The following is a 106,666-nucleotide window of genomic DNA, read 5'->3' on the forward strand; positions in this document are numbered from 1 at the left end:
GAATTGAGCAGCACAAAATTGATCTTAAAATACAAAAAATGTTCCGGGCTGATTTACTACTGGCCACGGGGTAGCAACTGTTAAACAGAGATTGCAATCCAGCAATGATAAACTCGAGCAATATTCCAAAGCAAGTCACAAAAAAAACCTCCTCCTGCTAGTGTCCATTTCCGGCTGTAAATCAAATGAGTAGGGGAAAAATATACAGCCAACTATGAGTAAGAGATATTATTGAATACTTGCTTAAGATAAAAAATTATGAAGTCAATATAGAGAAACAAATTGATTGATAAGTGGACTACCTTGTGAACCCACTCATATTCCCCGCCTTTAGTATCAAAGGTCCCATGCTGCAGACTGAGTAGTTTAAGGGTGAAACGAGGGCCACACTCCTGTGTGTTTAAGATGGAAACAGTGTTATGACAAACCATATATGTTTTTGACAAGGGACTTATAACTGTTTCTGAGAGTATATAAAGACAACTTTTAAATCCGTGATTTCATCCTAGTAAACTGCATCCTATGAAGGCCATGTGTCAGTACTCTCCCTTCCTACTTCCATTTGTGAACCACACCACAGTGAAGGACCAACAAAGCATAAAGATATTTCCAAGTAGTGGAGTGAGGCCTGAGCCAAACAGATCAAGATGAATAAAAAGAAGTGAGAGGGAAGAAAAGATAAACTGATTGGCACCAACCTGAAGACGGGCAATCACTTTCCCTTGAGGTTCACTCTCACCCTTGGCATCCTTGGTCTTTTTACCTTTTGACTCGGTCTGTTTAGTCTCTTTGGCTTCAAAAATATACCTGAACGCATGGTAATGCAGTGTATTCATTAGCAAAAGAGAAGCTTTAGAAAAAATAAATAGTAAAATATTTTCTCATTGCAACAACTTAAAAATGCCAAAGAAGCACACCGATGATGCCGGAAGAATATAAAATCTCGCTGGTTGTGGAAAGTTACAACTCGCCGACCAGGAAAGTTTGGTTCTTGTGGGAAAAGTGACTGTATTGATCTGAAAAAAACGGATCAACAATGCAAACCATTAGAAAGGGAGAGGTGGATTAATACCATTCTTATTTAGATATCAAACAGCTATTAAAGCTAATTGTACAGGGAAAAAAATAGAATAGTACGGTGCACTCATTTCAATTTAGACCACATATGATGAGGTGTGCGCCAACCTAAAAGTACTAAAATGCATTGCCTATAGTTTGGGAGAACGTTTTAAACAAGATAAAGAACCCAACCTTCCAATACGATGACCAAGGCGTGTTGTAAAATTGTTTAATACAAGCTCGGGCTCATGACTGGTTGGATTTCCATGATTCTGCAGGTATTTCAAATAAAGAATAAGAAACAAAACAACTATTTAATAGTGTAGTTGAATGAAAATCCAAGGAGACTAGACAAACTGTAGGATGTATTGTTCAAGTGTTTACAAGTTTCTAATATGTATCCACTTTTTACTCTCCATTGGTGAAAAAAGAAAGTCAAACACCCTTCAGTGCAATATGTGTAACAACAGTGTCAACCACTAGTTTTGTCTTAATACAAAAAACGGAATGTGACCAACCTTGATATCCTTGCGTAAAACAAGATTTGAGAGCTTGAAATGGGCAGTAGGTCCAGTAGGTAAGCCAATTATTACGAAAGCATCTACAAAATTATTACAATAGCTGACAGTTAGATAAATTCACAACAACAAGAGAAGCGGAAGATAACACTTCAGTGACTTCACCAACAACCTAAAAGTTTATCATCAGAATAAAAGCCCGAGAGAGCAAATATTGACAGAAAGATTCTATAGAAACCTCCAGAATGAGATAGGACCAACCTGGTTCCCTGCGATTGGTGTGAACAACAATTATGGATGTGAAGTCTTTCTTATTTGCAAATTCTACAATCTGCAAAAGATAGAAACATACATATATAAATTGTTCGAATTTCAAGTTTTTTATATTGGAAAGGGAAAATTTTCGAACAAGAAAGCACCTTTTTCAAGTCATAAGTTCCTCTTTTATAGTAGTGTGCATTTGGGATCACTGAAAGTAGTTCCTTTATTAAATCAGGCCCCCTCTGCAAACCCAAAACAAAAAAACCATAAACCAAAGATAACCTACACAAAATAGCAAAAAAGTGGGCATGGAGGACAGTACATACAGAAGAATGGAAACGGCAAGTAGTGATTAATATTTTTGGAGTCCTTTCGCGCTTTAAAATCGAACTAAATTCATCGGCATCATTTCCAGCAAACAGCTGCAATTGAACACAATACAAAAGGCTGAAATTAAGCAAACCATCATTTTATTTTTGATGCATAAAGAACATCACTTTCAGATTTGCTACATTGCAAGGCAATAAAAGACAAGCAAAAAACCAAGCAAGAGAGAGAAACCTCTTCGTCGTCGGGCTTACAAACAGTCTCATCGAATTCCCTGGTGTTCTCAATCGTCTTAGGGATCTTCTTCGCCGGAAGCTACACAGTGCAATTAGCAACAGCAATTAGCTAAATAAACCAAAACTAAAAATCAATCATTAAAATACCAATTCAAAATTCAAAATTACCTCCTCGCCGAGCTCGAGAGCGCGCTTCTCGGCGGCGTCGCGAGCTTTGGCCTTCTTGCGCTTCTCGAGTTTCTTCTGCTGCTTGAGCTTGGCGTGGATCGCCGACCTCTTCTCCTTGTTCTTTATCATCGACGGCAGAATCTCCCTCTTCTTCTCTATCGGTTGTTCATCTCCTCCTTCACTTTCGCTTCGCTTCCTCTTATCATTGCCCCCCATTTTCCCAATTGCTCTATTGATTGATAGCACACCTTGCTCAGACTCAGATCACCTTCCTCTACCTCACGTTAGGGTTTTTGTTCGGCCACAGTAGTAGCCACTAGGGTTTATCTAGTTATTTCCCTCTTTTATTTTATTTTACTTTTGGTGTTTTTTTTCCTGCTGGATTTTATTTTATTTTATTTGCTCCAGGCTGAAATTATTATGTGCTGAATTATAAAATAATAATTCCAGCCTTTTGTCTGAATTTTGATACCCTCACTTTTTTCGAGATTTCATTTTCTTCACGTCTTTTTCTATTTTGTGTGTGTTTCTTTTCTTTTCTTTTTTAATGACAAAAAATAAAATCAATATGTGACTGAAAATAAAATCTGACTAAATGAAATCATTTGTAGAATTTGGATAATATTAATTTTCTGACTATATTTTATGAAGATTTGAGCTTAAGGTCCGGCCCACAATTTTTAGTTTTAACCCAATAAAGAAATTAAGACCAATCTATATTGTTATGTGGTTGCAGCCCAAAAATAACAAAAATAGAGATCCAACAGCATCCTTTAAGGATCAAAAGCCCCACTAGAGTCCACACCAGATGAAAAAATTGACTGTTAAAAATGTGGCCTCTTTGTGATCAGATTCATCATGGGGTCAAACGATGGGAGATGCTACAATGAGGAGTTTAAAGCGAGGTAATTATTTGAGGAGGCCAATTAAACTGTCAAAACATTTAAAATGTTTAAGTCTTATAATTTTTTTACATTTGTTGATAGTGAGATTGACATTCTCCTCATTATCGCTTCCCCGGTCAAGTGACCTCTTGTACGCCACGAAAATGTTTGTGGAGGTCGAGTTTTGTAGTTGGTGCTACCCTTTGAAGGCACCACCTATTCAGCTGCTGCGTGCTTTCTCTTTTTTTGCTTTTTTTTTTCATAATAAAAATATTGGATAAAATGACATCGTTTTGGCCCAGGCAATTTTTTTTTAAATAATCTGCCTCAAAACAACAAGATTTTGGCTTAGGTTTTATTTTATTTTATTTTATTTTAAAATTACATGAGCTAGGATTAATAAATAAATAAATAATGCAAAAAGTCACTTTTGATTTATGTGTTTTATCACTTTTATCAGAAAAAAGATAAAAAAAGTCCTTGTAATTTCAATTTGGCCACTTTAATCCCTTTGGTTTTTGCTTTTGTCCCCGGGTGTCGCCTAAGGGTTGCCTCCGTGCTGTGCCTGTGCCTGTGCCTGTGCCTCCACTTTTACACCATGAGCTCTTGTGCTAATAATCCTAAAATCGCCACTATCTAAAATTATTCTTTACCAAAGGGCAATCCAGCTTATGGATTACCAAAATATTAAAGCCAGACAGTTTAGAGGTTGCAAATTCTGCTGTCTTATTTGAATTGGTGATAGTCTTCCAACATTGAGCTGATCACTATGGTAACAAGTAAAAATATAAAATTACAGAAGGTTATTTGTTTTGTGGCATTGGACCACATTCTGCATCTTCATCTTCAGCTGCTTGTGTATGCTTGATCACAATTAACTTTGGATCATTGCTTTTACCCCACAGTAAAATGTACATGCCAATTATGACCAGGACAGATCCCACCACACTGTTCAATAGGTCAATTATTAATTAGCAACAGGGAAATATAATCTCATGACAGTAAAAATAATATTTTTGCATCCAAAATATATATAATTGAGTCAACCTTCCAAGATAAATTTGTTCATGAAAGAAAGAGAAGTCCACCATAGCCACAAATATCTGAATGGTGGGTGTAAATGCTGCTGTGAATAGCGCACCCTTTTGCTTCACACACCATGACATCCCTACGTAGCACAACCCTGACCCAACTGCTCCCTGTGTCGAAAACACACACGAAAATCGAATCGAATCGAACACATGTGCTAGCTAGGCAAAATTTGAAGGGTGAAGACGGGTCAAGAGATGCAGAAGAAAGAAAATACTCACAGCATATGTGACACTTAAGATCTCCAACTTTCCCTTCATAGCCCACATTGACATGGTGAGGTTCCTCTCAGTGATAAGGTACAAGATGGCTGCCTGAATGGCACCGAAAAACGACAAGATAGCGGTGCTGGAGTATTGAAAAGGATAGCTCTTGCCAATTTTTGCTTGTATGAGGAACCATGAAGACCACAAGAGGCAGCCTACCAGCAAAAGCACTGAACCAACTGCCCACCTCCCTGTCTTCTTAGCTGAAGTCATGGTATTGACATGGTTTTGCATTTGAGTTGTGTCTTGTGAATTAGGGTTTGTTAGTGGCATTCCTTTGTACAATGTCAATGACAAAGCTCCAGCAATACATATCAGCGCACCCAGGATTTTGGCTATGCCACCCTTGCTCTTTATGTTCACTTTCTCTAGCCTGGAAAGTTAATTAAAGCCAATTATAATGAAGTTAATTGCAGTAATTGTGGTTTAAGTCAGTAATTAATATAGTAATTATCTTATTGTGTGCACTTTACCCAAACGGTAGAGCCAATAGGAAGGTGAAAACAGGCACCATGTTGATAAAGGCACAGGAATATGTCGCAGAGGTGTATTGAAGTCCAATAAGAAATAAGTATTGTGTGAATGTTACCCTGAAGGACATAAGTACATTTGCCAAAGATTCTCAGTGCATTATATGACAACATCAAATGAAAAATGAGATAAAATAAATGAAATCAGAGGAACCTCATCAATTGGCAATGCCATTACTAACCCAATAAGAGCACTGAAGAAAAGTTGGCATATGATTCGAAATGTGAGCTCCGGTCTGCTTTTTCTGCAAGAAAACTAACTACACATTAGGTAGTCGAACGAAACTATTTACACCATATTTACCGACTAAGTCTTCTGCAGAAATGAGATGAACCCAAAAGACATAAGTTGTATCTATACAAACAATATGATCAGGAAATATATATGATATGATACATGTAACATTACTCTTAATAGTTCCACAAAAATTTCTGAGCCGAATTGATGGCGATTGATGAGGAATTGAGTAAAAATATAGGTCTTACCTTTCCCAAAAGAAGGCAATAGGTGCCAAGAAAACAGCAGAAATCGACTGTCGATAAGTAACAATAATCAAATGGTTCAATCCTTGATCCAAAGTCTTCTTCAAAAGTACATTAACCATAGCCAATGCAAAGTTTATGACCAACATGGCAACAATAGGCTTCCATTGTTCACAGCAATTCATCTTAACTATATGTGAGCCTGCCCTCTCACTTCTTTCTGATTATTGTGATCCAAAACATATATATATATATATAGGCCAAGCAGGCCACCCTCCCATATTTGGGGATAGACAGGGTAAAATTCTAGGCATCATTTGAACAGTGGTTGATGCAACCAACATGCATTTTTTAATAGTTTCTTCAACCCTTTTAGCTGTCTTTTTACTGGAAATTTGTCATAAAGTTACGTACAGAATCAATTACCAAGCAATCCATCACTATCAATGACTTCAGATAAGTAATCAATTCTATATTGCATTTATTTAATATTAGGCTCCATTTATTTAATAAGTAATCAATTCTTTCTTTCTTTTGTTTTAAACAATTTAAGGAAAATTAATTAGGAAGAAGTCAGAAGAAATATGCAGGATATAATAAGCATCTTCAAAAAGTTGGCACTGGCTGGCAGGCAGACATGATGGCACTGATTTGTTGAAGATGGTATCTAATACTTCCCTTTTAAACAGTATGTATCAGTGCAAGATTTGGAAGGAAAATGTATCATTCATTGCTGTGGCATTGTCTAGCAGAACAATATGTCAAATCTTGGAAAAACCAAAAAGGATATAAGCCAACGTGAAGCTAATGGTTCTTTCTTGCTAGCAAAGTGCAACGACAAGTTAGTTTTGTTATTAGCTTGGATGAAAAATCTCATGTATATCTGCTGCTGATGTTTGTAGACGCGTCACGATCAAACACATGATGAAAATGGACATATATTTTATACATTTTGTATGGAATATTCCGGGGATCCACTTGATATATATATATATATATATATATACACTAACGAGTGTCAGCATCGTTCTATGCAATGTACATGGGCACCTTCATTAGTAAATTTAGGTTTTAATCATTAAAAAAAAAAACTTTTACTTTTAGACAAAGTCAAAGCTTTTTCAAAAAGGACAAAAAAACCTCTCAATTTTCAAACAAAAGACATGCAAATGTAAAAGATTCCTTAGAAAATCTAAAAATAAATAAAGGTAATTTTGTCCATTTTGGGTTCTTTTAAAAAATTTCTCTCTCATTTGGCCTTTTCCGAAGTCTCCCAAGATTTTTATTAGCACTTCATATGCACTATGTGAAACTATATAGCACCATGCAATCACTAACAAGCCACACATATTAGTTGAATACATATGTTTTTTGCATTTGGGAGGATTGTATTGAACCTATTGTTGAAGGAAAATGTGATCCTCCCAATATAACTTTACTATCATTAATTAAATAATGGAGTTTTATTATTTTAGGTACGTAGTATCTCTTAATACCCTTCCCCTCCCCCCCCCAACCCAACTCCCCTCCCTCTACTTTTCTCTCCTCCTTTTTATAGTCTTTATGAGAGAGAGATATGAGATGGAAGAATTCCCATTCAAATTGGATTCCTCCTCCCCTTTATCTGATGAGGACTAGACCCACGCAACATTGTGGGGATTTCCAAACCCATGTTTGATTTTTTTTTTTTTGTGGGTATTTTTGAAGGAAAATGTGATCCTCCCAACATAATTTCGCCACCACTAATTAAATAATGAGGTTTTATTATTTTAGGTTCGACCCATTTAAGACACAGTATCTCTTAATTAAAATCCCTTACTTCAAGGGAACACCCAGACTTTATTTCTAGGGTGTAATACCCAAACTTGTTTTCAGAGTGCAAACCTGTATTTGTTTTCAGGGTGAAATACCCAAGCTTTATTTTCGGGCTGCAAAACTCAATGCTTTGATTTCAGGGTTTATTACCCAATTATGGATTGAACATCCAAGAAATTTTGAATCAAAGGATGTCACCCCACATGGATTGCCATCCATTCGATTGATTAAAGGGTTGCCACCCAACATGGAGGACCTCAAGAGAGGAGCCTTGATTGCCTCTATCATTTTTCTTCAGCATGGTTGTGCTCCATTCTTCCCCAAGCCTTTCCGCATTTTTTTTTATTTTTTATTTTTGTATCTCTCTACAACCTGCCGGTCAAGGATGGAGCTAGAATTGTAAAGTTTAGAGTGCGGAAGTAGAAAATACAAATACATAAAACACCTAAGTATTCAATAATTACATGTTTAGAGCTAAATATTTCTAATTGACTCATGTCTAATTTGTTTTAGAGGAAATTTTAACTTAAATTCTAAGTTGTTTATTACAAATTCTATATATTATATATAATATCATAAAAGAGGGATAAAAATATGGTGAGGCCAGGGCCATTCCAGGTCTAGGAGTGGCTCCGCCACTGCGGTCGGCTGTCCCCCCCTTTTTTCTTTTCTCTCCTTCTTTTTATAGAGTCCTTATGAGAGAGATATGAGATGGAAGAATTCCCATTCAAATTGGATTCCTCCTCCCCTTTATCTGATGAGGACCAGACCCACGCAACATTGTGAGGCTTATCCAAACCCATGTTTGTTTTTTTTTTTTTTTTTTTGAGTGCATTTTTAAGGAAAATGTGATCCTCCCAATATAATTTCACCACCACTAATTAAATAATGGGAATTTATTATTTTAGGTTCGATCCATTTAAGCCGCAGTGTCTCTTAATTACAATCCCTTACTTCAAGGGAACACCCAAACTTTATTTCTATGTTGCAATACCCAAACTTGTTTTCAGGGTGCAAACCCATATTTGTTTTCAGGGTGAAATACTCAAGCTTTGTTTCCGGGGTGCAAAACCCAATGCTTTGATTTCAGGGTTTATTACCCAATGATGGATTGAACATCCAAGAAATTTTGATTCAAGGGATGCCACCCCACATGGATTGCCATCCATTTGATTGATTAAAGGGTTGCCACCCAACATGGAGGACCTCAAGAGAGGAGCTTTGATTGCCTCTGTCATTTTTCTTCAACATGGCTGTGCTCCATTCTTCCCCAATCCTTGCCGCATCTTTTTTTATTTTTTATTTTTGTATCTCTCTACAGGCTGCCGGTTGTACCCCCTTTTTCTTTTCTCTCTTCCTTTTTTATAGAGTCCTTATGAGAGAGATTTTAAATGAAAGAATTCCCATTCAAATTGGATTACTCTTCCCCTTTATCTGATTATCCTATTTCCTTATTTATTGAATCATGATCCCTTCCTTTTTCTCTAGTCATAAGATTAGGAACAATATGACTTCTAGGGAGTTTCAAACTTGTTTTGAAAACAAGCATAGGGTGAGGACCAAACTCACACAACATTGTGGGGCTTATCCAAATCCATGTTTGAATTTATTTATTTTTTGTGCATTTTTGAAGGAAAATGTGATTCTCCCAACATAATTTCACCACACTAATTACATAATGAGGTTTTATTATTTTAGGTTCGATCCATTTGAGACGCAGTGTCTCTTAATTACAATCTCTTAACTCAAGGGAACACCCTTTGATTCCATCATAAAGAAACAGAACGTGCGTGTTTGGTTTTGCGGCTGCTCTCAAGTCCAACCTTATGGTGCCTACGTATGCCTTGTGGGAATCAAGCTACTCGTAGTTCAAAGAATTGTAATGAATAAATGACTCATTGCAAAAAGGGGAAATTTCAATAAAATTTGATTGAAAAAAGTGTTTGAGTGAATTTAGCTGAATAAACTGGGGATTCGATTTTGATATGTGTTTGGGGTGAATTTGGTTAAGAATAAACCAGGGATTCAAATTTGGTTGCTGTTGCGTCTATTGAGATGCTAGACTGCCTACGTACCTTTGACAGGATCAAACCAACATAGTTCGAAATTGATTTGTGTGAAGATAGATATTTGATTTGTGGGAATTTGGTTGATGTAACCAGTGATTCAAATTTGGTTGCGCTTGCGTCTATTGAGATGCTAGACTGCCTACGTACCCTTAATGGGATCAAACTAACGTAGTTTCAAAATTTGAAAATTAATGGGTAAGTGTAGCCCAATAATTTAGAATTTGTGTCTTTGAAACAATTTGAAGATTTTCATAGGTAGATGACCCATGGAAAAAATTGGAGACTAATGGGTAAGTGTGGCCCATTAATTGAGAATTTGTGTTTGATTTGATTTTAATCTCATTGGAATTTTCATGGGTAGATGACCCATGAAAAAAATTAGAAATTAATGGGCGAGTGTAGCCACTAATTGAGAATTTGTGCTTGAGAGATTTGAATTTAGTCTCATTGAAATTTGCATGGGTAGATGACCCATGAGAAAAATTAAAAATTAATGGGTAAGTGTAGCCCACTAATTGAGAATTTGTATTTGAGAGATATGAAATTAATCTCAATAAAATTTGCATGGGTAGATGACCCATGAGAAAAATTAGATGGTGTTGTATCATTTTTCTTTTTGTCAATGTCCAAGAAAAATAATGAGCAATTTTGATTAACCCACTAATTTTCTAAAATTGACATTTGCATTTGGACCCAAATATGTCTATGAAGATTTTTTAAATATAAAATTAATCCATTTACCATATAATTGGAAATTTGGGCCTCTTTTAAATTTAATGGGTAATTATTTGGATTACTCATTAATTACTATGGGCTTTTGAGAGTCAATGGATAATTATTTTTGACAGCCCATTATTCTATTTTGGGCCTTTGATATTTGTTGTCAGTTAGCCACGAGCAAGGAGCCCAAAAAAGCTTTGGTCCAGCCACCGATTGAAACAACTTGATTTTTTGTTTTTTGTTTTTTTTGTTTTAGTTTTAGACCAGTCCAGACTAGGGGTGGGTACGGTATAGTATTGAGCTCATACCGCTACCGATACCGAAAATTAAAACCAGTATGGTATGATATGAGATTATCGTTTGCCAAAGTTGGTATCGTACCATACCGTGCCAAATCGGTATCGATACTATTTCGGTACATAAATGACACAACTAAAAAATGAACCAATTCAATATTCAACATATTCATTCACCAAAATAAGTGATGCCTAAGTTACAGATTCAAAGATTCAACATATTCAATATCCAAATCTAATCAACGAAATCAATATCCATCAACATATTCAATATCCAAATCAACCAAATCCAAGAAATAAAACGACATAAAACAAAAGAAATAAAATGACATAAAACAAACAGCTTCACCAAACTTATGTATGCTAAAATCTCGACCATGTTTGAGGCTTTCAAACCTCAGAAAGCTTGAAGAAGCTTGTACAAACAACATAGCTTTGACAGTAGTATATATAGATAGAAATATACATCTTACTGAAAAATTATTGGTTTTGCATGAAACAATGTATCCAAGTCTCAATCAGTCTGAACGGCTAATAGAATATTCAAAATCTTTTTGAACTTTCCAGCTTACATTTTCCGAAAGGATGTGGAGCACGTGCTTTCTCTATAGATGTGACTGAAAGCAATGCAACTAAGCCCTCTAAAAGTACTTTCCACAGCAGAATATATATATTTCTCTGGCATAATGCATTAAAGTATTGATCTCTTGGAAACTAAGGGCAGATCAAAAAATTATTCTTCAGTATTCGGTACGGTACGGTATGATATTGACCAATACCAAATATTTGATACCACTACCATACCATACTCTATTGGTACAGTATAGTACGGTACCGAATATCTCCCTACCCTAAATGAAACGGTATTAAATCGGTATGGTACGGTATGGTTAATGTATGATTTTGGTATTTCGGCTTTAGATGCCTACCCCTAGTCCAAACACAGAAGAAATTAGTGTGCCTTTGTTTTTTTGACAGAGAGGGAGAAAATTGATCAGATTCTCCAAAGGTAGAGTTAGAACCCATTTTTATTTGCTGTGAGATTAACACCCCCTTCCCCATTGTTTTGTTTATGGGTTTTGTACCCAAATTGGACCTGTCATCCAGAGAACTCACATGGATTGCCATCCATTTGATTGATTAAAGGGTTGCCACCCAACATGGAGGACCTCAAGAGAGGAGCCTTGATTGCCTCTGTAATTTTTCTCTAGCATGGATGTGCTCCATTCTTCCCCAAGCCTTGCCGCATCTTTTTTTATTTTTATTTTTTGTATCTCCCTACAGCCTACCGGCTGTCTCCCTTTTTCTTTTCTCTGCTCCTTTTTATAGGGTCCTTATGAGAGAGATTTGAGATAAAAGAATTCCCATTCAAATTGGATTCCTCCTCCCCCTTATCTGATTATCCTCTTCCCTTATTTATTGAATCATGATCCCTTCCTTTTCTCTAAGCATAATATTAGGAACAATATGACTTCCAGGGTGTTTCAAACTTGTTTTGAAAACAAGCATAGGGTGAGGACCAGGGCAGGAGGGGCTTATCCAAACCCATGTTTATTTATTTTATTTTGTTTTGTGAATTTTTTTGGTTCAACACCTGCTAAGACATCTTACTTTACAGCTCGCTCCATACTCTTTTATACAATTAGAGCAGTTCCCGTGGGCTGCCCTTACCAGGGCAGGAGGGGGCCCATGCCCCAAATTTATCTTCCAGCGGGTTGAAGTTGCCAGGAGAGTTGCTGGTGCCCACGAAACCAGGCCATCCCTCAGGCAAAATGAGCTCGTGCTCTAGCCTGGGTTTGCTGACGTTAGCAACCAAAAATTTTTTTTTTAAAAAAAGAAAAAAAGTCTACAAAAAATTTCAGAATTTTTTTAAAAATAAATACTTAGTCATATTCTTCACTTCCCACACCAAAACTCTATACAAATTACTCTCCTCATATCTCATGTGAATAGTGGTTGTCATGGCAATGGGTGGAAACACCACAATGTTTTGCAATGGCTATCACTATTCACTTAAATAGTAACAACCTTTGTCTTGCTCTTATTCTTTGTCATGACAAATAGGTGAAAGTGCCCTTAGAGCCAACAATGTAAAAACTCCATTGATCTTCTTTTTTACACTGAAAATGGCTTGTCATAATTTTAATCTTAACTCATTTCTCCATCATTTCATTGGATGATGCCATTATAGTTTGAGTGAAACAGGAGAAGAGCCCAAACAACAAAACTAACCCATTAAAGATCTGGGCCTGGCTAACAACAGGAAAAGTGCCTTACCAAGTGCAGCCCAACTAAAGTAAAAACTGCTAAACAGTTCATATAGTTTGTCTTCTCGTCAGTAGTGATTTATGTTTTCGGAGATGCAATGCGCCATGGAAGGCCTTTCCTGGTCAAAGAGCAGTGCAGTGCTTCTCAACTGGGAGACATACTGCTTGTGGCCTCCATCACTAAGACTCTCTCAAGCTCAGGTACTCGCAACCTCCCCGACCCTCACACCCTGTCACTCTCCGAGCCTCTTCTGCTTCAAATCCTCCGCGCCCAATCCCTCCACCCTTCCAAAAAAGTCGACTTTTTCAAATGGTGCTCTCTCACGCATAACATCAAACACTCGGCGCGCACCTACTCCCACATCCTCCGCACCGCTTCCCGCGCCGGCTTCCTCCACGAGGTCCCGCATTTGCTTCACTCCATGAAAGAAGATGGGGTTGTGATTGATTCCCAGACCTTCAAAGCCTTGCTCGACGCGTTTATTCGTTCAGGTAAGTTTGACTACGCGCTTGAAATCTTGGACATTATGGAAGAGGTGGGTGCTAGTTTGAACACAGATATGTATAACTCGGTTCTTGTTGCTCTGGTTAGGAAAAACCAGGTGGGTTTAGCGATGTCCATTTTGCTAAAGCTTCTGGAAGGAGGCTGCTCCTCCCAGGTACCCAATTCCATTGCCTCCAATGAATTGCTGGTTGCTCTTAGAAAAGCTGACATGAGGGTTGAGTTTAAGCAAGTGTTTGATAAGCTTAGAGAGAATAAGGGGTTTGAGATGGATAATTGGGGGTACAATATTTGTATTCATGCATTTGGGTGTTGGGGTGATCTGGGTACTAGTCTAAGCCTCTTCAAGGAGATGAAAGACTCTAACTTGGAATCAGTGGGTCCAGATTTGCCTACTTATAATAGCCTCATTCATGTGCTCTGCTTGGTTGGGAAGGTGAATGATGCACTTACTGTATGGGAGGAATTGAAGGGCTCTGGCCATGAGCCTGACGCCATCACCTATCGAATTCTTATTCAAGGATGTTGTAAATCTTATCGAATAGATGAAGCCACCAACATTTTTAGTCAAATGCAGCTCAATGGATATATCCCGGATACCATTGTTTATAATTCTCTCCTAGATGGGTTATTCAAGGCCAGGAAGGTTAATGATGGCTGCCACCTCTTTGAGAAAATGATTCAGAACGGGGTGAGAGCCTCAACGTGGACGTATAATATTCTCGTTGATGGTTTATTTAAGAATGGAAGAGCTGAGGCTGCTTATACCCTATTTTGTGACTTAAAGAAGAAGGGTCAGTTTGTGGATGGTGTTACATACAGCATTGTTGTGTTGCAACATTGTAAGGAAGGTCTGCTTGAGAAAGCGTTAGGGTTGGTGGAAGAAATGGAAAGGAGAGGCTTTGCTGTTGATTTAGTTACCATATCATCACTCTTGATTGGGTTGTATAAAGAAGGTAGGTGGGATTGGACAGACAAACTCATGAAGCATATTAGAGATGGTAATCTAGTGCCGAGTGTTCTTAAATGGAAGGCCGATATGGAGGCTTCAATGAAAACTCCGCAGAGCAGCAGAAAGGATTACACACAATTGTTCCCAAGTAAAGGTGACTTTAGCGAGATTATGAGTTTAATAAACTCTGCTAACTCAACAATGGATGCAGACCTTGATTCAGAGGATGCCAGAGTTAAAGGTGATGATAAGAATGTATCCACCGATACTGATCAGTGGTCATCATCTCCATATATGGATCAATTGGCTAATCAGCTTAAGCCCATTGACCACTCCTCTCAGCTGTTTTCATTGTCTAGAGGGCAAAGAGTTCAGGACAAAGGGGAAAGCTCATTTGATATTGATATGGTCAATACTTTTTTGTCTTTATTCTTGGCCAAGGGAAAGCTGAGCTTAGCTTGCAAATTGTTTGAGATTTTCAGTGATCTGGGTGAAAACCCAGTGAGTTACACTTATAATTCCATGATGAGTTCGTTCGTCAAGAAGGGCTACTTCAATGAGGCATGGGGTGTACTCAATGAAATGGGAGAAAAGGTTTGCCCCACAGACATAGCAACATACAATGTGATAATTCAAGGCCTGGGGAAGATGGGAAGAGCGGATTTAGCCAGTTGTGTTCTGGATAAACTAATGAAGCAGGGTGGGTATCTTGACGTGGTTATGTATAACACCTTGATTAATGCGCTGGGGAAAGCTAGCCGGATTGATGAAGTAAACAAGCTCTTTGGGCAGATGAAGAGTAGTGGAATAAATCCTGATGTTGTCACTTTTAATACACTTATTGAAGTTCATAGTAAAGCAGGTCGACTCAAAGATGCATATAAATTTTTGAAAATGATGCTGGATGCAGGCTGCTCCCCCAACCATGTTACAGACACTACTTTAGATTTTCTGGGTAAGGAGATTGAGAAATTGAGATATCAGAAGGCATCCATGGTGCGTAATAAGGATGATTTCCGCTGAAAAGAATTTGTTCTATTCAGTTCGAGTGTAGTCGAACATGTTGTGACTTTTTCAAGTCATGTGAAATGAGAATTTGATAGGCACGCCCTCTGAAGTGCCTTTGGGGACTATGGATATAGTTTATCAACTTTGGTCATTTCTCTTAACTTTGTTAAGGTAGCTCTGCCTGAGCAAGTGGTAGAGATTGTGGATCCCGTTCTTGTTCTAGAAAAATTGGAAGTGGAGACGAACTCAAACAATCGTGTTAAGAAGGATAGGGCGAGGATTCACATCATAATTGAAGAAAGCTTGTGTTCAATACTAGAAATTGGTGTCGCTTGTTCTGCAGAGTTGCGTGGAGAAAGGTTGGATATCAGTTATGCCATGGCTGAGATGTCTGAGATCAGAAACGAATAGAATAATAGAGTAGAAGCATACTGGTGATATGCTGCGTTAGCATGTAAATTTTACTGTTTCCTTAAGTGAAAGAAGAAGCTTTCATATTTGATAATTTTACTATTTCCTTAAGTGAAAGAAGAAGTTTTCATATTTGCGTGATCACTAACCACAGTATAGTGGATAACTTGTTCAACAGCCCGAAGTGCCCAAAACTTTGACAAAATTTCCCTGATTATTTATATTTTGTTGCCTCCTCCTTTGCCATTATTCAAAACGCAGTTACATAGAATACAATGACTTAATACATAATCTCCTTCCGTAAATCAATTTCATTTATTGTCTGTTACGTTACAACAACACGTATGACTATTACCCCACAAGACTTTTCACTTCTCATGCCTACTTCTTGCCTATAAACTCTCCCTACATGCGATCTTGCATATGCTCATTACTCAAGTACCACCAACGGGTTTCTTTCTACGCATACCTGTTCAACAGAGATGAAATAAGCAACTGAGAGAAAAAGCAGGTGGCAGTGTGTGAGAAATAGGAATGCATTTTGACCTTTGCATCAAGGATTATACAAAAATGACATTTGAATCTAATACAATGTTTGACACAAATCATCATAATCATAATTCAAGATCGTATGTATATCCAGTTTCTCTTTTCTAATTTTGAGTGGGAAAATTGGGAGGAGGTGTTTCGCAAAGATGGTCTTGAAATATATGAGGAAGCTTTAATCTGTAAGAGGGTTACGGCATTACTTCCAACAGATCTTGGCAACACGCAATGATGGCTTGTGATCAACACATTCTGGAAGAATGTATTTTCTTGGGGAATTGGCTATGGAAAAGGTGGAAAACTAAGCTGCACAGCTAAAAACAAAATTCTAGATCCTATCACATAAACTTGGGGTTGTAAAACTTGACAAGTTGTTTCAGAAAACTGCAACTTTGAGTGAATAGGCAGAAGTTTTGGGCAATGAAACATCTCCACATTTATGCAGGGTCATAACAAAAACGAAGGTATTATCGTTTACAAATTTGCAAGTGGCTCGTTGACATCTCATAAAAGATAAATTCTATCATTTATATGTTCCTAGATCACTTAGCAACGTCTAGAATGAGCTAGGAATAGGGCACTGAAGTTTTTCGTTGTCCTTTAAGGAGTACGTACCCGCAGAGCTCTTGCTCCAGAGAACCTGACCATCAATAGCAGTGAGGTGCTGATCATCAAGGCGCTTCCAAGTTTTGATTGACTTGACTGCTCCCCAACCTCCCTTTTCGGATTTCTCTAAGCTCGCTACCACCACCCTTGATCTCCTATCCCATCCAGCCTTCCCATAAGCGTGATATCCAAAACCCCCAGCATAACAAAGGTTTATACCAGATAGCTCCCCACAGAAGTCATTGAGGTGATCATGGCCTATGAAAGCTGCCTTCACATCTCCTGCTGCGACCATGGTTGTGAAGAAGCCAGAGTTCACAGAAGCAGAGCTAATTCCTTCCTGCCTCACTCCTGTAAAGTTTGATGAGTCAAAACTAGCAAATTCTGGTAATGGTATGTGAAAGAATGTGAGCCCTGGCGCAGGTGCTTTCTGTGCCTGTGGCTTGCTCGTGTATGCTTTCTGCAGAGTAAAACAAAAGGTTTTATCAACTGTGTCATCAGAATTAACCAGAAACCAAGAGACTTATTCAGTTTGAATATTAACCATCACAAAATAATCCATTGGTAGGTATTATGCATGGGTTGATAGAAATGACTTGTAAATGTGGTCCAGCAAAACTGGTGAACGAAATAGCGAGGTTAGTACCCGAAGCTTTGCAGAAGTTCGTTCGAACCAATATTGCTGGGAGGGTTTGATCCAACCATAGCCACCTATGGAGGGAACCGTGGAGTAATCTCCACTGTCAAGGAAGTAGAGATTAAGAACCGATTTGTTTTCAAAACCAGAGCCCTCAACTCCGGAGACCTCCAGGTTGTAGTTCCCAAAACCATCAATAACATCTTGGTCCAAAGGATTAACTTGAGCCAGAGTGTTCTGCAACCCAACTATGTGTTTCATGACCCCTTCCCTCGAAAGGTCGGATTCCTGATCATGATTCCCCATAACAGCTGCCCATGGGATGTTGGACGAGATTGCTGGGGCAAATGCCTCATTCAAAGACTTAGCAGCATCCGCAGCATCAAACCCATATATGTTATCTCCTGTTGCACACAGGTCAGATAGAAAATCCAATCAGAAATGCAAGGACCAGAGCTAAATCAAAACTTGCTAAGCAAAGCATGCCTAACAGTGTCAGTGAGTGATTCATATTTGTCAAATACCAAGGCACAAACCAAATTTCACTGCCCATCAGATAATAAAACAACCCATCCTATTGGCATAATCCCAGAGATGGGCTGTTCTATTATCTGGTGGGCAGTGAAATTTAATTTGGTATTATGAAATTGAACATGAACATCAGTTAATAAGGACAAAGAAATGAGAGAACAAATACCGGTGAAAACAATGAGATTGGGCTTCTCAGCTTGAATCATGCGGTGAACAAAGGCGGTGGTGTTGAGGTCAGAGCAAGTTGGAAACTGGCTCGGAAACACGTCCAAACAAGTCGTGGTCTTGCCATTCCCATAGTGCATATCAGCCACTTGCAGAATCTTAAACTGCCCATCTGACCCAAACCTCAGCTTCTTCTTCTCACCTCCTTGGTGGTGTTGTTTTGCTGCAGCCAAGACCCATATGGGAAGCAAAGCCGCCACCACCACCACCACTATTAAAAATGGAATCTTTACCTCCTTCATCGTCATCCTCAATGCACCAAACTCATCTTGCGAACCACAGTTGGGTTTTACTTATATGGGAGAGAGTCTGAACAACCATTAGAAATTCAACACTTTGCATTTAATCTTTTCTCCAACAATCAAACAAAAGTCTGAATCTTTATGCCCTTATCAGTCTGCATAATTTGTTTGTTGGTAGATATCTCTCTCTGTATAATTTAATTAACAATAAATATCACGAGACAGAATTGACAGAATTTCTGTAAGCATATTCCACGGTCGATTAAAGTGTGCTAATCAGCATGGCTTTGTGTCATTGTAAGCAGGTCACACAAGCTTGTTTTCTTGCTGGCACGTGCCAGTCCCTCATTGGAATTTCCAGCCATATTATAAAAAGAAAATAACAAAAGAAAACTGTTGTCTTTTTAACACATGAATTACAATTTACACCTGACTACGTACGTATGAGGTTGGCTTTCCTTTGTTTCAGGAGAGAGAGAATTTCTCTCTCTTATCATTAAATATGCGTAATCCTGCTTTTTCTGTTCACTTTTGACTAAATCAAAACCAGTACGAAAATTCGATAATTTCGTCTATATTATTATTTTTTTGGGGGAGCGAAATTAATTTCAGGTATATATCGTCAATTTATCGATAATTTCACCGATATTTTAAGAAAGATATTTTCGTAGTCACTTAACCACCACGCTGTTGATGACTTTGTGATTATAAACTATAGAATCTGAGTGGTGATTTCCCCACTCCAATTTTATCCACTTACACTCTATTTTATAACTAAAAAAGGAGTGTAAGTGGATAAAATTGGAGTGGGGAAATCATTACCCTAGAATCTAGTATATATAATACTTGCGAGACTTTCAAAAATCCTGAACTTTCAAAAATTAAACAACTTAAACTCAGAGCACACTGGGGTTCAAACCCCTCTCAACTTTGAATTTTTGCAGCCACTTAACCACCACGCTGCTGATGACTTTGTGATTATAAATTATGGAATCTAGTATATATAATACTTGCGAGACTTTCAAAAAATAAACAATTTAAACTCACTCACGCTCTCGCACACAATGGGATTCGAACCCCTCTCCACTCCGGAATTTGCAACCACTTCACCACCACGCAGCTCATAACTTTGTGATTATAAACTATGGAATCTAGTATATATAATACTTGCGAGCTGCTTTTCAAGTTTCAACTTTTCATAGGAACTCTATGTGATACTAAGTCACTTATGTATCTTACCATGCAATGTATAAAATGTAAAATATTGTAATAAATCATTATATATAAATGATTGTGGTGTGTTTAATCTTTTTTCATTAATTACTACATATTTTCTACACTCACGGTGTTTGTTAGCTCGCTATATAATCAACTTAAATTAGTTAAATCCATCATGTAATGCATTTCCTTCCAATTTTTTTATGATAAACTAATAGATAATTGCAGTCTCGATCTCTTGGACCACAGGAGTCCAAGAGATCAGGACTGTAGATAATTGACTAAATAAGCATCCTCAAAAGTTTCAATAAAAATTTTCAAGTTTTTCTTACAATTTCTGTGGTTTTTATTCAATTTTTATCGATATCGATAATATCCTGATATTTCCATCGAAATTTCCGTGTTTTTGGACTACCGATATTTCCGATATCACCGATATTTTAGACCTTGATCAAAACCACAAGCAATCCTTTTTATCTATATGGAAAATACTTTCCTCATTCCTTAGAAGTAAGAACTCTTACTTTACCACAAGGTTGGTCTTGAGATTTTGAAGACCCTATGCAAACCTGAAATTGGGCCTCACATAAGCTAACGCAAACTTACACCATTACGTAATGTCATATAATAAATGTTTTTTTTTCTTAAAGTGACCAAAGTACCCCTACTCCCAAGGACAAAATTGAAATTTCACAAAAGAATTAAATTGGATTAAATAGATTACATTGGGTCAAAGATGTCACACCTCTTGAATAATCACCAATATTTTTTAACAACTAATTTATTTTGTATCAATATTCCAGGAACATCATTAATTCAGTTTGTAGTTGTGAAAGTAAATGGGATATTGAATGTTGGTGTTGACATCGGACAAGCCTTTAACACAAGCAGGTTTTGAAGTCGAGCCCTGAATAGAAGTTGAGGCCCTACAAACCAACACAACTAGAAACGTCTTTGTGTCAACAATTTTCTCACTCTGTGTATATATATATATATATATATATATATAACATTTGTTATACATATAGAGTCTGCTATTTCCACCCACCTATCCTATTTTCTCACCCATTATGTAAATTTGAAAAAAATAAAATCCTACTTTTCCACCTACCATTATTCCTAAAATACCCTTTAATTATTAATTCAACTAAACACCATCAACTCCAAGTTAAAAACATAAAAAATTTAACACAAAAAAAAAAACGTTCTTTATCTTCTTCATGTGTTTTCAACATCACGACCTTACCCTACCATATTAATATTCTCATTAACCCCTTAGCAGTACTGGTGGCTTCACGACCGCGACACCACCACCACAACAACATACGACCAACAAGACTACAATAGATTTTAATTGAAGTGATGTTATATGGAATAAGGACCCGTACGTGGGTTAATCAGACTAAAAAATCTTTAAAATAGAATAAAATTAAAGGACAATTTGACCTCTATTATCAACACCCACCAACCTTGACACAATATTAAAGGTGGAGTTGACAATTTGATTTGATTTTTTTTTAAAAAAAAAACTTTTCAAAGGATTGGGGTGGGTAGATCAATGCTTGCTGAATTTGTTGAGGTCAGGAAGATGGAAAGAATATGGAGAGTTAAAAGAAAAAAATTATTTTCTTTTTAAAATTTGTTTTATTTTTAAGGTTTTAGAAGTCATTTTATATAAGGATAAATTTGTCTTTAAATTTTTTAAAATCAGGTGGGTGAAAAAATAGGACAGGTGGGTGAAAATAGTAGCACTCTACATATATTATACACATGAAAAAAAATCGGGGCCCCTAAAAAATCAGGGGCCCTATGCGGTGGCACCACTTGCACACCCTCAGGGCCACCCTTGCTTTATCGTCAATCATAATTTAATTCATTATTTTTGCAATTGTATCAAACTATGATTTGTAGGAACTATGAATGTCATCTTTCAGGAAAGGAGGGAAGAAGTGTCCGGTAAATATGTGTCAGCTCTTGCTTTAATACATTCTTAGTAAACAGCGGTATAATAATTTTTTTTTTTCCTGGCTGAAATAGATTAATGGAATTGTTTATTGCAGAAACTATTATAAAATAGCAATAAAGCTGTGTTGTATGATCAAAATCAAACATGGTGTGCCTTGTAGGCTTTTGTAGTTCATTATATGTCTTGACTTCATGCTGCAACTTGAGAGTGTGAATATGAATGATCATTATTATTTATGGTCAATATATGTCAGCTATTTATTTTGCTTTCAGCCCTCCGCATGTTCAACTGTGAAACACAATGAGAAATTTATGCAAGCTTTTAACTCATCATGTAGGGTCTTGTAGCTGTTAAACTGTTAGCTCTCATGGTGGTCAATATGATTGCAAATGGAAGCAGGTGCTGTATGGCAACTGGGTAGCAGCATGTCTTTGTACTGATGGGCAACAAAATACTTTATAGGATGATTGTTAGGAGAGGTAAGAATCTAGCCAGGCAATCTAAAATAAGGCAAGTTTTCTTTTACATAGTCAACATGTTTCTGGTCTCCAATACTGCTAGGTCAAGAACAGATCTCTCCTTAAAGCAAATTTCAAGATCCTTTGTTTTTTCAATCATATCTTCAAACATATAATAATTTGAATCCTATATCAGCTGCTTTTCAGCTCTCGCAGGACAAATAGAGGGCCGAAAAGCACCGAGACCTAACAAGCCTAAACTCATCTCACTGTAAAACATTCTCTTTACATGTAACATACTCAAAGTTTTAATCTTTAAAGTTTAAAACAATACACAGAGAAAATATTTCAAACAATTCTTCTAATTTTACAGTACTGGTAAAGTGAAACTATCATTTTGGGATGCTCATCTTATTTTCACCTCTAAGTTAGAAAGATCATGATCCATTAGCATAATTTCCCACTACTCATGTAGCTAAGCACATGCCAAGACAACTCTTCCACACATTACCGGGGGATGCTACAGCCGCTAACACTTTAGCTACTATACCTTTTCCTTTGCAGCAGATCCACCAGTGGGATTCTGTTGGTTAAAAAGAAAAAGTTTCCTACTTCCTAGAAAAGAAAGGGGGAGGGGTCCTGGAACTGTTTATTTGTACACTGACAAAGCTAACAGCTAGCTGTTCATGAGAAGTCAAATATGTATTTGAAAATAGAAAGCTAAATAGGTGATGGTGGGTAAAGCTGAGTGCACTTTGGCATCAAATATTCCAATAAATGAGTGTTTAAAATGAGTAGAATAACTAGAAAACACAATGGTTCATCCAAGATTCCCTAGAGAAGGGAAAAAGTGATATTCAGCAATGTTAAAGTTCAAACACCATGTAACCTGGGATACCAATGGAAGTTTTTGAAGTTTCACAAAAGTAGGCCAATGATATACATCCTGGTTATAGAGATTATTACTGCTTTTCTAATTCATTCCTGCTGGCTTCCATTGCACAAGTTGGGTCCATATGCATCCCAATTGAAAAATGTTCTGGAATTAATCGTATCTTGGTGATACTTTAAATAACTTGTCAAACAAACATCTTCATCTTCTGGTGTTACATCTAACAGTATAGACTTTGATCTCAAGTTCTTCGTAACACAACCAAATTTAAGAACAAAGCCAGATCTTGTGGAAATTCCTCAATGTGGTAAACTAATGTCTGGCTTTTAGGATTTCAGATGTCAAAGAACACTTGTTTCAGAAGATTCAGAACAATTCTGTACAATTTGTTACTATTCTAAGTAGACAGGTGGTCACAAATAAAATCCAACTTGCATTCATTTCTTTCAAATAAATACCAGTTGATAACAACTTTGAACATAGGACATTATAAGACAAGGAAACAGATTATGGATAAAAAAAACAAATTAAAAAAAGTAGCAAAGCATAACACACTGCTAGAAACATCAATTAAGCATTCTTATCTTTTCCTCCTGGGGATGACTTGAACCAAGGTATCCACACAGAGGTTGTCTTCTGATATCGCCTGTATGCTTCTGCTCTGTAATCTTGTTTCAGCATTCGCCGTTCCACAAGAGTAGTCACATAAGCTAAACACATTGTATTGATGAGAGATCCAACAAAGGCCCATCCATGTCCCAGGCTCCATGCAAATATAACTAGTCCCCACCACCACAACTGCTCTCCAAAGTAGTTGGGATGCCGTGAATAACGCCACAACCCCTCATCAAGATTGGGGACAACTGGCTTTCCAAGCTCTTTCAGCTTGTTGTTTCTGCTTACAAAGTCGTGGAGCTGCGTGTCGGCACAGTATGCTACAACAATGCCAGAAATGCAGACAATGACGGCAATAATATCCCATATGTTCAGTGGCACATTAACTGAGTGGATCACATACATTGGAAGGCATACCCCAATCAGAAAAACCTACAAAAGATTAAAAGGAACCATCAAGAAAACAAAAAAACAGCCATTTTTCACTAGCTTGGAAGCTCATTGAGGCAATTCAGCAAACACTTAAAGCACTACCTGCTGAGAGAGGTAGACGGCGAAGAAGGAAATCCACCACCAGTGCTTCCCATACTGTGAGCTCATATCGGTGAACCTCCAGTCCTCTCTTGCACCCCATTGCCAATTTTCCCGCCTAAAGTAGTTGTGGGAAAGCCTAAGGCTCCAAACCCAAGTCATCAAAACTACGATCGTTGAGCGCCACCAGTTATAATCAGCCAGAGGGTGAGAGCCATAGTAATGAACAAGCATTACAGGTATCACAGTCCAATACAAATCGATCATCTGCACCAGCCCAATTATATAAACAGTTCAAATCGGAAGCTGAAACTAAAAGAACACATTTTGAACTAACATTAACATACCCAGTGGCTTTTTAGAACTTGGCTGATGACCCAGAAGAGGACATTGACGTTGAGGAAGAAGAGGGCATTGGCTAAGAGAAGAGGGTGGTGGTAGCACCACGCCCAGAGAGGAGAGAGAATCCCATCTGTTTGGTGATGGTTGTTGCTGAGGAATATGAGGTAGAAGATAATGGAGGGAAGGGGAGCCAGAAATGCTACGACTGCATTCTTCAAGTTACCACCAGCCATGGTTGGTTGTAGAAGTAGGCACATCAACAACAGAGGAACAGAGGCCTGTTTTTATAGTCCTAGCTAGTTCCTTTCCTACTAGCTTTTCTTTTTGTTCTACAACGTTTCAAAAATCAAAAGAGGCCCTGCCATGATATTAGAAAGTAGAAAATATGTAGATGATTCTCTCTCTTTCTGCTTGGTGGGTCAGTGAGATCCCTCCAAATAATAATCATTAGCACACCCATTATCATGTCAAATCCATCCACTCCAATAAAAATGTTCTTCATTTGGTAACCTTAATCATCTCTTTTATTCCACAAATAAATAAGTCTACGCATCGAGAGATGTAATTAACAATGTGATCAGTAAATATGACGTGCATAACATTATATTGGAGGGATATAATTAACAATGTAGTCAGTAAATGTCAAGTGCACAGAGAGAGATATAATTAACAATATGATCAACAAATGCGATGCGTTTAACATTAAAAGGTTATGATGAGAATTCAAAAGCCTACTTATGCTTGTCTAAGTGTTATCTTTTACAGTTGAAATATTTACTGCTGCAAAAGGGTCAATATGACAGAGAGAAAGGGAAAAAGGACTAGATATAGAGGTGTCTCAATGGTTCTTGACATTTGAACTTAAACCCTGCTCAAATAATTAATCAAGTAATAATATTCATCAATCATAAGGGGCGTGCAAAATACACATAAAAATCATCTAATCCCCACACAAAATATGTAATTATGAGATGGTTAACCGTGGTGTTTGCAATGATGCTGCTTTGCAGCCCATAGTGGTGTGAGCAATCATATATCCTCACATGCCACCCCCCACATTAGGCCCTAAACCCTAATTGGTCCCCCCCTCCAACTCTCCTCCTCCTCCAACTCTCTCAAATCTCCTCCACAATCTGCGCCGGAGAAATCAAAAGCTAACTTATTGTACGGCTGCATGCCAGCTTCAATGTCCAAGTCTAATCACACACCAGCACAGCACTTTACAAACACATAAAATAAAAGCACAAAAATGTTTTTCTTTTCTTCTCTCCTAGCATGCAGAAGTAGGTCGGCGGATACAATACAGCTCCTTTTTGCTTTTGGCATGCTGTATATTTGATTAGTTTAACCAAGTTATAAATCCAGGCATGCAATATATTATACCTAATTCTGTGTTAGCTTGTTATCTGCCTCATTTGCACTGGAAAATGAACATTGCAGCTTTGATTTCTTGGAGCCATTAGGTAGTACTTTGGTGGTTGCAAAATTATACACAAAAAAGCATAGCCCCTTTGTTTAACTTGCTGCTGCCACCTATCACAACACATGAGATAAATCATAGCATGTAAACTGTATTTGAGTACATAATCACGAAACAGTTCCAGAAAAGTATATAAAAATGATTATGCAATAATATTATTCCTATTTAACATTGTTTACAAATTAATTCCTATTAGTTTGTCAATTTTACCCACAAAAAAAAAAAGAAGGGAAAAAAAAAAAAACTAATGATAGACATGGGATTATCTATTTATATAGATGATAGGGGTTTGGTGAAACTTTGAAAATGAGAACAAATACTCTTATTTAAAATCATGCTAAAAAGAGGCCAACAAGGTCTAGTCCAGTGAAAAATGGCATTGACTTGCAAACCAGTGGTCTCAGATCCGAACCCCCATAACACCTTGGTAGTGTGTGTGTGAGAAACCCCTATTTTCCCTTGTACGCTGGCTAAATGACACTAAGGGCTATAGCCTACTATAGCTCAGTGAAATTTTTGAGGGACAAAAACATCAAACCTATATAATTAACTTGTTTTAAATATCGCATAAAAAAAAAAACTTGTTTTTAAATATTAGCACAATATATATTAACTTATTAAATTCCAAAAACTTTAAATTTTTTATGAATTTAGTTGGAGAACAACAATAAAAATACACAATTAAATTAAAATAGGTTGCTTTCAATTATGTTGTTGAACATATTTTCATTTTGATAATGTGTTTTTCGGTTGCATTTAATATGTATTTGTTTTACTTATTATAAATTATTCAATGGAGCTATGAACTAGCGTGATTTATATGATTTAATGTTTACTTTTATTTCTAGAAAGACTATAGAAACTGTAAGTATCAAAAAAATGATCATTAGATTTTAAGCAAATAACTTTAGCTAACCGACTCGTTGAAAAATCCATGGATTCCGCCCTTCCCTTGTAGTTTGTAGTTTAGATTATCATTTGTATTTATAAAATAAATAAATAAATCTAATATAATTCGTATATATGGTAAAACTAAATAATTAAACAAAAGTCAATTAAACTCCATGTCTATGTGGAGACTATTTGAATCGTTAATTGGCATGAACGCGAGCCAAAGAGCTAGTTTAATTAATATTCACGACTATGATTAACTTACCTTAATCAACGAACGTGTCTATAGGAGGAATTAGGGTTTAGTTAGTATAAATCTCTTTATAACCTTATCTCCTTTCAACCCCGATTTCTATCCCCAAAAAACAAAATGAAAGAATTTTCCATAAGGTACTTTCTTGAGTCTATTTCATTTTATTACTTCATATGAATATTTAGATTTTTAAAAGTAGGATGTAAGTTTTTCCTATAGTGTTTTCACTTATTTTAATGTCTTTTTGGAATGAAATTGTGATCCACTTATTTCTAAATCTAATTTTGATCCCCTTGGGATCCCTTAAATAATTTTATTTGAGAGACACATTTTAGGGTACCTTACAAATTTTTTTTCCAACGATCCAAATCATCTATTTTTAAGTCTACATTGATAGATTATCCTTGCAAAAATTTAGACAAATCGGAAACCGTTTCAACATCCAGTTGTATCCTACAAAATCAATGAACATGATTCTTTAAGAAAGTACTAAAATTTCAATAACACAATTGAGTGGTCAGATGATATTCGATTTAAGTGATTTATTTTTATAGAGATGATCTTTGATTGATTATCTAAAATATAGACACATAGACAGTTTGGATTAGTAAAATACAATGCGGAGTGAGACATGTCCCTCAAATAAGCTTAAGGGACACCTTTTAGGGTCCTCTACGAATTTTTTTTCAACGATCCAAACCATCTATTTTTTTAAGTCTACATTCATAGATCATCCTTGCAAAAAATTAGACAAATCAGAAACCGTTTCGACATCCAATTGTGTTATACAAAATCAGTGAACACGGTACTTCAAGAAAGTATTAAAATTTCAATATTTCAATTGAGTGGTAAAATAATATCGGATTCAAGAGGTTTTTTTTGTGTGTAGAAATGATCTTTGAATGCCTATCTACAAAATAGACAGTTTGAATTAGTAAAATACAATACAGAGTAAGCTCTATAGAGGTGTCCCTCAAATAAGCTATTTGAGGAATCCCTCAATAAAATCTCTCTCTCTCTCTCTCTCTCTCTCTCTCTCTCTCTATATATATATATATATAGGAGGCGGATCCGTGGCACTCTGTTTTTGACACAAATTTTCAACAATTAGATTAGAATAGATTGAATGGTTGAGATTATGTTTCATTAATTACTTAAATTAAATTAAATCTCTAATGCCAAGTAAATTTCATTTTTATTTATTAATTATGATAATCCCGAAAATCACTCAATTATTGTTCCCCCCTTTTGTTTTCTTATCATCATGATCTTCTCAATTAATAACCTACGAAACCTCACCATTACCTTCCCCTTGCCATTGTCATCTACACCAACCGAGCATTCTTCCACGACATAGAAAATCTGTTTCAGGCTACCAATATTGAAGAGAAAATAAGATATTAATATTTAACCAAAAAAGAAAAAGCCCAGATTTGTTGCAATATTTCTTCTCTACCGTTTGGTTGATTAATAACATTAAAAAATATATGGCAAAAGACAGTTTGCTGTGCAGTTCATTGTGTGTTTGTGTGGATGGGGTGTTATCCCTATATATATATATAACAAGTATAGTAAATAAATTCAAGCAAAATTGGGTTGGGATTGAATGCAATTTCAAAGCCCTAATTCCTTAAAGCTTGAAACTCAAATTTTTTGATTCCTTGTGGTTTTATGTTTTGAAATTAGTGATATCAACTAGCTCTTTATTTTATATTGACCATGTTGGTAGAAAATTGTTGTAATAAAATGTTATTCTTAAAAATTAGACTCTAATAATAATCCTGCCTATTTTTAAAGCACAAAATAGTATTGACGTGGCAAATTGAGCAAAGGAGCATCGATCGAGTGAGGTCGTTTTGGTTTTTCCTCTCTGTTGTGAGATATCGTAATCGACAGAGTCAAGCTAACGTTTTGATTATTTAGGTTTAATTGCAGTGAAGCTGATTTGGTCCGAAGATTGAGAATTTGTGAGCATCGAGTTTGGGAATTTTGTGGCGATGTCAGGTCGTTTGTTGAAGAAAGTTTTGAAGGAACAAGAAGACCAACGCATAGAATCAGACCACGAAGAGAAAGAGGAAGAAGAAGAAGCCCAGCAGCTGAACGGGAAAGCTTCAATCAATCCCTTCGACCTCCTCAACGACGATGACCATGACCTTGACCACCAGGTTCACTTTTTGTAGTATTTTTTGTTGTGTAAATTTTGTTTTCTTATTCAATGTTCTTATGCTTATAAGGGATTTGAGAAACTGCAATAGAGCAAAAAGACGGAATTTTTATTTATTTTATTGTTCGGTATTCTGCATAAGCTGTTTTTGGGTTGGTATTGGATTGTGCAAAAGGGTTTTACTTTGGATGTTTAATTGTCGTTTTGGGTGGCTGCAGGAGGATGAATCAGAAACTTTTGATGAACCCTCGATTGTGCCTCAGCTGAAAACTAAGGTTGGTGGTGTGGTTTCAACGTCCAATCAAAAATCAAAGAAGAAGAAAAAGAAGAAAGGCAAAGAGGTTTCTTCTTCTTCAAGTACATCCAATGTTGAAAAGCCCTTGGATGCGATTCTTGAATCACTCTCTTTGGATGCCCCTGGAAAATCAGCTGACACAAAGGATTGTGATAATTTGGGTAAGCCATGTGCACCCTCTACATTACAGGTGGATCCCAAGTTTTTAAATGCTGAAAATGAGATGCGAAGAATCTTTGGCTCTAAGGTGGTAAGGTCCTTTGAGAAACATGAGCGAAGTGGCAGTTCTAGAATGGCGCGAGGTGGAAGACGCAGTGCTTATATTCCTAGAAAAACTATCCTGATCACACCATCAGAGCATTGGCCTCGCTGGGATGGTTCTTTGTCCATGGAATTTCTTCATGTGAGCGAAGGATACCATCACTTTCGGTAAGATTATTCTCTGTTGCTTAGCTATTGTCTTTGAAAGGAGTACAAAAACTGCTAGGGCTATCAATTTTTTATCCTGGCAGTTGCACAAGAAAAATTTGTGGATGCTTATATGAAATTAAGGTAAACTGAGAAGGAGTACAGTCTGTACTAAATTGTTGTTGGTTGGTACCATATAGTCATAATCAGTCATCCAGCTATCTTCATGAATGTGGTGTCCTGCAGTATAAGTAATGATAACTATCTTTTGAGTCAAAACCTTCACTACTCTTTAATGGTAGGTAGACAAAGTTTGATTGCAGTATTACTCTCGAGAGTGAGAGCCAACTCTTACTTCAACATTGATCTTCATGTTTCCTTTTCTATTTTTCAAATTTTGGTTTTTCCAATATTTACCCATCCCATTGTGTATAGTCACAGTTTAGAGTTTGTCAGAATGTGTTCAAGACCAGATTAGGAGTTATGATATTTGATCCCACATCTTTTTGGTTCGGTATCGATTCATGAATCATTATCTTGATTTTAATCTTATGTGCAGATATGTACATTCCTCATCCTACCGTCAAGCACAGAGTGAATTTGAAGCTGCCAAAGCTATACATGATATCAATGCCATTGCAAGTGTTTTATTATACCATCCTTATCATTTGGATTCTCTTATAACTGTGGCAGAGTACTATAAGTTTACGGGTGAGCATCAAATGTCAGCAGAACTGATCTCGAAGTGTTTATATGCTTTGGAATGTGCATGGAATCCAATGTTCACCCCCTTGCAGGGTAATTGCCAAGTGAAATACAGCTATGAAACAAACAAGCCTCTGTTCACCGTACTTTTTACTCACATGAAAAATATGGATATGCGTGGCTGCCATCGATGTGCTTTAGAAGTTTGCAAGTTGTTACTTTCACTAGATTCTGATGATCCAATGGGGGCCATGTTCTGTGTTGACTATTTTTCTTTGAGGTCAATGGAGTATGCATGGCTAGAACGGTTCTCTGAAGAGTATAAAAGTGATAACTCCTTATGGTTGTTCCCAAATTTTTCATATTCCCTTGCCATTTGCCGTTCCTATCTTGAGAGAGAGGAACCTTCAAAAGATGCACTTGTAAAAACTGCTAAGGCTACTTCAACTGATCTTATGAAGCAGGCATTGATGCTTCACCCCACAGTCTTAAAGAAATTAGTGGACAAGGTACCTTTGAAGGACAAGGTGTGGGCGGATATACTCAAAAATGCATTTTTCCGAGCTGATCAAGTAGGAATCCCATCGTTGGATCACCTAATAAACATATATGTTGAGAGAAATAGTCTTATATGGAGGCTCCCAGAGCTGCAAAATTTGCTGAGGGATGCTGCACAGCTTGTGATTGAAAGACTAAGGCATAATAGTAGTGATAAGAAGGATTGGGCATGCGTGAGAAAAGAAGCATTCTCATCTGAGAAAAATGAGTAAGTGTAAAGTCATACTTCAGCTACAATTTCCCTAGTATTTTGTTTATCAATATTGCATGAACTTACAAGTTATATCTGCATACGTTAAGGCTGGATTTGGTAGAATGACTGACTGCCTACTTGTTTACTACAGGTATGCCCACTTGTTGGTTTCAGATTTTGCTTCTTCGGCGCCATCTGCCCCACCTGAAGTTTTGCAACATTTCATGCTTGATCCAAGGATGAGGGATGCTGCGCAGCACCCTGTTGGAGATCCAATGGAGGGTGGCCATGCTCCTCGTAATGTTGCAAATCGAAATACATTGGCAGTCTTGCTTGAGTCAATGCTACCATGGGTTCATTATGGGGATGGAGATGGAGGCGTTGAGGAGGAAAACCAACTAAATGGCCATGGTGCAGGCAATGAGTAGTTTTGAGTCAATGCTACCATGGGTTCATTATGGGATGGAGATGGAGGTGTTGAGGAGGAAAACCAACTAAATGGCCATGGTGCAGGCAATGACAAGTATCAAGTGGAACGGAAGAAAATGCAAATAGAAAATTTAGGGAAAGCCACCTTTTGTTAAGTGACACAACTGTGTTCAGTTGCTGGCGACTTCTAGGGAAATTTTTGCCAATTAGTTTCTGTTTGTATTAGTTTTGTTTTTCTTCATGTTTTTGGCTGCCTAACAGGACCATTTGAACCTTCCTTTGAAACTAATACCATTTTATGATTCAATGTCGTCAATATTTATCCAAGTTAGCATTTTATTCGAATGCCATTCCACTTATATGTCACACTTTGCTCATTCAAAACAACTGCACCAATTTCAAATATGCGCATGAGCCAACTATTGATACAGTTCCCTTGCATGAACAGCTTGAAATGCCAAGAAATCCGAACCAAAAAAGAAGAATTCCAAGAAAAACATAATGTAGCGGAGTCGACTGTGCATATGTCATGAAGAATAGTTTATTTCAGAAAAGAAGTATATTCTTATCAGACAATTTGACAATATAAAATGTTTAAAAATGTAAATTTAAATTGTTAATTAGATTAATTTTTATTTAAATGTGTAGTTCAGATTCACATTAAAACATCATATATGTCTAACAAGAAAACGTTACACATGAGAAGTGGTGCAATTGCAAAAAAAGTTTTGAATCATAATACAATATGGCATTAGAGATAGATAGATAGATTGGAAGCTAGTGAGAAGCCCAATGGACATTGCAAGGGACCTCCATATCCATAAAAGGCTTAAAAGCTTGCAATTATGGCCAGCATTAGCCATATGCATCAGGCATTGCCACTCCCTCCAATTTCCTTTTTTAGGCCTTGGAAGCTATCCATCTATTCATCATTGAATCCCATGTGGCATGTGCCCACTCTCTTCTCTTCTTCCATCCCCATACCTCCCTCTCCTCCATCCAAAAACTAATATTACACCACTCTCCCTTTTCTCTCTCTTTCTGTCTCTCCTCTCCCCATTACCAATTCCACAATAATCCAATTTCTCTCTGCTTTCTAGGGTTTTGAAATTGGAACCAAAGCTAAAGCTGCTCACCTCCCCTGAATACACACATACCCACATTTAACAATAAGGAATCCAATCCTTCACCTTTTCTTTTTCAGAAGAGAATATTAGAGAAAGAGAGGCAGGCTCTCTCCCATCCAAGTGATGGTCTTTGCTCTGCTCCCAAGGCTTTTCCTGGAGAGAGAAACTGGGTTTCTAGAGAGAGAAAGTGGTGTTGGTGCTAACATGTAGAGGAATTGTCACAGAGAGATATGTTGGCAATGGAGAAAGATTTTGATGCTAAGTTGAAGATTCAGGGGAATTCTTCTAATGGTGCCAATGTTCCGAGATCCAAGAGCTTTGCTTTCAGGGCTCCTCAAGAGCAATTCAGCATTCAAGACTTTGAATTGGGCAAGATCTATGGCGTTGGTTCCTATTCCAAGGTCCGGTTTTAAATTTATTATTTTCGGAACTTTGTTTGTTTTTGTTGTTTTGATTTTGTTATCTGAGTAATCTCGTAGACTGGTGGATTTTCATGGTTTGGAAACGTAGTTGTGTGATTGGATGATGTAATTGATATGTAAATGAACGGGTTGCATATGCTATAACATTTATTGGGTGATCAGCATTTTTTTTAAACGTGAGTTATTGGCAATTTATAGTGGTTTATATTCACTTCTAGACAATATCAATTGTTATAAAAACCAAAAAAACCAACCCTGTAATGCATTGTTTGAGGAAAGTCCTGGTTTTGGCTATATCTTTCCCAACCTTTCTTTGAGTAAACCAATAGAAACATTGCAAGTGTAATGGAAGGGCAAAAAGAACTGTCATATGGGTCGATCAGTTTCCCTGAGTTGGGATGTCTGAGTACGTTGTGTTCTTTACTCCTGGGACTGTATAGTTTCAAACCTGCATTTGGTTGGTGTGAGCTTATAGTAAATTTTAGGACATAGGATTTTTAGTTGGTCAATATGTTACTTATGCTGGTAGAAGAATTTTGAAGATTTCAGTGGACTAGGGGAGGAGGAGCGTTGGGAAAAGATCAGATTTTGGGCCTCTCTACAGGAATTAAAATAGTTCTATCTGCGCTATTCTTCTAGATTGGGGGCGGGGGCTGTGGTGTTGTTCTTGTAGATTGAGGGGCTGCGGTTTTTTTCTAGATTGGAGGTCTGCGCTGTTCTTCAAGATTGGAAGGCTGCTCTATTCTTCAAGATTGGGAGGCTGCTCTATTCTTCAAGATTGGGAGGCTGCACTACTTCTTCATGACGGGAAGGCTGCAGTATTCTTCAAGATTGGCTGCGGTGTGTTAGAGCAAAATAGTTAAAAGTGTTGGGGAAGGGGCTGGTTGGTTGGCATTTTAGGATCCAAATTATTTTACTTTTTAATGTCTACGTAGATGTAATTTTTGTTAGCATTAAGAGAAGTTTGTTTCTTCTCGATGAGAAAAATATTATCATGCTGGTATGTCTTGGAGCGAGATGGAGGCTACCTGAAATGATGTTCTTATGGTGGTAATGATACTTTATTCCTTTTTTTCTTCTCATGGTTGTTTTGTGGTTATGTAATTTCTGTCATAATGACCATGTTTCAAAGCTTTTATAGATATTATATAATACTATACATATTGTTGTTGAACTGTTTGTGCTGCTTAAAGTTTTTTCCTGGTTCTTATTTGTCTCTTAATGCCAATAAATTTCAGGTTGTGAGAGCCAAGAAGAAGGACACAGGAACTGTCTATGCATTAAAGATCATGGACAAAAAATTCATCACCAAAGAAAATAAAACAGCTTATGTGAAGCTGGAACGGATTGTTCTTGATCAGCTGGATCATCCAGGAATTGTGCGGCTATTTTTTACATTTCAAGATTCCTTTTCACTGTGTAGGTATTCTTGGTTGTAAACTTGTAACCTCTTCTAAGTCACCATGTCATTTGTACTTGTTTCAGATTTACTTCTTCCTTCTGGTTCAGTGTTTTTGTATTCTCAAATTTTTATTCTTTGTTTGCTCATTCCGGAATCTCATTGACACTGGTTTCTTTAATTTTCTTTGAAGACATGGCACTTGAATCCTGTGAAGGCGGAGAACTTTTTGATCAAATAACTAGGGTAAGCTTTAAGCTTATAACGTGTGTTTTTTTTTTTTTTTTCATGTTATTGTGGAATTACCTCTGCATCTACTTTTCAATGAGAAGAATTCGTTTTATGTTGTGATTTTTCATCCTCAATTGTATATCAAGGAATATGGTGAATATTGTAATTCCTTCTTGAAATTAATGTTGACCTAGCATTACTTCTCTTTCTTGAACTCAAAATATGATTTTTCCCATAATCACTGATTAGTGAACATGCCAAATAGCTATTAGTTTGAAGTACCTAATTTGCAGTGTCTAACTATTCTGTGTTATTGAATTTGTTTATATGCTTCCAGTTCATGGTTCTCTGCCCCCTCTAGATTGTCATTCTATTGGATCCATTATTTCGCTAAATTGTGTGCAGAAAGGTCGTCTCTCTGAGGATGAAGCTCGCTTTTATGCAGCAGAAGTTGTAGACGCACTTGAATACATACACAGTATGGGATTGATTCATAGAGATATCAAGGTATTTTCTTAAGAATATGCTTGTGCATTTTAAGGTCATATGAACATGCTAATAGATTTTCAAATGGCAGCCAGAGAACTTGTTACTTACATCCGAGGGTAATATCAAGATTGCTGATTTTGGGAGTGTAAAGCCTATGCAGGATAGCCGAATTACTGTTCTTCCAAATGCAGCATCAGGTATCTTATAATTTTAGTCATGTGGAGGCTACATGGTTCTTTTTTTGAGTAATATGATGAGATTGTTTTCTGAATGCTTTGTCTAGATGATAAAGCCTGCACATTTGTGGGGACAGCGGCGTATGTCCCTCCCGAAGTCCTGAATTCTTCTCCTGCAACTTTTGGGTAAGGGACTTAAGTAGAGTTACTGGGGCTTGTACTTTTATTTCTAAATTTTCTTAAGCTTTTTTGGCTCGAAAAAAATTCTTAAGCTTAGTGTAAAACTTGTAGACTTTTAAACTAATTTTGGCAAGTAGTTCGTCTTTTCTTTGTTTCCTTGTTCATTTTGTCTGTTCTTGATAATATATGACCTTGTTAGGATAACATTTCTTTTGCTCGTTTGAACATATCAAAACAGAAATGACCTCTGGGCACTTGGCTGCACCGTGTACCAAATGCTTTCAGGAACTTCTCCTTTCAAAGATGCAAGCGAGTGGCTTATTTTCCAAAGAATTATAGCAAGAGATATTAGGTTTCCAAATCATTTTTCAGAGGAAGCTAAAGACCTCATTGACCGGTTATTGGTAAGCTACCAACTTATACTTATTGCAATCTGCTTCTATTAGTAATCCTGCTAGTCATAACTAGGATTCCTTTAGGTTTTGGTCAGACCAAGTAAATAGCCATACACCCAGAAACAAAAAGTTTCTTGGTGAATTGGGCAAACGATGTTTTCAAAATCTTTATGGGAATTCTTCCCTTACAAAAGCTACAGAGTTATATACCACTTCCATTCTTGAGAATATTCAGGTATTTTATATTGCATCGACTAGTATGTAGTTCAAGCCTTCACTTCACCGTGCAACTGTTACAGGACTTAGATCCCAGCAGGAGACCAGGTGCTGGGCCAGATGGTTATGCTGCACTGAAGATGCATCCATTCTTTAAGGGAGTTGACTGGAAGAATTTACGAGGGCAAACCCCTCCAAAACTTGCTTTGGAGACGGGGGTATGACTTTCATGTTGTTTGGAATATTAATATAGAGAAACTCAACTCTTGCATATATTCTTCCTTTCTTGAGTGAGCATTCTTAGATTGTTTCTTAGAACATTGTGTTTTTATGTTTTTTGTGTTCAGTCAGTTGAGGGTGGTAGCCGTGATAACTCATGGAACCCCTCACACATTGGAGATGGTGCAGTAAGACAAATTGAGGGTAGCAGTGGTGCCACATCTTCTTCTGAAGCATCTGGTCATGTAACTAGGCTCGCTTCAATTGACTCCTTTGATTCAAAATGGTATCCTCTAAACCCCTCTGCTTCATGCTTAGGATCACTCATTTTTTACTTTCGAAAGAATTATAATCTTTTTCTTGCAAGGTCTGTTATGAGCTCTAGTGTAATAAATACAATGTTATTCTTGTTTCTTGGCAAGAGTCTCAGATCTAGAAATATGCTTTACATGAGATAATAGCACTAGATTTGGAGGCTAATTTTTTCTTTCTGTAGCATTTTATGGACTCCCTGTATTGCCTCAGTACTTCCTAAAATCCTTGCAGAGAGTTTATGATATTGCATTTCCTGTTTCTGTTATGAAATCCACATTGATATTTAAATGTGTACCATGCTAACAGGCAACAATTCCTCGAGCCTGGGGAGTCAGTTCTTATGATCTCAATGGTGAAGAAGATTCAAAAACTGACCAGCAAGAAGGTGCAACTTATCCTTACCAACAAGCCAAAACTGATTTATGTGGATCCTGCTAAGCTAATAGTGAAGGGAAATATAATTTGGTCTGACAACTCTAATGACCTCAGCATCCAAGTCGCTACTCCATCACAGTTCAAGATTTGTACGGTATGGCCTTACTGCTCTGTTATCTCTCAGTCGCATATCTTCAGTCAGTTTTGTCCCCTAAGATTTTGTGGCATGGCCCTATCATTGAGATGATTCTTTTCAAAGTCTGGAGGGCCATGAAACGTGATGCTGTAATAGTCTTGGGGTTGATGAAATTGCTTCTCAAGAAATTAACTAGCTGCATGTTTTTTTCCTTTTCTCTGATACAAGTTATGTCATTTCTCAGCCAAAAAAGGTACTGCAATTTGAGGATGCAAAACAAAGAGCTTGGCAGTGGAAGAAGGCAATTGAAGGGCTTCAAAATAGGTGAAATGCGTGGTTCTTTTGACAGACATTTTTTTTTGGATATTACGATAGTCTGGAGGAACAAGGATGTGCCCCTGGTAATTATTATCTAATGAAAGAGGCTGGGGTCTGCGGATTCATCTTTTTCAAGGTGCAAAGCTCCCATCCCTCTAGATGCCTAGAACTGAGTATGCGATAAGGGTTTTTTTGCCCATTTTCATGCTTTGTGTGGCATAATTTTGTACTCTGTGAGGTCCTAATTGTAGGGTCTGTAAAGGGGCTGGGATCATTACTTGTTTATTGTATTTAAAAAGTATCATCCATTAATGAAAGTTTTAAATATCTTTACATTGAAAGATATAATGTTTCCAAGAAACCATATGGGAAATGAGATTGTTGCATTTTGTTTTTACTTTTTGAGATGGATACAGTTGCAGTTTACTGTTAAAAGTACCAGCGCCATTGGCCCCTTAAAGAGAAGCATACCTTGTTGAGTTTTGAGTTCTAAATCATTCATAACTTTCTCAAAATGATTGAATTCTTAAGATCTGATTGATCAAACATTTCAAGTTCAGTCCGAAGGAAATATTTAAACTTAGTAAGCTTTGGTATGATCGACTCGTAAAGATTGCCACTAGTTTGAAGTCCATCATAAGACAACTGGAGTTCCTCGAATTGGTGTGTTCATGGAAAGTTGTAGCTGAAAAAAGGCCGAGTTTTGTAAACCTTAATTTATCGTGTTCCATACAGAGTCTAAACAAACTGGTACATGTCCCACCGAAAATGGTTGACACTGAGCTCACATGTGCTTGGTGCCTTATCTTCTATATCTATGTATTTCTTTTTTTCAGCATGCACACATCCTTGTTTAATTGGAATACTGAGATTAAACTCATGAAGATCGTACACAGGTTTGGCGTTGCCCTGAATGCGCTCAGTTCGTGAGAGTGGTGGTCTTAGGTTCAAATCTCAGTGTCAGCTCCAAGTTACCCTCAGACCATAGCGGTCTCATATTACACTGTTGAACTGGTCAAAATGGTTTGCAGATGATTATCTGTGTCATTATCTCCATGACTTAATTTATAATCAAGTTTTTCCATGGTCTAACATGAACTGTATATTAATATCTCAAAGGCTTAATAATCACCGAACCCTGAAGTTTTATATACTTATACGCTGATATAATAATCATAACCGTGAATAGACAAGTAAATTTATTATTTTTCCGCAGAACATATTGTTGAAACCAGGACTATGTAACTTCATTATTGTCCGATGTAAAGAATTAGCATACTTTTGTCATCCTTTCAAATTTTAATAATGAAAAGCCTGCTGTGCAGCCAAAGGTATGAAGAATTACATAAATGTCTTCTGTTGACACTTGGTATATACTAAGCCCATCTGCCCAATAAAAATGGAACACGTGTACCTCACTGGCCACTTAGCGAAAATGACCATCCGGACATCCTCCACCTCGGCCTCGGTACCACCCCAACCACCATCTCTAAGTCCATGCGTAAACAATCTAATTCACCACTTGACTAGATGGGACTCTGGTCGCTTGTGATAGGCTACTCTACTTACGCCCGCCCTCTAACATGACGCGTAAAACCATAATGAATAGGGTTTGCCAATAAATAGGGTTTGCCATTTGTGTAAGAAAGGGAGAGATAAAAAAACCTGGCAAGAATACAGGTTTTGCATCCGTCCTTGTCTTTGTCGTACTCCACATATTCAAGAGACCCAACCTTGTCTCCATCTTCAAGCAAAACAACGCTTGTTCTTCATACGTTGACCATAGAAAGTCTGTGGATCAAACATCTTCAGTAGCCAGTAGTTCTCATCACCAGCTTCCTTGTTGTGTAGCAATTTCTCTTAGTTCATCGCAACCATGGCTGCAAAACGATTTGCAGCATGTTTTCTTAGGCTGGTTTTGATCTCCCTGCTAGTTGCTTATTCATTTTCTTTACCACTAAACTGGAGATCTTTGAATTTAATCAAAAAGGTAAACCGCGAAGGACCATACATTGGCCTTATCACAGTGTTTCCACCAGAAGAGACTGCCTTTTTTCAGATTGGGGCGTTTAAGCCTAATCAAAAGCATCCTTTTGTGGATCTCTCAGGTTGGCACAGTTATTTTCTGTGCTACTTTACTGTTTTTTTTTTTCTCTTCTCCCTTACCATTTTGAAGAAGGTTTTCACATATTTTAGTTCGGTTTATCTGAAAGGAAGTGTGGTGTTGCAGGGCGGCGATTCCTGGTGGGAAAGATCCATGACAAGAAAGTAGTCTATGTGAGATGTGGAGTTGGGATGGTGAGCCATGCTACTTCCCTTAACGGACCAAAAGTCAGCTTCTGTCATTTTTGTCATTAGAGGGTTTTAATGCATACAAGTTACTAGCCAGTTATATTATATCACACAATTCATAAAATATGAAGAGACATAGAAATTGGTAATTTTTATCCACTATATTTGAGTCTTCAGGATTTTCATTCCTTGAAACCACTTCTCAATCAGATGAATGCTGCTGCAGCAACACAGCAAATGCTGGATCTATTTGACATTCTGGGAATTGTCCATTTTGGCATTGCTGGAAATGCCAACAATTCCTTGTCTATAGGTGATGTGACCATTCCTCAACAGTTTTCTCACACTGGCATTTGGGATTGGCTGGTAAAGTATATTCTGAATCTCTTTTCATCTTTTTATGTGCTTCTACCATTTTAGAGTCCAACGAATTGCAACAGAGTTCTTATTGACAGAACTCAAATCGATCTTTGAATTACGATGAAGCAAGCTTGGACTTTAAAAGATACAATGTACCAAGAGGAGATAACCTGTTGGGACACATTGGATTTAGATATGAACAATTTTTTTCTGAGTACGGGAAGGCCAACACTGCTCGGCGGCTGTTTTGGGCAAATACTACTCGGCAGTGGCTTCAGGTTGCTGCCAACTTGAAGGTCAGACATCCAGATCCCCTCATTTCTGTGTCAATCTACGCCGGAGTAAACTTAGAGAACAAGAAAAGCAAATGATTGATATCAAAGTCTTTGTCTTTTATGGTAAACTTTCCTGAAAACTAGTTGTAACTTGTGTCATATTATTTCAGGGGATCAAACTGAACCAATGTTTGAATTCAAGTGTGTGTCTGCCACAGAAGCCGCAGTTAGTTGTTGGTCTTAGGGGCTCAACAGCCAATATTTTTGTGGACAATGCAGCTTACAGGGACTTCCTTTTTCAAACTTTTCGAGTTTCATCCGTGGACATGGAAAGTTCAGCTGTGGTAATGGTAAGCATTTCGTATACGTGTATGATTCATTTTACAAAAAAAAAAAAACTCATTTTCACCTACAAAAGTAGCAAATAAGCTGTGGTGGTTTTGGCAGACAAGCTTGTCAAATGGCTTCCCGGTGATCGTCATTCGAGGGCTATCCGATCTTGCAGGAGGACAATCAGGACATAACTCAATTGACACCTTTGGGTCTCTTGCAGCTATAAACGCTTGCAAAGTAGTTGTACAATTTATCAAGCAACTGCATCATGATACTAGGTAACCTGGCTTCCCAAGATGTATACACCCCTAAATCTGAAGGAAAAAGAAAATTGCATGAGGTGAGATGTAAGTACTTATAAGGAGAAAGAACCATCTTTTGTTATTGTAAATGCTTATAGCATAATACAAAAATAATGGATACATCAATCCTCTGTTTATTTTGTTTGGTAATAAAGAACCTTTGTCAAAGTGGTAAGAATGCGTTTGCTACTGTAAACCATACAAAGCACGTATGCCATCAATGTCATCCCTATGTAGATCCCGTTTTATAATCCCATGATCGAAGTAGGGATACATGATTGCGTCCGGGAGGTCAGGATTGTGATTAAGCCCCAGCAGATGGCCTATTTCGTGCACGGTGACAGATTCCAAGTCTACCTCATTCGGTCCTGGATTGCTACTCCATCTCTCATCTGCATCATAATGGAAATTCCCACCTCTAGGCGGGTTAGCGTGCGCCAATGTCCCTCTGGGGCCATCGAATGCGTTACCAGGTCCATCTCCATGGTTGCCCCTGTGAAATCCAATGGTAATATCAGCTGCTGAAGTAGCAGGGACTTCCTCAAATGTAAAACTGGTCACTTGTGCCCATCTCTGAAATGCTTGTGCACATATAGACCTTACATTCTGTGTGCCAGGGACTTGGTTCACACTTGAACTAAAGCGATACGTCAGATGGGTTTTGGACCATCTTCGCGGTCCGGGGAAGAACTCATAATGAGCAACCCCATGGATAGACTTGTGCTTATGGTTGTGTTTCTTGCTGCCCTTTCGAGTGCCATTGACAACATCCGGCACACCACATCTTGGCATCATCATCTGTTTCCCCGTGGTGGTGTCTAGAGTTCCAGTGACTTTTAAGTGATAGCTTTTCTGGTATGACTTGATGGCAGACTCTAGAATGTCATCAAACTCCTCGTCGTTGGCATGCTTTGAATGATCATAATTCAGGTAGCCAAATTTGGTGAGGTATTTTTTGAGCTCTTGCAGCCCGCTCACATTTTGACCCTTGTGGCATCCCTCCAGGTGTTGGATGAACTTGAAGGGGTCATGCTGGTCATGAGTAGATTTGGAATGAGTGTTTTGAGAGAGCAACACAAAGATGAGGAAAAAGGCTACACAAACTGAGATGGTTTTTGAGGCCATTGCAGGCATTTGGTAGCTAGCTAGAGAGATGAAAGAAGGCTTTGTTGTGTTGGTCCTGGCTCCCTTGCCTCTATTTATAGATGAAGATTGCAGCATATCAACAAGTGTGTACCTTGTTGGTAGGGGCAGGGTTTTAGTTTCCGTATAGGACTTGGTCATTAATGGAGTCAATGGAAAAATATATAAATACGATGGCGGTCTTTTTGCCATTGTTGTAGGCTATGATTGATTTGCTTATAAGCCAGGAAATCTATTTCCTGGAAATTTATTGAGACTGTTTTGGCCTAATGTAGGCATCCTTCGTGTTTGACACTCTTGCCACAATGTAATTGCCTTCGTCGACTGGGCAAGGACAAAGTCGAAGTCCCTTGGCCTCACGGGGAAGAACCCGAATCTCAACATTAGTAGACACAATTGTCTCTGGCTGGTGGGTACTGTGGAAGTTATATAATGGTTCGCTTTTGCGTATTTGTGAGAAGTGTAAAATTATGCAGAGCCAAATTCAGCCTGAAGTGACATTGACCCCTTTTTACACCCGTTATATAACATATTCAACATCTTCAACCGATGTGTCAAATGTACTACATAGACCTTTAACGGCTAGAAATAACATCTCGCATCACTTCAACCGATGTGTCAAAGCTGATGTGGAATAAAGGCTGGAGGTTGAGATGTTATTTTTGAAATCCCAAAAGCAAGATGTCATACTCAAATAAATATATATATATTTTTTATTTTTAATTTAAAATAAATCAACACTAAAATGTAATAAAATAATAATTTAATTAGACATATCGGGTGGAGTGTAAAGCTGTGTAAGATGTCAAATTGCCACATTAGCCATCAAATTTAAATTTGATGTTTGGTATTTGACATCTCCCTTGGAGATGCTCTTACAAGGAAAAAAAAAATACTACATAAAAAATTTCACAACTAAGCTAATGTTGAACTCCGTTTAACATGATAAAGCCATTTGCAACTAAGTTAGGTAATAAAAAATTGTCTCTGAGAGACACTAGAAGCATAAGCGCTTTAACCAATCATATATATATATATAGCCGTGACCTATTGACAAACTTGACTTTATGGTGGTGGGTTTTGTTACCAATCAGAAGGATTAATTCTTCAATAACTGGTATACCACATCTAAAATTACAGAACAAATCCAAATTTTGAATTCTCTCCCTCTCTTGTGAAGGTATGATCACAAATATTTCAACCAAAACAGACTGATCACAAAGCTCAAGCAATATTGTTGAAATGTGCCTACTTGCACTGTGATCAAGCATGCATCAAATGCCTGAAGCATACGCAAATTATAATAATTTTGATATTCACAGAGTGTATCTATCAAAACATATTCAAAGTCACCCTCATTAGCTAGTAAAAAGAGAACAATTTTGGGCTTGGATCTTTTGCTCCAGCCAAAAGGCAACTACTCATATACATACACACACTAGTTGTATTATATCAATTTATTAAATAAACTAATGTGGTGGGTCTAACTAATAAAAAGATGGTTACTTATTAAATCTTATAATTACAACACAAATGTGGGTTAAGACTTGTACAAAAAATAAATAATGTGAGTTAGATTACTTAGTCAAGGTAGTGTTAACATCCCATTGTCATCCCTATGCAGATTCCGTTTTATACTCCCATAATTGAAGTAGGGATACATGATTGCGTCCGGGAGGTCAGGATTGTGATTAAGCCCCAGCAGATGGCCTATTTCGTGCACGGCGACAGATTCCAAGTCTACCTCATTTGGTCCTGGATTGCTACTCCATCTCTCATCTGCATCATAATGGAAATTCCCACCTCTAGGCGGATTAGCGTGCGCGAAAGTCCCTCTGGGGCCATCGAATGCGGAACCATCTCCATGGTTGCCCCTGTGAAATCCAATGGTAATATCAGCTGCTGAAGTAGCAGGGACTTCCTCAAATGTAAAACTGGTCACTTGTGCCCATCTCTGAAATGCTTGTGCACATATAGACCTTACATTCTGTGTGCCAGGGACTTGGTTCACACTTGAACTAAAGCGATACGTCAGATGGGTTTTGGACCATCTTCGCGGTCCGGGGAAGAACTCATAATGAGCAACCCCATGGATAGACTTGTGCTTATGGTTGTGTTTCTTGCTGCCCTTTCGAGTGCCATTGACAACATCCGGCACACCACATCTTGGCATCATCATCTGTTTCCCCGTGGTGGTGTCTAGAGTTCCAGTGACTTTTAAGTGATAGCTTTTCTGGTATGACTTGATGGCAGACTCTAGAATGTCATCAAACTCCTCGTCGTTGGCATGCTTTGAATGATCATAATTCAGGTAGCCAAATTTGGTGAGGTATTTTTTGAGCTCTTGCAGCCCGCTCACATTTTGACCCTTGTGGCATCCCTCCAAGTGTTGGATGAACTTGAAGGGGTCATGCTGGTCATGAGTAGATTTGGAATGAGTGTTTTGAGAGAGCAACACAAAGATGAGGAAAAAGGCTACACAAACTGAGATGGTTTTTGAGGCCATTGCAGGCATTTGGTAGCTAGCTAGAGAGATGAAAGAAGGCTTTGTTGTGTTGGTCCTGGCTCCCTTGCCTCTATTTATAGATGAAGATTGCAGCATATCAACAAGTGTGTACCTTGTTGGAAGGGCAGGGTTTAGTTGCCATATACTTGTTATAGGACTTGGTCATTAATGGAGTCAAAGGAGAAATATATAAATACAATGGCGGTCTTTTTGCTCTTGTTGTAGGCCATGATTGATTTGCTTGATAGCCGGGAAATCTATTTCCTGGAAATTTATTGAGACTGTTTTGACTCAATGTAGGCATCCTTCGTGTTTGACACTCTTGCCACAAGTGTAATTGCCTTCATCGACGGGGCAAAGTCGAAGTCGAAGTCCCTTGGCCTCACGGGGAAGAACCTGAATCTCAACATTAGTAGAAAAAATTATCTGGCTGGTGGCTACTGTGGAAGTTATATAATGGTTCACTTTTGCGTATTTATGAGAAGTGTAAAACTACACGGAGCCAAATTCAGGCCTGAAGTGACCTTGACCCCCCTTTGCACCCGTTATATAACATATTTTAATACATGCAAAAAAAAATGATACTATATTAAAAATTTCACAACTAAGCTAATGTTGAACTCCTTTTGACATGATAAAGCCATTTGCAACTAAGTTTTAAGTTTTGAATATGTAATAAAAAATTGTCTCTGAGAGACTAGAAGCATAAGCACTTTATAAAACCAATCCAATCATATATATATGTAGCAGTGACCTATTGACAAACTTGAATTTATGGTGGTGGGTTTGGTTGCCAATCAAAAGGATTAATTCTTCAATAACTGGTATACCACATCTAAAATTACAGCGCAAATCCAAATTTTGAATTCTCTCCCTCTCTTGTGAAGGTATGATCACAAATATTTCAACCAAAACAGACTGATCACAAAGCTCAAGCAATATTGTTGAAATGTGCCTACTTGCACTGTGATCAAGCATGCATCAAATGCCTCAAGCATACGCAAATTATAATAATTTTGATATTCACAGAGTGTATCTATCAAAACATATTCAAAGTCACCCTCATTAGCTAGTAAAAAGAGAACAATTTTGGGCTTGGATCTTTTGCTCCAGCCAAAAGGCAAGTACTCATATACATACACACACTAGTTGTATTATATCAATTCATTAAACTAATGTGGTGAGTCTAACTAATAAAAAGATGGTTACTTATTAAATCTTATAATTACAACACAAATGTGGGTTAGACTTCGACAAAAAAAAGAAAAGTGAGTTACATTAGTTGGCCAAGGTAGCGTTAACAACCCATTGTACTTGGATTAGTAACTCTCCCTTCAACCAAACAACTATCAACTACGAAATTTGAAGAACTAAAAAGTAATTCACAATCATATTAGAAATAAGTTTAAATGGAGTTTAAATACACCAACAAAGTATATAAAATATCAAAAAACATAACCATTCATCGCTATTATTACTAGCCTCTCCGCATATGCTTCCGCGCCTGCGAGAGGCTTTTTAAAAAAAATTTAAATTTATTTTAGAATTAAAAAAGATAATGCGTAGTTTTGTTCCATAAAATTAAGATCCATTATCTGAATTTAATTTTAATTTTAATTTTTTTAATATAAAAAAGTGTGAATTTACCATATTATCCTTATTTAATTGGATTTGTCAACAAGTGAAAGTGGAGCGACAGAAACCATCAGGACTTATGCAACCACTTCCGATTTCTGAATGGAAGTGGGAACATATTACCATGGATTTTGTTTTCAAGCTTCCACGTACTTCTAAGGGACATGATGGAATTTGGGTGATAGTTGATCGACTTACCAAATCCGCCTATTTCCTACCTATCAAGGAGACCTATTCTTTGTCAAAGTTGGCGAAACTTTTTGTGGATGAGATTGTGAGGTTGCATGGAGCACCTGTGTCCATTATGTCGGACAGGGATGCTAGGTTTACTTCTCAATTCTAGAGGTGTTTACAGGAAGCTATGGGTACTAAGTTGCAGTTCAGTACAGCTTTTCACCCACAGACTGATGGGCAATCAGAAAGGACTATCCAGACTCTGGAGGATATGTTGAGGTCCTGTGTGTTGCAGCTTAAGGATGCGTGGGATAGTCACCTTGCTTTGATAGAATTTGCTTATAATAACAGTTATCATTCAAGTATTGAAACGGCTCCATATGAGGCGTTGTATGGGAGGCAATGTAGAACTCCTATTCGTTGGAATGAAGTGGGTGACCAGAAATTGGAAAAAGTGGATAATATCCGAGCAACAACCGAGAAGGTGAAGATGATCAGAGAGAAATTGAAGACTGCCCAAGACAGACAAAAGAGTTATGCAGATAATAGGTCCAAGGATCTTGAGTTTGCAGTAGGGGATTGGGTATTCTTGAAGTTATCTTCGTGGAAGGGTGTGATGAGGTTTGGTAAACGTGGGAAGTTAAGCCCTCGTTATATCGGACCTTATGAGATTACCAAACGTATTGGACTTGTTGCCTACAGACTTGCACTACCACCAGAACTATCTCAGATCCATGACGTGTTTCATGTATCCATGCTACGGAAGTACATGCTAGATCCTTCCCATGTTCTAGAGCGTCAACCTGTTGAGTTGAGAGAAGATTTGACTTATGAGGAGCAACCTGTGTAGATCTTGTATAGGAAAGAACAAATGTCGTGCTCCAGATCCATTCATGTAGTGAAGGTTTTGTGGAGAAGTCGAACTGTTGAAGAAGCTACATAGGAGCCCGAGGCGTAGATGCAGGCTAAGTAACCTTATGTCTTCCATTAACAGGTACGTGAATTTCGGGGATAAAATTTTTATAAGGGGGGTAGATTGTAACACCATGACTCCAAATTTAATTCCATATTTAAATTATTTAATTGAAATTATGAATTTACCCTTGGGGTAGGGGTATTTTGGTTATTTTCTTATCCGGAAGGATTTTGGGACAATGAGTGGTATGATTATGTAGGTTGTACTAAGACGAGTCCGTAGACACGTGGTAGGCTTGAATCTGAATTGTAACGAAGAAACGGCGACCAAAATTAGTCCAATGACAATCGTAAATAATTCTAACTTGGGATTAGAAAAATCAGAAACCTCATTTCTCTCTCCTCACGCGCACATAGTTCTCTCTCTCCTCTCTCTTTCCCCGAAATTGTGACTCACTCACTCACTCTCTCTCTCTCTCTCTCTCTCTCTCTCTCTTTCTCTCTCCGATTCTCGCAGCACCGGCCACGGCAGGACGTGAAGCCGGTCACGTTCGAACTAGCTCGACGTCCTGGTCACGCTGCACCCGAAATCCCGGGTCGAAAACCTCGAATTCCGACTACGGTTTCGACTGGTTCAATAAGAAATTTTCCCGTCGTTGCACCGCAGCCATTGCCGCCCAATCTTGGTGAAACAGGTGAGGTTTCTTACTCTTTTTCTGAGCCCTAGTTGTCTGTTGCATAGGATTGGATCGATTTGTCTTCTAGAATTTCGATTTTGAAACCTAGGTTTTGGCCAAATTTCAAAGTGAAATTCTGGTCAGTTGCCGTCCAAATTGGACCTCCCCCGTAGTTGAATGAAATGATCCCCGCCTCGAGTAGTAGCTAGGGTAGGAAGGGTGAAGCGTGATGTGGAGTTTTTCCATCGCCGAAAATTACTCTACACACCCACGCGCTGTCGGTGCATGGGCAAGGGTGGTGAAACCAAATTTTGTCCTGATGTAATCTTCATGTTGTCACGAGCGCGTAGGTGTGCTCGGATTTCAATTCGGATATTGTTTGGCTATCGAACGAATTTATGCATATTGTGCATTATCCGGGATCGATATGTTTGGACTGTTGGATCGAGTCCAAATTAATATATGTTACTCTATACATTTTTTGGATCGTGTAGGAATTCGTGGAGCGTAAATTGGAGCCCCGGATGTTCCGATTCAATAACTTGAAGTTTATGGTTTACGATAGGCCTCCTTTCCTGATCAAACTTTCAAGAAGTATTTCCTAACACGTAGATGGACCTTAGAATACCTCGTTCAACGTACACGCACCGGGAACATGGGGAAATAAGTATTTAATTTGTGAATTCCGTTTCGAAGTAATTTTATATTAATTAAGAGTTCGTATCTCGAAATAGGTGCTCCGACCCCTCGTAGCAGCAGGCGGGACCCTTTCAGGGTCAGGCAGCGTGAGACTAGTTGTGAGTGGACATTTATTTTAAATATGCATTATTTTCTATGATTGGGAAGTTATGGATGAAATGAATTTATTTATACACATATAGATATTTTGGATTAAAGTTTGAGAAATTAATAAGTTGAGATATTAGTAATATTAAATTGAGAATGAGATTTTGATTGGAAATTTGAGGTTGAATTTTGGGAAATTGGGATTTGAGTATTATGGTTTAATATGGAGAGATGTATAAATACACCACCCCCTAGTTACTAGGCTTTCCACACGTGGTGTTGGAATTTTTGGAGTGTGGGAAGAACATGTGATTATTAGTCTCACACGTGGTGTTGGAATTTCCAGCGTATGATACACTTTCCATACGTGGCGTTGGAATTTTCGGCGTGTGATGATGTAGTCTGTGCGAGTAGGACTTTGTATTGGAGCTAGACGTGACATTGGAGTTTCCGGCGTGTGAGCTATGGAGTTTCGTCCTCCGGTTGGACCGCTCATCCCTAGACGCAGGATAGCAACAGGAAATCTTGCGGGCTAGCCAAACAATCCCCCAGTTGGATTGTTTCTTCGGTACCTAAGTAGTGTGATAAATATTACGTATATTTATAGATATATATATTTATATATACATATATATATATATATATATGTGAGTATAAATCAATTAAAGTATATGTAGCGGTTTGGTAAGAGCAGTATAAATTTTGGGGATAAAGTTTATGGATAGAGTGTTTTGATTTTAAAGGGTTTCAGAGAGTGATGTTTTTTATCATGAAATAAAAGTTAGTGAATCTGCATGTTTTGATCATTATTTTTACACGGTGGTGTTATTATGCCCGAATCGTGAACATCAGTAGATTAGGTTTCGAGTAATTTCTTTCTACTCAACTGGTTGTTCTTGTAAACTAAATTCGATAAATGCTCTGTTATTGCCCATGTTAGGTTTTACTTGTGAAGCCAGAGGCCATATAGTTTATACTGTTGAATGCATGCTGCTGGTTGGGACTATTTTGTGTTTAATATGCAGGTTGAAATTTTTGGGATTGTTCAATTTACAAGAGAGACTCTGCCAAAATTTTGGTAGAAAGTCTCGGTTTTTAGTAAGTGGGCCTGACATCAGGGTGATGTCGGAATTAAGACGAAATTTGTCCCGGTTTCCGAGGAATTCTGGAGCAGGTCCTGTCATATCTGTTTTTTGCTTTATATATATAGATTATAATATGCGTGAAGAGCCTTATAAATGATTTTTTTTTTAATTTTTTTTTTTTTTAAAAGGGTGCAAACTGTAGAGAGGTTAGGGGGGTAAGTCTGCTAGTACATGGGATCTGACTTTCTTTTGGTCAAACTTCGCAGCCCACCAAAAATATTGAGCTCAATCACAAATTCATATATGCACCTCTCCGTCTCTGTGTCGCATTGAGCAGAATTTTAAAGAGGAAAAGAAGAAAGACACTTTCTTTTTCTCTGTAAAGGAAAAAAAAAATGGCGCTCTCGCGGCTTCGACACCCAGTGATCTCTCGCGCGCCCTCTCTCTTGAGAGCTCGCCTTCTCTCCTCAGCCACCAGATCACTCACTCGGTACACTCTCTCTCGTCCTCTGTCAATCACTTCCGATACATATGTTCATTTCATGAATTGTATGGGATGCTTTTAAAGTAAAGTATTGATTTTTCTGAATGGGTTGGTGGAATGTTGTTGATGGTTTTGGTATTTGATTGAATTTAGATTGGAATGATGAGCATTATGAGATTTGGGGATTGGCGGGTAAGTGTTAAGAGTGTCTTTAATACTGGCATACTTATCAGTTTGAGTAGAGGCAATTTGTAATTGCAATGTAGGGACTATGTGTTTTTCACTAATTGATGAGAATGTGCGTTCTCTGTTTATGAAATAGAAATGGGTTTTAGTGATTTTGCTAATTGGAGAGGGTGTTAATTGTTAAACCAAAGGATTCTGTTTCACGAAGTTGCTGATTGAATTTGAATCTAGTTTTTCAGCATTCAAGGAAACTCTTTCAATATGTTAGTTCGGTTTATCTGAAATGCAGTGTGGTGTTGCAGGGCGGTGATTCCTGGTGGGAAAGATGTGGGGTTGGGATGGTGAGCCATGCTACTTCCCTTAATGGACCAAAAGTCAGCTTCTGTCAGTTTTGTCATTTAGAAGGTTTTAATGCATACAAGTTACTAACCCGTTATATTATATCACACAATTCATAAAATATGAAGAGACATAAAATTGGTAATTTTTATCCACTATATTTGAGCCTTCAGGATTTTCATTCCTTGAAACCACTTCTCAATCAGAAGAATGCTGCTGCAGCAACACAGCAAATGCTGGATCTATTTGACATTCTGGGAATTGCCAATTTTGGCATTGCTGGAAATGCCAACAATTCCTTGTCTATTGGTGATGTGACCTTTCCTCAACACTTTTCTCACACTGGCATTTGGGATTGGCTGGTAAAGTATATTCTGAATCTCTTTTCATCTTTTTATGTGCTTGTACCATTTTAGAGTCCAATGAATTGCATCAGAGTTCTTATTGACGGAACCCAAATCGATCTTTGAATTACGATGAAGCAAGCTTGGACTTTAAAAGATACAATGTACCAAGAGGAGATAACCTGTTGGGATGCATTGGACTTAGTTATGAACAATTTTTTTCTGAGCACAGGAAGGCCAACACTATTCGGCCGCTGTTTTGGGCAAATACTACTCGGCAGTGGCTTCAGGTTGCTGCCAACTTGAAGGTCAGACATCCAGATCGTCTCATTTCTATGTCAATCTACACCGGAGTAAACTTAGAGAACAAGAAAAGCAAATGATTGATATCAAAGTCTTTGTCTTTTATGGTAACCTTTCCTGAATACTAGTTGTAACTTGTGTCATATTATTTCAGGGATCTAACTGAACCAATGTTTGAATTCAAGTGTGTGTGTGCCACAGAAGCCGCAGTTAGTTGTTGGTCTTAGGGGCTCAACAGCCAATATTTTTGTGGACAATGCTGCTTACAGGGATTTCCTTTTTCAAACTTTTTGAGTTTCATCCGTGGACATGGAAAGTTCAGCTGCAGTAATGGTAAGCATTTCGTATACGTGTATGATTTATTTTACCCAAAAAAAAAAAAAAAAAACCCTCATTTTCACCTACAAAAGTAGCTAATAAGCTGTGGTGGTTTTGGCAGACAAGCTTGTCAAATGGCTTCCCAGTAATCGTCATTCGAGGGCTATCTGATCTTGCAGGAGGACAATCAGGACATAAATCAATTGACACCTTTGGGTCTCTTGCAGCTATAAACGCTTGCAAAGTTGTTGTACAATTTATCAAGCAACTGCATCTTGATACTAGGGAACCTGGCTTCCCAAGATCTATATACCCCTAAATCTAAAGGAAAATATAATTGCATGTGGTGAGATGTAAGTACTTATAAGGAGAAAGAACCATCTTTTGTTATTGTAAATGCTTATAGCATAATACAAAAATAATTGATACATCAATCCTCTGTTTATTTTGTTTGGTAATAAAGAACCTTTGTCAAAGCGGTAAGAATGCGTTTGCTACTGTAAACCATACAAAGCACGTATGCCATCAATGTCATCCCTATGCAGATTCCGTTTTATACTCCCATAATTGAAGTAGGGATACATGATTGCGTCCGGGAGGTCAGGATTGTGATTAAGCCCCAGCAGATGGCCTATTTCGTGCACGGCGACAGATTCCAAGTCTACCTCATTTGGTCCTGGATTGCTACTCCATCTCTCATCTGCATCATAATGGAAATTCCCACCTCTAGGCGGATTAGCGTGCGCGAAAGTCCCTCTGGGGCCATCGAATGCGGAACCATCTCCATGGTTGCCCCTGTGAAATCCAATGGTAATATCAGCTGCTGAAGTAGCAGGGACTTCCTCAAATGTAAAACTGGTCACTTGTGCCCATCTCTGAAATGCTTGTGCACATATAGACCTTACATTCTGTGTGCCAGGGACTTGGTTCACACTTGAACTAAAGCGATACGTCAGATGGGTTTTGGACCATCTTCGCGGTCCGGGGAAGAAGAACTCATAATGAGCAACCCCATGGATAGACTTGTGCTTATGGTTGTGTTTCTTGCTGCCCTTTCGTGTGCCATTGACAACATCCGGCACACCACATCTTGGCATCATCATCTGTTTCCCCGTGGTGGTGTCTAGAGTTCCAGTGACTTTTAAGTGATAGCTTTTCTGGTATGACTTGATGGCAGACTCTAGAATGTCATCAAACTCCTCGTCGTTGGCATGCTTTGAATGATCATAATTCAGGTAGCCAAATTTGGTGAGGTATTTTTTGAGCTCTTGCAGCCCGCTCACATTTTGACCCTTGTGGCATCCCTCCAGGTGTTGGATGAACTTGAAGGGGTCATGCTGGTCATGAGTAGATTTGGAATGAGTGTTTTGAGAGAGCAACACAAAGATGAGGAAAAAGGCTACACAAACTGAGATGGTTTTTGAGGCCATTGCAGGCATTTGGTAGCTAGCTAGAGAGATGAAAGAAGGCTTTGTTGTGTTGGTCCTGGCTCCCTTGCCTCTATTTATAGATGAAGATTGCAGCATATCAACAAGTGTGTACCTTGTTGGTAGGGGCAGGGTTTTAGTTTCCGTATAGGACTTGGTCATTAATGGAGTCAATGGAAAAATATATAAATACGATGGCGGTCTTTTTGCCATTGTTGTAGGCTATGATTGATTTGCTTATAAGCCAGGAAATCTATTTCCTGGAAATTTATTGAGACTGTTTTGGCCTAATGTAGGCATCCTTCGTGTTTGACACTCTTGCCACAATGTAATTGCCTTCGTCGACTGGGCAAGGACAAAGTCGAAGTCCCTTGGCCTCACGGGGAAGAACCCGAATCTCAACATTAGTAGACACAATTGTCTCTGGCTGGTGGGTACTGTGGAAGTTATATAATGGTTCGCTTTTGCGTATTTGTGAGAAGTGTAAAATTATGCAGAGCCAAATTCAGCCTGAAGTGACATTGACCCCTTTTTACACCCGTTATATAACATATTCAACATCTTCAACCGATGTGTCAAATGTACTACATAGACCTTTAACGGCTAGAAATAACATCTCGCATCACTTCAACCGATGTGTCAAAGCTGATGTGGAATAAAGGCTGGAGGTTGAGATGTTATTTTTGAAATCCCAAAAGCAAGATGTCATACTCAAATAAATATATATATATTTTTTATTTTTAATTTAAAATAAATCAACACTAAAATGTAATAAAATAATAATTTAATTAGACATATCGGGTGGAGTGTAAAGCTGTGTAAGATGTCAAATTGCCACATTAGCCATCAAATTTAAATTTGATGTTTGGTATTTGACATCTCCCTTGGAGATGCTCTTACAAGGAAAAAAAAAATACTACATAAAAAATTTCACAACTAAGCTAATGTTGAACTCCGTTTAACATGATAAAGCCATTTGCAACTAAGTTAGGTAATAAAAAATTGTCTCTGAGAGACACTAGAAGCATAAGCGCTTTAACCAATCATATATATATATATAGCCGTGACCTATTGACAAACTTGACTTTATGGTGGTGGGTTTTGTTACCAATCAGAAGGATTAATTCTTCAATAACTGGTATACCACATCTAAAATTACAGAACAAATCCAAATTTTGAATTCTCTCCCTCTCTTGTGAAGGTATGATCACAAATATTTCAACCAAAACAGACTGATCACAAAGCTCAAGCAATATTGTTGAAATGTGCCTACTTGCACTGTGATCAAGCATGCATCAAATGCCTGAAGCATACGCAAATTATAATAATTTTGATATTCACAGAGTGTATCTATCAAAACATATTCAAAGTCACCCTCATTAGCTAGTAAAAAGAGAACAATTTTGGGCTTGGATCTTTTGCTCCAGCCAAAAGGCAACTACTCATATACATACACACACTAGTTGTATTATATCAATTTATTAAATAAACTAATGTGGTGGGTCTAACTAATAAAAAGATGGTTACTTATTAAATCTTATAATTACAACACAAATGTGGGTTAAGACTTGTACAAAAAATAAATAATGTGAGTTAGATTACTTAGTCAAGGTAGTGTTAACATCCCATTGTACTCGGATTAATAACTCTCCCTTCAACCAAACAACTATCGACTACGAAATTTGAAGAACTAAAAAGTAATTCACAATCATATTAGAAATAAATTTAAATAGAGTTTAAATACACCAACAAAGTATCAAAAAAAACCCTTCATCACTATTATTATTATTATTATTATAACATGCGTGAAGAGCCTTATAAATGATAATAATAAAGAAGTGCAAACTATAATAGAGGTTAGGTTAGGTGGGTAAGTCTGCTATTACATGGGATCTGACTTTTTTGTTGGGTCAAACTTCGCAGCCCACCAAAAATATTGAGCTCAATCACAAATTCATATATGCACCTCTCCTTCTCTGTGTCGCATTGAGCAGAATTTTAAAGAGGAAAAGAAGAAAGACACTTTCTTTTTTTCTGTAAAGGGAAAAAAAATGGCGCTCTCACGGCTTCGACACCCAGTGATCTCTCGCGCGCCCTCTCTCTTGAGAGCTCGCCTTCTCTCCTCATCCACCAGATCACTCACTCGGTACACTCTCTCTCGTCCTCTGTCAATCACTTCCGATACATATGTTCATTTCATGAATTGTATGGGATGCTTTTAAAGTAAAGTATTGATTTTTCTTAAATGGGTTGGTGGAATGTTGTTGATGGTTTTGGTATTTGATTGAATTTAGATTGGAATTATGAGAATTATGAGATTTGGGGATTGGCGGGTAAGTGTTAAGAGTGTCTTTAACACTGGCATACTTAGCAGTTTGAGTAGAGGCAATTTGTAATTGCAATGTAGGGACTATGTGTTTTTCACTAATTGATGAGAATGTGCGTTCTCTGTTTATGAAATAGAAATGGGTTTTAGTGATTTTGCTAATTGGAGAGGGTGTTAATTGTTAAACCAAAGGATTCTGTTTCACGAAGTTGCTGATTGAATTTGAATCTAGTTTTTCAGCATTCAAGGAAACTCTTTCAATATAAACACATCCACCAGTTCTAGGATTAAAGTGGGTTTCTCTCTTTGCACTGTACTATGTACATATTATTTCTCTCACGCATAAGGATTTGCTGAATATGTAAATACGTGAGTGGGGTTTATTCCTTTGAAAACGTATAAGCTAAGATTTTTCCTGTGGAAATCATGGTATCAAATTTCACTTAAACTATGTGAGAAATGATCTTGATTCAACACTGTGGTCACTGGTGCTCTTTAGCTTCAAACTATTGTTCTTGTTTGAATAATTGTGCGCGATAGGTCTTTTTCAATAACTTCCTTATTAAAGAAAAAAGTACGTAATTTAAAGCATCATCTTATGGTATTTTATTTTTGTTTACTAGTCAATGGTGCTATCACATTTTCGGTCATTGATTTTAAAGTAAGTTTGGGATGCTGGTGACAATACTACTACTTAGTCTCTATTTTTGTTTGATGGTGCAGAACTTTCAGTGTGCAAAATTCTACTACGCTTGGTGATAGTACTCTGTTAAGGTCTGTAATTGTTGACCTTTTACATGGATGTTGTTGCAAAATTCTGTTCTGGTTGCATAATTCTGTCATCCATATATCCACCATCATGGATTGATGATTACTTAATTATACTGCATCAAGTTCTTGATGTTTAATTTGATGGTGGCCTACCATTTTTCAATGAGAGGAGGCTAGTTTTGATAACCACTTGTTTTCCCTAGTTATTTTCATCTTCTCTCTCTCTCTCTCTCTCTCTCTCTCTCTCTATGCTGGCTCTTCACTGACAATGAAATTGATCAGGCCTGCAACTTTGTCCATGCTCACTGGAGTTCAGGATAAACTATCAAAGCTCAAGGTGAGTGTTTGAAATGTACATTAGCACACACCTATCCATAGGTATATTATTTTTTGACGCTTTTATAATTTTCAGCCTTGGACGTGTGTCAAGTATTACTCAACTGCAGGTATGGCTTTTCCATTTAGTTGCAAGTCTCTTCTTTTAAAAATTAAAAGGTGTCTGGACTTGGTATTGTTGTTCTGCATTTGATTTCTGGACTTGATTTTATTCTTTTAGTATTTTCATAATGATGAGTTTTGCAAATAATTTATCATCTAGTGTGAGAGGAGGGATGCAAGAGACTTTCCAAATTGTATTCTTAGGATCTATGTCATGGACACCATTCACAGGGATGGTACCACTTTTGACGCATGTTGGATGTGAAAATGTGCTTGGCATGTGTCTTACATGTCTCAGATGTGCTTCCATACGTATGTAGCAGTATTGGGGTTGAGCAAAAACATTAACAAACTGATTAATCGACGAATCCAATCCAAACTGAAAGACTGCCAGTAATTACAATTCAAAAGTTGAGTTTATTGCTTTGGTGCTTGGTTACTAGGGAGAAATAGAAGATATTACGAACCTTCAACTTTCTCTCATTCTTGCTTACCCCAACCAACCTATTTTCCATTATTGCCTTGATTATTCCTTCCCTTTCTCCCTCTCTCTGCTCCAACCCTTTTCACTCCTTGTTGCCTTGCAGTTCATATCTCTTGTTCAATTTCTTAACAAATTGAGAGAACTTAACAACTCTTCTCCTCTACTATTTTTCCCTATTCATGACAGATGGCAAGAGATCAGGTCTCGAGAACTTGGCCTCCTCTTAGTGATGACACTTAATGCATCTAGCCATGTTGGCAACTGTGATGTGCTATCAGAAACAATTATCTGCACTGGACTAACTGATTAAAAACGGTTTGGACTGGATTGGTTCTCTTGGATTAGTGGTATTGTCCAAAATTTCAAAACAATGCTTATCTGTTCAGTTTAATTGGGGGGCTAAAAGCATTGGTGCCAAGCTCACCGATGGCGAATATCATGGTTATTTTGGTCTGCTTTGAAATTTAGCTAGAGGAACATTTATTATACTTGTGTTGTCAATGAATAATATTTTTCTGTCACTAAGTTGATTGTGATTACAGATCCTTTGCATGTTGTCCTCACGATGCCTGCGTTATCTCCTACAATGGTAAGAATGTGGGAAACAATTTTACTTCTAAACATCTGCCATGTGTCACCCTTAATTTTTATTAGCAAGTTTAGGTCACGTACTAACTTGCCATTTTTACCTGGTAGAGTCAAGGTAACATTGCAAAGTGGAAGAAGAAAGAAGGGGATAAGGTAAGTTCTACCAACATGTTCACAAAATGAGTGTTCTAGGTTATGTTTCATGTGAGCTGATTTAGTAAGTGCACAAAGACATATCCCTTCTTACGATATAGCAGATAACGGTATGTTGGTTTTGTAAGTAAATTGTGTTCCTGACTGCTGTTTTGATTTAACAGATTGAAGTGGGTGATATACTATGTGAAATTGAAACTGACAAAGCTACCGTTGAATTTGAAAGCCTTGAAGAAGGGTAACTCTTATTCTTATTCTATTATTATAATCTCTTAGAATTTGGCGGTATATGATGCATGATTTATGTTACCTTTCGAGTGTCCCAATTTTCACTCCAAATGTTTTGCTTGGCATAGACAATGAAAATTTTCTCTTTCTAGAATATTTGTAATTTTGTTATTGTTATTATTTTTCATCTTTGATGTTAAACTTTGCAAATACTTTAGTTATCATTCCTTTTTTATATTCCATAAATATGTTATATCATGTTTTTTAACTAATATTTACAGCATAGCACAAGAACAGTTTGAATTATGTGATGCTTACTGCACTAGTACGGTAGTGCCTTTCTTTATTCAACTTTCTGTTTTCAGGTTTCTAGCCAAGATACTGATACCTGAAGGGTCAAAAGATGTGCCTGTGGGACAGCCTATTGCAATAACGGTAGTCTGGGATTATTCTCTAGCCATGGTTGCTTTACAAACACCCACACCCACTTATGAAATGGAGTTTTAATTCAATTGTAACAAAAATATATTCATTCGTGTCATTCAAATGACAAGTTTTTTATATTATTTATTTATTATTAAAGTATTTTAATGAAAAATGTTTAATTTTTGTGTTAATGTTTAAGCATTTACTTTGATTACCACTCAAGCATTTAGTTGTAGACACTAATTTGTGTTCCTTCACAAGGTTGAGGATGCAGATGATATCCAAAATCTCCCTGCTAATGTGATGGGTGGATCCGAGGTCAAAGAGGATATACCACCACAACAGAATGTCAAAAAGGAAGATGGGGTACAAGATACAAGTTCTGTGGGCATAAACACATCAGAACTTCCTCCTCACATTCTTATTGAAATGCCAGCTTTATCCCCAACAATGGTAAGGAAGTTTAAATCAGATTTTCTGCTATGATTATAGATGAGTTTCCTCCTATGGAACTTAATGCTGCTTTTCTTGTGTTCCTGTTCAGAGCCAGGGAAACATTGCTAAGTGGAAAAAGAAAGAAGGAGATAAGGTTAGTTATGTTTAATGTAAGGTTTTAAATTATCGTTGGAATACATTTTCGTCTCAATTCTTTAAAACTTTTGACCATATCAACACGGACTGTTTTCTTGATCATATGTGAAACAGATAGAAGTGGGTGATGTGATATGTGAGATAGAGACAGACAAAGCAACCGTTGAATTTGAATGTCTTGAAGAGGGGTAATTTTTTATTTTTTCCCCTCATGTTGAGTTTATCTGTTGTAGAACTTAGCTTATGTTAATTTTCTTTGTGTCCCCACTGGATTAATTATTGGTTGTAGTGTAGATTGCCATTGAACAAAAATCGTGAGGACATGCTTTAATTAGTTGAAATGCATTACAACCTAGGCCATTTTGGACACATGTCTTATTAAAATATGCCTACATGTGTTCAACGTGGCAAATGGGATTTATGAAGAATCTTTTTGTAAACTAGTATTGAGTTGTCTAAGAATTCACTGTAAAATTTTAAATGGAGAGAACATGGGAAATGAGGATTTTCGTTTGCAACTTTACATTGTGTTATCCAATGTTTTCTGCATAATAGTTTAAGATTTTAGGTTCATGTTCAGCTGTAGGAATCCTGATTCTAACCAAGTAATAGTGTGAACATTTTCTCTTGATCATTCTGCTTCTGCTTTGGTGAATATCTTGAAAAGATGAATATATTATTTGTTTATGAAGCAGCTCTTTTTATGAGTAATCTTGAAATTATCTTTTTAATGGAATCTTGGTTGTAGATACTTGGCTCGGATACTGGCACCAGAAGGTTCAAAGGATATAGCTGTTGGCCAAGCAATTGCAGTAACAGTAAGTTCAAAAATGCTTGTAGGACTCTATAATCTATCTCTTGCTCGTCCTTTAGGACTAATTTGCATCTAATTTGATCATAACATGGCAGCGACCTTCTTTATGTTCTCTCGTTTTGATTAGAGATAAAGTAATTTAGTTCTTTGTCAGTTGGTTAATTTATGATACACTTTACTGATTTCATGCCTTCAAACAGTTACTAGCGTCTTAGGACATATGAAAATGTTAATTCTGTCTGTTTGGCAAGGTTGAGGATGCAGCTGATTTGGAAGTTGTAAAGAATGCTGTTTTCAGTGGTTCAGCTGTCAAAGAAGAAAAACCAATCCATCAGGATACTAGGGATGCAACTAGATCAGAAAAAACTAGTGTTAAAAGGATCAGTCCAGCAGCAAAGTTGCTAATTACAGAACATGGATTGGATACATCATCATTGAAAGCATCAGGTGCTCATGGTACACTGCTGAAAGGGGATGTTTTAGCTGCAATCAAGTCAGGACTAGGATCTACAATAGTTTCATCTAAAGAAAAGACAGCTCCATCCGCTCAGGTGCATCCAAAGACTTCTGCCCCAGCATCAACAGAGTCAAGGTCTTCAAAGCAGACAGATTCTTTTGAAGATTTTCCCAATAGTCAAATCCGCAAGGTAGGTTTCATTGACTTGATAGTTAGATTAGGGCAAAATAATTTGCTTATTTTGTAAGTTTTGAATTAATTCATCAAATTTCATCTGTCTGTGTAATTGACAAGTATCTATCAAATTAAAACAAAATTATGTCCACGGCTTTAAAGCCAGCCATGCTTGTGGCGGAAAGTGTGGGAGTTTAAATCAACACGATTACAAAGGCTGTTAGGTGTTTAGCATTTGCATGCTTAAGGTTTATTTTTTTAAAATTTTTTTATCGATTTATACAAAACTATATGAAGTCCAAGATGGTTAGAAAAGTCTGGCACTGCATGAGAGAGAGATGCATGTAAGGGTCTCAATACAAATGTATCTATGTATATATCTGACAATGAGATAATTGGGTATTCTGTTTTTATTATAGATTCTTTTCTATGTGTCACATTTTGCAGGTTATAGCTACCAGATTGCTGGAATCAAAACAAAACATACCTCACTTATATTTATCATCAGGTCAAGTAACTATTTGATGAAGTCTTTTTGTTAATATAAATGAACCTTTATCTAAAATTTGTCAATTTCTTTGATTTAGATGTTATACTGGACCCTCTTCTTTCTCTTAGAAAGGATCTTAAAGGTATGGATTCTGAACTTCAAATTGTTCTTATTCTGGATCCTTGAGAATTCTTGAATCAAGCAAATCATTTCTTTCTATGGGTTTCCTTAATTGCAGAGCGGCATAATGTTAAAGTTTCAGTGAATGACATTGTCATCAAAGCTGTAGCTGTTGCACTGAGAAATGTACCTGAAGCAAATGGTAATGGCACATGAACATGTGATACTTTTTCTTTCCAGTTTGTGCTAAATTTTGTATTAGTTGAACATGCTTATCAGAGTTTTAGTTTCTGTGGTCTTTCATTTTCCTTTTTCTTTCCAAACTTTGTTTTCTTTGAAGTCCATAATATAACTAGAAACTTTGATACTTATTCTGGAATTTCGATACTGGGGGCCAGCCACTTTCACTTTTATCAAGTGTAGTTTTAGAGAATTCCACGATTCACAGTTCAAGTCTAGGAGTAATTTTTGTTTTTGTCTTTTTTAACTTCATATTTTGGTTATTATAGTCTGTCAAATTTTTTGATTTTTGTTTTTCTATTTCAATTCAATACTCTGGAATGAACTTCTAATCAAATATTAGACGACAATAACACTTTTTTTTATTTATTGTAATACCCAACAGCTTACTGGGATGCTGAAAAAGGAGAAGTCTTTCTTTGTGATTCTGTTGATATATCGATTGCTGTGGCTACTGAAAAGGTAATTTTCTGATTATTAGTGTTTAAAGTTGTTATACAGCATCTCTTATAAAAAAAAAAAAAAGTATTATACCGCATCCAATCACATGATAGGGTATTGGTACAGGGTCTGATGACTCCAATTGTGAGGAATGCAGATCAGAAAACAATATCAGCAATCTCCTCAGAGGTACTTACAGTAATTTGAATTTAGTTTTTTTTTTTTTTTTTCCCCCATTCTGGGTTCCATAATTTCCCTTTCCATTTATCTATCTCAGAATGTGTTCACACTTAAGAAACAGGCATTACTTAATGTGATGCCCTCTAGGCTCTGGCTTTATGGTAAGTTGGAACTGTGGGAAATTTGTGCCAAGTCAAATGACAGTCAATCTAATATAGGATTATGAGTTGAGAATCAAACTTGGTCTAGGTCCATCATTTTCCTTCAGGTTTTACATTTTAGAATTTTATTTTAGGAAGTGAAGTCATATTAAACGTTACTTCAAATTTCAATTTGGTCAATGATATTTGCTTCTCAGGTCAAGGAACTAGCTGAGAAGGCACGAGCAGGAAAGCTTAAGCCCAATGAATTCCAAGGAGGAACTTTCAGGTGAAATTTGTAGTATTATTAGTTGCTTTATCCATGTTTCTTTTGTTAAAGGCAGTAGTTATGAAATACTCCTCGTTCCTTGTGCAGTATTTCAAACTTGGGGATGTTTCCAGTGGATCATTTCTGTGCAATTATAAACCCACCTCAGGTTCACTCTCTCTCTCTCTCTCTCGTGCATAGTTAACATGCCTTAACTGCACAACGTACAGATATTCTTATGCTTGGTATCTCTTTTGTAAATTTTGCTTTACTTCTTCAGGCCAGTATCCTTGCAGTTGGCAGAGGGAACAAAGTTGTTGAACCAGTAATTGGAAGTGATGGTAAGATATTTTGTTGATTATATATTCTACTTAGCAGTCTAAATTTGATGCATTATGGAATGGGATAATAAAGTGAACTTCCCTCACTCCAGGAATTGAGAGGCCGGCAGTTGTCACTAAAATGAACTTGACATTATCGGCCGATCATCGTGTTTTTGATGGCAAAGTTGGAGGTACATAACGCTACAATCTTCTTCCAGACTGTAGCTTAAAAAAGAAGAAGAAAGATATGAAAATACAATCCCCTATTTATTTCTTGACATTTGCTTATGAGGTCTAATCCCAATCTATCTTGCAGGTTCTTTCCTCTCAGCTTTATGTTCAAACTTCAGTGAGATCCGAAGGCTTCTTTTGTAATGACAGGAGAGAAGCCTCAAATTAAGCTAGGAGAGATTTCCCAGAAATAACCATGGTGGCGGTTCTCTCTCAAATCACTTGAGAAAATCACAGTATTTTTGCTCCCAGCGTATCCATCTTGTACATTCGCATTTGTTGTGCCATCTTGGTTTGTAGAACTTTTTTGTCACATGAAAATCAACTTGCTTGGTGACAGCAAAATCATTGAGGTACCATGGGTGCAAAATTTTGCATGACTTCCCATCTAATTCCAAATGTTATCTTCCCTGTAGTAAAAGGGAAGAATGTACAAACGCGGCACAGAAAAATATCAACATTTTTCAAGAATAAATTTCCTCGTTAATTTGCAAAATTCGATCCTTTTATTTTGAATTCATGTAGAGTATTTCGTGTTTGTATGTATATGTACTCTCTTCAGGCCAAAACAACAAACTACTATCTCAATTCTTTTTTCAAATGAATAAATTATTTAATAGTTGCGGAAGATAAAACTCCCTTTTAAGAAACATAATCACAGTAAATATAGGTTAAGAGCACTTAATGCACGTGACAAACGGTACTCGAGTTTATAACCGAACCTAAATGGTGTAGGTGTTGGACTTATGGATATTGTACGGAGACGAGGCCCACAACCCAGAAAAAGATTCAAACGAAATTTCAGCTTATGTCTAAAGCCCATACCACTACAACCCACCTCGAAATCCTCTTGTGTGGTTAGTGGAACATTACTCACCAGCATAGATCCTTTTAGGAGTTGTGGGGATCGGAAAATGCTAAAGGGGAGAGAAATATTTTGAAAAAAAGTCAAAATGAACAAAATTACTCTTATTTATTTTTGGATTTCCTAAGGAATCCCTTATATTTGCATGTCTTTAGTTTGAAAGTTGAGGGGTTTTTTTTGTCTTTTTTGAAATTTTTTTGGCTTTTTTCAAAAGTGAAAGTTTTTTTGTGGCTAAAATCTAAATTTACTTAGTTGGTTTAATGTGATCAATAATGTGGTTCATAATTTATAGTACATAATTATCCCGTTCGTAAATTAGATATTTGTGATGAAATTATTAATAAGTTTCTACGCGATTAGTAATGTGTCCATTTTGTGTGAAGGTGAATAATAGTGCACTTTAGGTATCAGAATAGAGGCAAATATTTGAGGTGGGGTCGAAGAAGATTACTTGGTGAGGAAGTTCATGAAGACTACTTCGGGAGAAAGTTTTAAAAGCCTATTGGACATATCACCATTTCTCCAATCACAACCCAGCAATGCCAATGCAAATTACAGTGGAATCTGGAAAAGGTGAGGAAATGGAAAGCACTTTTCCATAGTCAATGTTTGTTTTGTAGTTTCATGCTTTTCCACAATTTTGCCTGCTTTGGTTGTTTAGCAAAATTTACCCTATGCACTACTGTCTGCTTTGTTTATTGAGAGCAGAGAGAAGCCTATAAATTTCTTTGATGTTAGTTATTGAGTGAACATGAAGTGTATGTAAGCCCTGTGTATTTCAGTTAAATAAATTTGGTTTACAAATGTCAGCCATTTTTAATCTCTTTCAACATTTAGAAGGTTAAGATTTTCTTTTAAGAAGCTCTTCTTTATTGTTCATAGGGCATTTTGTCATCAATCTGGCATTCATATAAGCAAAAAAGAAACGCAAAAGAATGTTACACTAAAAAAACTAAAGTTTAACTTGAGTTTAAATTGACGTAGGGGCTGATGGTGTAAGAATTCTGTTGAGACCCTAAAAATTCATGATTGGGCCCAAATAAATTACCAGCCCGAAACGTCATTTTGTTAAGAAAAGACATAAAAAAGAGGTACTCGAAAACTTGCCACATGCGAATTGAAATTCATGCGCCATGCTAATTCACCATGCTAGCTCTACGAGCCCATGCCAAAATTAAACATCAAGGATGATAAAAAAAATTAAAGCACGCCAAGCGACATGCCATGCCAAGCATGAAATCGTTGTTTCACACCCAAATACACTACAAGCCTAAGTGGGCCCAAGCCACTCAAAATGCCCGGGGCTTGCTTGAGTGGGTTGTGGTATGGATGGTAATAGGTCGTCATGAGGCCCATTGATGGGACGAGAAATGGAGGTTCCGGGTTGCTTGGGAGCCTCGGGACCCAAGCCCATTTCTTAGGCCCAAATATATGGGTGAGCAAAAAGGGGAAAATAACCCAACCAAAATTAGCCCAGTCAAAAAATAACCCAACCAAAATTAGCCCAGTCAAAGGATAGCCCAACCAAAATCCCAATGTTTAAATAGCCCACTTTTTTAATGAAGTACCTTAGCCCATACAAAATTTCACAATAAGCCACAAAAGCCTCAGCCCTTTGCTAGAAAAATAGAAGCCACGTAGAAGAGGTCTGCAGGATCACTGAACAGAGCTGCTGGAAAGTGCCAGCACATGGGAATGAATCAATTTCCAAAATAAAACACTAGAGAGACCAAGGGATATTAGCATGTAAGTTGTCAGGACGAGGAGTACCCTTTCAAACCAGCGTATACACCCAGTTGTTTTCCCTTATCAGTGCTGGCCCAGGAAGGAGAAGGGAAAGAAGAAGAAAAGTAGCCAAGAGTGGAGCTCCCTACTGAAGTAGCCGCGGGAAAAAGGGTCTTGAGCTCCAAAACTCCTGATTTTGTGCAAATAGATAAGGGGAAATCTCACCCAGATAGGAAAGTCAAGAGAGGAGAGGAAAAAGGATGGAAAGGCTTGCCAAGATTGGGAAGAAACCATTAGGGTTTCTTGGGAAAGGATAGTTTCCCGCAGCTATAAAAGGAGGTCCCCTCCACCTAGCAAAAACCAACCCAGGCTGAGAGAGCAAGCTTCCTCTCTTACTAGCAAAATCCAGTAACCTTATTCACCCTTCTTCTTCGTTCTGCTTTGCTTGACAGATTATTTTCAGAATCTGTCAAGCTGCTGGAAGAAGAGATGTTCATCTTTTACCTCCTTTCAGCCAAGATCACCCTGCAAATCTAGTTTCCCTCATTTTAAACACTCACATTTCTCCTTAAGAAGCCTTATTTTCCTCTTTGGTGCTCAACTCATGCTGACCCTGCTCTCATGCCACAAGCTCTTCATGCTAAGCCAAAATCTTATCTGAAAGCAAGCACAAAACACCTGTAAGCAGCCCTCATTTTCATTGGTGAAGGTAACCAGAACACTTCCTAAGGTTTTGCTGCCCTTTCGAAGTGCTTTTGGGGCTTAATTTTCGAACTCAAGCACAGAGGGCAATTTCAGTGATTTTCCTTTTCTGGCAGCCCAGCCCATTTATAGCTGCCGGGAGAACAAAGACCCCCACAAATTCGTAACTTTATTTTTGTCAATTTTTAAAAGATATGGACCAATCTATTATATACTCTAACCTACATGAGTGTAAAATGTAATTACATCTTAAATTTATTCGTTAAATATTGTCCACATGTAGCAATGTGTCATCTCTTTAAATTTGACATCACTTTAGCAATGTGTAAGGATCCGCCTAGTAATACTATTCTTATTTTGTTTCTATTTTAATGTGGAAGTGGAATTCAATGTAGGAGAAGGACATCTAACTTACTCAAAGAACAGAAAGTGAAAGATTTCTGTGACTTGAGGGAGATTAGATGAAAAACAACATTTAAAAATAAATAAATAAAAAGCGTGACATGTCAGCAAAACTTGTTTGGGCGGTGAGTTTTGTCTATGAAATACAGCTTCATTCTACTGATGCCATTGCAGCTTCTTCTTACTTGTTATATCCACACACACACACACACACAGATGGACTGCGGCTTCAGATTCCGTCCCACTGAAGAGGAACTGGTGAACTACTACTTGAGGAAGAAGAAACAGGACAAAGATTTTAAAGTTGACCACATCATCCCTGAGATTGATATCTGCAAGTACGAGCCTTGGGAGTTACCTGGTAATACATGATTGTTTGCATATCAATCTCAGCCTTGGGATTTTTCTTGTTTCAAATTTAGATATTTTGTTTTGTGTTGCATTTGCAATGCAGGGCTGTTCACAGAGCCAGAGTCGCCATATCAGGATATGTTCTTCTTCAGCCCAAGAGATTACAAGTACATCAACAACAGAGCTCGCACCAACAGGGTCACTAAGCGAGGCTTCTGGAAAACCACAGGCAAAGAACGTGTGATCAAGGGTGCTCGAGGGTCCAATGGGAGAAAGAAGACCTTGATCTTCTATGAAGGTCGTGTCACTCAATGTAACAGGACCAACTGGGTCATGCACGAGTATTATCTCTGTGAAGATGAAGCCATTCCAAATCCTAAGCTGGCCCAGCAGGTCATTCTCTTTCGTCCATGCTTGAGCATCAAGTTTTGTCTGTTGGCTTAATGTTTCATGAACTAATGCTTTTGATGTGTGTGTAGTCACTGATCTTATAAGAAATGCAATTGCTTATCATTTTGATATGGGGTCTTCAACTTATGCAGAGGGATTTTGTACTGTGTCGCTTGAGTAAAAAAGCAGATAAGCACGAAACTTCAATATGTGCTGTAGCTCAACCTGCATATGCTGAATGGGTTGGGAATTCGGAGGTGAGATAGCTTGCTCTGATACCAGAAAGGAAGTTGAAGTTCCACCCCATAATCAATTGGCAATGAGAGGAGTAGACAAACTTCTCTCAATACATGTAATTGGTTTTGGAGTGAAACCTCACCTTCCTTCAATACAAACGTCTTATTTTGGGTATACCCTTGACCGCTCGCTTGTTTATGATTCTTAATACAGGAATGTTCTCAGCCAGAAGAACTGGAATTAGTCTTTCCTGCACATCAGCTACAGGATAACATCTCGGGGGAGATGGAGTTTGAGATTTCTAGCAAGAAATGACCTGCTGCTGGAGCTTACTATATGTATTAGTATTAAACCTCTCTGCCATTTTATTTTCAATTGTACCCTTGTGTTGTGAGTATTGTATTATACTGTATTTGGTATTTCCATATTTAGTATTTTAATTCTTAATCTCACTAATTTAACATTTAGTTTATTGCTTCAACAATGGTATGCTTCCCCATATGCAGTGAATACAGGGTTGGTGCCCTGCACTTTAAATTAAGCTAGAAAGATTTCTCAGAAATAACCATGGTGGCGGTTGAGAAAATCACAGTAATTTTGTCACATGAAACTCAATTTGCATGTTGACAGCAAAATCATTTGAGATACCCAATGGGTGCAAAATTTTACATGACTTCCCATCTAATTCCAAATTTCCTTTTCCCTGTAATAAAAGGGAATAATGTACAAACATGGCACATAAAAAGATCACCACGATTTTTCAAGAATAAATTTCCTTATTAATGTGCAAAATTCGGTCATCTTTTTTTGTTTTGAATTAATGTAGAGTATTTCGTGTTTGTACCCAAGGCCAAAACAACAAAATACTCTCTCAATTATTTTCTCAAATGAATAAAATATATATATATATATATATATTTTGGTCCTAGTAAATCATTTCATTATGTTTGTTTAATAGTTGCCGAAAATAAGTTTCCTTTTTGCTAATGTTTGGAGTTCGGTTTTCTTTTTTTGGGGTCGAATACTTGTTTCAAATTTTTTTTCTCGGGTCTAATGTTCCCTTTTACTAAGAGATTGTGTTAAGGCTTTATAGACATGGTTTAATTTTACCGTAAACCATCTTTAATAGAGTCGTTCTTATGTGAACAATAATGTGATCCATAATTTATGGTACAGAATCGCCCATGTATGAATTACACATTTGCATTGAAATTCATTATAAGTTTTCGATGTGATCAATCCATATCTTTATCAAAAGTTAGATAATCTGATTTACTAGAAGAGGTACAATGGCAATTGGCAAGTGGGGAGCATGTAACAGAAAGAAGACAGAAAAATGTGAATGATGGTACTTTTGGTGCGGAGAACGGAGGCAAATATTTGAGGCGGGGTCGAAGAATACTTGGTGAACAAGTTCATGAAAGACTACTTGGGGGCAAAGTTTCAAAAGCCTAAACATCAACGCAAATTAAAAGGGAATCTGGAAAAGGTAAGGAAATGGAAAGGAGTTTTCCATAGTCAATGTTTGCTTTGTCGTTTCATGCTTTTGCACATTTTTGCCTGCTTTTGTTGGTTAGGAAATTTTACTTTATGCACTACTCTCTGCTTTGTTTATTGAGAGTACAGAGAAGCCTGTAAATTTCTTTGATGTTAATTATTGAGTGAACATTTAGTGTATCCAAGCCTGTGTATTTGTCTTTAGAAGAATCTAGATAAAGGTTTCTGAGTGAACCTTGAAAATCCCATTTGTAGTTCATGTAAAAAAATAAAAAAAAAAGAAGGCAAAAAAAAAAAGTGTTGCGTCAAAAAAACTGAACTTGACGTTTAAACTGAAGAGGCCGATAGTGTAAGGATTCATAACTTTGGTTTAGCCAAATTTTAGAAGATATGGAACAATTTATTACATACTCTAAACCACTTGGGTGTTACATACTCTAAATTTGACATTGTCTACATGTAGCAATATGTGTATCTATTTAAATTTGACATCACTTTGGCGACGCAATTTTTGTTAGCCTGGTAAAAACTAATCATATTTTGATGTGGAATTCAATGTCCGTAGGAAAAGGACCGCTAACTTACTAATAAAGGACCAGAGAATATTTTTATGACTTGATCGAGGGAGATTCCAAAATGTAAACTATTCTAACAAGCTAATCTCCAAGAGGGGTTGATGAAAAACAACATTTAAAAAAAGAAAAAAAAAAGGGTGACGCGTCCGCAAAACTTGTTTCCTTGGAGGGATTGGGGTGAGTTTGTCTACAAAATACTTCACTCTGTTGATGCTATTGCAGCTTCTTCTTGCATGAGAGAGAGAGAGAGAGATGAACAGCTACTTCGGATTGGATCCCACTGAAGAACAATTGGTGAGCTTCTTGAGGGAGAAGAAACAGATTGACCACATCATCCCTGAGATTTATATCGGCAACTACGTGCCTTGGGATGTACCTGGTAATCCATTAATACTGTATATGATTGTTATGTATATACAATCTTGTTATGTTGTTAATTAAACCCGAAAAATAAATAAATAAATAAGTTCTTGTTGTGTTTTTAGTATTTGGTACTTGAAGACTTGAATTGGGTTGGTTTCAAATTTGGATATTTTGTTTTGTGTTGCATTTGCAATGCAGGGCTGTATGCAGGGCTGTTCGCAGAGCCAGACTCGCCACATCAGCCTATGTTCTTCTTCAGCCCAAGGGATTACAGGTACATCGACAACAACTATGCTCGCACTAACAGCGCCACTGCGCGAGGCTTCTGGAAAACCACAGGCAAAGAACGTGTGATCAAGGCTCGAGGGTCCATTTTGAGAGAGAGGACCTTGATCTTCTATGAAGGTCGTGTGCCTCCATTTAACCAGACCAACTGGATCATGCATGAATATAGTCTCATTGAAGATGAAGCCAACCCTACTCCTGAGCTGGCCCAGCAGGTCATTCTCTTTCATCCAGGCTTGTTATATATTTTGTGCTGTGTTTGGCTTGTGCAGCATCAAGTTCCATTGGCTTAGTGTGTTTTCAAGAACTAATGCTTTTGATGCGTGTGTGATCACTGATCTTATAAGAATTGCAAAGGCTTATGATTTTGATAAGGGGTCTTCAACTTATGCAGAGGGGTTTTGTTCTGTGTTGCTTGAAGAAAATACAAGAAAAGAAGGATAGTTCAATCTTTGCTCAACCTGATGAATGGCCCTTGATTTCAGAGGTGAGATAAGGAAGTTGAGGTTTCACCCATAACCAATTAGCCGTGGGAAGTGTAATTGGTTTTAGAGTGGAATCTCAACTTTTTATTATGGGTATATATCCAAACATAACCACTCGCTTGTTTATGATTCTTAATACAGGAGTATCCTCAGCCAGAAGAACCGGAATGAATCTTTCCTGCACTGAAGCTACAGGATTACACACTGCAGATGGACACAGAAGTGGGAGATGTTTAGCATGGGACCTGCTGGAGTCCTACTATATGTATTAGTATTAAACCTATCTCTGTCACCTTCAAGTCTCAGTAATATGTATTAGTATAATCAAACCTATATTTTTCTCTTCATTTGTATCCTTGTGACTATTGTATTGTATTGTATTGGTATTTCCATATTTAGTATTTTGATTCTTAATCTCGCTCATTTGAAGATATCAAATCACAAGTGAAAAAAGAAAAGAAAAGGATATTTTATTGCTTCAACAATTGTGATGGTCATGCCCTTCATGCTCCCTCATGCTGGGTAGGGTTGGTGCCTTGCTCCTTGACAGCCAGAGGCTCATACCAACGAGCCCCAAACCCAGAAGCTTTCCTCGCCTCTTCATTGAAAGGAGGCTTCAAAGCCCCCCTGAAAATACGACCTCACAACAATTGCATGAATGTTTTTAATCACTTCATCTTCTTCATCATCAGACACTAGCCTCATGCAAAGATACTAACCACTTCACTCCAGCAGCACAGTGGGTTATGTCTTCAGGGTGGACCACGCTGTCTAGCATATCAGCTGTTGTGTCATTACCTCCGTTTCGGAACCGGGAGATGTTTGTTGGCAGCACATCGAGGCCTCTTGCCTCATGCATCTAATGCTCGACGGCGAGGGGTGCGGTTATGTCTTTGGAAGTGGCAGCGGCAGAGGCCCATAGGCCGTCGTGAGCCGGCAATGCTCCATAGAAAGAACCCATCTCCTCAAGCCGAGCTGCGACGAGAGTGAAGTGACGGCCTTCGTCCTGAGCCACCTTTAAGAAATCCGTGAAGAACTCTCTGGGCGTTGCCTCTTGCTTGCCAAACCTAGCAATTATGCCCTACAAAAATCAATACGAATATACTATATTAATTTAACCATGAACAAGATCAATTCAGATTTTCAAAAACTAAAGACATTTGATTTAAATAATTGACTTATCACCGGTGTTCGAGTCCCGATGCCAACAGTTCCATGTTTGGTGGGTAATCTGTAAATTCCTCTGTAAATACGAAAAGATTTAGGGTTTGCTTTGGGCCTGGGCATGGGGTAGTCTTTCCCTCCCCTAAACTTTCTAACATAAAAAAAGAAAAAAATAATAATTTTTTTGCATGACTTCCCATCTAATTCCAAATGATAATTTACAAACATTGCACAGAAAAAGACAGTACGATTTTTCAAGAATAAATTTCCTTTTTAATGTGCAGAATTTTGTATTTTTATTTTGAATTCATGTAAGTATTTCGGGTTTGTATGTATATATGTACTCTCCCAAGGCCAAAACAACAAAATACTCTCTCAATTATTTCTCAAATGAACAAATCATCATTTCATTATGTTTGTTTAATAGTTGCGGAAAATGAGTTTCCTTTTTACTAATCTTAGGATTTGGTGTCTCTTCTTTTTTTCTCTTTTTTTTTTGGGTCGAATACTTGTTTCATTGCAAGCCAAAAGAGATTGTGCTCAGGCTTCACAGACATGGTTGTAAACCGTCTTTGATAGAGTTGTTCCGAAATGAATAATAATATGATCCATAATTTATGGTACAGAATTGCCCATTTAAGAATTAACAGAACGAAGAAAGAAAAATGTGAATGATGGTAATTTTCGGTGCAGGGAATGGAGGTAAATATATGAGGTGGGGTCGAAGAAGACTACTTGGTGAACAAGTTCATGAAAGACTAGTTGGGGGAAAAGTTTCAAAAGCCTATTGGATATATCACCATTTCTCCAATCACAAACTCTAAAATATAAAGAAAGAAAAAAGAAACTCGTAGGTTGAGTTTGTCTATAAAATACAACTGCACTCTACTGATGCCATTGCTGCTTCTTCTTGCTTGTTAGAGAGAGAGAGAGAGAGAGAGAGAGATGGACAGCTACTTCAGATTCCTTCCCACTGAAGAGGAACTGGTGAGCCACTACTTGAGGGAGAAGAAACAGGTTGACCACATCATCCCTGAGATTGATATCTGCAAGCACGAGCCTTGGGATGTTCCTGGTAATCCATTAATCTATCTCTCCTAATTTCTTACTTATCTATACATTTCTCATTAATACTGCATGATTGTTATGTATATACAATCTTGATCTGTTGTTAATAAAAACAAAAATAAAAATAAATGTCGCGTTTTTAGTAAACTTGAATTGGGTTGGTTTCAAATTAGGATATTTTGTTTGTGTTGCATATGCAGGGCTGTATGCAGGGCTGTTCACAGAGCCAGAGTCGCCATATCAGGATATGTTCTTCTTCAGCCCAAGGGTTTACAAGTACAACAACAGCGCTCGCATCGAAAGGACCTCTGCGCTAGGCTTCTGGAAAATCACAGGCAAAGAACGTGTGATCAAGGCTCGAGGGTCCGCTGGGAGAAAGAAGACCTTGACCTTCTATGAAGGTCGTGTGCGTCAATCGAAGAAGACCAACTGGGTCATGTACGAGTATTATCTTGTTGAAGATGAAGCCAACCCTAATCCTAAGCTGGCCCAGCAGGTCATTCTCTTTCATCCATGCTTGATTATTTGCAATGTTTGTTATATATATTTTGTGCTGTGTTTGGATTGTGCAGCATCAAGTTTTATCCATTGGCTTTAGTGTGTATTCATGAACTAATGCTTTTGATGTGTGTGATCTTATAAGAAATGCAATTGCTGGTAGTTAATCGCTTAATTTAGGTAGGTACTTGTTATGCAGAGGGATTTTGTTCTCTGTCGCTTGAAGAAAAAAGCAGATGATAAAGAAGCACACTTCAATCTATGCTGAAGCTGAACCTGCATATGATGAATGACAAAGGATTTCAGAGGTGAGATAGCTTTCTCTGATACCATGAAGGAAGTTGAGGTTCCACCCCATAACCAATTGGCAATAGGAGGACTAGTCCAACTCCTCTTAAATATATTATGGGGTATATCCAAACTTACCGGCTCGCATGTTTATGATTCTTAATACAGGAATTTCATCGGCCAGAAGAACGGGAATTAATCTTTCCTGCACTTCATCAGCTACAGGATTACATGCTGCAGATGAGCACAGAAGTGGGAGATGTTTAGCAATGAAAATAACTATATTACTTGTATGAGTGCTCCTGCTGCTACATGACCTTCTGGAGTCTCATGTATATGTATTAGTATTAAATCTATCTGTATCACCTTCAGTCTCAAGAACACTCTACCCCCTACAACCGAATATTATATGTATTGGATCTAATTTTCTTTTCAATTGTATTAGTATTTTAATTCTTAATCTCGCTAATTTGAAGATATCAAACCACACGTGAAAAAAGAAAAGAAAAGGATATTTTATTGCTTCAACAATGGTGATGATGGTCATGCCCTTCATGCTCCCTCATGCTGGGTAGGGTTGGTGCCTTGCTCTTTGACAGCAAGAGGCTCATACCAACGAGGCCCAAACCCAGCAGCTTTCCTCGCCTCTTCATTGAAAGGAGGCTTCAAAGGGCCCCTGAAATACGTCCTCACAATGGCATGAAACTTTTTAATCACTTCATCTTCTTCCTCATCAGACACCAGCCTCATGCAAAGATACTTGAACCACTTCACTCCAGCAGCACAGTGGGTTATTTCTTCAGGGTAAACCACGCTCTCTAGCAAATCAGCTGTTGTGTCGTCGCCTCCTTTTCGGAACCGGGAGATGGTTGTTGGCAGCACATCCAGCCCTCTTGCCTCATGCACGCAATGCTCGACAGCCAGGCGTGCGGTTAGGTCTTTGGAAGTGGCAGCGGCAGAGGCCCAGAGGCCATCGTGAGCCGGCAATGCTCCATAGAAAGAACCCATCTCCTCAAGCCGAGCTGCGAGGAGAGTGAAGTGACGGCCTTCGTCCTGAGCCACCTTTACGAAATCCGTGAAGAACTCACTCGGCATTGCCTCTTGCTTCCCAAACCTAGCAATTATGTCCTACAACAATCAATACGAATATACTATTAATAGAACCATGAAAAAAACCAATTCAGATTTTCAAAAACTAAAGACAATTGATTTAAATAATCAAAATTCAACTTAAAAATTGAATAAAATAACTTAGATTTGACATGATTGAAATACCAAACAACAATATGAGACAGAAAGCTACTTTGCATAGTTTTTCTCCAATGCAGGATGAGTAATGCGAGATTATTACAGTTTGCGTGCTGATTGATATGTAACGTGCCCGTGGCGATCAATTGGCACTCACATTACGCAACTTTCATCCTGCATTGGAGAAACCTCGCGTATTGAAATACGCCGCTACAATTCCCTAATCAGGATTTTCCTAATTCCCAACATGAATGTATCACTTTTTTCTTTTATAAAAAAAAAATCCTTTCTTCCTTCTCATTTAAGAAGAGACAAGATAAGAAGATCAACTAGCTGTGACAAACAATGCAACATACTCTCTGAACATATCTTACACAACTAGGTTTGAAAAAGAAAACTTCAAGGCTGAGAAAAAGCCATGAAATACAAAACACCAATCGCAACTCACAGACACACAATAACAAATGCATAATTAAACCACTAAATCAGAAAACATAAGTGGTCAGTTTATAATTTTTTATGTTTAACATTAAATCCATATCTTTATCAAATCTTACTCTTAGCCCCACAATTATTTATTAATTATTCTGTTTAAGTATGAAGAGCCAAGAGATTGAAAGCTCCAAGAACCAATGCTTCTATTGATTTTCACAAATAAAATAAAATAAAAATGAAAAAGGCCTTGAAAGGGCCCAAGCAGCTAAAGGCCAGCTCTACAGTACCCAAGACAAGTCAATAGCCCAACTCTCAGTGTGCGCGAGGCTATGCACTATGGCCTGCCTGCTCTGCAAGCTCCCGCCTTTTCCCAGCTTCGGCATCAGCCCCGGCGCCACCAACTTCACCTGCATACACACACACACGCATTTCATCAAATACTTGGCGCACAAAAGCAACACACACTCCAGCACTGTAAATTGACAAAGCCTACGCAACGTTGCTGAGCCTGGCAGGACGATCCGGTACGGGAAGGTCCACGGAAGCGTCGTAGGCGCGAGTGATGGCCCCTCCGAGCCACTGAGCCGCCACCGAGTCGCCAACTCGGGCCTTCTCGAACGGGTCCGCAGTGTTCAAAACTCGGAGCGCCGCTTCCACCAAGCTCTCGTCTCCGCTCATGTTTTTTTTCTTTTTCTTCTGCCAAACCCAAACAACTTTTTGTGGCTAGAAACTTTTACCTAAAGAGAAAAGTCCGAATTTGTTGCGTTTAATTCGGGTCGGGTTCGAGGAAAATTTAATTTGCCAAGCAGGACCTGAGGTTGGAGGTAATTGCATTTTGTGACAAGCGTCGTCTGTGACTGTGTCGTTGTCCCTGACTCTGTGGGACTTGAGCTGCAGGGATGAGTCAGCACGCGGGCCCGAGGGCCGAGTCGACTCACCACCGACTCTACGAGTTCGCGAAAGCTGCACTCACCAGGATCTTCGTGCATCCTTACGCTACGGTCTGTTTCTTCTGCCCTAGAAATCTCTGTCTCTCTCTTCACAGGCACAGTTTTGTGTTTGTATAATTGAGTGATGTGGTTTTCAAGGTGTGTGAATTGTATTGCGGTGGAGGAGTTGATGCAGAGAAATGGGACGAAGCTCAAATTGGCCATTACATTGGAATTGGTATGGTTTCGTGTGTTTTCTGTGTATATTTTTGTACAATGGCTGAGTTAAAAATGGTGGTGCTTGTTGTTGCAATGGGTAGATGGTTCATCATCTGGAATAAACCAAAGAAGAGAAGCATGGGAGAGCCAGAGGAAGGCTTATACTGCTGATTTTTTTGAGCTTGACCCTTGCATGGTCAGACTCTCTTTCTTTACTCTGCATTGTTTGTCTTTGTTGTTTTTGCTTCCTTTATTTGAAGATTTAGAATCAGGTGGCTTTATTCTAGCATGAATTGGGTGTCTTCGTTGGTGTTCAATTTCGTTATTTGTCTAATAACTGTTGTAGTGGAGGCCTTCAGAGGAATTGGTTTGAATGAAAGGATAACGATTTTGGGACCTGGTGATATAAGGTATCATTTCTATAGCTATAAAGCAATTGACCTCATGAGCCATATGGTTGAGCAACTCACTTTGGCGGACAATTTAACCAATGTAACTCCATGAATTCTTTAGCAGTGCCTTTAAGAAGTTTCCATGAAATGTGAAAGTAAAGATTTTGTTGTCGTTTGAAACCCAAAATTGTCACTAGCCAGATACGAAGTGTGCTGACTTAAATTTTGATTTCTCTCCTTTGCTTCTGTAGTTACTCTTGATTTCGCACATAGACTGTTTTTCCATAAACTAACAATTGAAATTTTGTCGTAGTTGGTACTGTGCAATTTCAGTCACAAGTTTCAACTGTATCTGATGACTGTTGTTCGTTGACATTTATCCAGGACTCAACTGATATGAAATTAGCTCTAGATGATAAATTTATATATATGGGTTGAAAATTTTGGCTGCTTTAAGTTGCTTTGGATAATTTTCTGTCTTTTTAGTCCTGCATTATTTGACAGTGGATTGCTTTGATAGGAAGATGTAGAGATACATCTGAAAGATCAGACAAACCCGGCAGATTTAGTTTGCTGCTTGAAGAATTTGCAGGTTTCTAATATATTTCTCTAAAGATTTTATTTTTCTTTTCTTTTTAATGGTCGTGTGCTTGTTTCTTTTTTAGTTTTAATGATACTTAAGAATTGCATGTTCCGAATCTTAAAAGCATTTTCTCTTGCAGCTGTGTTTTGAAACTGAGGAGAGAGCAAGGAAACTTTTGCTTAATGTATCATCCTTATTGAAGCCGGGGGGTTATTTTTTTGGTATTACTCCCGACTCATCTACAATATGGTAAGGAATATGCTTGCAAAAGACCTGTTGTTTAATTTGTTATTTTATATCTTAAATTTATTTTGTTAAATTTGAACATTTGTTGAATTGTTTTGATATACATGGCCCTCTTATATGTGAAACATCAAAATAGTTCTAATTCAGCCTTGGGGGAGGGAAATAGTTATTGCTAGATTATTTGACATTTTGTTTTCATACAGGGCCAAGTACCAGAAGAATGTTGAAGCATACCACAATAGAAGTAGTGGCATGAAACCAAACATTGTTCCCAACTGCATTAGATCAGAGAACTACATGATCACCTTTGAAGTTGAGGACGAGAAGTATGTATAAGTTTGAGATATTAAACATGTATCTCTTAGCTTTTGTTTTCTTGGATGATTTTGGGTGCTCAATCTTTTTCCCGCAATGAATATGCTTCAAACTTTCAGGTTCCCGTTATTTGGAAAGAAATACCAGCTGAAATTTGCTAATGACATCTCTCCCGAAATTCATTGCTTGGTTCATTTCCCGAGCTTCATCAGGTTTAGTTTTGTTTCTGTTATAATTTTGCTTTCAAAACTTTGATTCTGGTTGTAGGTTGTATTTCTTAGTGTGGCATACATAGTACTTTCTGGCATTACAAGATTCCTTTTTTTTTAAAGCTTCACACATGGAGGTTCCTTATTTTAAGATGGTTTTCTGACTGATACTTCTTCTTTGGTTTGAAATTAATTAACCATAATCATGCCTCTTAAGTGAATGGATATTTGAAAATTTAAAATTTACGCCAGAATAAGAATGGGGTGTTTGACTATCAAGTGAATATGGGTTTCAACCATAGCACCATTTAACCAACTCCTTTGCTTTGTGGCACACACATGCTCTCTTTGATTGGTTGTCTTTTACTTCTTTAATGCCTTACTGGTGATTTTCAATTGATCTTGATTATCCGTTTCTGTGGTAAGTTATTCAGGTTAGCCAGAGAAGCTGGTCTGGAGTATGTGGAGATTCAAAACTTAACAGAATTTTATGATGACAACAGGTTTTGAATTCTTGTTTTCTTGTTAAATTTTTCACAAGCATGTCTCCAGTGTATTTTTCAAGAAATTTTTTTTTCCTATGAATAAAACCTTAAAACCATAGTTATTATTTTCTATTCATTTTGCATAAGTTTGTTTAAACTTATCATGGCTGATTTTTCTTCTTTCCTATTTCACTTTTCTCTGTAAGAGCACAATTTGCAGGCATGATAATGAATTTTGGTCCAAACCTTGTGGATCCTAGAGGAAGGCTTCTTCCTCGATCATATGATGTGTTAGGTAATGCATTTGTTGCCATTTGTTTCTACAATGTTGTCTTTTGCAACTTGCTCTATATATAGTTTCCCATTTCTTGGGCATTCTCCTTTTGCAGGTCTATATACCACATTTATATTTCAAAAGCCAGACCCTGATGTTGCTCCCCCACTTACGACACCATTGCTGCATGATGTAACTTACATTCAGGATGAGGCAAGTATTTTAAAATTTGCTAAAAATACATTGAAATTGGGCCTACGAAGCATGACTAGTCTCCTAGTCACTGAAAAATCAACAATTTTAATCCTAATAATCAACTTGTTTTAAGGTAAATTTGATATTAATAGTTATGATGGAAACCTCGTATTGTGGTGCTCTTCAGTGTTTTTTTCTTTCCTTCCTTTCTATATTACTTTTTATATCTGTGCTTGCTTGGCTTGAATTTTCTTATTTATATGATTGGACTACTACTCTAATTTTATTTTTTCTGGTTTTCTTTTGATACTGTAGAGAGAGTGGCAAGTGCCAGTGACGACTGTCTGGAGGGATGATGAAAAGAGCGTACCGGTAGAGCCACCTCCTGGCCTGGGCAAGATTAGTGAACAAAAAGGGATTTTGGGTCCTGGCCCTGCTGAGTTGCGTTTTTCTGAGGCACTTTGACCTGGTGGTCGATGGAGGGATGGAGGCAAGAAGAATGTGGATGGAAAAGACTGATTTTTAACAAAGTTGTAACAGCAGTGTGGCATGTTCATTAATTTCCTGGGTAGACTCTGTTTTAGTACTTAGATTATTCTCTTTTTCCTCATTTAATGCAGGCTTTTGAATTTGACAAGACTTTGTATACTAGTAGGTTAAAGCAAATGCAATGATTAATGATTAAATGATTTGAACTTCAACGTTGCTAAATTCCTCTTTTGTTCCCTCCCTCACCAGATAAACTTGTATGAAACGGGGATAGCACTACTTTGCTATTCCCAACCAATTACAGACGGTCATGTGGAAAATTATCACGTATGATATGTCATGATTGACCGGGTACAGCAAAAGAGTGTTATTCCCGTTTTACACAAGTATTTCTCCCCACCGACAGTAAACTGAGCTTTCAAGTCCTTATTATGTGTTAACTGATTTCATAATTTGGGAGCATAAAAGACGGGGGCTGGTTGGGCTTCTACAATATTATAAGGAGAAAAGAAAAACAGTTATCGTTTGAAAAAATAAAAATAAAAATAAAAGGAAAAATGTAGATTTGCACGCCCAGTGGGACTCGAACCCACAATCGCCTGATTAGAAGTCAGACGCCTTATCCATTAGGCCATGGGCGCTTGTTGTTAATACGTTCTCGTCAATAACATTTTATTTTAGATTTCTGTTGAAATTCACCTTGTCGATTGAGCGGTTAAATATTTGTGTATTTTTCAACATTTTCATAAGAATAAATAGATATATAGAAGAAGATGACGAGGATGGCCGTTGGTCTACCTCTGCTTGCGTGCTGGTTTTGCATGCTGCTTTGCATGGTGAACACTTGTTGAGCTGCGGCACGGACAGCTTAGCTCATCCCCTTGTGCTTGCGTACGTACATGATGTCATTTCTGGTTTAGATGAAGGCTCCAATCCAATCCCTTCATTTAAAAAAATCAACCAAAAACAAAAGGGTTCTCTCACTAAAATAAATTTTTTATTGAGTCTATTCATATGACACTTTAATGCTTTATTGGCACGTTTATTTAATTGAAATGGATAAAGTAAGAAATTGACGAATTTAGGAATATAGAAAGAGTCCTAAGAAATCAGAATTAGATCAACTATTCTCTTTCTACTTGATTCAATTTCTGGTTTGATGTTCTTTCTAAATAAAAATTTCTGGTTTGATGTTATTCAATTACATATTTTAAAGTGAAATTGAAATATATTTTTTATTCCTTATGTATTAACACACGTAGAAAAAATAAATCAGAAAAATTAGAATAATTCGCTTTCTTCTTATACATATTCTTTTTAAGTTAAAAAGCCAATAAATAATGGATACAGATTTATTAATAAAATTTGAACAATTCAACTTAAAATCACTCGATAATGGATGAAGAAGTTGAACATGACAATGGATAACACCCACATGTCTCAACAATCACTAATTCTATGTATATACAAGCGGAGTAGAATTTTTCGCATACACACTACAAAAATATTATAAATTAAATTTAAGACCATTAATCCGCATGCCAATGATATTTTTCATTGAACTAAAGCCCAAAGATGTCAAATATAGGTGGGCTACATGTCTGATAAAACTATGCTCCACTGTCCTTTGATCAAGCCATTAAGCATTTGATTCACAAGGAGACGAAGTGTTAAATGCCAAAACTCCGGCTAACAGAGCGCGTGGGGCAAAGAGTCTAACAAAGCTGCAAAAGCCGTTCAAGGAAAGAAGAATTGTGTCCTACACATACATAAACCTGCAATTCATTTACACTAATTCCACTGTTTTAGGACTGCAATCATTCTTAATCCTTTTTAAATCAACGTCAAAATTAATTATTATGTAATGTAATAATTATTATAAAAAAAATCATTAGACAACAAAACCAGATATCTCTCATATACAGTGTACACGTATGCTACCCGCCAACGCCACCTGTCTCCTACCTCAGGAAGTTTCCCATTAGTTTTCCATCTCTCTCTCTCTCTCTCTCTCTCTCTCTCTCTAGTTCTTGTGTGCTTAATGAAGGATATACCACCTTCACATAACTCAACAAGAGAAACAGTGACAGGCTTTTATATTTTCTGTTTTATTGTTTTTTGGTGAGTGTAATTAATTGAGCATCAAGAATGAAGGGTTCTTCACCAAAAGGAGGAAGCAACATTTATGATTACTCTTTCAAGATTTTGTTGGCTGGTGATTCTGGTGTTGGAAAGAGCAGTCTTCTGCTCAGCTTCATTTCCAACTTTGTACAAGACCTGTCTCCCACCATTGGTATTTCTTCTTCTTTTATTTTCTTCGAATGCCCTTTTTTTTCCCTCTCCCAAGATTTTCATTTCAAGGTTTCAGTCCTGTGAAGTGCTGATGTTCTGTATCTTTCTGTTGCAAATTAAGTACATGTTGGTTTCTTTATATTGGTGGCAATGGCATATGCATTTTTTTGATAGTTTTAATAGATTAGTTTTGAGTTGTCTACTTTTATTGTAATTTTTTGTACCGAGGGGTGAGGGAGTGAAGAAATTGCAAAGGTTTTCTTGTATTTTTCATGATGCAATATGCAAAATCTGTGACTAGAATCGGGGTGTTCATATATGTAGGTAGATTAATTGGTGACTAAGTTAAGAGCATAGGAAATTATTCTGCCTACCTTAATGTGCAATTTCAAGGAAAATTGTAGAACTTTTTACTTTCTTGTGTTTTAGTGCTGATATGCTTTAACAACCATTTCAAGGTGTGGATTTCAAGATCAAACAGCTTTTAGTTGGTGGGAAGAGATTGAAGCTTACAATATGGGACACAGGTATTCATTAATTGCCCTCATTGGTTTTTTCACTGAATGCTAAATTGTTGATTTTACATAGCTTTTAAGCTTCCTTTTTTCTTTTGCAGCTGGACAGGAGAGGTTTGGAACAGTTATAAGCTCTTACTACAGAGGTGCACATGGAATTATTCTTGGTATGTCATTGCATTCACGAAAATAACTCTTCCGAAAAAATATAACACTTTTGTTTCTGTTCGTGGGCTTAGTTTATAATAATTTTTTCTCTAGCAATAGAGCTGATTTGTGGTGGACAAAATCTGATTGATTTGTCATTTGATTTCAATCTTAGTGTATGACGTGACACGGCGAGAAACGTTTACAAATTTGTCGAATATCTGGGCAAAGGAAGTAGAGACTTACTCCACTAATCCTGAGTGTATCAAAATTCTAGTTGGGAATAAAGTTGACAGGGTATATCTTAAATGTTACATACTTCCATTGTTTTAATGTATTCTGAGTTTTCATGTTCTTCAAAGATGCTGGGGATATCTCATTCCTATGTTGTTTAACACTTTCCAGGAAAACGAGAGGGCTGTAAGTAGAGAAGAGGGAATGGCTCTTGCACAGGAGCATAAATGTCTGTTTCTTGAATGTAGTGCTAAAACTAGAGAAAATGTTCAACAATGTTTCAGAGATCTCACATTGAAGGTATACATTCTGTCTGCAACACGTATTAATAGCTTCTTATGACCTATTTAGAAGAGAAAACCGGTAGTCATAGATATCTCTGAGAATGGATTTAGAACTCTAATTATATAAGTTGAATTTCAATTGTCAGAGTGATGACTAATTTTCTAACTCTTACTTCAGTATGCCATGCTTCAAGGCTTTCATCTGATTATGCTTCAATCCTAATGTTTGAACAGATGCTGGAGGTGCCAAGTTTACTGGAAAGTAGATCTGTAGATGTGGAGATAAATTTTGAAGCAGAAACAAGAAGACAAGATGCCTTGCAGTGGTAATTGCTGCTCTCAATGAAAATGTTTGAAAACGACAGTACAAGAATTGGTGTAACGAGAGTCCGGCAGACTATGCTCTTCGGAGAGCTTTTCTAAAGCAATTATCATCACTTCCATTACAATTTTAGCAACTATGCGTTCAGAAACAGTCCTGGTTGTTTCTAAGTTGAATTAGCTTACTCAGAAGGTGTTAAGAGTTTGCTTAGGCATTTCGAAAGATACACATTACAGGTACTGGTTGGATAGACAATATAAACAGTGGCCCTGTATGACTGTATCCATAAATCTCTGATAATTAAAAAAAATGTACAGGAACTGCATAAATACAGAAAATGCCTTCGATGTACACACGAAAAGTGGTATTTTGCATCCTTCATCGAGTCTTGCGTGTTATTCTTCAGTTCTTTATTCATTCATAGTCCAGCATTACTTTACTGTGTCTTCAATGGTCTGCTATTATAGTACATGTTTTTTTTTAGTTTTTGTTGATGAGAAACGAATATCCATCAAAAATACAATCTTACAACAGAACATCCTCAGCTATCAGTAAAAATCCCACAGAAATAGCACCAAAACTTATACACAATACCTATCTAACAAATGGTCCCAGACTTCCTTTGCACCCATACCTCCACCAGCATTCTAAATTATATACATCCGAGGATATGTGAGACGTGAGCACCATCTCCTTCGAAACAAGCATTGACGAGAAGCTTTTCAATCTGCCAATCAATCCATGCTTTGTGTGAGCTTCTTAGAGCTTTCTGAATGCATTCCACTTGTGAAGCAAAAATCCTCAACTTGCAGTGGTTGTCTTGCATATTTCACAGCTTTGAACCCTTTCTGTTTTGGTTCTTCCTTTAGCGACACGGTTCAAGCAGGAAGTTTGCCTGAGAATCTGAAATATTCAACTGAATATGGCTGATGACAACAGTGGCCTTGCAAACATATCACAGATTTGATTAATGTGAAATTAAGCTCTTTTTTAATCACCAATAATCTCCACAGGAACAGCAACCATCTCTAAAATGATGGAACCGATTCAAGTCTCTTACAATGATCTCCCGTTCGTAGATTCTAGATATTAACTTGGTGGCCGTGTGACAATCTCCACAGATTCGAAGGTTCTTCGTCACACGAAGAACTACTCCAGGACTAGCATTAAGAAGTCCAAAGGCAATGGCAAGCTTTTCACTGTGGGTTGTAAGGTTATGTTCTTTCTCCTCCTCACTAACATCGTGCAGAACAAAGCTAGTGTCAGGTACATAACCGGCTGCCTTAATCTTATTTGGCAACTCTTCCAATAAAACCTCATAAATTTCCTTTGCTTGAGGGTGACATGTATCTCCACCAAGAAACAGATGGGCTTTCCCGTTGACCTCTATCCAACTGCATCCAGGATTCTTCTTCATGCCTTGAGATTTTAAAAGCGCTCTCAAATCATCCACCTCCTTCCACATGCCAGCGTCAGCATATATATTTGATAGCAGGACATAGTTGCCACTGTTGTCTGGTTCCAAGATGAATAGCTTTCTAGCTGCAATTTCAGCAATTTCCAAATTGTGGTGCTTTCGACAAGCCGATAACAATGCACCCCAAATGCTTGGCCCTGCTTGCATTGGCATTTTACTCACAAGATCTATTGCTTCCACCAAGCGCCCTGCACGACCCAATAGATCAACAACACAAGCATAATGTTCCACTCTGGGTTCAATAGAGTATATTGTCTTCATACAATTAAAGTATTTCAGGCCACCGTCAACGAGCCCCGAATGGCTGCATCCAGATAACAATCCTGTGAATGTTATGTTATCAGGTTGAAGCCCAGCTCCGATCATGTCCTCAAAAGTAGATACAGCTTCTGATCCACGTCCATGGGAGGCATAAGCTGTTATCATAGTATTCCATGCAACTAAACTATTTTCAGTTTGATGTACTCTTTCGAAACACTGACGAGCATCAGAAAGGCTCCCGCATTTAGCATACATTGCCAGGAGCGCTGTCTGTATGGAAGTATTAGAGTCCAAACCAGTCCTGCTAGCAAAATTGTGAATTTGTCTCCCACGCTCAAGGGCAGCTGAATGTGCACACGCAGGAAGAACACTCATTATAGTCACCCAGTTGGGCTTAACCTCTGAATCTTTTCTCAACATCTCATCAAATAAAACCAATGCTTGCTCAGCAAGCCCATTTTGAGTGTATCCTGATATCATAGCAGTCCAAGACACAATATTTTTGCACGGCATTCGTCTAAACAAATCCTCAGCAAAACAAATCTCTCCATCTTTCATGTACCCCGCAATCAATGCATTCCAAGAAGAAACGTCTCTCACAGTCATTTTATCGAACGAACTACGAGCATCGCTCATTTCACCACATTTCACGTACATATCAATCAAAGAAGTCCCAACATACATATCAGACGCCAACCCAATTCTCAAGCTCAGACTATGAACACATTTCCCTAACCAAATGCTCGACAAGTTAGCACAACACTTAAGAACAAAAGGGTACGTAAAGTTATCACCTTTAAGGCCTAAACGATGCATTTGACCATAAATTTCCATCGTTTTCTCAGAGTAGCCATACAGAGTGTATGCCCGAATAATCGAATTATACAAAAGTGTAGATGGGTTATTTACTCTATGAAAGATATTAACCGCTGAGTCAAGATTATCTGAGCTTGCATACATTGCAACCATCTTGGCCCCAAGGAACGCATTAGGTTCGAGCCCACGCAGAGCCATCTGGGCATGGACTTGTTGGCCTAGTTTCAACAAGTTCTGGCTAGTCAATGACTGAAAAATTGGTGCATAGAATGAGATGCAAGTTGGGTCTTGTGCTAGCAGTGACTTTAGAAGCGTACGCGTACGCATTGCTGCGTACAGTGAGAGCAATGGAGAGCGTTACGTTTATTTGAGGAAAGCAAATGAACGTAAATAGTATAGCCGCGCGGCTGTACGTGGGTCTTTATTTTATTTTATATTTTATATTTTAATAAATCGTATAGCCGCGCGGCTATATATGGGTCCTTTTTTAAATAAATATTATAGCCGTACGGCTCTACTGGGGTCTTTTTTTTTTAATAAATAGTATAGCCGATCGGCTGTACGTGGGTCCCTTTTTTATTTATTTTTTGTTTATTTAATAAATAGTATCGCCACACGGCTATACTTGGGTCTTTTGTTAAAACCTTTCTTTAAAAATATAGTATGGCCGACCGGCTATACTTGGTCCTTGGTAAAAAAAAAATTTCTTTTTTATTAAATAGTATAGCCGCTCGGCTATACTAGTATATCTGGGAGGCTACACGGGCGACTTTTTTTAAGAAGTTTTTTTTTTATAAATAGTCTAGCCGCCGGGCTATACGGGTCCATTTTTTAAATTTGTTTAATAATTAGTATAGCCGGGCGGCTATACAGGCGAACTTTTTTTTAAAAGAAAAGTCTAGCCGCCCGGCTATTAGTGGGTCCTGTTTTAAATTCTTTTAAAATAATTATTGGAGACTTTTTTTTTATTATATATAAATAAATAAATATAGTATAGCCGCTCGGCTATACATCAGTTTTTTTTTTTTTAAATAAAAAATTTGTTTTTAATAAATATTATAGCCGCGACTATACTCATGTTAAACTTCATTGCGCATAGAAAGGCTGAAACCGTTTGTGGGATTGCTCAAAGTATGCATCTTTGATTCTTTGAATCCCTAAAATTGGTCTATTATTTTGGGGAAAATTGGGCTGGTCAAGCCCTTAAGACTATTTAAATATCTTATGGCTCAAAGTTTGACCCGATTCGAGCTTGAACTTTTGGTCAAACTTTACATTTCATTTTTTTTAAAAGTACAAATGATAGTCTAAACTAGAGGAGAGTTTCTCACATATATTATCACGGTGTCATGGGATTCAAACTTGAGATTACTAGTCTGCAAATCCAAGCCATTTTTCACTGGGTTAGAGACCATGTTGGCTTATTTTTCAAATCTCTAGCTACAAAGCAAAAATATAAAGTTTTTTTTAAAGAAAAATATAATAATCTACAAAAACAATATATAAAATATATATAAAACATGGTAAAAAGACAAATGGGTCTTCGACATGTAGAGAATTGAGAGCATTATCCAAAGGAGAAAACATGATGTAGAGTCTTTAGCTAGAGTAGATCAAAACAAGGCCATATGACTAAATCGTCTGACCTGCCGGCTTTGATTTATATTGGTCGCTAATGTTTGTTGTGTGTTTTGACAAAAAAACAGACATAAAAAGAACGTTTCTTGTGGTACTAATTAGTGACCAATATAAGAAGAACTTGATATCACCGATTGATACCAATTCCCAGCTGTTTCCTTTCCTAATTCCTGGTTTGTTTTCTTCTCTCTCCCTTTAATATGACAAGAAGCTTCACCCTTCTAAGCCACTCTTGTTATTTACATATATAAGCTACATGGTCTATTTGCACACACCAGAGACCCAAAAAAAAACAGGGAAAATTTAAAAGCTGCATTGCATTTTCAGGCTTTCCAATATGGCCTCCACCGGCTACCACCGGTGTTTGATTGCATGCGCAATGTTGGTAGCAGCAGCTCTTTTTGCTCAAGCCAATGCCATTCACATTTATCTAGAATGGAATGTCACCCTTGACAGCACAATCAAGCCTGTGTCCCAAGATCAACCTGTAAGAACCTTTGGCTTTGTAGTTAGCTAGTTCATGGAAGTTTGATTTGCTAATGCTTGTTCTTAATTTGCTTGACCAGGTGATCGCCATTAATGGATTGTTCCCCGGGCCACTTATCAACACCACGACGAATGATTTTGTTCATGTCAACGTCTTCAACAACATGGATGAGCCTCTGCTCTTTACTTGGTATGCAAACAAGCAATTTTGGATAGACCATATGTTGGTCTACAAAAGCCGTTTTAATAAACTAGGAGAAAATGGTGTTGGTGATGCAGGAATGGGATACAGCAAAGGCTAAATTCATGGCAAGATGGGGTTTCCGGAACAAACTGCCCAATTCAACCCGGTACAAACTGGACTTATGTCTTCCAGACCAAAGACCAGATTGGCAGCTTCTTCTACTTCCCTTCCATCAACTTCCACAAGGCTGCTGGAGGATTTGGACCTATTCGTGTCATAAACCGCGACGTCATTGCCGTCCCCTTCCCCAAACCAGAAGCCGAATTTGATCTCCTTATCGGCGACTGGTTTTATGACAGCTACAAGGTCTTTCACTTTAAATGTTATTCATGAAAAACATCAATTTGCTTCATATTTTTTTATTTTTTTGGTGGTTGACACTTTTCTTTTTGGGTATGGAATTGGAACAGAGTACTAGAGCAACGATGCGCACCCATCTTGGGGCTTACTACACTATCCCAGATATCACTTTGATGAATGGCAAAGGCCCTCTGGGTAACCCCATGTCAAAAGCATATGAATCCTTCAATGTCACACAAGGTACATTGAGTTGAGTGGGATAAAATAGCTTATATTATCAATTACTGAGTTCAAACCTCATAGACGACAGACAATTAACGACGGCATGATATTTGTTATGCAGGGAAGACCTACAGGTTGAGAATATCAAATGTGGGGAATGCATTGAGTTTCAATTTCAGGATTCAGAACCACCAGATGGTGTTGGTTGAAACAGAAGGATCTTACACTGATCAGATTACTTTGGATTCTCTAGATGTGCATGTTGGCCAATCATACTCAGTTCTTGTCACAGCAAATCAAAATGATGCTGATTATTACATGGTGGCATCTCCCAAGTTGATCAACGCCTCTGATTTTACCAGCCTTGTGGGCATAGGGGTCTTACACTACTCCAATTCAATCTCACAAGTTAGTGGGCCCCTGCCAGTTGGGCCGGATCCTTTTGATCTTCATTTTTCAGTCAATCAAGCCAAATCTATTAGGTAATATAAACAAAGTTGATCAGCTTAAACATCTGCTACACACAATCAGCTTGCTATAAATTTTCAAAAACCACACCCTAATTTTTATCAAACACATTCTAATGTTCCCATTTAATTTTTCTTCATCATGAGCAGGTGGAACTTGACTGCAGGAGCTGCAAGGCCTAACCCACAAGGGACATTCAATGTGTCAAACGTGACCCTATCCCAAACCTTCATCCTCCAAAGCTCAACTGCTGACCTTTATGACCAAATACCACGTTATGTTGTCAACAATGTGACCTATAGCACTCCGGAAACCCCATTGAAGCTCGCGGATTACTATGTCAATGGCACCGGCGTGTACCAGCTTGACGCATTCCCTGTTCAATCTGTCAATGCCGATGCTTCGTGTGGAGTGTCTGTGGTGACTGGAATCCACAAAGGGTGGATAGAAATTGTGTTAAAAAACAATTTGAATGAGATGGATTCCTGGCATTTGGATGGTTTCGGATTTTATGTTGTGGGGTAAGCATCAACATTATGGCACATATGTTACATTATCAAACCGTCAATATGTCATTCAGATTACCAGTCTGACAACATTACATATGTCACCAACCTACAGATTCGGGATTGGAGATTGGACAGTGAAATCACGTGACACGTACAACCTTTTTGACCCTGTGGTGAGATCAACAGTTCAAGTGTACCCTGGAGGATGGAGTGCAGTGTATGCATTCCTTGACAACCCAGGAATGTGGAACTTGAGGTCACAATTGCTGAAGCACTGGTACCTAGGACAAGAACTCTATGTGAGAGTTCATGATCCTGATCCTAACCCAGCTAAGGAGCGCCCACCACCTGAAAACCTCCTTCTATGTGGTTAGTGCATTGGATTTCATGATTAATTAAGCTCTTTTGTTTCTTAAACATAATTAATTCAAAATCCTAATTAATCGTTGATCTTATTGCTTCTTTTTGCAATTGCAGGAATATTTTCTGATTCTCCTCCTCCGGCTCCACCTCCACCTCCACCTCCACCTCCACCTCCAGCTCCGGCTCTGGCTCTGGCTCCACCGTCACCATGGAACTGACCTTAAATATATATAGCTGCATGATGAGTACATACAATAATGCCCAAATATTTATGTACAAATATAAATTACCACATGTAAACCTACAAATTATTATTTTTTGGGCCGCATTGTACTCCAACGTTGAACTTAATTCATTCGTTTTGTTTGTGTAAGTTTCTGTGGTTGCATGTTGGTAGGTTTTTATGGCATTGTTCTATTAATAATAAGCAAAGCTAACCACATAACTTCAAATTGAACTTCACTTCTCTTTTTGCCCTTTTATTTTATTTTATTTTTCCTAGCTAGAGATGAAGGTGGATTGGAATATTAATTAATTTTTTGATAAAATGGTAGCTATTATTTTGGTCCAATATATATTTTCTTTGACAATTGTCCCCCAAATGATTGAAGTTGACCTCAAATATAATATGTTCCTACTTCCTACAAATCATAGTTTGACACATATGTAAAAATAATTCATAAAAACCACAAAAAAAAGAAAAATATCTGCACATATCAAACTGTGATTGACAGGCAAGTAGGAGTTCCTTCTTCCAGAGAATGAGGCAAGTATTTTCCACTCGTATATATAGGGCAGAAAATAAAGTTAATAAACGTGCAAAAAAAACTATTAAAAAAAGAAAACAAAAAATTAATCGATATAACATACGATGCACAATGCAAATGTCACACAATCACCGTGATACAAAAATCAGATAGAGATGAAAAGGAACATAACATTTCGTTCCATACACGTCGGATTAATATAGACATTTAAAAATATAAATAAATAAAAACTTTTTCTCCTTTGATAAGATGATGAAATTACACTTTCAATTTCCTTTTTATAAGAAAATTTTGAATAAAATAAGAAGAGAATTTAACGCAAATATAGCACTCTGTTTTTTCTATTGCATAGAAAATATAGCACTCTTTTTAATTAGAGTTTAACTGAAATTCAATCATCTACTTCAACAAAAGTCCAACTCAATCAAAACCTCTCCCTAATCAGAAATCAAATTAATTTATCACATGATAAGTCATGTTATAGATAATTAAACTTGAATTAATCTTAAAATTTCTGGCGCCCTTCCTGTATATCTTCATATCATGAAACATAAATACATAATAAAGTGCTGAGAAAAACAAGGTAGCCGTATTCTTATTTAATTCTTCTTGAATCAAACTTTGTCTCTCAAACTCTTTTTTTTATTCTATCTTCTCTTGGCTCTTTGTCAAGTGCCGTAGCTATATTCTTTATTGCTGTCACAGGCGCATATAACTATGCCATTGAACCAATATTCTGCTTAGCTATCTGAGCCCTTTGCGTGAGATCAACACAAGGAGGGTTTGTTTTTTTTGTGTGCAGGATTTGCAAGCATACAGAGAAACTTAGTCCATGCAATATGGCATGGCCCAGTGGTGATCGTCGTCGGCCTCCATGGCTGATTGGTCCTGCAACTCTTCTTATGTTCCTTGTGTTGGCAGTTTCTGCTGAGGATATTTTTCTGGACTGGCATGTCACACTTGACACAAATATCAAACCGGACCAACCGGTATGAACAAACAATCCCCAAACCCCCAGAATTTCATCTGAAATTTGTGTTGAACTTGTGTAATTGTCAGGAAAATATTGAAAATTCTATATTGTTTGCACCCCAAGAAATTGAAACTAGATTCTGCTTTGGTACTTTGTGTGGGTTGTTTTATCTTTGTTTTGAGGTTTTTTTTACATTCAATTTGGAAATGCAGGTTATTGCCATCAATGGGCTGTTTCCAGGGCCTCTTCTGAATGGCACAACCGATGATGTTTTTCATGTCAATGTGTTTAATCAAATGGATGAACCCTTGCTGATAACTTGGTATGCTCAAATCTCTCTCTCTCTCTCTCTCTCTCTCTCTCTCTCTCTCTCTCTCTCTGTATAGTGATTTATGTCAATATGTTCCAAAGTTTTAACAATTCCCCAGGAATCTTAAATACTGATCAATATTTCTCATCCAAATATGAAAAAAATCAAGTAACTCACCGGTGCCTGATCCTTCATAGTTAATATATGAAGAATCCAACACCTGCCCTGTCCCTTATAATCTAGGCAATGTTTTTGACATTTAGAGGCTTATAGCCCTAAAGATTACGGAGGGTCTTTTGGTGCAGGAATGGCATACAACAAAGACTAAACTCTTGGCAAGATGGAGTTTCAGGCACAAACTGCCCCATTCTGCCAGGTGAAAACTGGAGTTATATGTTCCAATTCAAGGATCAAATTGGCACTTTTTCCTACTTTCCCTCTCTCAACTTCCAGAAAGCTGGAGGAGCTTTTGGTCCAATTCGTATCAATAACCGGCCGGTCATCCAAGTACCATTTCCTAAACCAGAAGCCGAATTCGATCTTCTCATTGGTGACTGGTATGACAGAAGTTTCAAGGTATAATTCACATCCAATCTCCATGTTATAGATCATCACATATCAATATCTACAAAGTGAATTGTGACTAAGGTATATATAATTACAATTATGTTACCTCAATGTAACAGGATGTTAGGTCCATGATGAGCACAAATCTCATGGCCTACAACAGCACCCCTGATAAAATCTTGATGAATGGAAAAGCTGCATATTCGGCCCTTCCTACAGAAGCCCATGAGTCCTTCACTGTTGCAAAAGGTACATGCAAAGATTAACATAATTCAATATTATCTGTTCTTCTGAACATACTCTTACATTTAAGCTTTTATATATGCAGGCAAGACCTACAGAATTAGGATATCAAATGTTGGGACTGCATGGAGTTTCAATTTCAGGATTCAAAAACACAAAATGGTTTTGGTTGAGACAGAAGGTTCCTACACAAATCAAATCACATTGGATTCTCTTGATGTGCATGTTGGGCAGTCCTACTCTGTTCTTGTCACAGCTGACCAAAATGCTTCAGACTATTACATGGTGGCAAGCCCTAAAATGTTCAATGCAAGTGATGTGACAAGATTTGGCATTGGTGTGCTGCACTATGATAAGTCTACCACACCTCCTAATGGGTCTCTTCCGAGGGGGCCTGACCCATTTAATCAAAAATTCTCAATCCATCAGGCCCAATCCATTAGGTAGTAATAAACACGATCCATTAATTTTGAGTTGAATGCTTTAATTCTACCGTGTTATTGTATTATATTCGTCATTTTGTAATTAAACATTTTTGCCTTGTGAAGATGGAACCTGACCACAGGGGCTGCAAGGCCTAATCCACAAGGAACCTTCAATGTTCATAATGTCACACTCTCACAGACCTTCATACTCCGAGCATCTATAGCAGAGATTAATGGCCTACCCCAGTTTACTGTCAACAATGTGTCTTACTTAGCCCCAGACACACCACTAAAGTTGGCTGATCAATTTCTCAACGGGTCTGGAGTATACAAGCTTGATGAATTTTCTACTAACTCTAGTAATTTTAAAACCGTACGTGGAGTTTTCGTTGCATCTGGGAAGCATAAAGGGTGGATAGAACTTGTTTTCCATAATGATTTGGAGGGCATGGATGCTTGGCACTTGGATGGCTTTGGTTTCTATGTTGTTGGGTAAGTACAAGACCCTAAACGTTTTGTTAGGGCAGCATTTCTTGTCACGCAAGTAACAAGAATTTATAACATATCAGACATTTCATATTAATAATTGTGTTCTGATATTTGTTTCTCAGATTTGGAACTGGAAAGTGGAGCCAAAAATCGCGCTCTAAGTACAACCTTCATGATCCGGTTGTGCGTTCTACTGTGCAAGTGTACCCCGGTGGATGGACTGCAGTTTATGCATACCTTGACAACCCAGGAATGTGGAATTTGAGGTCACAGCACTTGAAAAATTGGTATTTGGGAGAGGAGCTTTATTTGAGAGTTTATGATGCTGATCCCAATCCTGCCAAGGAGAAGCCTGCTCCCAATAACCTTCTTCTTTGTGGTCAGTGTTAATCAATTGTAACCCCATCTCCTTAATTTCTCTAGCTTGAATAATAATGGTAGCTTCTTTTTTTTTTTTTTAAATTTACTTTCATTTTTGCAGGAGAGTTTGCTCCTTTCGCCCCGCCCACTCCAGTTGTGCCTCCTCCTCCACTTCAACCTTCTCCACCTGCACCTGGGGCATCAAGTGCACAATCTTTGCAGACAGCAGCAGGGTAAGAGTTAATTATTCAAACTAGCCACTGCTTTCTTCTTTCTTTTGTTGTTTTTTTTTTTTGGTGTTTTTTGAAAATTATATTCTTAATATTTCTTATAGCTAATCTATCATTCTTTCTTATTTTTGGATGTTTGTAGGTTTCACATTGCCATCATCTGCATTGTTGCAACATTCTTTCAGATTTCTAGAAGTTCATCCCATTTTTTATGAGGGGCACCAAAGGGGGCCCTTGAAGTTAAGACACTACTCTTTTTTTTTGGGAGATATTCATTGGACATAGTCCCAAATCATGTGTACTAGTTCTTGGATATTTGATTTATTATGTTTTATAGCATAGATGTTTGATTTGTCCCAAAGTTGCTGATGTTATGGTGTACCTTAAGATATTGTGGCCAAGTAATTCATTTAGATGATTTCAATGCTCTGCCTTTTCTTTTGTTGGAACAAGAAAATTGAGAATCCCAGACCAAACTTATTTTCTATAATTAATATTGAATTTCAGTATAGCATACTTAATTAATTAGTTTTAACGTTCAAGTTAGCGTCAAAATCATATTGCAATAAATTTTTAATATTTGGAATATTTCATTGTTAAAATTAAAAACGCATGAACAAACATACTTTAAAATACAATTACAGCGTAACAAACTGAAATGAACTCTATAAAATTTCAGCAAATCAACACAAAATGCTCCTACAGACAATGAGTTGATGATGTAAATGGTGGGAAAATGTGAACAAATACGATATGAATCATTCAAGATGATGCTGATAGGCTGATAGGATTATAGTGTGTGTATTTGTGTATGATATGGGTGTCTTGATTGATTTCTCTGTTTTCTTCATCATTTTTCGCATTTGTTGATGTCCATTTGGCGGTGCACTTTCATGTCAACGTTTATTCACTGAGCTTTACACATGCTTCCAAATTATTTTGGGCCTATTTCCTATAAGGACAAAACTCAAGTCCATAGCGCGTTTGGCAGGAAAAAGCCCGAACTCTTGTCCTGTCCATTTAGAGAAAAACTTGGTTATCGTGGTACTTCGGTTGTTTATTTACAATTTTATCTCTCTTTATCACGTGACGAGAAATAAATTAACACCCAATTTATATGTGAGTTTTTCTTCTATTTTTAATAATTTGTATGAAGTAAGGAGAAATTGAATCTAGCACTTCCGGTACAATAGTAACTGTTCTTAATCACGGTTTTTGCAGAGATGCTAGATAATTAATGGAACATTAACTCATAATTACTCCCCACTATATCACAATCCACATGAATACTTTTGAGCTGTGCCGTTTAACCAAAGTTGCATACAACGAAACACTAGAAGCCATTAGGCAAGACAAACTTTCTTGTTAAACCACAATGCCCAAGTTTGGGTGGTGTATATATATATAACTGCCAATTCCTTAGTGACAATTTACAGCTCAATGTGATGAAGAATCGCACATTTCGTGGTAAATATTCTCACTTTTTTTTTTCTTTCTAATATGACCAAAGTCCATCTAGTTATCACCCCCTTTATAAAAAGATGAATTAAATTGACAAATCAATCAGTATAATATTTTATGCTAATATGATAATGACCAGATCCCAATTAAATATATTTTTTTTAAAGTCAATTTTTATGGCTTTTTGTGAGTAGACTTTTTTTTTTTGGTCCTTGTAATTCTAATTTCAATATATTTTAGCTTACACTGCTAATTATTTCAAGTTGGTCCAAGTTGATAATTTGTTCAGTTTGATTACACGTCATGTTCTAAGCTTGTGAACACTCATCTCTCCCTCTCTCTCTCTCTCTCTCTCTCTCTCTCTCTCTCTCTCTCTCTCTCTCTCTCTCTCTCTCTCTCTCTCTCATGAGGCAGACAAGGACACCAACTCTTTACTTAGAAACAGCTAATTGATGCTTAACAACGCCATGATACAAGGACGAGGACGAGGATTTGGTACAATTGTGTACAAGGCTCTTTGTCCTGTTTTAATCCTGTCTTTAATTCCAATGGTTATTATCGCAACTGTGTGCTTACACGTGATCTAACCCTTCATATTACCACAAATCTTCAATTAGTTAGCCTAATAAGTTTCCCAATATCTAATTAGGTACGTCCTCCAATCCAATGCCCACCAAACCCTATCACCATTACTCATAATAATTAGCATATCAAAAGCTAACAAAAAATCCTCCACCATTTCGGATTGGCATATCAAAAGCTAACAAAAATCTTCCAACTACGAAATGTGCATTGGACATGAGCCACTAATACTACATGGGTTGTCGGGATCACATTTTCTAGTGGCAGCTAACTGTACTTAACAGTATATAATTCAATACAAATTTCTAAATTCTCTGATTAATTCATTTTGTAGAAATGAACTCATGATTCATATCAGCGGGAATACCACATTGTGAGAGATGTGATCAGTAATATAACTAATGCACTGCGTGTAAATACCATCTTTTTTTCCCCCGGCCACAAAATTGCAAACAATTGCTTTAGAGTTATGGGTTCCAATTGCAACGCTAAGATCAAAACAATGTAATTTATGAATGTTTGAATTGAAATTTAGGGTTCTTTGACAATGTTCAAACTTTCAGAACCCACAAAAGAAAAAAGGAAGTACTTTGTCAATTCCTAAAGTTTAAAATCCTAAAACTGATGGCTTTGTGGGTCATGAAACAGTGGATCATATCCAGATATTGCTTATGTGGTAACAGTGAGGAAGTAACAAACCAAGAGGTGGACAAAAGCAAAGAAAGTGACAAAAATAGAAAGTAGATATAATATTTTTAGTAGCATATATTGTTAATTGAATAAAAGAGAAAAAGTAGGATGGGTGGATTCATGTGGGAATTGCAGTAATTCAGTGGCTTTTTTTCTATGCTTTTATTCTATTCTTATCACTTACATTAATGAGAAAATAAAAATAAAAAATAAAGGAGGGAGGGCCAGGGGAAGGCTTTCTTGTAAATGAAACAATGAAACTTACACCACCCAGATGACATTTTTTTGGTTGTAATGGTGGTGACAAATTAAGCTCTACCTTGCTATCTGAATCTCTAAGTGTAGAAACAACAAAAACCCAATTGAGATTTGAAAGGCAGAAAGAAAAAGTTGCTCATGATCATGCACTTTTCAGCAGGAACAGAACACTAACATTTGCTTTAACAAAGAATTTGATCAGAGTCCATATATTTCTTTTTCTTTTTTTAAACATTGTCAAGAAGATGAATCAAAAGAATCAAAAGAATGGTCTAATTTTGAATGGTATAACAAAAGAAGTTAAAAGAAAATTAAAGTGGCAATTCACATCAAGTTTGACCTTTTTGACATCAATTTTTGGAGTGAAGAAATCACTAAAAATTCTTAACCTTTCTTTTAGTAATGACAATCCACCAGAATTTGTGTTCTTAACCTTTCTGGTTGCTGCTGCTGCTGTTGCTGCTGTTGCTGCTGTTGTTGTTGTTGTTGTTGCTGCTGCTGCTGCTGCTGCTTTGATGTTGCAAACACAAATTTGGATTCTTTATGGTGATCATCTTCTGGTGCTGGAAGGTTGAGATCCAAATCCAAAGACAACACGCTTCTCTGTTTCTTAATGGGTTGTTGTTGTTGATGTTGATTTTGATGTTGCTGAGGTTCAAAGGCAGAGACTGAGGGAGCTGTCAATGCCAAGGTTGTGTTGGCTGCAGCTGGCGCTCTGTGGCGCCTCATGTGGCCTCCCAAGGCTTGCCCAGATGTGAATTCTGCCCCACAAATTGAACACTCATGAACCTTGGAAGAAGACTTGTTGCTACTCAAGACCAACCCTCTGTTGCTCAAATGCAGAGAAAGTGGGGAAGAAGATGTATTGTTGTTGTTGTGGAGAATGCTGTTCTTGAATAATTGTGTGTCTTCTTCATCTGATGGCAACAACCCAATTGCAAAGTGTTTGTTTTTCTGATCATCCCCAGTATTTGCCTTGGGCTTCTTGTGGCTGGCCCTGTGCCCTCCTAATGCTTGGAAAGAAGGGAAAGTTCTGTTGCAAGTCTTGCATTCATACGCATGATACCCTCCTCCTGCTGCCACCGCCCCCGCCTTGGCCCCGGTAGGCCCCACCGCTGTTGTTGCCTCCAAGAACCTTCGACTTGTAGTGTTGTGATCGTTATGGGGTTGGTGGTGGTGGTGACTGGGGGAAGAAGAAGCAGCCCTGGATTGGCCTTTTGCCAACAGAATTAGGCAGTTTGCCATGTCCTCCTCTTCCTCTGTGGTGCTATCTTGAAATTCAACAGATGTGGTGGGAGACAAGTTGGTGGCACTATTGATGTAATCGTTCTCGCCGCCTCCATCACCGCCACCGCCATCTTCGGGGGACGATGAGGTTGTTGGGATGGCAAAAGGGATTGGAGATTGGGGCCTCAAGCGCTTTGTGCGCTTACCCTTGATAATAATGTTGTTGTGGTGTTGTTCCTTGCACCCCATGATGACTTCCTCTTGATGAAGATGGTGATGATCACCACCACCTGCCGCTTCCATGGCAATTCCTCCTCCTCTACCTTCAACAGACTTGGAATTTAGAGCTTAAGAGAGACAGAGATAGAGATAGAGAAGAAAGAGAGATTTAATGGGTAGGGAGGAAGCAAGGAAGGGAAGACTGTTATTACATTATATATATAGCCAATGATATGACATGTTGGAGAGACTCAACAATAATTATAAGGCCATACACCAAATACAACACTAACTGTGATTTAGTCCCTCAATCTCTGTTGAGCTTCCAAGGTATTTATAAATTTTGAATTTTTTTTTTCGTTCGAAATTAATTCATCGAAGAAAAAAAAAACCCCGAAAAGAAAAAAGAAGTTGTTGTAATTTTAGAGAGTGAGGTTTTAGTAAATGTGTGTGGGATAGATAGACATTAAGGCAAGGAAAACCAAAAACCAAAACCAAATATAACGGAAAAGAGTTGCAAATTTAGAGATTGAGAGTGTAAGCCCCAAAGAGAAGAGAGGTTTTTGTGAAACGCAAAGTCCGTTTCATGCTCTCTTTCTCACACTTTGCCAACGCACTTCACCAAATTGCAAACAAAACAAACAAAACAAGCTGAGGTTGCACCATATTCACCATGCACCCTCATAGATCTTCCAATCCTACTCTCACCTCCACGGCGCGTGTACGCCACTTTCCACTTTCCCCAAACACTACTACCTAGTAGAGCCACCTAGCTAAGCTCTTCACTCTCCAACAATCAACTTGTACTTGTCCCACAAATTAGGTGCAAAGTCTAAGCTTCTGATAAACTACTAATTAATAAATGCCTCAAGTTGTTGATTGAGATTTAAGGAAGTGGGACTTTTTAAAATCACTTACCAACTATGCCAAAATTATATTTCTGCTTTTCTTTTTAGTGAGATATTAATATTAAATTAATTATTGTTAAGTAGTTAATTCTAATTCCAAATACAAGCATTTAACTCTAAATTCTTAATTTCAACTAAGTTTGGTAGTCGAGACTTTGAATATATACACTTCTCTTAGATAGATTAGATAAATTATGAAGATGGGTCCAAAAAAGAAAAATGATATCCCCACCTACATGTTTTACTGTATAGAGTTTTTCTACAATGACCTGTATCTCGTGTAACATAGAATTTATTATTTAACAGGTTCAAAAGATGAGTAATATTTGAAAAGGAAGAATGAGCATTAAACTGTCCGTTTTGAGTGTAAGGATAAGTGTTCTACCACTAAAACTAAAACTCTTTTCGTATGTAACTTAACATTTAATGATAAAACATAACGCATTTAGTAATGAAGAAATTTTGAACAAGTATGTTATAGATTATTTAAGCAGGAATTTAATCTTACTAGTCGAAAACACTTGGAATTGAAATCTCACATTAGATGATATTGGCAGTATTTTTCTTTTTATCAAAGATGAAATGGTGGTGGAGCCTTGAGGTTAGCAAGGCGCGTGGGTGAATTTACACTCACACTTTCACTAACACTAACACGTCTTGTTGAAGATACTGCAAAATACAGGCTGCAGATACACATGTACATGTGTACATACATATACTATTTTATACAATTTGAGAGAGAGAGAGAGAGAGAGAGAGAGAGAGAGAGAGAGAGAGAGAGAGAGAGAGAGAGAGAGAGAGAGAGAGAATTGGAATTTACAAAGTGTGTTGAAGGGAAGCAAGCAAAGCAAAGCAAAGGCAAAGGGCAAAGGCTGAAAGAAGGGCAAAGCCCATTACTTTGCCTCAACGATTTGTGTATTGAGAAGATGATTGGAGTGCAAGCCTGGAACCACGGAATCTGCGGTGCTCCCCCCACTCCCACTTCTCTCAACATTTGCCCTTTTTTTTCCTAAATCTCTGTCTTCTATTCTCTATTCTATGTATGACACTATATGCTGTCAAGTATAGTGTCATGCTTGCATGACCACACATTACATGCAATTCTTGTGTGTCTTCTTCTTACTTTTTTGGGGTTGAGAAGAAAAACTTGGTTACATCGGTTTCTTACACTAGTTTCTTGTTGTATAATGTGTGAAAAAGACACAATCGGTGTACGAAACTAGGGATACCAGAGTTTATCTCGGATTTTGTGGCCAAACTTAGCAACTAGTGATTTAACTATCCTACCTTTAGGGGTTTTCTTTTCCTTTTTTTAGGGAAATTACATCCCACTAAATCTGAATTCCTCTAAATTCATGGCTTTCATGATGATCAAGATCTATGGGACAATTAGATTAAAGTCATACTTACAGCTCAACCGCTAACTATGTATAAAGATTCGATGGTATTAGTAATCACTCAGTCAGAAATGGAAAAGTCCAAATCGCCATTCCTAAAATAGGTAACATTTTGCCATAAATGTATATGTATCTCTTGGTTTTCTGTGCAATGTAAAGTTTTAATCAGATTAACCCTAACTTTTAGAAAACATCATACCCATCTTCTTCTTCTTCTCTGATTCAATTGTTTGCTTTTTCTCTTTTCTTGGGGTTGAAATATTTCCTGTTGAATCATTATTTTGGTGTGTATTAAATGAAACAAAGTCCTCCCTTTTCCCTTTCTCACAGTTTCGTGGTTTTTATTTTAAAATGATATATAATATATTTCACGCAAAATAAGCGTGATCTTTTCTTCTTTTTTTCACCAAAATATCATTGATAAAAGCCGAAATGCTCGATTATAATAGCCACACAGGCAACCAATCACACCTTCAGACCCAAACAAAGAATCCAATATATGTTTTAATATGATACAAAAGATAATCACAGCTACGGTACACCTCTAATCAATGGGGTACAAAAGATAATTATGGCTATGGCACTCTCCCAATCACAACCTTAAGGGCTCGAATTTAGCAGCAAAACAATGTAACCTGGCTTTACTCTAGCGACTTTTTCACGAAAAGCCGAAAAACGCCCCAAGTGTATAATATACTATAGAAAGTGAGTTTTTTTTTATATTAATTTATAATTTTTTATTTAAAAAAACAAATTTTTTTTTTAATAAAACCCAAGTGCCAATAACCAAACCCAGTTGCACCAAGTATGTTTGAAGTTAGGGTTAGCTGGTTTGCTTCTCAACATGTACTTCAAGATAAAATTAATGGAAATTAACAATGCTGCTAAATATTAATTAATTTTAATACATAGAAATAATATGGATAAGTATCTCTTGTGAGTGTGTTATTACATGATGTGCATTATTATGCACACTATTTTGTCTGTAATCAATCAGTTCATGTGTGCTGTTGACCCTGCAGCCATATCTTTAATGTATGGGACACCTCTTATAGTTATATAGGATGTATAAGCCAGTCGTATATATTGCCCAATTAGCTCTATGATTATCAAATAATTAATTAATCTTAAGCTGATCATCATTGGGGTTTACTGAAGGCAATTATTGTGGTTATTAATAAATTAATATCTTCAAGAACTAAATAGAATTGAAGTAACACTCATTTTATCAATAGAATGAATATTTTAAACTGAATATTTTAGGGATGAATATTTTTTTATGTGAACTAAGTAGCGAGTGTATGATGCGCAAAGATCGATGAAAGAGTCGAATTTAGGGACATTTTTGGAGGAAATGAGTTTGACTCTAAAATCGATCTTTGCGGGTTTGAGTCCAAATCCAGATCTGGAAATTTCTGTTAACAAAATTAAGCATGGCATTTTTTGCATTTTTGGATGCCGACATGAGATCCTGCACAAACGAAACAAGAGTCTAAACGAAAAAGAAGGAGACGTGGTGTGGGGGGCAATGAGAGAATGAGGCATGGTTCTTTCTTCTAATGAGTTCCATGGCTTTGTTTCTAGATTAATTGTCTGCAACTAATGGAAGTTGCATTTGCATGAAGATAGTGGAGGAGATGGGTCTTTGTAGATTTGCAAATGTTGTTCTTAGAGTTGAACATATGTCGAAGTTGAGGGGCATTTTGGTCTGGAAAGAGTTACATTAGTAAAACCCAATAGCAAGCAACTGGATTGTTGGCCTACTTAATTACATATTGGTTTACAAACTAAAATGGCAATTACGTATACGTATGCAATGGGTATAATGCATATAGTATTTTTACTCCTGTATATATACAGAGATACGTACATATATAAATAAATATACTTTATCAATAAATTAATTACTATAATATTACCAAACGTAGCAAGATGCAGGCATTGGCATCAATAATTAACAAATTAATTATTCTTGGCTTGAAGAAGTATCTGGATATGGATATATATATATATATATATATATATATATAATAAGGTTGTGTGCGGCACGTAAGGTCTCAAAACCAGCCTAAGACGAAATTAAGTAGAGTAAGCTTTGGTCATTGGAGAAGCAAAGGATTATATTCTTCTGCTGATCATGAAATCATATCATGGCTTCCTCTCTCTCTCTCTCTCTCTCTCTCTCTCTCTCTCTCTCTCTTGTAGCCAAGGCTACCTCTCCACCCAGCCATGACTTCATATGTACGTACTGCTACAAGACAACACAAACCATACATATACTAATGTTCAGCTATATAATATAATTGCTTGCTAACCAGTATTGAGCAACCATGCCAGTGAATGTAACCGACTTTTCCATTTGTTTAATGCAACAAGTCATCCATGAGAGAGAGAGAGAGAGAGAGAGAGAGAGAGATTTTGTGGCTTCTGAGCCACTCAATGGAACATGTTTGTTGCAACTAAGCAACCCAAAACACCAAAATGATTAAATATTGATTCAAACTTTCAATGTGTACAGAATGAATGAATATGTGTATATATATGTCCATCAAATTATGAGATCAAATTCACAACACAAGTCACAAGGTTTTTTTTTTTTTTTTTTTTTTTTTGGTGCACAATCAACTTTAGGCATGCACAGTAGAAAACATGAGATTAATGATTGGGATCTACCTAATTATAATACAGACACAGAGGGTTGAGAGAGGTAGATCTAATTATGATATGAATGTTCCAAATTTTAGTGAGGTCACTACTCTCTCAGTCTCTGATTAATTATTACAGAAAAGACATCCTTTTCCCTCTCCCTCTCATGACAAACAATGTGTTTGCTGAGCTTGTGGGCATGCTTAATCAAACTAATTAATTAACAAGTGACCAGAACGGGTCTAATTTAAAATGGTATTAATAAGTTCATTATAGTGAACGGGTCTAGCCGAGTGGAAAAGGACATTGATTTGCAATGTGTGAGAAAATCTCCCTCCACCTTCTTAACTTGTTGAAAAACAAATGTTCATTATATATCTTTGTAATTGTAATTAACATTTGGAATTAAAATGTTGCTTCTAAAATAAAATTCACCTTGGCCAGATCTGAGTATCAATATGACACAGTTTATACCTGGAAGTTCTGACTTAAAATGCTCACTGCTAGCTAGCTAGTTGACCCAATTTTCTTCTTCTTTTTTCCTCCTTTTTAGTCATTTTTTTCTTTTATTTATACAGAGAGAAGGAACTAATAATTTGGATTATTTACAAATATACTTAATTTTTGGAGCTGACTTGTGAGTAAAATATATTTTCAAAAACATAATGTTAAATTGTGGATAATTTAAAAGGATGACAATAAACTAAAAAGGAGCTTGACAAAAAAATAATTATAAAATATATACCGAAGCCAAAGTCATTGTCCAAAAAATAGAGTGGTTCAATATGAAATTAGTGTTGAAATTAGATTTAGAGAAGGAAAATAACGTATCCTTGCCACTGTCATTCTCCAAATTCAGAATTGAATCAATATGAAATTAGTGTTGAATATGATTTTTCTCTTTATTATTGCTCTCTCTCTCTCTCTCTCTCTCTCGCTCTCTCTCTCACTTTCTCTCTGCTGCTGCTACTTGAGAGTGGAAGTGGTGGGTGTTAAATAAAATTGAAAGATTACGACTTAATTAATTGAGATTTTCAAGTGTATTTTTTTGCTTTCAAGGGACACAACAACCACCCAATACTCATATTACAACGACCAATTTCTTCATGCCTACATGTACAACTCAAACAGAGCAAGAAACAAATTATTAAAAAAGATTAAGCTTTAAAAACCCAAATTATAGAAACAATTAAATTAAAACATCTGTTCTTAGATACTACACTCACTTTTTCTTATTCTGGTGATTACCACAGCAATAGATAATAAATAAATAAATAAATAGGGGAAGTTTATAATTTTATTTTATTTTTTGGGTATTAATATTATTGAGGCATGTGCAACAAGGGAAAAATGGTAGAGGTCTGAAAAGCCAACGTGGTGCAGATTGATTGCTCAAAACAAGGCATGGGAATGGGCAGTAGAGGTTGCAATTTGCAAATAGGATCATGAGAATGAGACACGAGATTTTTAATCAGCACAAAACATGACCTTAAGCAGGCTGGGTTTATATCAAATGGAGTGATAACAATGGGGGGACATTAGTTCCTTGACATCCTAATCAGAGTTTGGGCTTCATCAGGAAGATAAACCTAGTCCAATGATTTGCTAAAT

The 106,666-nt window shown here is 37.4% G+C and overlaps 22 protein-coding genes, 1 non-coding gene and 1 pseudogene across 31 annotated transcripts in view; 13 read left to right on the forward strand and 11 right to left on the reverse strand.

Annotated features, from left to right (window-relative positions):
• Positions 1 to 3,052, reverse strand: part of LOC18784937 (ribosome production factor 1) — a 3,130-nt gene extending 78 nt beyond the window's left edge. The window contains exons 1-11 of the mRNA XM_007218186.2: positions 2,570 to 3,052; positions 2,400 to 2,480; positions 2,165 to 2,260; positions 1,997 to 2,080; positions 1,839 to 1,908; positions 1,578 to 1,660; positions 1,252 to 1,331; positions 918 to 1,016; positions 699 to 807; positions 303 to 392; positions 1 to 174 (exon numbers count right to left, since the gene is read on the reverse strand). The exon at positions 1 to 174 is cut by the window's left edge and continues 78 nt beyond it. Of these exons, the coding sequence (XP_007218248.1) occupies positions 136 to 174; positions 303 to 392; positions 699 to 807; positions 918 to 1,016; positions 1,252 to 1,331; positions 1,578 to 1,660; positions 1,839 to 1,908; positions 1,997 to 2,080; positions 2,165 to 2,260; positions 2,400 to 2,480; positions 2,570 to 2,785 (1,047 nt within the window). The 5' untranslated portion in view covers positions 2,786 to 3,052 and the 3' untranslated portion in view covers positions 1 to 135. The remainder of the gene's footprint in view (positions 175 to 302; positions 393 to 698; positions 808 to 917; positions 1,017 to 1,251; positions 1,332 to 1,577; positions 1,661 to 1,838; positions 1,909 to 1,996; positions 2,081 to 2,164; positions 2,261 to 2,399; positions 2,481 to 2,569) is intronic.
• LOC18784851 (WAT1-related protein At3g30340) lies at positions 3,850 to 6,033 on the reverse strand. The gene is made up of 6 exons (XM_007218129.2): positions 5,825 to 6,033; positions 5,521 to 5,583; positions 5,282 to 5,398; positions 4,764 to 5,181; positions 4,501 to 4,652; positions 3,850 to 4,401 (listed from the first exon to the last, which is right to left on the reverse strand). The coding sequence occupies exons 1-6, from the start codon at positions 6,004 to 6,006 to the stop codon at positions 4,257 to 4,259; spliced, it is 1,077 nt and encodes a 358-aa protein (XP_007218191.1). The 5' UTR covers positions 6,007 to 6,033; the 3' UTR covers positions 3,850 to 4,256.
• LOC18784801 (pentatricopeptide repeat-containing protein At4g01570) lies at positions 13,013 to 15,993 on the forward strand. Its single transcript, XM_020556878.1, has one exon. It carries the CDS (start codon positions 13,087 to 13,089, stop codon positions 15,463 to 15,465), a length of 2,379 nt encoding a protein of 792 aa, XP_020412467.1. The 5' UTR covers positions 13,013 to 13,086; the 3' UTR covers positions 15,466 to 15,993.
• On the reverse strand, positions 16,057 to 18,925 carry LOC18786695 (probable inactive purple acid phosphatase 29). The gene is made up of 4 exons (XM_007218051.2): positions 18,348 to 18,925; positions 17,660 to 18,054; positions 17,023 to 17,473; positions 16,057 to 16,330 (listed from the first exon to the last, which is right to left on the reverse strand). Exons 1-4 carry the CDS (start codon positions 18,652 to 18,654, stop codon positions 16,296 to 16,298), a joined length of 1,188 nt encoding a protein of 395 aa, XP_007218113.1. The 5' UTR covers positions 18,655 to 18,925; the 3' UTR covers positions 16,057 to 16,295.
• LOC18784728 (uncharacterized protein C594.04c) lies at positions 23,593 to 25,072 on the reverse strand. Its single transcript, XM_007218620.2, has 3 exons — positions 24,676 to 25,072; positions 24,332 to 24,595; positions 23,593 to 24,229 (listed from the first exon to the last, which is right to left on the reverse strand). The coding sequence occupies exons 1-3, from the start codon at positions 24,925 to 24,927 to the stop codon at positions 23,753 to 23,755; spliced, it is 993 nt and encodes a 330-aa protein (XP_007218682.2). The 5' UTR covers positions 24,928 to 25,072; the 3' UTR covers positions 23,593 to 23,752.
• LOC18785249 (transcription factor 25) lies at positions 28,982 to 32,385 on the forward strand. 2 transcript variants are annotated; one of them, XM_020557791.1, is made up of 5 exons: positions 28,982 to 29,144; positions 29,218 to 29,459; positions 29,677 to 30,182; positions 30,721 to 31,632; positions 31,769 to 32,385. In XM_020557791.1, exons 2-5 carry the CDS (start codon positions 29,292 to 29,294, stop codon positions 32,043 to 32,045), a joined length of 1,863 nt encoding a protein of 620 aa, XP_020413380.1. In that variant the 5' UTR covers positions 28,982 to 29,144; positions 29,218 to 29,291; the 3' UTR covers positions 32,046 to 32,385. The 2 variants fall into 2 exon arrangements, with proteins under 2 accessions (XP_020413380.1, XP_007220542.1); XM_007220480.2 differs by having other exon boundaries at positions 29,230 to 29,459.
• On the forward strand, positions 32,910 to 38,429 carry LOC18787083 (3-phosphoinositide-dependent protein kinase 1). Its single transcript, XM_020558148.1, has 11 exons — positions 32,910 to 33,574; positions 34,834 to 35,014; positions 35,188 to 35,240; positions 35,631 to 35,732; positions 35,803 to 35,911; positions 35,998 to 36,076; positions 36,309 to 36,474; positions 36,765 to 36,899; positions 37,029 to 37,186; positions 37,522 to 37,744; positions 37,971 to 38,429. The coding sequence occupies exons 1-11, from the start codon at positions 33,404 to 33,406 to the stop codon at positions 38,052 to 38,054; spliced, it is 1,461 nt and encodes a 486-aa protein (XP_020413737.1). The 5' UTR covers positions 32,910 to 33,403; the 3' UTR covers positions 38,055 to 38,429.
• Positions 39,609 to 41,774, forward strand: LOC18786998 (bark storage protein A). 4 transcript variants are annotated; one of them, XM_007220673.2, is made up of 6 exons: positions 39,609 to 40,152; positions 40,275 to 40,342; positions 40,547 to 40,702; positions 40,792 to 40,992; positions 41,142 to 41,321; positions 41,419 to 41,774. In XM_007220673.2, the coding sequence occupies exons 1-6, from the start codon at positions 39,921 to 39,923 to the stop codon at positions 41,584 to 41,586; spliced, it is 1,005 nt and encodes a 334-aa protein (XP_007220735.1). In that variant the 5' UTR covers positions 39,609 to 39,920; the 3' UTR covers positions 41,587 to 41,774. The 4 variants fall into 4 exon arrangements, with proteins under 4 accessions (XP_007220735.1, XP_020413967.1, XP_020413968.1 ...); XM_020558378.1 differs by having other exon boundaries at positions 39,618 to 40,152; positions 40,514 to 40,702; XM_020558379.1 differs by having other exon boundaries at positions 40,051 to 40,152; positions 40,563 to 40,702.
• LOC18787458 (metalloendoproteinase 2-MMP) lies at positions 41,780 to 45,400 on the reverse strand. 2 transcript variants are annotated; one of them, XM_020558377.1, is made up of 2 exons: positions 44,370 to 45,400; positions 41,789 to 41,839 (listed from the first exon to the last, which is right to left on the reverse strand). In XM_020558377.1, the coding sequence occupies exons 1-2, from the start codon at positions 45,349 to 45,351 to the stop codon at positions 41,793 to 41,795; spliced, it is 1,029 nt and encodes a 342-aa protein (XP_020413966.1). In that variant the 5' UTR covers positions 45,352 to 45,400; the 3' UTR covers positions 41,789 to 41,792. The 2 variants fall into 2 exon arrangements, with proteins under 2 accessions (XP_007220919.2, XP_020413966.1); XM_007220857.2 differs by lacking the exon at positions 44,370 to 45,400 and having other exon boundaries at positions 41,780 to 43,019.
• LOC18786376 lies at positions 50,492 to 52,935 on the forward strand. Its single transcript, XM_020557484.1, has 7 exons — positions 50,492 to 51,017; positions 51,165 to 51,203; positions 51,500 to 51,602; positions 51,759 to 51,898; positions 52,113 to 52,188; positions 52,338 to 52,516; positions 52,623 to 52,935. The coding sequence occupies exons 2-6, from the start codon at positions 51,171 to 51,173 to the stop codon at positions 52,343 to 52,345; spliced, it is 360 nt and encodes a 119-aa protein (XP_020413073.1). The 5' UTR covers positions 50,492 to 51,017; positions 51,165 to 51,170; the 3' UTR covers positions 52,346 to 52,516; positions 52,623 to 52,935.
• On the reverse strand, positions 52,866 to 54,163 carry LOC18786549 (metalloendoproteinase 5-MMP). Its single transcript, XM_020557483.1, has one exon. The coding sequence runs from the start codon at positions 54,139 to 54,141 to the stop codon at positions 52,996 to 52,998; it is 1,146 nt and encodes a 381-aa protein (XP_020413072.1). The 5' UTR covers positions 54,142 to 54,163; the 3' UTR covers positions 52,866 to 52,995.
• LOC18785777 (dihydrolipoyllysine-residue acetyltransferase component 1 of pyruvate dehydrogenase complex, mitochondrial) lies at positions 55,787 to 64,327 on the forward strand. Its single transcript, XM_020557482.1, has 23 exons — positions 55,787 to 56,074; positions 56,978 to 57,028; positions 57,308 to 57,362; positions 57,438 to 57,471; positions 58,490 to 58,536; positions 58,644 to 58,688; positions 58,853 to 58,926; positions 59,282 to 59,351; positions 59,604 to 59,795; positions 59,887 to 59,931; positions 60,048 to 60,121; positions 60,682 to 60,751; positions 60,999 to 61,394; positions 61,826 to 61,886; positions 61,966 to 62,010; positions 62,107 to 62,190; positions 62,614 to 62,690; positions 62,796 to 62,858; positions 63,208 to 63,278; positions 63,366 to 63,426; positions 63,538 to 63,598; positions 63,691 to 63,771; positions 63,897 to 64,327. Exons 1-23 carry the CDS (start codon positions 55,980 to 55,982, stop codon positions 63,953 to 63,955), a joined length of 1,911 nt encoding a protein of 636 aa, XP_020413071.1. The 5' UTR covers positions 55,787 to 55,979; the 3' UTR covers positions 63,956 to 64,327.
• On the forward strand, positions 67,584 to 68,950 carry LOC18785541 (NAC domain-containing protein 86). The gene is made up of 4 exons (XM_007219548.2): positions 67,584 to 67,866; positions 67,960 to 68,249; positions 68,399 to 68,503; positions 68,697 to 68,950. The coding sequence occupies exons 1-4, from the start codon at positions 67,644 to 67,646 to the stop codon at positions 68,796 to 68,798; spliced, it is 720 nt and encodes a 239-aa protein (XP_007219610.2). The 5' UTR covers positions 67,584 to 67,643; the 3' UTR covers positions 68,799 to 68,950.
• LOC18785238 (NAC domain-containing protein 86) lies at positions 69,485 to 72,053 on the forward strand. The gene is made up of 4 exons (XM_007219725.2): positions 69,485 to 70,934; positions 71,117 to 71,418; positions 71,598 to 71,690; positions 71,830 to 72,053. The coding sequence occupies exons 1-4, from the start codon at positions 70,808 to 70,810 to the stop codon at positions 71,857 to 71,859; spliced, it is 552 nt and encodes a 183-aa protein (XP_007219787.2). The 5' UTR covers positions 69,485 to 70,807; the 3' UTR covers positions 71,860 to 72,053.
• LOC109947438 lies at positions 72,192 to 73,409 on the reverse strand (annotated as a pseudogene).
• On the forward strand, positions 73,205 to 75,142 carry LOC18786336 (protein NTM1-like 9). Of its 3 annotated transcripts, none has more exons than XR_002270309.1 (4): positions 73,205 to 73,927; positions 74,121 to 74,416; positions 74,599 to 74,726; positions 74,875 to 75,142. XR_002270309.1 is itself a non-coding variant. In XM_020557973.1 (4 exons), the coding sequence occupies exons 1-3, from the start codon at positions 73,798 to 73,800 to the stop codon at positions 74,684 to 74,686; spliced, it is 510 nt and encodes a 169-aa protein (XP_020413562.1). In that variant the 5' UTR covers positions 73,205 to 73,797; the 3' UTR covers positions 74,687 to 74,726; positions 74,875 to 75,142. The 3 variants fall into 3 exon arrangements, 2 of the variants coding, with proteins under 2 accessions (XP_020413562.1, XP_007220378.2); XM_020557973.1 differs by having other exon boundaries at positions 74,603 to 74,726; XM_007220316.2 differs by having other exon boundaries at positions 73,214 to 73,927; positions 74,618 to 74,726.
• Positions 75,103 to 77,147, reverse strand: LOC18786924 (uncharacterized protein HI_0077). The gene is made up of 3 exons (XM_007218703.2): positions 76,888 to 77,147; positions 76,677 to 76,796; positions 75,103 to 75,834 (listed from the first exon to the last, which is right to left on the reverse strand). The coding sequence occupies exons 1-3, from the start codon at positions 77,065 to 77,067 to the stop codon at positions 75,259 to 75,261; spliced, it is 876 nt and encodes a 291-aa protein (XP_007218765.1). The 5' UTR covers positions 77,068 to 77,147; the 3' UTR covers positions 75,103 to 75,258.
• LOC18785326 (mRNA cap guanine-N7 methyltransferase 2) lies at positions 77,146 to 80,857 on the forward strand. Of its 2 annotated transcripts, XM_007218125.2 has the most exons (12): positions 77,146 to 77,213; positions 77,287 to 77,390; positions 77,478 to 77,556; positions 77,639 to 77,733; positions 78,450 to 78,521; positions 78,652 to 78,761; positions 78,962 to 79,084; positions 79,193 to 79,285; positions 79,717 to 79,785; positions 79,974 to 80,062; positions 80,157 to 80,254; positions 80,552 to 80,857. In XM_007218125.2, the coding sequence occupies exons 2-12, from the start codon at positions 77,289 to 77,291 to the stop codon at positions 80,699 to 80,701; spliced, it is 1,080 nt and encodes a 359-aa protein (XP_007218187.1). In that variant the 5' UTR covers positions 77,146 to 77,213; positions 77,287 to 77,288; the 3' UTR covers positions 80,702 to 80,857. The 2 variants fall into 2 exon arrangements, with proteins under 2 accessions (XP_007218187.1, XP_020413561.1); XM_020557972.1 differs by lacking the exons at positions 77,146 to 77,213; positions 80,552 to 80,857 and having other exon boundaries at positions 77,216 to 77,390; positions 79,988 to 80,062.
• On the reverse strand, positions 81,294 to 81,366 carry TRNAR-UCU. Its single transcript has one exon. It is a non-coding gene; the product is annotated as a tRNA-Arg (tRNA).
• LOC18784797 (ras-related protein RABC2a) lies at positions 82,671 to 84,889 on the forward strand. The gene is made up of 6 exons (XM_007218347.2): positions 82,671 to 83,018; positions 83,476 to 83,544; positions 83,634 to 83,699; positions 83,855 to 83,976; positions 84,085 to 84,213; positions 84,432 to 84,889. Exons 1-6 carry the CDS (start codon positions 82,874 to 82,876, stop codon positions 84,525 to 84,527), a joined length of 627 nt encoding a protein of 208 aa, XP_007218409.1. The 5' UTR covers positions 82,671 to 82,873; the 3' UTR covers positions 84,528 to 84,889.
• Positions 85,025 to 87,401, reverse strand: LOC18784999 (pentatricopeptide repeat-containing protein At3g46790, chloroplastic). The gene has a single exon (XM_007218800.2). The coding sequence runs from the start codon at positions 87,398 to 87,400 to the stop codon at positions 85,514 to 85,516; it is 1,887 nt and encodes a 628-aa protein (XP_007218862.1). The 5' UTR covers position 87,401; the 3' UTR covers positions 85,025 to 85,513.
• On the forward strand, positions 89,049 to 91,461 carry LOC18785418 (monocopper oxidase-like protein SKU5). Its single transcript, XM_007219463.2, has 7 exons — positions 89,049 to 89,198; positions 89,278 to 89,387; positions 89,477 to 89,747; positions 89,852 to 89,981; positions 90,085 to 90,445; positions 90,581 to 90,952; positions 91,053 to 91,461. The coding sequence occupies exons 1-7, from the start codon at positions 89,049 to 89,051 to the stop codon at positions 91,312 to 91,314; spliced, it is 1,656 nt and encodes a 551-aa protein (XP_007219525.1). The 3' UTR covers positions 91,315 to 91,461.
• Positions 92,910 to 96,075, forward strand: LOC18786074 (monocopper oxidase-like protein SKU5). The gene is made up of 8 exons (XM_007220060.2): positions 92,910 to 93,059; positions 93,256 to 93,365; positions 93,659 to 93,929; positions 94,040 to 94,169; positions 94,249 to 94,606; positions 94,712 to 95,080; positions 95,200 to 95,456; positions 95,559 to 96,075. The coding sequence occupies exons 1-8, from the start codon at positions 92,910 to 92,912 to the stop codon at positions 95,672 to 95,674; spliced, it is 1,761 nt and encodes a 586-aa protein (XP_007220122.2). The 3' UTR covers positions 95,675 to 96,075.
• LOC18786671 (zinc finger protein ZAT5) lies at positions 98,530 to 100,470 on the reverse strand. The gene has a single exon (XM_007219113.2). The coding sequence runs from the start codon at positions 100,186 to 100,188 to the stop codon at positions 99,055 to 99,057; it is 1,134 nt and encodes a 377-aa protein (XP_007219175.2). The 5' UTR covers positions 100,189 to 100,470; the 3' UTR covers positions 98,530 to 99,054.

Source organism: Prunus persica, chromosome G2, assembly GCF_000346465.2.
Source record: "Prunus persica cultivar Lovell chromosome G2, Prunus_persica_NCBIv2, whole genome shotgun sequence".
In the NCBI taxonomy this organism is placed as follows: Eukaryota; Viridiplantae; Streptophyta; class Magnoliopsida; order Rosales; family Rosaceae; genus Prunus; species Prunus persica.

Coding starts and splice junctions, on each gene's coding strand:
- LOC18785777 (XM_020557482.1), top strand. CDS start 55,980: ATGGCGCTCTCACGGCTTCGACACCCAGTGATCTCTCGCGCGCCCTCT. Junction 56,075..56,977: donor TCCACCAGATCACTCACTCG/GTACACTCTCTC, acceptor TTGATGGTGCAG/AACTTTCAGTGTGCAAAATT. Junction 58,689..58,852: donor AGAAGAAAGAAGGGGATAAG/GTAAGTTCTACC, acceptor TTGATTTAACAG/ATTGAAGTGGGTGATATACT.
- LOC18785326 (XM_007218125.2), top strand. CDS start 77,289: ATGAGTCAGCACGCGGGCCCGAGGGCCGAGTCGACTCACCACCGACTC. Junction 77,734..78,449: donor TTGAGCTTGACCCTTGCATG/GTCAGACTCTCT, acceptor TTGCTTTGATAG/GAAGATGTAGAGATACATCT. Junction 79,786..79,973: donor GAATTTTATGATGACAACAG/GTTTTGAATTCT, acceptor TTTCTCTGTAAG/AGCACAATTTGCAGGCATGA.
- LOC18786671 (XM_007219113.2), bottom strand. CDS start 100,188: ATGGAAGCGGCAGGTGGTGGTGATCATCACCATCTTCATCAAGAGGAA.
- LOC18784797 (XM_007218347.2), top strand. CDS start 82,874: ATGAAGGGTTCTTCACCAAAAGGAGGAAGCAACATTTATGATTACTCT. Junction 83,545..83,633: donor GCTTACAATATGGGACACAG/GTATTCATTAAT, acceptor TTTCTTTTGCAG/CTGGACAGGAGAGGTTTGGA. Junction 83,700..83,854: donor TGCACATGGAATTATTCTTG/GTATGTCATTGC, acceptor TTTCAATCTTAG/TGTATGACGTGACACGGCGA.
- LOC18786336 (XM_020557973.1), top strand. CDS start 73,798: ATGGACAGCTACTTCAGATTCCTTCCCACTGAAGAGGAACTGGTGAGC. Junction 73,928..74,120: donor CGAGCCTTGGGATGTTCCTG/GTAATCCATTAA, acceptor TTGCATATGCAG/GGCTGTATGCAGGGCTGTTC. Junction 74,417..74,602: donor ATCCTAAGCTGGCCCAGCAG/GTCATTCTCTTT, acceptor TAATTTAGGTAG/GTACTTGTTATGCAGAGGGA.
- LOC18784728 (XM_007218620.2), bottom strand. CDS start 24,927: ATGTGCCTACTTCTACAACCAACCATGGCTGGTGGTAACTTGAAGAAT. Junction 24,596..24,675: donor AAGTTCTAAAAAGCCACTGG/GTATGTTAATGT, acceptor GGGCTGGTGCAG/ATGATCGATTTGTATTGGAC. Junction 24,230..24,331: donor CCGTCTACCTCTCTCAGCAG/GTAGTGCTTTAA, acceptor AATCTTTTGTAG/GTTTTTCTGATTGGGGTATG.
- LOC18786549 (XM_020557483.1), bottom strand. CDS start 54,141: ATGGCAAAAAGACCGCCATCGTATTTATATATTTTTCCATTGACTCCA.
- LOC18786924 (XM_007218703.2), bottom strand. CDS start 77,067: ATGAGCGGAGACGAGAGCTTGGTGGAAGCGGCGCTCCGAGTTTTGAAC. Junction 76,797..76,887: donor GTCCTGCCAGGCTCAGCAAC/GTTGCGTAGGCT, acceptor GTGTGTATGCAG/GTGAAGTTGGTGGCGCCGGG. Junction 75,835..76,676: donor GGGCTATTGACTTGTCTTGG/GTACTGTAGAGC, acceptor TGATTGTTGTAG/GACATAATTGCTAGGTTTGG.
- LOC18785238 (XM_007219725.2), top strand. CDS start 70,808: ATGAACAGCTACTTCGGATTGGATCCCACTGAAGAACAATTGGTGAGC. Junction 71,419..71,597: donor CTCCTGAGCTGGCCCAGCAG/GTCATTCTCTTT, acceptor CAACTTATGCAG/AGGGGTTTTGTTCTGTGTTG. Junction 71,691..71,829: donor AATGGCCCTTGATTTCAGAG/GTGAGATAAGGA, acceptor TTCTTAATACAG/GAGTATCCTCAGCCAGAAGA.
- LOC18787458 (XM_007220857.2), bottom strand. CDS start 42,941: ATGGCAAAAAGACCGCCATCGTATTTATATATTTTTCCATTGACTCCA.
- LOC18784851 (XM_007218129.2), bottom strand. CDS start 6,006: ATGAATTGCTGTGAACAATGGAAGCCTATTGTTGCCATGTTGGTCATA. Junction 5,399..5,520: donor TTCTTCAGTGCTCTTATTGG/GTTAGTAATGGC, acceptor TATGTCCTTCAG/GGTAACATTCACACAATACT. Junction 5,182..5,281: donor CTATTGGCTCTACCGTTTGG/GTAAAGTGCACA, acceptor TTAACTTTCCAG/GCTAGAGAAAGTGAACATAA.
- LOC18784801 (XM_020556878.1), top strand. CDS start 13,087: ATGCGCCATGGAAGGCCTTTCCTGGTCAAAGAGCAGTGCAGTGCTTCT.
- LOC18786376 (XM_020557484.1), top strand. CDS start 51,171: ATGATGAGCATTATGAGATTTGGGGATTGGCGG. Junction 51,603..51,758: donor TCAGTTTTGTCATTTAGAAG/GTTTTAATGCAT, acceptor ATGCTGCTGCAG/CAACACAGCAAATGCTGGAT. Junction 51,899..52,112: donor CTGGCATTTGGGATTGGCTG/GTAAAGTATATT, acceptor TTCTGAGCACAG/GAAGGCCAACACTATTCGGC.
- LOC18785249 (XM_020557791.1), top strand. CDS start 29,292: ATGTCAGGTCGTTTGTTGAAGAAAGTTTTGAAGGAACAAGAAGACCAA. Junction 29,460..29,676: donor ACCATGACCTTGACCACCAG/GTTCACTTTTTG, acceptor GGGTGGCTGCAG/GAGGATGAATCAGAAACTTT. Junction 31,633..31,768: donor TTCTCATCTGAGAAAAATGA/GTAAGTGTAAAG, acceptor TGTTTACTACAG/GTATGCCCACTTGTTGGTTT.
- LOC18786695 (XM_007218051.2), bottom strand. CDS start 18,654: ATGACGATGAAGGAGGTAAAGATTCCATTTTTAATAGTGGTGGTGGTG. Junction 18,055..18,347: donor CAATCTCATTGTTTTCACCG/GTATTTGTTCTC, acceptor TGTGTGCAACAG/GAGATAACATATATGGGTTT. Junction 17,474..17,659: donor GAACTTCTGCAAAGCTTCGG/GTACTAACCTCG, acceptor TTTACTCTGCAG/AAAGCATACACGAGCAAGCC.
- LOC18784999 (XM_007218800.2), bottom strand. CDS start 87,400: ATGCGTACGCGTACGCTTCTAAAGTCACTGCTAGCACAAGACCCAACT.
- LOC18786074 (XM_007220060.2), top strand. CDS start 92,910: ATGGCATGGCCCAGTGGTGATCGTCGTCGGCCTCCATGGCTGATTGGT. Junction 93,366..93,658: donor GAACCCTTGCTGATAACTTG/GTATGCTCAAAT, acceptor CTTTTGGTGCAG/GAATGGCATACAACAAAGAC. Junction 94,170..94,248: donor GTCCTTCACTGTTGCAAAAG/GTACATGCAAAG, acceptor TTATATATGCAG/GCAAGACCTACAGAATTAGG.
- LOC18785541 (XM_007219548.2), top strand. CDS start 67,644: ATGAAATACAGCTTCATTCTACTGATGCCATTGCAGCTTCTTCTTACT. Junction 68,250..68,398: donor ATCCTAAGCTGGCCCAGCAG/GTCATTCTCTTT, acceptor CAACTTATGCAG/AGGGATTTTGTACTGTGTCG. Junction 68,504..68,696: donor AATGGGTTGGGAATTCGGAG/GTGAGATAGCTT, acceptor TTCTTAATACAG/GAATGTTCTCAGCCAGAAGA.
- LOC18785418 (XM_007219463.2), top strand. CDS start 89,049: ATGGCCTCCACCGGCTACCACCGGTGTTTGATTGCATGCGCAATGTTG. Junction 89,199..89,277: donor CTGTGTCCCAAGATCAACCT/GTAAGAACCTTT, acceptor TTGCTTGACCAG/GTGATCGCCATTAATGGATT. Junction 89,748..89,851: donor GGTTTTATGACAGCTACAAG/GTCTTTCACTTT, acceptor GAATTGGAACAG/AGTACTAGAGCAACGATGCG.
- LOC18787083 (XM_020558148.1), top strand. CDS start 33,404: ATGTTGGCAATGGAGAAAGATTTTGATGCTAAGTTGAAGATTCAGGGG. Junction 33,575..34,833: donor GCGTTGGTTCCTATTCCAAG/GTCCGGTTTTAA, acceptor AATAAATTTCAG/GTTGTGAGAGCCAAGAAGAA. Junction 36,900..37,028: donor AACTTGCTTTGGAGACGGGG/GTATGACTTTCA, acceptor TTTTGTGTTCAG/TCAGTTGAGGGTGGTAGCCG.
- LOC18786998 (XM_020558378.1), top strand. CDS start 39,921: ATGGCTGCAAAACGATTTGCAGCATGTTTTCTTAGGCTGGTTTTGATC. Junction 40,343..40,513: donor TGAGATGTGGAGTTGGGATG/GTGAGCCATGCT, acceptor TTGAGTCTTCAG/GATTTTCATTCCTTGAAACC. Junction 41,322..41,418: donor AAAGTTCAGCTGTGGTAATG/GTAAGCATTTCG, acceptor TGGTTTTGGCAG/ACAAGCTTGTCAAATGGCTT.